Source organism: Pleurodeles waltl, chromosome 4_1 (genome assembly GCF_031143425.1).
Source record: "Pleurodeles waltl isolate 20211129_DDA chromosome 4_1, aPleWal1.hap1.20221129, whole genome shotgun sequence".
Classification (NCBI taxonomy): Eukaryota; Metazoa; Chordata; class Amphibia; order Caudata; family Salamandridae; genus Pleurodeles; species Pleurodeles waltl.
The window spans coordinates 915,976,777-916,120,955 of record NC_090442.1 but is presented as its reverse complement, the minus strand read 5'-3'; the positions used below and the strand labels follow the sequence as shown (position 1 = coordinate 916,120,955).

At 44.4% G+C, this 144,179-nt stretch overlaps 1 protein-coding gene across 1 annotated transcript; it reads right to left on the bottom strand.

The window, feature by feature from the left end:
* Positions 1-41,819: 41,819 nt before the first annotated feature.
* On the bottom strand, positions 41,820-139,242 carry FAM185A (family with sequence similarity 185 member A). Its single transcript, XM_069229682.1, has 8 exons — positions 138,693-139,242; positions 115,256-115,365; positions 111,394-111,486; positions 109,839-109,977; positions 104,548-104,589; positions 100,265-100,360; positions 51,627-51,761; positions 41,820-41,971 (listed from the first exon to the last, which is right to left on the bottom strand). The coding sequence occupies exons 1-8, from the start codon at positions 139,129-139,131 to the stop codon at positions 41,841-41,843; spliced, it is 1,185 nt and encodes a 394-aa protein (XP_069085783.1). The 5' UTR covers positions 139,132-139,242; the 3' UTR covers positions 41,820-41,840.
* Positions 139,243-144,179: the final 4,937 nt, after the last annotated feature.

Below are 144,179 nucleotides of genomic sequence, written 5' to 3'. Positions count from 1 at the left end.
TCACCTTGAGCCTTGCACTGTGCCCTTGTCTTGACACACACCAGTTCAGGGATACCCAGCATGGCTGCATGGGTTTTGAGTTCTACCTCAGCCCATGCTGAGGACTCCAGGTCATTTCCAAGCAAACAGTCTACAGGGATATTTGAGGAGACCACCACCTGTTTCAGGCCATTGACCCCTCCCCACTCTAACGTTACCATAGCCATGGGATGTACTTTAGTCTGATTGTCAGCGTTGGTGACTGGATAAGTTTGTCCAGCCAGGTATTGACCAGGGGAAAACAGTTTCTCTGTCACCATGGTGACACTGGCACCTGTATCCCTCAGGCCTTCGACACTCATCCCATTAATCAAGAGTTGCTGCCTGTATTTTTGCATATTAGGGGGCCAGGCAGCCAGTGTGGCTAAATCCACCCCACCCTCAGAGACTAATGTAGCTTCAGTGTGAACCCCGATTTGCTCTGGGCACACTGTTGATCCCACCTGGAGACTGGCTATTCCAGTGTTAGCTGGAGTAGAGTTTGAAGTGGACCCTTTCTTGGGACAGGCCTTGTCTCCAGTTTGGTGTCCCTGCTGATTACAGCTACGACACCAGGCCTTTTTGGGATCAAAGTTTTTACCCTTGTACCCAATATTGGATTGTGAAGAGGCTTTGGACCCTCCCTCCTGAGCAGGTTTTTGGGGCCCTGTAGAAGGCTCTTTACTTTTTCCCTTGGATGTCTCAACACTCTTCCCCTGGGGAGTCTTTGTGACCCCTTTCTTTTGGTCACCCCCTGTGGAATTCTTGGTCACCCTAGTCTTGACCCAATGGTCCACCTTCTTTCCCAATTCTTGGGGGGAAATTGGTCCTAGGTCTACCAGATGCTGATGATGCAGTTTATCATTGAAACAATTACTTAACAGGTGTTCTTTCACAAATAAATTGTACAGCCCATCATAATCATTTACACCACTGCCTTGAATCCAACCATCCAGTGTTTTCACTGAGTAGTCAACAAAATCAACCCAGGTCTGGCTCGAAGATTTTTGAGCCCCCTGAACCTAATTCTTTACTCCTCAGTGGAGAATCCAAAGCCCTCAATCAGGGTAACCTTCATGATGTCATAGGATTCTGCATCTTTTCCAGAGAGTGTGAGGAGTCTATCCCTACACTTTCCAGTGAACATTTCCCAAAGGAGAGCACCCCAGTGAGATCTGTTTACTTTTCTGGTTGCACAAGCCCTCTCAAAAGCTGTGAACCATTTGGTGATGTCATCACCATCTTCATATTTAGTTACAATCCCTTTGGGGATTTTCAACATGTCAGGAGAATCTCTGACCCTATTTATGTTGCTGCCACCATTGATGGGACCTAATCCCATCTCTTGTCTTTCCCTTTCTATGGCTAGGATCTGTCTTTCCAAAGCCAATCTTTTGGCCAACCTGGCTAGCAGGAGGTCATCTTCATTGAGGCTGCCCTCAATGCTTGCAGAGCTGTTGGACTCTCCTGTGAGAGAAGCAACATCTCTGACTATCACTTCTGTAGTCAGGGTTGGAGAAACCCTGGGCTCCCTAACTAGGAGAGGGGGTGGGAAATTTCCCTCCTCATCACTAGCTTCCCCCTCTGTGAAGATATCATCAGAGGGGTTGTTTTTAGCAAACTCTGCCAAAAGCTCCTGGAGCTGTACTTTGGTAGGGTTTGAACCAGTCTTTATCTTTTTGATTTTGCAGAGAGACCTTAACTCTGACATCCTAAGATGCAGGTAAGGGGTGAGGTTGAGTTCCATCACTATCTCTTCTGCAGCAGACATTATGGGGGTTATTCTAACTTTGGAGGAGGTGTTAATCCGTCCCAAAAGTGACGGAAAAGTGACGGATTTACCACCAGCCGTATTACGAGTCCATTATATCCTATGGAACTCGTAATACGGCTGGTGGTATATCCGTCACTTTACCGTCACTTTTGGGACGGATTAACACTCCTCCAAAGTTAGAATAACCCCCTATGTTTCTAAAAGTTGGAATACTTTTTAAGAATCTAAAACTATCTCTAGAACTTAATTCAAACTTTTACAAAACTTTTAAACTCTCAAAGAAATGCTAACAGGGACTAACACAAGGCCCTAGTAGGACTTTTAAAAATTTTGCAAAATAGCTCAAATTTCAAAAATCAGTTTCTAATGACAATTTTTGGAATTTAGTTGTGTGATCAGGTATTGGCTGAGTAGTCCAGAAAATGCAAAGTCTTGTACCCCACCGCTGATCCACCAATGTAGAAAGTTGGCTCTGTATGTACTATTTCAAAGTAAGAAATAGCATGCACAGAGTTCAAGGGTTTCCCTTAGAGGTAAGATAGTGGCAAAAAGAGATAATTCTAATGCTCTCTTTTGTGGTAGTGTGGTCGAGCAGTAGGCTTATCAGAGGGTAGTGTTAAGCATTTGTTGTACACACATAGGCAATAAATGAGGAACACACACTCAAAGACAATTCCAGGCCAATAGGTTTTTATATAGAAAAATATATTTTCTTGGTTTATTTTAAGAACCACAGGTTCAAGATTTACAATCAATACTTCAAATGAAAGGTACTTCACTTAGGTATCACAGGAACTTTGAATCAGCAAAATAGCATGTACAGTTTTGGCAAAAATGGCAATAAGCTATTTTAAAACTAGACACAGTGCAAATTTCAACAGTTCCTGGGGGAGGTAAGTATTTGTTAGTTTTGCAGGTAAGTAAACCACCTGCAGGGTTCAAAGTTGGGTCCAAGGTAGCCCACCATTGGGGGTTCAGGGCAACCCCAAAGTTACCACACCAGCAGCTCAGGGCCGGTCAGGATGCAGAGGTCAAAGAGGTGCCCAAAACACATAGGCTTCAATAGAGAAGGGGGTGCCCCGGATCCAGTCTGCCAGCAGGTAGGTACCCGCGTCTTCGGAGGGAAGACCAGGGGAGTTTTGTAGGGCACCGGGGGGGACACAAGTCAGCACAAAAAGTACACCCTCAGCGGCACTGGGGTGGCCGGGTGCAGAGTGCAAACAGGCGTCGGGTTTGCAATGGAGTTCAATGGGAGACCCAGGGGTCTCTTCAACGAAGCAGGAAGGCAAGGGGGGGCTCCTCGGGGTAGCCACCACCTGGGCAAGGGAGAGGGCCACCTGAGGGTCGCTTCTGCACTGGAGGTCAGATCCGTCAGGTCCTGGGGGCTGCGGGTGCAGTGTTTTTACCAGGCATCGGGTTCTTAGAAGCAGGCAGTCGCGGTCAGGGGGAGCCTCTGGACTCCCTCTGCAGGCATCGCTGGGGGGGCTCAGGGGGGTCAACTCTGGCTACTCACAGGGTCACAGTCGCCGGGGAGTCCTCCCTGTAGTGTTGTTTCTCCGCAGGTCGAGCCGGGGGCGTCGGGTGCAGAGTGGAAAGTCTCACGCTTCCGACGGGAACCGTGCAGTCCTTTAAAAGTTGTTTCTTTGTTGCAAAGTTGTTTCTTCTTTGGAGCAGAGCCGCTGTCCTCTGGAGTTCTTGGTCCTTTTAGATCCAGGGTAGTCCTCTGAGGCTTCAGAGGTCGCTGGACCCTGGGGAACGCGTTGCTGTTGCAGTATTTCTTGAAGTGGGGAGACAGGCCGGTAGGGCTGGGGCCAAAGCAGTTGGTGTCTCTGTCTTCTCTGCAGGGCTTCAGGTCAGCAGTCCTTCTTCGTCTTCAGGTTGCAGGAATCTATCTTGCTTGGTTCTGGGGGCCCCTAAATACACAATTTAGGGGGGTGTTTAGGTCTGGGGGGTTAGTAGCCAATGGCTACTAGCCCTGAGGGTGGCTACACCCTCTTTGTGCCTCCTCCCTGAGGGGAGGGGATCACATCCCTAATCCTATTGGGGGAATCCTCCATCTGCAAGATGGAGGATTTCTAAAAGTCAGTCACCTCAGCTCAGGACACCTTACGGGTTGTCCTGACTGGCCAGTGACTCCTCCTTGTTTTTCTAATTATCTCCTCTGGCCTTGCCGCCAAAAGTGAGGCTGTGACCGGAGGGGGCGGGCATCTCCACTAGCTGGAATGCCCTGGGGCGCTGTAACAAAGGGGGTGAGCCTTTGAGGCTCACCGCCAGGTGTTACAGTTCCTGCAGGGGGAGGTGAGAAGCACCTCCACCCAGTACAGGCTTTGTTACTAGCCACAGAGTGAAAAAGGCACTCTCCCCATGTGGCCAGCAACATGTCTGGTGTGTGGCAGGCTGGCAAAACTACTCAGCCGACACTGGAAGTCGGGTATGTTTTCAGGGGGCATCTCTAAGATGCCCTCTGGGGTGTATTTCACAATAAAATGTACACTGGCATCAGTGTGCATTTATTGTGCTGAGAAGTTTGATACCAAACTTCCCAGTTTTCAGTGTAGCCATTATGGTGCTGTGGAGTTTGTGTTTGACAGACTCCCAGACCATATACTCTTATGGCTACCCTGCACTTACAATGTCTAAGGTTTTGCTTAGACACTGTAGGGGCATAGTGCTCATGCACCTATGCCCTCACCTATGGTATAGTACACCCTGCCTTAGGGCTGTAAGGCCTGCCAGAGGGGTGACTTATCTATGCCATAGGCAGTGTGAGGTTGGCATGGCACTCTGAGGGGAGTGCCATGTCGACTTACTCATTTTCTACCCACCAGCACACACAAGCTGGCAAGCAGTGTGTCTGTGCTGAGTGAGGGGTCCCCAGGGTGGCATAAGACATGCTGCAGCCCTTAGAGACCTTCCCTGACATCAGGGCCCTTGGTACCAGGGGTACCAGTTACAAGGGACTTACCTGGATGCCAGGGTGTGCCAATTGTGGAAACAAAGGTACAGTTTTAGGGAAAGAACACTGGTGCTGGGGCCTGGTTAGCAGGCCTCAGCACACTTTCAAATCATAACTTGGCATCAGCAAAGGCAAAATGTCAGGGGGTAACCATGCCAAGGAGGCATTTCCTTACAACTAGTTTGGTGTACACTAGGATCTCTCTGTGGGAGGCTTTCAAAGGTGCGCTTGCGGGGGAGGTGTATCAGCTATCTGTCCAGCCAACGCAGACAATAAGCACAAGAGATTGCTGATTTAGATGGTATCATTTTGGGTTTGGAGGCTTGGTACTAATTGGCACCTGATCCTATGTTACAGTGTAACAATGACTTTCTCAAAAATCAGAATCTGCCAATTATTGTTGGTGGAGGCAAGGGTAGCCTGGCTCGCCTCTCAGAGAAGAGATTAGCACTAGGGAAACTAAGCCTCCATGCTGTTACACTGGCTGTGAATTCGTAGGGATGCCACCATGATGTTACTACTGCTTGCTCTGCTGATGGGTAGCTGGTGGTGGGCTAGTAGGCTATTGCTGAACTTCTTCACTTTACGCTAGTTACAACCCCTCAGAGCCCACAGCATTGGCTGACCTTGTCCAGGACTTGCCAGTTCCTACCCTCTCCAATACGCACAAAGCTCAGCTAGAGAAACGCATCATGGAGGAGGAACTAGTGGAGGCACCTGTAGTGCTCCAAAATGAAAGGTCCATGGATAACAATGGATTTCCTGTGGAGTTCTTCTAGGTTGTGACTCCCAACAATCCCTGTGATCAAAGCAATGAGCCCTTGGAGATTGGGTTGTTACCGCGTGAGCCTGGAAACCCTAAGGACAGTTGCAATCATACCGCCCTAATTCTCTAATCAATGTTGAGGCGAAATTGATCGCAAATGTCTTACCAACCAGTTTAACAGTTATTGTCTCGTTGTTTCACAAACATTATAACGTATCATAAAGGCCACACGCCATAAAATTCTTTACCTTCATAATGCACTAAGCTCTATCTGACAGGCTTCCAGGCCCCCTAGAACTTCTCCTGGTCGAATTTGAGAAGGCCTTTGATTCAGCTGATTGTGTTGCTTTATTCATGGAACTCCATAAGGTCAATGTTGTGCTGGTTTTCATTTACTATAGCAGCCATCTCCATACCGACCTTGGAGTCAGGGTTCGACTCAGTATACAGCTCTGAGTTTCCTGTGAAAACGAGGACAGAACTGGACTGCCTAACTCACCTTTGTTGCTTGCGCTAGCTATAGAGCTGCTTGTGGATTGGCTCCACATAGACATGCTTGGGAAGGGGGTTGAGTGGCCAAAGGCAATTGTGGACAGGGTAGCGCTCTATGCAAATTACCTAGTAATCTTCCTCCAGGACCTGCAAGACTCTGGACTGCGGGCTCTCCAGATTATTATGATATATTTTTGGGTGTATATTCTAGTGTCACCATCAACATGGTCAAATCAGTAGTCTACTAGATCAGTAGGGGTCTGGGTGATCTTGACTAGGTTTTTTTCGCTGATGTCGCTGTCACAAAACGGTTTCAAATATCTCAGAGTTTACGTGATGAACAAGGACAGGGCATGGGTACGGAACATCTTGCATCCTGGCACCCTCCTTCCACTGTCTCGCATGAGCAGAGCTGCTATTGTTGAAATGATGTCGCTGCCACAGCTCTTGTATCAATTACAACATTAGTCACACAGGATTACACAGGCCTTTTTTTTAAAACTCACATTATGGCAATGGTGCAGGCTTCTCTTTTGGAGAGGCAGGACACCTAGAACAGCCATGAGTAGGTGCTATAAATCGCCATACGACTGGGGTGTTGGCAAGACTGACATACAATCACACTATACAGTGGCACACCTCGCAGTGAGCGATCCCCCACAGTATGACCTGGCCAACATAACAGAGCGGTGGGCCCCGGATGATGTCTCCTTCCTGAACTAAGATTACTGGGCTTGACCTCCGCTGTTCCTTCTCCCGGAGATGCAGTTTATTTTGGAGGCTTGGCATGTGACCTGAAGGACCTGGGGTGGCTTGCGCACTTCACCAGGGAAGCTCCACTTTGGATGGGAACTGCCCTTGGAGACATTGTGACTCTGTGGGGTTCTGCGGGTGGGACGCAATTGGCATCTCTGCGTGGGGGGCTGTCATGGAGTGGAACCACATGGTGCCCTTCAGAAAATGTAGGACTCTTTCACCTTGCACAGAGGCCACTTTTTCCGCTATCTCCAACTCTGGTAAGCCCTCCACCCCTACATCATGAACTGTACTGAGGACACTGATCCTAACCCGCTGTAAGACTTCCTTGTGATGAGCTAGGTAGGACACAAACAGACCTCCCGGATATATCAGACCATTGTGAACAATTCACCTGATACTATTGATAACCTGAGAGTGGCTCGGAAGAGGGATCTGGGGGACATTTAGGGAAGATGATTAGCGAAATACCAGGATAGCTCCCTGAGTGACTGCAATTGCGACACAATTCTGAATGATCCAATCGAAGATTCTGCATAGAATATGCGGTACTCCATCGAAGCTTTGGCAGGAGCCCTTCCCTAGAATGCTTTAGATGCAGTTCAGCAGAAGGTGATTTCCTGCAAATCCTTTGCTCCTGCCCGGCTCTTCATCATTTCTGGACTGGAGTGCTGGAGATAGTTGTGGGAGGTGCTGGGCTGTCCTCTGGACCCTGACCGTACATTGCTGCATGTTACCGAGGACCTCGACATTGTTTTAAGCTAGCATTCCTCCACATGGGTCTACTGGTAGCTAAGAGAGCTATTGCCAGAGATTGGGGAAACGCGTCTAACACATCCTTGGCGAGATGGGACAGGTGTCTAGATCAGTGTATGGCTGCAGAGTTACCGATATATGAATCGAGGGGCTGCCCACGCAGACACACTAAGATATAGTTTAAATGGCAAAAGTTCAGAAGAATTGCATATGGGAAGGAGGTGGCACTGGCTATCATCTTGCCTGTGTCCTAGTCCTACATGCTGACACTACAACAGACGCAACAGCACGAGCACATTCAAGGCCCATATTTATACTTTTTTAGCGCCGCATTTGCGTCATTTTTTTACGCAAAAGCAGCGCAAACTTACAAAATACCATTGCATTTTGTAAGTGTGCCGATTTTGCTTCAAAAAACGACGCAAATGCGGCGCTATAAAAGTATAAATATGGGCCTCAGTGTGCCTGCTGTAGGGAAATCAGCTTAACGAGGTTATTTGGGGATCTTTTTCCCCTCTCCAGAGTCCAGCTTTACTTACAAATTCTTCATTTGATTGAACATTAGTAATTGCTTTCACCCAAGTTGACCATAGTTAGACAACATGTGTAAGAGATAAAAAAGTAACAGCTGGGCCAGCACACTTCATCTGCAAATCAAGCATTCTTCAGGAGAACAAAGACAACGTTTATCAAGTCTTAAAGTGCATTTTGATGTTCCCAGGTTCTTATTTATGTAAGACGTACAGGTCTTTGCATGCTCTCTGGCAATGTCAGGTATTTTGGTGTATGTACTGTAATAGAATACCAAACGGATTTGTTAGCATTCATTAAGTGTTGTTTCGATCTAACAGCTTTTACCAAATAAGAATAATTAATGACTGAATTGCCATGCAAGTCGTTAGCAGAGGGTGCATAGCCTTTTAAGCTGTTTTACCAAGACTGCAACTTATGACCTGTATGTTACATAAGGAGCTTTGCAACAAAGACATTATCCCCGAGAGTTATATTAGCTGCCCCCTTGATCAGCATTCCACTGCTCCTGGGCTTGGTTTACGCTCTACCAATACTAACACAAACATACATACATGCATGCATGCATACATACATACATAAAAAGCATATCATCCTGTGAACTACAAGTAACACCAATGCACTGCAACGGGCACATTAACCCTTTAGGCTATTTTATGATGACTCCATATTACACATTCAGCAGGTACAGTAATGCTTATGTACTTGGAGGCTATAAGTTGTCATTGACCACGCTCCACATGATGCTGCCCCCACGAGTCTCCCCCATCTGCCACCACCCCCTCTTTCATCGAATGTAGATTTCCGAGTTCCCGGGGTAACATTGTTCTATTCCCCAGTACTGAAGCCATGACACGTGTATCTCACCATATGCGCTGGCTAAAACATCCACAGAGCTAAGAAACAAGCTAGGATCTCTTTCTCGTTTTCTTTCAGCTACACGACATGTTTAGGTCAGGTCAAGTGGTCTTGGGGCAGCACAGAGAATTGTGAACTCTCAACTTCTGCCAAGCCAATTCTGATGCCTATTTAACTTAAACAAACAAAGGTTAAGGTTACTTCTGGCAACTGAATCTAGGCAACTACAGAAGTACAAGTACCTGCATGTATTTGTGTGTGTACGCCAATGGTATTTCTAAAGCGTGAGCACAGCCGAAGGCAGCCGAGACCTGTAAAGTGCATTCGCTGCGGATCAAACCCCAAAACACTCTTGACGTCAGTGTTCGCCCTGCAGTAATTGCCGTTTTTGTAACCCTCCTCCCCCTGTTCTGCTTCCCACACGGCCCATGGGCATTTCGCCACCTCCAACTGCAGTGCACTTTATTTAGGCGCTGCAGTGCAGGCAACAAAATATCTGTTGAAAAATAAACGAGGGTCAAAGAAAAAAACAGCCAAATCAATACGTGAAGGCAGGGGTAGCCGAGATATGGGCTGACAATGCATGTGATGTAATGGGTTTTCAGAGGGGGAGTCTTGCACTCTTTACTAAGTTGAGGGTAGCGCAGGAGCTTCCTGTTGTTCCAGATTCTGGATGCACAGTTTGAAAAGGCCTGTCTTTTTTTCACACACTCCTTCCCGGTCTGATGGTGACCTGTTGCGGGTGTGCCGAGAACCACCAGAAATGGTGAAGTTTGTTAGGGACAGACCGCACTCAAAGGAACCGAGAACCTAAACAGGCATAACCACACATCGAAGAAATTCCAGGATGCGGTCAATACCGAACCTTCTTTTAATGTAGGAAATTTGCAATTCATTAGATCAGAGATATTAAACACAGTACACACACTTGGCATCTACAAATATTAAGAACGGTATACAGAATAGCGTGTACATTAAAACAAACAGTTCAATGGGTGAAATATGCACCGATAATACTGTGTCAGCACAAGATCACTTGTCAGTAAAGTTTAGGGGGCATGAGGTTCAATCCGGATTTAGTTGTTAAAACAGGCAAAGGACTCCGAGGTTTGTTTTCTTCTACCGCATTTCGAATGAAACGTCTAACATGTCTTCCAAGAATAGTTATGGGTGTCTTTTTCACTATCGCCCACTAGAGGGGGTTAAAACCACACAGTGGCATTATTGATGTTCTATAACGCCCTACAACCGAAAGCTCCCAACTACAACTCCTTAAAATAGCGTCTCAACACTTCACTAAAACAGGGATCTCTGTGCATCATGCTTTTAAAGCAGCATTTGGTTAAAAATATTATTTTTTTTAAAAAAAACGGTTCGTGAAAACTTTACACAAGTATTTCTTCTGTCCTGCTACTGCTAAAACCACTTTGGGGCCAGACAGCAAATTTATACGCCGCCTCCAAAGTACTAGAATTCGGAGTACTGAAGCCGGATTTGGGCCTTCAACAGTACTGCATCGTTTCATAGTAAAGTTTTGTCGACCTGGGAAAGAAAGTAGGCAGTGGCAGCATAAAGGCACTGATCTTGAGAGATTTATCAACTGCGTTCGAATTGGTAAATCATTGTATCTTAAATGAAAGATTTAAAGGTATTGATGGCACCACCCTGGCCCAGTCTAAGTCGTCCACAAAGCGCCCCCAGGGATCTGCGATTTCTCCTCATATATTTAATACATCTGCGAGCCCTTATATCAGGGTACCTATGATACAGGGATCAATGTGCACTGTCAATATTCAAATAATGGTACGGCTAGGTAGAGGAATAGCATCCAGCCAATCCTAACACTGCATGGAGTTTATTAGGAACTGGATGTGCACTAGGGGCAAAAATTAAATTAAGGCAAAACGAAAAGACAAGTGGTAAAAATGGGATACAATCTCTGGCATTAAACCTTACTGATTCCTTCAGCTGAGTGACGACGGGTCCACTGCAAACATGATTTAGACCTTAGATGTAAAACTGACTCTTCGCTGTCTACAACTCAACAAGTATCTGCAGTCCTCTCCAACTCGGCCCATCACTTAAAGCTCTTAAGTGCTGCCTCTCCCGATAACAATGACAAAAGATCAGCTGTGAGTGCCCACTCTTACGGGGTCTAGTCTTGACTATGCCAATCATATTTTATTCATTTGGGCCCTCCTCCGTTCCTGCCCCCAAGCTACAGGTTAATCAAACCGCTGCTCGTCTTATCCCCGATTTTTTCACCTTCATTGAGACCCTATACACATGCAGGTGCAATTTAAGGCCCTCTTTCCAGGCTACAGATTTCTTTAAGGACCAGCCAATCCCTCCCTTCATGCGCAATTGATTAAAAACGGTACGGACCTCCAAGAACTACATGCTCAGAGCTCTATGACAGTGAACGTACTATCTATTCATAAGCTAAACAAAGGTAAACCATTCATAGAAACAAAAGGGTGGCCACACCTTCTCTGTATGTTTTGCCAAAGTCTGCAAGTCCCTACCAGGTGAATTACGAGCCTTGGCAAAGTTCTGTCTCTTCAGGTAGTCCCCTAAGACTTGACTATCCATCAAGCCTTAGAGATCTTTGTCTGAACAGTTCTCTCTTGTACATGGTCTAGCTCCAAAACACCTATGGTGTACATGTGCTTTAGAAATATTGTTAATGAACAAGTTACTTACCTGTGGTAAAAAATTATTTGGTAGAGGCATATTCTAGTTGCAGATTCCTTACCTTACTATTTACTCCAGGAGTCAGTCTGGATCTGGAGATTTTTCTTCGTGCAGTACCCTTCGAGTCGTCAGGTGGCATTGGCCGACTCCGCATCTGACGTTGGTATTGTGGTTGCCGTGATGACATCAGGGTTGTATATAGGTGCCAACCCTTTCTTTTCACGACTTTCCACGCCAGAAGTGCAGAGCCATGAAGAACACAGAGTATTTCGCCAGAACTAGGGCCCTGAAAGGGAGTGCCTGTCCCTAGAAATCAGTTCACACAACAGGGAGAATGGGTGGGTCGGTTAGGAATCTGCAACTGGAATATGTCTCTACCAGATAATTTGTTACCAAAGGCAAATAACTTGTTCATCTGAAAGATGAAAAGTCCTTACCTCAGAATAGATACTCAAGCAATACCTTCCCTGGAGGTGGGTCTGTGAACCAAAATCATACTAAGAAATCCTGCAGGACTGACCGGCCAAAGTAGCCATCCCTGCAGATCCAACTATCCAGGCAGTAGTGTTTTGTGAACGTGTGCAGGGACGCCCATGTAGCTGCATGGCAGATGTCCAAGACTGGAAATCCACGTGCTAATGCAGTGGTTGCAGGAGTTGCTCTGGTAGAGTGAGCACACAAACCCTCAGGGGGTTGCTTCTTAGCCCAAGCATAGCACTTTTTGATGCAGACAACAACCTATCTAGAAATGGTCCTTTTCTGCACCGCCCGACATTTCCTTGCACCCACATAACCAACAAATAATTGATCGTCCACCGGGAAGTCTTTGGTCCGATTAAGTAGAACGCCAATGCTCTTTTTGCATCCAGACGGTGGAGTCTCTCCTCTTCGTGAGAAGGATATGAGGGTGCATAAAAAGCAGGCAAGGTGATGGACTGGCCTACATGAAAGGGCCTGACCACTTTAGGGAGGAAAGAGGTCCTGGTACGAAGCAACACTTTGTCAGGATGTACAGAAATTATGGGTGGCTTCGAAGATCGAGCTTTCAGCTCACTCACTCTACAAGCAAAGGTGATGGCTACAAGAAAGCTGGTCTTTAAAGTGAGAAGCTGAAGAGGACAATTATGAAGGGGCTCAAAGGGCTGTACACATGAGGTGAGTACCATGTTCAAATCCCACTAGGGCATTATGAATGGGGTGAGCGGAAACCTGTGTAAGACCTTTGAGGAATCGCCCAACAATGGAGATTTAAACAAGGAGGTTTGATCAGGTAGTCTGAGGAAAGCAGAGATGATAGTGAGATAACCCTTAAGGGTGCCCAAAGCAGAGCCCTGCTGGGCAAGAGAGAGGAATAACAAAAGAACCTCAGACAGAGGTACAAACAGGGGGATCAACAGACTTGTTGGTACACCATGCCACAAATTTACTCCAACAACAGGCGTATACCGTTTTGGTGGAGGGACACCTGGCTGCCAATTTAACATTACACTTTGGGAAGAAAGTCAAAAGCCGACAACTGCCGCCACTCAATCTCCACGCAAGAAGGCGGAGGCTGGACAGGTTTGGGTGGGGAACCGTTCCCTGGTGCTGCGACAAAGGATCCTCTCGAAGAAGCAGTCTGAGTGGAGGATTGATGATCATGCTTAAAAGCTCTGGATATCATACTCTTCGTGCCAAGTTCCGACCCACAAGGATTACTTGGGCCCAGTCGTTCTTGATCTTCTTGAGAACTCTGGGCAGAAGTGGTATTGGAGGAAAGGTGTGTAGGAGGCCTGTGTTCCACTGGAGATGAAGTGTCACTGAGTAAGTGCCGCCTTGCAAACTCCAGTGTGCAAAACAGCTGACATTCTGCACTCTCTGCAGAAGCGAACAAATATAATCAAGGCTCTCCCCATTGCTGAAAGAGACCTTGCGCCACCTCCGAATGGAGAATCCATTCGTGATCGGCCATGCATTGACGGCTGAGTTTTTCCGCTCTGACATTCAGAGAGCCCACCAGATGTTGAACCACCAGGAATATGCCCTAACATTCCAGACATGTCCAGAGGCTCAGAGCCTCCTAACAAAGGGTCTACAACACCAATCTGTCCTGCTTTTTGCATTACCACATGGCTGTGGTGTTGTCTGTGAACACCTGAACCAATGTCCCTTTGATATAAGGAAGGAATACTTTCAATGCAAGCCTGACAGCCCTGAGCTCCAGAAGACTGATGTGGAGCCCAGACATTGCCGAAGACCAGACACCTCTGATCCCCGCCTCCACCATGTAGCTGCCCCATCCCAGGAGTGACGCATTTGTTACTACTGTCAGATCTGGTTGGGGCAGGGAGAGGGATCTGCCGTTGACCCTTTCGCGGTTTGAATGCCACCATTGCAGATCTTGTGCAGTTCCCTCTGAGATCTTGACCATGTCGAAGAGATTCCCCTCATTCTTGCTCTTTTTGAGAAATCTGGGCAGAACTGGTATCGGCGGGAAGGCGTACAGGAGACCTGAAGTAGAGACTCCCCGGTCACGGAAAAGACCTTGCACCACCTCTGGATGAAGATGTCAGTCGTGATCCACAAGTCATCGATGACTGAGCTTGTCTACTCTGGCAGCAAGTGAGCCTGCTTGATGTCGTACAACCAGGAAAATGTCCTGCCATGTCACCAAGTCAGAGGTGCAACTCCAAGAGGTTTATGTGGAGCTGAGACACAGCTGGAAACCTGAGTCCTCTGATCTCTAACTCTCCCAGATGGCTGCCCCATACCAGATGGAACAAATCTATCGCCACTGTTAGCTCTGGGTGGGGAAAGGAGATGGGTCTGCAGGTGAGCCAATCACTGTTCATCAGCCATCACTGAAGGTCTTGTGCAGTTCCCTACAATATCTGCACAAGGTCGGAGAGATTCTCCTGATGCTGCACCCACTGGAACTTCAGGTCCCACTGCAGAGGCTTCATATGCCTGCAGGCATGTGTTACCGGCAGGATGCAGGAGGCCAGGGGCACCTCAGCCTCAGAGGCAGTGTCACTAAAATCCAGGATACAGGCAGAAATATCAGTATTATAGCCTGAATATCTTGGATTCACCGCTCCAGAGGATAGACCTGAAACTGCCCTGGTCCAGAATGGCATTGATAAAAGAGTGTCTGAGAAGGAGTCAGGTGTGACTTTGGCATGTTGACAGTGAACCTCAGTGAAGGCCGGTGGTCCGCCATAGTATGGAGGTGGGAGACAACTGCCTGGGGTGAACCTGCTCTCAACAGCCAATCATCGTGGTAGAGGAAGACTGGGACCCCTGACCTTTGCAGATGGGCTGCAACTGCTGCCATCACCTTTGTGAACACCAGAGAAGCGCTGGTAAGTCAAAAGGGGAGCGCAGAAAACTGCAAGTGCTTCTGGCCCTCCATGAATTGTAGTTAGCATCTGTGAGCTAGCAGGACGGGTGTGTGAAACTAGGAGTCCTGCAAGTCTAACGCTACCATCCCGTCTCCTGGTTCCAGGACAGACAGCAGAACCTCACCTAATGTAAGCATTTTTAATTTCTCCTTCTTCAGGAAGACGTTGAGAGTGCACAGATCTAGTATACAGTGGAGGCCTGTATACTATTTCATTACCACAATGTAACAGGAACTGCAAACACAACCTACTTCTGATGCTGCCACACTCTTTATGGCTCCCTTGGCCTAAAGAGAATGCTCTTCCAGACGCAGCAGGGAGAGGTGGTTCTAAGTGGACAATATGAAATACCCATTTGTCCCAGGTTATGGACTTCCACCGCAGCAGGTGGTGCCTGACCCTGACCCTGCCACTGACCAATTGCCCTCGATAGTGAGAGGTCAAACTAAAAGGGCTTTGAGGCTGCGGCTGGCGTTGTTTTGGTAGAGAGGGTAGATTGCTGGCCTTGAGTCCCATTGGGCTTGTGGGAACTGCATCTGCATCCATGAAAGGACTGGGGAGCCCTTTGGCCAAGGATGTGAAAAAAGATGCAGTTGGCAGCCCCCACCATAGCCACAGAAAGGCAGAGAGGGGCTGGACAGAGAGTACCAAAGACCAGCACTGGCCTTGCTGTCCATTAGGCGCTCGAGTGCCAAGTCTGCCTTCTCACCAAAAAGACGAGTGCTGTCAAAGGGCATATCCATAAGGGATGCCTGGAGATGCCCCGAAAAGCCAGTAGACCTCAACCGGTGGAGGTGATGGAGTGCCAATGACTATGCAATCCCACTGGCCAGTTAGTCAGTCATATCCAGACCCCCGCATATGGAGAGCGTAGCTGCGTCCCTGCCATCTGCAATAGCCTGGATAATGATGATTTAGGCCTCCTCCGAGACCATGAGCAGCACCTGCACAACCAAATCTCAAACTGTGTGGATATGTTGGCCTAAGAGGCAGGTAGTGGTTACTGACCGCAATGCAAGGCTGGCTGAAGAGGATATTATGTTGTCGAAGGAGTATAGCCTCTTTTGTTCCCTATCTGGTGGAGTGGTAGGGAACATGCAAGGGTTGGTTTTAGACCTGGAGGCCTGGAAAACCAGGCTCTCCGGGGTGGGGGGTCCTGAGTGAGGAAAGGTGGGTCCATAGGAGGGGGGGCAATGTGGGCAGCATCGGCCTATTTGCAGGAGCTCCTGTGCAGGGAGTGGCCAATGCTCCAAGCAGGACATCTGTGAGGGCTTTGTTAAAAGGAAGGAGAGGTTCTGTGGGGACAACGTCCAGGTGACGCAACTCTGTCAAGACGTTTGTTTTGACTCCTACTGAGGGCAGCATTAGGTCCAGAATCTCAGCCTCCCCTTCCAAACCACGACAAATGAATCGCCGTACTCCATACCCACACTAGGAGGACAGACTAAGCCAGTGTCTTGGTAAGTGTCCAAATCACTGGCATCAGTCAGTTCTTCATACTCACTATCCTTGAGCCCTTCCATGAGATTGGGATAACTATAAGGATCTGAAGATCCTCCCCAGTCATACTCCCCATAGGGCCTACTGAAATAAGTAGGCCCTGGCACTGACCCAGAAGCTCGAGTTCTAGTCAGCACCAGAACTGAACTCGGCTGATGCTGATCTAGGTCTGTATGGGAGACAGGTATTACGATGGTGTTGGCACCACTATGGGGTGTCAGCGGTACCAGGTACTGCACCACTTGGACTGGTGCCGGGGAAGGCCGCAACCTTGCGTCAGGAGCCCATCTGGATATAAATCCACAGGGTCCAACTGGCACTGAAGGCGATCACACCAGCAGTATTACCATGGTGTTGGCACCACTGTAGGGCATCAGTCGTGCAGGGTACTGCACCACTCTGATTGGAGCAGGGGAAGGCCGCAACCTCGCAATAGGAGTCCTTCTGTATATAAATCCAAAGGGTCCAACTGGAGCCGAGCGAGATCCCACCAGCAGAAATCCAGTGAGGACACCTGCCAAACCTGTGGCGCCTGAAGGTGGTCCAGGGGGTTTGGCCTGCACAAATACGAGGTGCATGACCTCATAGAAATCTTGGGCAAGGGGTGCTCCAGGAAATTCTTGGAGGCACGAAGAGAACCCAGACTCAGGCTCCATGGCAGGGAGCAGGGCCTAAACCCGTGGTGGTGTTACCACACCTCGTCTGAAGACTTGGATCAGTGTAGCAAAGTCAAAGAGCGCTTCAACTTCTTAGATTTCTTTTGGGACTTAAAGACTTTGAGCACAATGAAAAGCACTGGAACAGCTGCACGAACAGACCCATATGACTGTAACCTCGAGTGTCCGAGTCGACTGGCGTCAAGAGACCAAGAGCTTCAGGGAAGGCTCCTGAACCACCTTGGGATTCATGGTGCAAAACTGGAGCTGGTCTTAGAGTACTGGCCTGGCTCTAGGCACCAGAGTCAAACCAGGTGCAGGATCTGTCACAAACATCTGCCTGTGCCAGGAACAACAGGTTTTTTTTAGGGGACATCCCTATTTGGACACTGGGTACAAAAGCTCAAAAAAACCTTGACAAAATGCCAGAAAAATACTCCAAAACGTGGATGAAGTTAAATGTCTTCGGACCTGTGCGTATGGCGCAAAAAGAACTGATGTCAGAGCACTAGGGTGGCACCTATATAGGCACTGCAGGAGTTATTTCTGTTGCAGCAGTCATATAGCCTATCCTACCGGTGCACAGACAAACTGCTCAAGATTTTTCAGATAAAGTCTGACGACTGGGGATTACTCTAAGGTAGTGAATCTGCGGCTAGATGTCTCCATCAGATATTACAAGATCTCAAACAACTTACTCTAACAGAAGACCGTGTAGTCCTTTTAAACACCAAGTTACAGCTACCCATGGTTTTTAGGGATCTACGGATGTTTAACTTTGCCTTTCCCTTTCCTAATCACCTTTTAATTAAAGACAGTCACCTCTTCTAAGCATTCTTCTCATCAGAGTTGAGTCCATGTTTGTAAAAGAAGTGGGTTTGGTGCCTCATTTGTGAAATCCCCAGTAGCTGACATACAGTGGAGAAAGGAGACAAAAACAACAGAGTGGGCAGAGGGCCAAGAAACATGGATACTGGGAAAGAGACAGAGAAAGAAAAAAAGATACCAATACTAGAGAACTGCAGCTACAGGTAAGGGACTTATTTTCGTCTCCAGTATTGAATCTTTCATAGATTCACATGCTTGAATCAGAATAGCAAGCAGTTACTGTATTCGTATATCTTACAGTATTAGCTCAAATAGCGGATGGTGGGTAGAAAATATATAAAGAACATTGATATGCAATTTAATAAATGAATATATAAACATCCATATATATACACACTTTTATATTTATTTATATATATATATATATGCGCACACACACATCATACATTAAAATTTGCATAAATTCATAAACATATGGAAACAAAAGAGGCTCGCTCCCCTTATTGAAATAAGTGGTGTAGTAAAACCTGTCCAACTGCTGCATCACTGCACTGTCCCAATTCCAGGTAATAATGTTGCATGAATTATATGTACACCTTTCCAAGTTGCAACGCAACATGTCTTCTCCAGAGGCACTTCCGCAAACAAAGTAATTGAGGTGGAAACTGCCCTAGTTGAGTGTGCCCTAGTTTTCTGTGTGAGGGGCTTGCTTGTTTTTGAGTTGCAGAACTGGAATGGAGCGGAAATTCATCGAGAAATCTTTGCCACTGTGACTGGAGCACCCTTACGAGTGTGTCCATCTGTGTCTAACAGTTGGTCTGTTCTCATGAGCTGTTTAGTGCAAGGTAAGTAGAATTTCAGATATCACTTGATACCTAGTATATGAATAGACCTCTCAGCTGGTAATGTTGAATTCGGGAAGAAAGTCCAAACTATTACAGGCTCATGGAGGCAAAATCCAAAGGAACCTTGGGAATTAATCTTTAGATTGGTTCAGAGAAGTACTAAATTGCCTGTGAGGTGCAAGAAGGTTCTTAAGTTGAGAAATCCTGTATCTCCTCTACCCTACTTGTAGTTAGTGCTAGTAACAAGGACACCTCCAGGTGAGAAATAGGAAGTGTGCTCTGTGAAAGGGTTTGAATGAACTCTTTATGAGTTGAAATAGAGCTATGTTCAAGTGCCAGTACAGGAAAAGAGCCCTTACTGGAAGAAAAAACTCAGAATAAAACTTTTATGAACTATTTGATGATTCCACAAGAGTAGAAAGGGAGAAAATGTGATGAGCATCTATATCTTGAAATTGCTGCAAGCAGTATCTTAACGGACGCGTGTACCAAACATGACTGAGCTAGTGAGAGGAGATAGGGTAGTTATCTGCCAGATTATGCTAGTAGGGGATGTTGATTTGATTTTTGGCACCATAGGCAGAAACATTTCCATTACCATTTACATGTCTTCATCGTGACTTCTGCCTCGACTCAGCAGTGTCCAGGAAGCCAGGTCTCTATAGTGGTAGCTGTGGTGAGCAGCCAAGACTTATCTGGGAGGAGTGTAAAGCACTTGCAATATTACAGTAGTCACATAGTAACTTGTCCCACAGGAAAGGAACCACACAGTGTTGCAGATATAAAGGTACTTTATTACAGTAACACTGAACTAGAATACTATAGGCAATCCCCCCTCTCTGGAGGTAGGTACACACAAAATATACACAGGTAAGTACTAGGAATTAGCATGAAAACAGAAATAGCAAGAGCCCTATGGTGGGGGGGGAGGGGAAACCATATACTAAAATAGTGGAATGCGAGAATGGGTCCCCACCAGATGATATGGGGTAGTTAGCCGAGGGCTGGAAGAGTATGGAAACCCAATAGGTGAGAATCTAGAAGACCTCCAGCGACCAGGAGAGCAGAGGTAAATTACCTGGTCATCCCATAGGCTAACATGGGGACTTAGAATCGGAATAATCCAAGAACAGGACCAGGCCGGTGGAACTCAGTGCTGGATTCCAGATGAAGAGGACCTGTGGAAGAAGGGGACTGAGTCCAGTCCACGCAGGAGTGTCCAGGTGGCGCAGAAGGCAATGTCTACCCTTCTGTGGGTGAAGATTCGGGATGACGGAGAGAGATGAAGGCCAGCTGTGGAGTCCAGGAGCTGCAGAGAAGTCCCTGAAGTCACCTAGGATCTGTCTCTCGATAGTTGCTAGATTGCAGACAGAGCAGTGGTCAAGAGGACCATCAAAAAGCACAAGCAAATGCAAGTCAGACATGAAGACGATTTGCAGGACTGGAGAGGACCAGCAAGGTCCCATGGACTTGACCCTTGGAGGGGAGTCCGGGTTGACCCTCAGAAGAGAGGAGAGCCAGCAGAAGCAGTCAGAGCCCCCAGGAGCAACCCACTGGCAGCAGGCACAATAAGTCACAGTAAGGTCAAAGCAGCACACCTGAAGAGAATCATGCCACCCATACTGGTATCAGTATTGGGGATGATTCCGACATGTTTGTTACCAAACATGCCTAGGTTTGGGGTTACCAATATGTAGCTGGACCATAGGTAATGACCTATGGCCAGTACATAGCTAAAATGGCTTCCCAGGGAATTGGAACTGGAGTTTGCAGGGGCACCTCTGCTCATGCAAGGGTTCCCACATACACAGGGACCTGCATCCTGCCTTCTGGGTTAGGAGGGCTTACCATAGGGGTGACTTACAGTGGCCTGGTGCTGTGACTGGCAGAGAAAGGGTGCATGCCCCTTTTCACGCAGGCAGCAAATGGCAGGCCTGCAGAAACCATTCCTATGGGCTCCCATGGTTGGCATAATACATGCTGCAGCCCATGGGGGACCCCTGGTGTACCAATGCCATGGGTACCTAAGTATCATATACTAGGGGCTTACAGGAGTACACCTGTATGCCAACTGTGGGGTGTAAAAGGGTATCAAGGCAACCAAAATTAGAGGAAAGAGCACAATCACTGGGGTCCTGGTTAGCAGGATCCCAGTGAAAACTGTCTAAGCACCCTGACAACAGGCAAAACGTGGGGATAGCTAGGCCAAAATGAGTGACTTTCCAACAATGTTGGTATGTGAATGTGGTTGCATTTTGATAGCAAGAGAAGCTCTGTGTACCAATGCTGTGTGGGCCACCTGCGGGCTGTGAGGATGAAACGACACCGCTAAAACTTCCACTCGGTCAGAATCTTTCATATTAAAGGTATCAGGGAAAAGAGTAGGCATACATAGTTCCCGCACCATCTGTCAAAAGGCATTCCCCCCAAGATCATGGATGCCAACTTGCAGAGAAATGGCATTCACAGTTTTTGTTTGTTCCAAATGGATGCAGAGCCGGTTTGACCCAGAACGAGAAGATCCTACTTAGTGCCGACTGATCAAACTCTCATTTGTAAAGGCTGCTTCAGATTTTGCTTAGCATGTCTGCTATGAGATTTCTAGTCCAGGGAACATGTTCAGTCTGAAGAGTTATTCTGTGTGTTGTTAGCTGGCTGCAGATTTCCTGATCTTCCTTGGACAGCGCTAGTGATCTTGTGCTGCTTTGTTTATTCACATATTCCATGATGGTGGTATTGTCCATGCAAACTAACACCGAAGACTCTGCTATCATTGTCAGGAAAGTTTGGAGACTGAATGAATGGCTTTGAGCTCTCGGCCATTGATATGTATGCTCTTCTGGAGCAGAGACCACTTTCCTTGAATTTGCATGTTCTGGAAATGACAATCCCAGCTTTCAAGGGAAGCATCTGTAATCTGGGACCACTAGGCTAGAGTGTTATCATACCTGTGTGAAATTCACCAGGCCCTCAAATGATTTGTTTGATTTAATCTATTGCTTTTGCAGCTTCTCCTGTAAGGCTTTTCATTTTTAGGCGTGCAAAAGGGTTCATACTGATCACTGAGGACATGGTGCTTAAAAGATAACAGTTTTTTTATTTTTTATGAACCAGTTACTGGAGCCATGGTTGCTTGTCTTAGACTAGAAAGTCTTTGTTTTGGACAGCATCTAGTGTTGAGGCCCAGGAACAGTATGTTCTTGAACGGAGGAGTTGATGATCTTTGATAACTGACACTTAGTTTGTGAAACAACTTTAGGCAAGCCTCTGTGGCCTTGGAAATGCCACTGATGCTTTTATCAACCGGATGTCGAAGTAGGGGAATACCTGATGACCGTCCTTCCTGAAAAAAAGCTGATTTGCAGCCAAATGGAAGAATTCTGATGAGTGGGTGGGAATGTGGAAGTAGGAATTATGTAAATTCAGAGCTGTCATGTACTGTGGGGGCGAGGGTGGCCACGTAAAAGGATTGTTTCCGGAAATACTTGTTTACTTTCTGGAGGTCCATGATGGATCACCACTATTCTGTTTTCGTGTTTCACCACTACTCTGTTTTCGTGATTATGAGAAAAAACAGAGGATAGAAGCCTGTTCCTTGCTGAGAATGTGGGCTCTTCTCTATGGAACCTTTGGTTAGCATAGCTAGCACTCCCTTCCAAAGGAGATGGAGATGAGGTGGGAGCCCTTGTTTTGGTGGAGTAGTTGACAGAATCTGGGTGAACTGTAATATCTGCCTACATGTGATGAGATCCAGGACTTATTGTCCGATGCTATTTTCCGCCATAGATGACAAGGTTTTTTGGAATTGTTTCTCCCACAGGATGGTGTAAACAGCACCAGAACGTTGTCAATGTAGGTAAGCTAGCCTAAGGGTTACTGAGAGGGCCGATAAGTCAGATATCTCTGGTATCCTCCTCGATACTGATAAGTGTCTTCCGCGGGTCCCTCTAAAGAGTGTTTATTAGAAAATTGTAATGTGCCAAAAGATCTTGCGGTATCAGAGTCAGGCTTGACTGTTTGCAAGGCTTCGTCGACATGCTTGCCAAACAGAGCGTCAGCATTGTAAGGTAAAAATAATAGATATATTTGCACATCAGATTATAAATGTTGTGGCCTTGAATCAACCTTGGGTTCCCAGGACCACTGACCCTGCCAGTTGAGGGAATCCTAGTGAAGCTATATATATAGCGCAATCTATGTTGTCAGATGAGGACATTTCACCCCTCTACAACATCTTTTTTTTGTATCCGTCATTTCTGTCTTCCCGCAGACATTTTATGTATTTGGCCGTGTCTGACCATGACTGGTAATTATACCTGCAATGTATTGCCAGTGAATTATAAAGAAAAAACAAACTGATTGCTTGTTTGCTATTGGAAGCTAGAAGTGTCTGGTCACTCCCTCTTAAAGGGTATGGAAACCACCAAAATTCATCTGTTGGGGGGGATCCACAATTGTGGTTGTAACATGCCCTGGTGGTCTAGTACTACAGCTACATGGACCTGACCTATGCTCTTAAGTTGGAGACGGAGTGATGTAATTGCTCGACATACTGCCTGTTTATATACATCTGACTGTTTTAGGCATGCTCATATTAGTCACCTTAATTCTTGACATTAAGTTATCCTGGAATATGCATGCTTTGCTCTTGATTGCACAACTTTTGTCTATGTTTGTACTGTCATCGAGATCGGCGAGGCAGACGTAAACGATTAGGCTGATGTTAACAATGTTTGTCATCATCGTAGACGAGGCCATCGTTAACAATGCAGACGTGGACGAGGCCGATGTAGACACAGTTAGGCAGATTAGGTCATTGTAGAGAAGGCAGTCATTGTAGACATCCATCATAGATGAGGCTGCAGCAGACAAACATCGTAGAGGAGGCTGTTGTAGACGACCATCATAGGTGACCATCGTAGACCAGGCAGTTATTGCTGACTGACATAGATGACTTTCATAGATGAGGTTGACATAGATGACCATCGTAGATGAGGCTATCGCAGATGACCTTCGTAGATGAAGCTGTCGTAGATGACCATCGTAGATTAGGCTGTCGTAGATGACCATCATAGATGGGGCCGTCATCGCCGACCGTAGATGATGCTGTCGTAGACGACCATCATAGATGAGGCCATCATAGACGAACATCTTAGATGAGGCCGTAATAGACAAACATCGTAGATGAGGCCGTCATAGACAAACATCGTAGATGAGGCCGTCACAGATGAACATCGTAGATGAGGCTGTCGTAGATGACCACCATAGACGACCGTCGTCGACGATCACCGTAGACGACCATTATAGACGCCCATCATAGACCATCATAAACGACCACTGTAGATCAGTCTGTCTTAGACGACCATCGTAGATGAGGCCATCATAGACTAAGCCATCTAAGACAAGGCCCTTCGTTGAGGAGGCCCTTCGTAGGGCTGTCGTGGACAAGGCCATCATAGACAAGGCCAATGTAGTGTTAGTGTTTAAGAGGAAGTTGAGGGTCTGTTTGTTATGTTTATGAAGACTCATAGTAAGTCTTTTTATGACTTTTCTGCATGCCTTCTAGGGACCCTTTGCGCAATGTCTCCCTTTGACCTCTCCTGTGAGGTGAATCAATACACACTCTCCTCATTATGAATGACAGATTTATGATTCTGTAGTCCCAATAATAGCCTCATCTCTCAGAACGTGAGAGGTTAGACATATTTTGTAGTCCTTTAACTTGGTTCCTGCTACTTATTAGTGCCAGGATTAGAGAAATAAAACATTAACTATAATCTTGGATGATCCAAAAAGAAGTAATAGCAGAAGAACTGAGCAGAGCTCAGGGAGACTCCCTTCACAAGACATGCAGTAGAAAATCTGAGATGCTCAGGCTTTGTTGGGAGTATTCTAGAGGGTGCTGTTGCCTGATTGGTTATAGTTCAAGTTTTGTCCTTTTATAAAAAGGACATAGGCTATTAAACTGACTTTTCATTGCCATTATAGCTTATGACAGTGATATATATATATATACTGCTTTATTATGATACCGTGGAACTCCTACTTCGACCAGGGGGAATGATTCAAGCATGTGAATCTATGAAAGATCCAATACTGGAGAACTATAGGTTCTGTCACAAAGCCCCACCTACTAAGCAGCCAGACTTGCCTTTGCGTCAAAAAATAAGCCATAATTGAAGGAGGAGAAATACATCAATCTGTGACATTAGATCATCCTTCATTTAAACATCAAAAATACTCAGAATAGATCCACATGGTCAAGGCTGGCACATGTACTGCCTAATTCAGGCCTATAATAAATCACAGACCGGTGGAATCTCCTTATCTGTTCAGACAGCAAAACTCTCAAACGCTCTCCTAGCAAGCATCAAAGATCACTTGGAACTGAGGAAGGAAGTAAACCACTGCCTTTTCTTCCACAGATGACTCCTAATCATAATCAACAGAGAATTAACATCAGTTGCCCATGTAAAGATAGTATGCACTTACAAATACAAACCCATCTTTCACTCCTCAATCTATTCCACACTAAAATGCAGCAGCACGATTACAGGAACAAATGGTCATCATACAACATTGGAACACTTCCCACACAGGCCATACTAAATACCCACACTCTTCCAACCAAATAGAACCTATAAAGTAGCGTGCTACCTGTCTACCAAATGCTTTCAAGTGCCCCATAAACAGCATGACGCACTATATATATCGATATATATATATATATATATATATATATATATATATCAATCTCTCTTAGAACCCACACAGATTTGAGTCAATATTTCAAGACTTTACTGCGATCTCCAAGTTCACCGAGACATTCGGGTCTCCTATGGTAACCTCACAGAAAGAAAGTCCCATCACCACCTTGCTGTCTTCCACTTCCAGAACCTTGTTACAGACTCCACTGTATCAGCCCTATACAGTCCTCCTTACCAGTGCCATCAACATAAAGATCCTGGAGAAATTGCCGCATTTATTGCATTTCTAACGTTACCCATTTGCTACTGGACTAGAATTTACCACATTATGTGATCTTTGGTACTGTGCCCAAAGCATTTCAGCCTCATGACCTTTCCCTTTTTCTATGCACTGACAACCCCACGATAATTCCATCCCTCCCGGATCACCGGAATTCACCACGATCAGGCTTCATTACCATGGCACACACCAGCACATACCGTCTGTCCTGAAAATTCTATTTTTTCACATCATTAATAAAGACTTTCTACGGGTAATTAGAACCATTACAATACAGAAAGGCAATAAATAGTTCAGCCGAAAAATAAAAATAATAATGCAAATCATTTGGAATAGTACAGAAATAAAACATCAAGCGCAAAATGTAATATCAGGTGGACAGCCAGATGCAATTAAAATTCATGCCTAATCCACATAGTGCATGTGTTACCCATAAACAATAATAGGCTGGCTGAGAAATGAAACCCTGCAAATATTAGATAAGCACAGCAGCTGAGGCTGCCAAGAATTTCTTCCGAGTGGTCAACATGAACTTGGCAAAGCCTGACTATACACACACGTCACAGCAGTTAAAACATATTTTAATGGCTTCTTTGCAGGTTCTCACATCCAATCTAAGCAGGGAAGGTTTAAATAAAGTAATTTGGTCTGTTTTTAGAGCTGGGCACATGCAGAGAAATGAGACAGTTCATTTGAATTAGCGTTCCATAAAATGCCCTGCCTTGCTGAACTCAGAACGACCGAATCTTAGTCTTCAGTTATGTTTTATAACCTTTCTTAATGCAAAGGACATGTGTGATTGGAAACTTGGTTTTGTATATGAGCTCCCAACCAGATTAAACAATGTGTGTCTATTCATCCAAAACAGCTTGCGTTTAAAGGATGGGAGCCTCACCTCTCGTTTTAGAAAGCTTTTTAAGTGACTGTACGTAGGGTGAACGTGACTCCAAGTTGGCCCCATGCCAAAGTTCTCTTGGGAAATTTTGCAATGAGCGGTAGCAACCAGATTTAGCCAGCTATGGTAATTTAACTCTTTGCATAACAAAACTTTTAAGTGTCATCTAAAGCTCATTTGTTCAGATACCAACTCCAAAGTGAGGCAGCCCCAGCTGCCACATGTTGATTTAGGAAGAACAATTCTAGTCTAATCTATTATTGGCATGATGAAAAGGGAAGGAAAAAGAGACACCCAAATATTTTATGTTGGGCTATGTATAACCAGGATGACAACTTAACCTGAAAGGCCTCTTTACCAAAGGCTAGGGCTGGAATACATTTGGCTTTTATACCTTCTAAAATTGGGGAAAGGAAGTGGCCAGAAAGTCTAATCAACAGACAACGTAATGCGAATGAGAACACTGATTTTGCTTTTAGGGCGGATACATGGAGATGGTGGCCCTTTGGATCAAAGATCTCTTAAATGTTCTTGGGCGAGTTATTTTAAAGCTTTTGCCAAATATAACAGTATATTTTTGAGATTCTTAATGACAAAAAAATGCTCAAGCAATAAGTATCCAGGGATGCCAAAGAGAGGTGGAGATATTGTAGTAAGGTGTATTTTGATGGATGAAAAAGCCAAATTTGATTTTTGCAAATGAAGTAAATAGCATACAATATCTTGCATACATGCTGTAAGTGAATTTATGCTCTTAGATTGACAATAGTAGACAAAACGTTTCCACTTGTTTGCATAGCACTGTCTAGTAGTAGGTTTTCGTGCTTGTTTAATTACTTCAATACATTCTGATGGAAGATTTAAATAACCAAATTATATGACTTCAGGAGCCAAATCGCTAGATTGAGAGCATTGTGGTTTGGATGCCTGATTTGACCTTTGTTTTGTGTTAACAAATCTGGTATGTTTGGGAGTTTGGAATGAGGTACTAGTGTTGTGCACCAAGGCTGGCGTGCCCAAGTTGGTGCTATGAGTATCATGTTGAGTGACAATTAATGTAATTTGTTGACTAGATATGGAAGGAGTGGGAGAGGGGGAAAAGCGTAAGCAAATATCACTGACCAATTGATCCATAGAGCATTGCCCTTGGATAGGGGATTTGGGTGTCTGGATGAGAAGTTTTGGCATTTTGCTTTTTCGCTTGTTGCGAATAGATCTGTCTGGTGTTCCCCACTCTTGAAAGTACCTTTGAAGTACTTGGGAGTGAATGTCCCATTCGTGTGTCTGTTGGTGATTTCTGCTGAGGAGATCTGTCTATCCCTGGAATGTATTGTGCTAGTAAATTAATTTGATTGTGACTTGCACATTTCCAAATTGTTTGGGCTAGAAGGGACAGCTAAGATGAGTGTTTCCCTCCCTGTTTGTTGAGATAATACACGGTTGTCATGTTTTCTGTTTTTATGAGAACATTCTTCTGTTTGAGAAGAGGTGGAAATGCTTTTAGGGCAAGGAACACAGCTAATAATTCTAAATGTTTTATGTGAAGCTGTTTCTGTTTGACATCCCATTGCCCGTGAATGGTCTGATTGTTTAGGTGAGTTCCCCAACCGATCATTGAAGCATCTGTTGTAATTATGGTCTGAGGCACAGGGTCTTGAAACGACCACCCTTCATTAAATTGCTGCGATTCCACCACTGAAGGGACATATGTGTTTGGCGGTCCATCAACACTAGATCTTGAAGTTGACCGTGTGCTTGTGACCATTGTTGTGCAAGGCACTGTTGTAAGGGCCTCATATTTAATCTTGCATGTGCGACTATTGCTATGCAAGATGCCATAATTCCTAAAATCTTCATGATAAATCTTACTGTGTGTTGTTGATTTGGCTGTATGAGTGGTATTACATTTTGGAAAGCTTGTATCCTTGGTATATTTGGATACGCTAGAGCTAGTTGAGTATTTAGGATAGCACTTAGGTATGGTTGTACTTGTGCTGGTTGAAGGTGTGACTTTTGGTAGTTTAGAAAGAACCCTAGTGTGTGCAGAGTTTCTATCACATAACAAGTATGTTGTTGGCATTGAGTAAGATTGCTTGATTTTATTAGCCAATCGTCTAGAGATGGAAAGACATGGATGTGTTGTCTTCTTAAGTAAGCCGCTACTACTGCTAGACACTATGGGGGTCATTCTAACTCTGGCGGGCGGCGGAGGCCGCCCGCCAGAGTTCCCCCCTCCGAAATACCGCACCGCGGTCAGTAGACCGCGGAGGGTATTCTAAGTTTTTCCCTGGGCTGGCGGGCGGTCGCCAAAAGACCGCCCGCCAGCCCAGGGAAAAACTCCCTTCCCACGAGGATGCCGGCTCGTAATCGAGCCAGCGGAGTGGGAAGGTGCGACGGGTGCTGTTGCACCCGTCGCGTATTTCACTGTCTGCCAAGCAGACAGTGAAATACTTGTAGGGGCCCTCTTACGGGGGCCCCTTGACCCCCCCTACCGCCATCCGGTTCCCGGCGGGCGGACCGCCGGGAACTGGATGGCGGTAGGGGGGGTCGGAATCCCCTCGGCGGCGCAGCTAGCTGCGCCGCCTTGGAGGATTCCAAAGGGCGGCGGTACACTGGCGGGAGACCGCCAGTGTTGCCGGTCCGACCGCGGCTTTACCGCCGCGGTCAGAATGCCCTGCGGGGCACCGCCGGCCTGTCGGCGGTGCTCCTGCCGACCCTGGCCCCGGCGGTCTTAGACCGCCAGGGTCAGAATGACCCCCTATGTGACCCCTCTTGGAGCTCTTGTTATGCCAAATGGCAACACCTTGAACTGGTAGTGTTTTCCTGCTGTATTTTCTGTGAGCTGGGTGGATGGGTATGTGGAAATACGCATCCTTGAGATCTAGAGCAGTCATAAAATCTTGTTTCTACAGTAGTGGAATAACATCTTGCAGAGTTACCATGTGAAAATGCTCTGACAAGATGTATAGTTTTGAGGGACCGGAGGTCTAATATGGGCCTCAGGGTGCCATCTTTTTTGGGAATTAGGAAGTATAGTGAGTATACTCCTGTTCCTTGTTGAGCCAGTGGAACTAATTCTATTGCTTGCTTTATTAGCAGAGATTGTACTTCTTGTTGTAACAGAACTCTATGTTCGGGGGACAACTTGTGATATCGTGGTGGAATGTTTGGAGGGGTGGATATTAGTTCTAGGCAATAGCCATTTTCGATAATTGATAATACCCAGTTGTCTGTGCTGATATTTTGCCAATGAGAGTGGAATTGCTGTAGTCTTCCCCCCAAAGGAGATGTGTGGAGTTGTAGGGAGGGAAGGAAGTCACTTTTTAGGCTGTGATGTTGTTTGTTAAGAGGCTTGGAATTTACCTCTATTTCTGAAGTATTGACCTCTATAGGATCCTCTAAACCCACCTTGTTGATACTCGGTTTGTTGTGATTACTTTGTTTGGGAGATGGAAGCCTCTGAGGATTGTGGCTTAAAACCTCCTTGAAACTGTGGCCTGCAAAAGGAGCCTCTATATGGGGTGGTGTATAAAGTGCCCATTGCTTTTGCAGTATCCGAGTCCTTCCTCAATTTTTCAATAGTGGTGTCCACTTCTAGGCCAAAGAGGTGCTTTTTATCAAAAGGCATATTAAGTACTGCCTGTTTAATTTCTAGTGTAAAACCAGAGGAGCGCAGCCATGCATGTCTTCTGATTGTGATGGCAGTGTTTATACTACTTGCAGCTGTATCAGCAGCATCAAATCAAGGGTGGATCTTATCTGATTACTGCTAATCGCTTGCCCCTCTTCTACTATTTGTTGTGCCCTTTTCTGGTGCTCTTTTGGGAGATCTTGTATAATGTCCTGCATTTCATCCCAATGAGCCCTATCATACTTGGCTAAGAGTGCCTGAGAATTTGCAATTCTCCACTGATTTGCTTCTTGTGTAGCAACTCTTTCCCCTGCAGCGTCACATTTTCCACTCTCCTTATCAGGAGGTGGTCCATCTCCTGAAGACTGGCTATTTGCCCTCTTTCTTGCTGCACTGACTACCACTGAGTCAGGAGGGACCTGGTGAGTAATGTAATCTGGGTCCGAAGGGGCAGGCTTGTACTTTAAATAAATTCTAGGTGTGAAAATCCTAACTTTAACAGGCTCACTAAAACTTTGGTCTGCGTGGTAACATTGAGAGACACTGGTACCTTGAATGTGTAGAAGACAGTGTATTAAATAAGAAATCTTCTTCTAATGGCTTCAAATGCATGGTTACCCCATGATAAGCCGCTGCCCTGGATATTACTTGGGTGTATGCAGTGGTATCTTCTGGAGGAGAAGGTTTTGATGGGTAAATATCTGCGTCATTATCTGGGATGGGATCAGGGTCATAGAGATCCCATGGGTCTGCCGTACCTCCTTGTGAATATAAAGAATGTGTTAGAGAAGGCAGTGGTGGTGGGTTGTTGTGAGGTGAGAAAGATAATTGTGGAGATTGAGGAGGAGAAGTATGGAGGGGTAGTGGCTTCTTTTGTTTTTGCACCTTTGCTGGTGGCTGTACAGAGTCAAATTCCTCTTGGAAAGCCAGCTTTCTTTTTGTCTTTGAAGGAGGTGCAGTGATATTTCTTCCTGTCTCCTTATGGATATGTATTCTGGATTGTCTCTCATCCATAACTTGTAAAATTGGTTCAATTTCAGGCTCTTCCTCAGAAGCATTTTAAGATTCTCTCAATTTTTTGAAAGTCCTTGTTCCTCTGTATATGAGGATTTTTTCAGCTCCGAAGTGTGTAGTTTTTTTGGTCCCGAAAAGGTAGTCAAAGGTCTCGGCTCCTATGCCAATTGCTGAATTTTTGACTCCAAAGAATGAGCTCTTTTACTGGAGTCCGAAACGGTGCCTTTAACAGATTTACTCGACTCCGAAGTAGACGGAGGAATGGCCTTTTTTGGGGCTGACCCCGAAGGACGGTCACCAACAGTCTTTTTTCGGGCAGAACCATGGCCTTCCGGCAGTGGTGTACCCAAGGCCTTTAAATGTTTTTTGTGCAGGGGTGTAGGGGCAGACGTACTCACACGCTGGCCAGTTTGATGGGTCTGTCGTCTTCCGACTCTTGTTCGGATTCTGTGTCTTGGATGTAGACTGCTGTCTGCACCTGCTCGTCTTCCATGAAGTTGAGATGTTTGCTGCTTTTCAACGCCATTTCGAGTCTTCGGGCTCTGCGATCTCGGAGGGTCTTCTTTGGTTGAAATGATAGACAGGCCTCACAATCTTCCTCCTGATGGTCTGGAGAAAGGCACAAACTACAAAACAAGTGCTGGTCTGTATAGGGGTACTTCGCGTGGCACTGACGGCAGAATCGGAATGGAGTCTGAGCCATCAGGCTTTCCATGCGGTAGGCCTGAACAGGCCCGAGTCGGGGGAACGCGCCCCGAAGGGTGGAAAAATGAAGGTTTAGACGTTTCTACCAGTTCGATGCTAGATGGGAGACACGATCGAATCAATAGCGACGAATAAGAACTTTTTCTGTGGTTTTCGAATTGAAATCTCAGAGCGAAAGGAAACACGTCTGAACCCGACCGCGGAAGAAAACAATCTAACAATGGAGTAGATGCCCATGCGCAATGGAACCAGGAGGAGGGGTCACTTGATCCTGTGACTCCGAAAAGACTTCTTTGAAGAAAAACAACTTGTAACACTCCGAGCCCAACATTAGATGTTGGAAGAGCTATGCATAGCATGTGTATCTGGAGCTACACACGCCATCGAAATATATATATATATATATATATATATATATATATATATATATATATCTCTATCTCTCTCTCTCTCTCTCTCCCCTTTTAGTTTGGGGGGACTGCCTACAAGTAATCAAGTTCAGTGTTGCTATAACAAAGTACCTTTATTTTCTGTAACACTGTGGTTCCTTTCAGGTGGGAAAAGCTACTGTGTGAGTGCTGTGGTATTTCAAGTGCTTTGCACTCCTCCTAGATAAGTCTTGGCTGCTCATCCACAGCTACCTCTAGAAAGCCCTGGCTACCAAGACACTGTCTTCATTCACTAATGGGGTTGCCTGGACCTGGAACAAGGTGCCAACACCATAGGTGTCCACCCCACATTAGGCCAGCTTCCTACATCTACTAAGAGTATCATCACAGTATTCTAACATTGCCACAGGCATTCTTCCTGGCTTTGGGGGACAAGACCTGTTATTACAGAGTCTCAGTGGCAGCTGGTGATTGCAAAAAGTGGTGCAGCATAAACCCAAAGTCATTATTGCAGCCGATCTGCACGACCCTGCACAGCAGACTACAAAAAAATGAGCCCACATCTGAACCACTGAAAACTCTGAGAGGGTGTGTAGCAAAATAACATTTCAACAGGACACCATTTAGACTTTCTTATTTTTTTGTATGTATAGGCCGGCAAGTCCAGGTCTTCTCTACTTTGCATTCTGGGAATTGCAGTTCTAGCTATACCCTTATAAAATTAGGCTTCCACATCCCCGAATGTAACCACAAAGAAGTGAACTAGATGAGCATCCACCTATGTGCCTGGGAAATATGAGAGTGCTGCACAATTTCAGGGTTATCAGCAAACTCATGCAAGCAGGACACAATGTAGGCTTTGAGTTGACAACATAGTGCATGCTGGGATTTGTAGTTTATACAGTCTTCTTCTTACACTGATATGAACAATGATTTTTTGAAGGCAAACTCTGGGCTGTAAGCGGTGTTCCAAGGACATAAAACAATGTGACAAGCCAGTATACAATACATTCATAGCCCAGCAATTTTTATTGTGAACTCAGTGTCCACCTATCAAATCTCCACTGGCCTCTCTTGCAAACACACACTTGAAGTAGGAGAAAAAGCAGATTGTTTTAACAAACAGAAGTCACAGTACAAGAAGCAATGTTCGTTGGAGAAAAACAGGTATACTTAAATTAAAAAATGAAACTGGATACGACCTAGCATCAGAAAACAAAGAGTAGCAGTATTTTGCACTCTTCTTAATGCTAACTATGATTCCTATTCCCACCTTGCCCTATGACAAAACAGAAAGGGAGGGGGAAATTGTTCTTAAATGACGTCACCTTCTTATAGCCGGAGCTGAAAAGTGAAACGCTTGCGGCCAATTCAGCGTTTCTAGAAATAGGAGGAGAATGGGGGGCTACGTCACCTGGGTTGCAAGGCCACACAAGGGCTGCATGTACATAAGCCCTACGTATGCCACCACACAGCTTCAGGTAAGCAGTCAAACGTATAGCGCAGTTTCCAAAAATGTCTGACTGCCTGTCTCAGAGCAAAGCAGTCAGGCATGAGATATATTTGCTATGTCATACTTGATTTATGGCAAAATACATGAATTTAAAGGGGCACAAATTGAGGGGGAGGAATGGGGGCAAAGGAACTAATAAGGTACCAGCCGCTGCTGCTGAAAGCTATCTGAAAGAATACGACTTACAGATTAAAAAGAGTGGGTGCCACTACCCAATCCTGCTTTAGGCCCGATAAGTATTTAGTGGGTCATTAATGCAATTCGCCTTCCCTAATTTGACGCAAACCCAGTTACCATGATGCAGCCACTATTTCATTAAAGGTTGGATTCCCAGTTAATCAGAACAGAAAATGTTACTTACCCAGCAGACATCTGTTTTGCGACATGTAGTGCTGTAGATTCACATGCTTTGCAGAAGTCCGCCAACGGACAAACACTCCCGACATCTTTGGAGAGGAACACGCTCAAGAAGTTGGACACCAAGCAGCCCTTTCGATCTGAGACTCCGAGAGCCAGACGATTCCACCAGCACAGTACGCGGGTACACTAGCCCCATCTCAGCATGCAAAGATGTTTGAAAAGACTTCCAAGTTGGTCATCAGTCCACCACTTCCCTCGGGCCATGGTAGGATCGGACAAATAAAACCGGATGCACCCCTCTCTGGTTTGGCACCAAAATTCATAAAGACCAAGATGCCCTCTGCCCCAACCAAAGATTCCACGCCATCTCAATGTATATCTTTCAAACCGACCACCTCGGCATAGAAAAAGCAACCATCACTATCGGCTTCGGAGCCGACCCTTTTGGTTGAAAAAAGACTTCAGTGCCGACAATTTCGGAACCGAAATTTATGCTTGGAAAAACTATACATTATGAACTGGAGAATTCTTCTGTGAAGCCTATTTTGGAAGTCATGGACGCTCGCCAGCAGAAAAGTCATAGACAAAAGGAAACTGTGAAAATAATTGCTTCTCTGCCATTCCAATTAAAAGGAGACTTACTTTCCAAGAAACATTGTATACTGCTCCTCCCCCTAAGACAGTCTCCAAAGAAAAAGACAAAGCTCCAGACCAACCTCCGCCTTCTCCACCTCACTCTCCTGTGCTTCCTCCTACTCCACCACAATCTCCTACATCTTTTATACAACCACAATTCTCTCCACAAGGGTCATCATCATCTCATAGGGATGACTTAGCTGATGTTCCACAAGATGTATATCCATGGGATCTATACGATCCAGACTGAATTCTCCCTATTGACCTTGACCTTTATCCAGCTAGGCCTTCACCCCGAGTATACAACAGTATATAATCAAGCTATTGCAAGGGCAGCAGCATATCATAATGTGCAGATGCATAATGACCCAATCATGCATTCTTTAACCAACACTCAAAAAGAAGAGTCTGTTTCTACCAAGGTTAGTAGGTGTGCTCAGACATGCCACAGACATATTTAAAGAACTTGTTAGGGCAAGGATCATTACACCAAGGATAGACCAAAAATATAAACCTGCACCCTCAGATCCGAAGTTTATAAGAACACCACCAGATTCTATAGTGGTAAGTACGCCACAAAAACGTGCTAATAGCCAGTCTACAAGGGATGCTCCTGCCTCCGGATGAGATAAAAAAAAACTAGACTCAGCGGACAAAAGGGTAGCTGCTCAAGCTGCAAATCTCTGGAGAACTTCAAATTCTCATGCATGAGGTATGCCAGAGCCCACTGGGACGAGAAGGAAGAACTACTCCAGTATCTTCCACAAGAACCCCAAAAAAGGGGGAAGGAGATAGTCGCAGAAGGGCAGGCCATCTCAAGTAATTTATTCAGATGTGCTGTTGATGCAGCTGACACAGCGGCATGTGGTTTGAACACTAGTGTTCTTATAAGAGGACATGCTTGGTTGAGGTGCTCAGGCTTCAAGACAGAAATACAACAAGCAGGCCTTAACATGTCTTTTGATAAGGAGCATTTATTTGGCCCAGAGGTTGATATTACTATTGATAAGCTGAAGAAAGACTCTGAAACAGCTAAAGGTATGTGGACCTTACTAACTACACCAACTAGGGGGGATTTTAGAATGCCACAATTTAGGGGTGGTTTCAAAACATCATCTACTGAGCCTTCCACCTCACAAAATTAACAAGGAACACACTTTAACAGAAGGGGTTCCTTCAGAGGATCTTACAGAGGCTCAAATAACAGAGGGAGAGGCAAAGCGTCCACCTCTAGAGGCTCTCCCTCCAATACAAAACAGTGACTTTTTACAAATTCCTGCAGCACATAAATCTCCAGTGGGGTTTGGGGGGAGAGGGGGGAAGATTGGCAAATTGTTATCTCCAATGGTTCAATATCACCCCAGATCATGGGTTATATCAATTATCCAACATGGTTATTGTCTAGAACTTATTTACACTTCACCAAATATTCCTCCTCGTGTTCACAAGCTCTCACACAACCATCTAATTATTTTAAAAGAAGAGGTGCAGTCCCTTCTCCTCAAAGGAGCTATAGAAACAGATCCCCTATCTCTACAAGGGTTGGGAGTATATTCACTATATTTCCTTATACCAAAGAAAGATGGTTCCTTAAGATCAATCTTGATCTCAGGCCTCTCAACCTGTACATATTTTCAGAGCATTTTCATATGGTCACTCTGCAAGATGTTATTCCCCTATTACAGGAAGGAGATTACATGACAGCATTAGATCTCAAAGATGCTTATTTCCACATTCCCATATGTTGGAAAATGGGTTATTGGTAAGGGCAGGTAAGTACCTACACTTAGCAATAGGCCACTACCCTCCACTTAGGTCCAGTTAGGTCTCGGTCAATTAAACCCAGCTCAACCCTTGGTAGCTTGGCAACAAGCTACAAGGCTGAACTTAGGAGACAGAGTGTAAAGCATTCAAATATCACAAAACAGTAATTAAATGAAACACAGGAAACAGTTTAAAAATCCAAAATCAATTTATAAAAGTAGGAAATATTTTTAGCTTTAAAATGACACAAAAATGAATAAAATCAGATAAGGGGAACCGGAGATATGAATTTTTAAAGAAGTATTACTTTCTAGCGCATAGAAACAAAAAGCGCAAATCAGGTCATCTGGTCGCACCTCGACCGGGGCAAAGTCAAAGTTTAAGGCCGACCGCGATGGAGCCCGGTTCGGCTACAGGCCACGGGAGGCCTCGGTCAAAAGTTTACCTTAGGACTTGGTCGTTTTTCTGAAGATTTTCTTTAGTAGGACGAACCTGCCAGTCCAATCCGACCTCCTAGAACTCTTCTCCTCAGATACGCATCGCAGGGCCCTCGGTGGAGATTTTTACCTTCGGACTTAGTCGTTTTTTCGAGGTGAAAATCCTTTGACCGGGGCAAACCTGGATCTTGGTCTGACGTCCTTGGAGCCCTCCTCGGATACGCTGGCTGGGCGGTCCCGGTCAACTTCCTACATTCGGACTTAGTCTCTTTTTTGTAGATTTTCTTTACCGGGACGAACCTGCAAGTCAGGCCGGGTCACGGTTGAGGCAAGCCGGCTAGAGTTGCCGCAGCAGGTCGGTCCCTCTATGGAGATATTTTCCAAAAGTTCTCCAAAGTTCTCCAAACTTCTGGATCTAGTTCCAGATGTTCTTTTAAGGTTCTGTTGGGGTCCACAGCTCACCCCCAGGTTCCAGAAGCTCTGAGATGCTCCTTGGGGGTGTTGGCTACAACTCCCGGAATGCACCTAGCGCAAACTCCTTTTTGGCCACTGGACAGTGGTCAGCTGGTTGGTTTCTTCATGAGTTGGCACAGGGGACTCTGGTTAGCACGTTTTCACCTGTAGCAAACAGGGAGTCCCTCCTTGAACCAGTTGAAGCCAGGCAAAGTCCTTCTGTGGTGAAGCCCAAGTGTGCAGCTGGTGCAGTCCTTCAGAGTGCAGGGTCCAGGTGCAGGCCAGGGGTCCAGCAGGGCAGTCCTTCTCCTGTAGTTCTTCCTTGTTGGAATCTGATGGGGATCTGAGGTGTGGGTGCAGGTCTGCCAGTTTTATCCCTGCTCCTGTGTGAAAAACAGGGGGGTCCTGGTTCTCCAATCAGGTGCACGGTCCTTCCCCCTGTGATGACCACTTCCTGGGAAGTGTGGCAAAAATCAATTCCAGGGAGCAACATTCCTCGAAAATCCATCATGGCTGAAAGTGATTTTTGTAGGTTACATCTGGCTGAGCACACCCACAGGTGTGGCTAAAAATCCTAAACACACCCCTCCCCTGCCTTCACCTAATCTAATCAAGGGGGCACCTAATTGTCTGGGTTTGCAGGATGTGTGGGTGTTGATGGATTGCTCCAAATGTCCTTCTCTGCCTTTGAAGACCAGTTTGGCAGCCCTCCCCTTTCCTGCTTCACCATCTGCTGGGAGGAGATCTCCTACCACAGGCACATCTCTTTGTGTGGAGCCAGGCCACTTCACACCTCAAAGCAGCCTGGCCAATCAGAGCACAGCAGCAAAAACACTGCAGGGCTGAAGTTGGCAACTTTTCAGGTAAAGTTTAAAACTCTTTACCTGAACAAGTTATATTAAATCCCACAACTGCAAATTGTGGGATTTATTATAACAATTAATTTGATACCAAACTTCTGGTATCTGTTACTTAAGGGGAATTTTACAATTAAAATAAAGTCTCCCCATTCTAGCCTATGGAGGCCACTCAATACAATGAGTGAAAAACAAATGTGTCTGTTTTACCTCACCAGGGCTTATAAAACTATTTTTATAAGGTCCCTGCTTATGGTTACATGAAACTCAGCCCTAGGGGCACATAGGGCACACCTTAGGGGTGACATATATGTCAAAATAAGGTAGTTTAAGACTTTGGAACTAATATTAATTCCAAAGTTGAATTTGCATGTAACTTTAATTTAAAAGCAGCCAGCAAGGCAGGCCTGCCTTTAAAATGGCACTGGGCACCTCAGCAGTGCACCTACGGGGGCACTACCTATGCTGGAGTCCCTAAACCTCCATGCCCTACCATATACTAGAGACTCATAGGTAGGTTAACTTTGCCAATTATAATTAGCCTAATTTGCATATCCACTTTACACAGAGCACTGGCCCGGGGATTGGTAAGCAGTACCCAGGGCACAGGCAAGAGTCAGTAACCACCAGTACCTGTCCAAAAAGTTTGTGGGTGACCAGGGGAAAAAGGAGGACTTTTCTACACCATACATGCAGCACATCACAAATATCTCTGATTTATCATTGCGGGAAAGCATTATCAATTGAGATAACAACCACTCCCAGAGTATTCACAAAATGCTTAGTTGTAGTAACTGCATTTCTCAGAAGGCATCACATTCACGTTTTCCCAAACTTGGACGGCTGTCTCATGAAAGCCAATACCATCCAAAAAATGTCAGGAGCATACTCAGTGCACAGTAAATCTTCTACACACTTTGGGATTTACAATAAACTACCTCAAATCCGATCTTCAACACTCAAAGTCACCCTTATCTGGGAGCAATTCTCAATACTCACTCAGGATTGGCATATCCAAGCCCAGCAAGGATTTAGGCTTTTCAAAATCTCCTGGCTCAATTATAGGAGAATCATACTTACACAGTGAAAATGGTGATGCAACTTTCAGGGATGATGGCCTCATGCATTGCCATTGTTCCTCATGCAAGACTACACATGTCCACTACAGCAGTGTGGGTCTCGTCAGTGGTCTCAGTCAGGGTCATCTTCAGGATCTAGTGTTGTTGGACCGCCAGACTCACTGCTCTCTGCAATGGTTTAATCCCACCAACCTTTCAAAAGGGCGGCCTGTTAAAGACCCTGTGCCACAGATCACTCTCACGACAGATGCATCACAGATGGGTTGGAGAGCTCACCTCAACAACCTTACAATACAAGGGAAATGGGATCTCATTCAACAAACTTATCACATCAACTACTTGGAGTTGCTAGCAGTCTTCCTAGAGCTCAAAGCATTTCTAACCACAAATGTCTCACAAAGCGGTTCTAGGCCGTACAGACAACATGACAACTATGTATTATCTGCAGAAAAGGGAGGGGGCACACTCATCTCAACTGTCCCTTCTAGCTCAGACAATTTAAAAGTGGGTGATATCTCACAGGAATGGACAATCAGTATGCGGACCTATTAAGCAGGACGCAGCAACAAGTCAAATGGGAAATTCACCCACTAGTAATTCACCCATACTTTCGTCTCCGGGGGCCACCAGAAATATATCTCTTCGCCACTGCCGAAAACTCAAAATGCCAAAACTTTGCGTCCAGATAACCACGCCGTCAGTCCAAGGGCAATGCTCGATGGATGACTTGGGTCAGGGATATTTATTTGCTTACGCTTTTCCACCTCTCCCACTGATTCCATTTCTGGTTCGCAAACTGATACAAACATCACTCTCCATGATCCTTGTAGCTCCCACCTGAGCATGTCAACCTTGGTATACAATACTACTGGATGTGTCTGTGGTTCCCCATCACAAACTTCCCAACAGACCAGAGCATTTTACTCAAAAGAGGTCACATCAGACCCCCAGATCCCAAAACACTCAATCTTGCGATATGGCTCCTGAAGTCACAGAGTCTGGGTATTTACAACTGTATGGATGGATGGATATTGTTAGGGAGGCAAGTAAACCTACAACTAGACAGTGTTATGCTGCAAAATGGAAACGTTTTGTATGCTATTGTCAATCTAAACACATTGATCCACTTAAAGCATCAGTGCAAGACATTGTTTGTTATCTGCTACATTGTTTGTTTTCTGTAGAATGCCTTAAAGCTGTCTGGAGACCTTCATTTTTGGTCAGTAGTGACAAACACCACCTACTCTTTACACCCCTTATAGCATTTCAGCATTATTTCATTTTCTGCTCACACTAACGTTTTGATCTTTAATAGCCTTGAAATACATGAATTATGCCTCCTGCATTTTTTTGTGTTGGTGGCCCCGTTGCATTAGTACAGAAGAGAGAGGTAGGATCTAATCTACAAAGCTTTGCTGTGTACATTTGTGTCTAGGTGAAAGAGGTGAAGCGAAACAGCCATTTTGGATGCTCCTATTCCTTATGGCCCCAAACATGTGACTTTCACGCATGCCTGCTCAATGGCAAGCACACCATCTTTTGTTCATAGATTGGCTTCTCGGTGTTTCCAGGGTTTGCTCACAACATTCGCTTGGCTTATGCTCAAATTTTGCTTTTCACAAGAGCTCCAATGCTACTTTAATTTACATAATTGCCAGGAGCATCACAGAAATCCTTAATTTTGCTGGCACCCTTCAAACAATGTGCTTCTTGAGAAACCAAAGGGCAGACTTCTTACCCGATATTCTAATTTATGCCCCCACTACCAAGGACCTTAATTGGCAAAAGGTGGATACATTTCATTTTTTTTTTACTGCCAGCTGCTTCAGTAAGGACATTAGTTGAGCCTTCTCTGAGAGGCAGGATTGCCAGGACCCCTCACTATGCAGTCTGTGTTCTAAGGTTAGTATACCTTTAAACAACAGACACAAGTGAAAGTACCAAAGTCTAATGGCAATAACAGAAAGAGGGGCTGCAGACGAATCAAAGAATCAAATTTAAAACGTTCTTCAAGGTGGAACTTAAACTAACATTCTTCTTTTTTTTAGATATATTTGGAATCACACACACTTTGTAAGATGCCTACGCTTTGTAAGTCAGATTTCGAGAGTTATACATAGATGAAGTGTGGACATTGCAGAATTACTTGGCAGTACACCTGTTTAGCAATAATACATAGTTACCGGTCTTAGCTACAAATCAATGCATTTAAACAGACATATACTGTGACTTAGTGATTTGCCTCGTGGCGTTCTAATTTTTTAAAGAATTGAACTGAAACCAAAAATGTTCAATAATAGAAGTGAAAAATTATTTTATTTGTTTTGTAGGTGTGTCAAGTTTAAGAGACTGAAACCAGTTTTGCACTTGAAGAGATATTCTGCCGCTCGTAGTGCTGGCTTGAATCCATTGCTCTCTTCCACTTATGTCATTCATGTGGGCTGAAGAAAAGGAAGACAGAAAAGCATTAGGTAGGATATTTCATGTTAATGGCAGTAGACAACAGCGGACAAAGAGATTACAAATTACGGCCATGACAGACAATTCAATCAGGATGGATTGCAACAAAACCTACTTTTACAGCAAGACCTAAGATAAGTTCTTGCTCAGTAACATCTTTCTAACTTGTCCAAAAGCATCCAGAACCTTCACTGCGTCACTAACAAAATCATGCCCCATATTGTGTCTCATCCTCTATTGCCCTGAAAAGAGACATTCGTTGAACCGTTTCTGTAGTTAGATCCAGACTTTGCAACAGCCTTTTGTTGGGAAACAAAATCAGCCCGCAAACTGTGTAAAACTGAATTCACTCTTTGGATGTTCAGACATATTTAAAACATTTTAGGAATAAAATGTGCAGCTCCATAAACGATTTCATTTAAGCAAGGGAGGCTAAAAGTGAATTTACAAAATATGGACTGATGGTAGAGTGATGAAAAGCATCGAATAGAACCATTTGTTTGTGCATAACGTTCCTTCAACAAAAACAGGTCCACCAATTAACCATATGATTATTTTGCTTGAATCTTTTTATTTATTTTATATAGAGAAAAACAATCACAGTTTATGTACGTTTATGGCAGTGTGAAAATCAGGAGCGCAACCCCATGACATATCATTCGATTCGACGGATCTCCCAATGTATGCAGCCCACAGCGTGCCAAGGCCCCTGTTCTGTCGGAGTCATGCGTCACAAACCATGTGCGTAAGACGCAGGCTCCTGCGGCAACAGTGATGCGCCACATTCACCAAGAGCGAGTTTGGTGCCCTAGTCCCCGGGCTTGGGTAAAACAGATGTGACCCCTCAGAGAGTGACCAAGGCTCCGCAGTGTCCAACAGCTGGAGTCCAAAAATTCACCTGGCAGGGCACTGCAGCTGGGAGGCCAGGTAGTATTGCTCCATGTTTGGTACCGCCAGACCACCTCTTTCCAGTGATGAGTACAGTTTTGTCAGTGCCACTCTACAGGGACTTTTGTTCCGAATAAATTCCCTAATTCTGGACTCCAGTTCCCTAAACAAATTACCCAGAATATACAAAGGTAAATTGGAGAAATGGCAAAGCATTCGAGGGAGGACCAACATGTTCAGAAGCACTAGCCGTCACATCAAAGAGAGTGGTAGTGTTTGCCAGAAATTCATTTGGGCATGAATAGATGTCACCACTCACTTGAGGTTTCCGTCATGCAGATCCAACGCAGCATGGTATACATTAATGCCCAAGTATTGGAACGTCCTGAGCTGCCAGGGAATGAGGACACCTGACAGGGTGAGACTGGGATTTGGCCAATCGGGGCTAAAAGGGAATAGACATGACTTTGTCCAGTTGACTCGCAATCCCAATAGCATAGCAAAGCATTGCAGTATACCCACAACTTCCTCTGGAATATTGGAAATGTTTCTAAAATACAGGAGGAGATCATCTGCATAAAGGGACACAGTATGTCGACAATCCCCTAGTGGGATACTCTAGGCCTCCCCCAGTCTGTGGAGTTCTGCTGCCAGGGGCTCTATCGCCAACAAAAACAACAGCGGAGAGAGGGGGCAACCCTGCCGAGTCCCCCTGCTCACCCTAGTCGCGCTAGTTCTGACCCTGAACTGAGGGTGTGTACCCAACGATTTCACTAATCTTAAAAAGCCGGGGCCAAAACCCAACCGGTGCAGCACCTCAAATAAGAAGGGCCATTCCAGTGAGTCGAAGGCCTTTTCGAGGTTCAATACCAGGCAGCCTGCCCCAGGCCAAACTGTGTGGAGTACTTCATGACCTGGAACAAGCGTCTGATATTTAGGGAAGTGCTGCCGGCACACAGCAGTTCTGATCGGAGTGGATCAACTGAGGTACCAGGGGCACCAGCCATGTTGCCAATAGTTTAGCCAGAATTTTATAATCTGTGTTAAGAATCGCCAGTGGTCTATACTAACCCAGCGCCATTCGATTTTTGACAGGTTTAGAAAGGGATCTCAATAGCGTCTCCCGCTGCGAAGCAGTCAGGGGTGCTGCCGACAGTCTCCTCAAACAGCCGCAGCAGGCGAGGCACAATAAGTATGTTTTAGAAAACTCTGATGGGAGGCCATCAGGACCTGTGGTTTTTCCAGCAGCCAATGTGCATATACTGTCCTGTATCTCTGCTAATGTTAACAGCTCATCTAGTTCCTCCCGCTGATTGTCTGTGAGATAGGACAGAGGGGAAGCGAGGAAAAGAGCTCCTCAAAATTTGGGAGCCCGGCGTGGTCTTCGATTGGTACAGGGCTGTGTAATAATGTGTGAGTTCATCGTGTATCTCACCTTGGGTGTAGAGCGCACCGTCCGTCGCCGAGCGCGACTCGAGAACAGGGGTGTGTTCCTGCTCTTGGCGGATCAACCAGGCCAATAGCTTACCTGATCTGTCAGCCGCAGCGTGTGTGCGAGCTGAATGGGCTGCATAGTTAAGAAAGGGCATCCTCTCCACCAGTGAGAGATGTTCTGCTCTCTTTGTTGCAAGTATACACATTCCTAGAGTGTTCTGGATGGCGCACTGTTTGTGCTGCAACAGCGTTCTCTCCACTCGGATTAAGTTGTGTTCAATGAACTTGCACATATTCCATTGTGTACCCAGGCTGTGCCTCTTATGTAAACGTTGAAAGCGTCCCAGAATTCAGCGATGGCTTTACCAAGCGACGCCTGAAAGGGTGCATCTTCCAGCATCTCCGGCAACAGCTGCCAAGTGGGAACAACAGAGGCGGACGTGTCCCACCCTAGTTGTAGGAGCTAAGGATTGTGATCAGAGTGAGTGCGGCCAAGGTAATCCGTCTGGAGCATTGCGGAGCACAAGTTAGCTGTACAAAGTATTCTATCAAGTCGCACATGCAGCTGGTGCAGGTTGAAAAAACCAAATAGACTCTTGCCTCAGCATTGCAGTGTTGCCACGAGTCCAACAGCCGCCAGTGCTGGAGCCACTCCCGCAACGACTGCGCAGCAGCCACCATGGGCGCAGTGGGTAATGGTGGGAAGGAGCGGTCAAGGTCTAGGACTCTATTAAAATCTCCTCCCACAAGCAATGGGAGCCCACTCCAGTGTGAGAGGGTGCCAGATAGTCTATGGAGAAAAGAGGCATTATCTGCATTTGGTGCATAAATAGACCCCAGCAACAATGCGCGCCCATCTAAGCGTCCGCTTACAAACACATACTGACCCTCAGCATCCATCTCACTTCCTCCACCACAAACAGGGTAGCTGGCCTGATCCAAATAAGAGCCCCTATGACATATGCAGAGAAATTGGTTGCGAACAGTTGTACCCACCAGCGCAGCTGCAGTCTGGGGCCTTCTGACAGCATGAGGTCTGCTTCCTGCAGCAGTGCTATGCAGATCATATGTCTTCTAAGGTACAAGTAGATGGAATATCTGTGTGCAGTCATGTGTATACCCCCCACATTCCATGTAAGGATATTAACGGGATTCATAGGCGGGCAACTGGAAGAGAGTCCTTAAGTCACCACACCCTAAAGCACTAAGCATTGCAGAACAGAACAAGCCACTGTGGGAAGGGGTGTTGCAGGAATACGGACTCCAGTCAACCAATAACAATTGTGGCATAAAATGAACAATACCAACAGAATTAAAACAGTACAATACCATCCGAGCAGAGGGACAATAGGTGTCTGCCCAAACCGTCTAACTCGCCTATCCAGCGTAACTAGCATGGGACAAGAAGGTACCCACAAGTAGGAAAGTGAAGGGGGTGGGGGCTTACTTCATCAATATGCCCAGCGGCAAACGCCCCTAGTACGTCTCATAAGCAGAAAGAAGCCAGGCACGCATTACAGTGCACCCCGTGTCTGCCCTATAGGCCACTCCCCAAACCCCGCCTTCAGGGTCATCTAAAAGAGAAGGGTGCACCCCGGAGTGTTGAACTAAGCAGAAAAACAAGTCAAACCAAGAGATGCAGCACAGCCGCGAGCATGCAGCGCAACGCAGCCTGAGCCAGCAACCAGCTATGGCTAAGGCAGCAGACGTCAGAGAAATTAGCATGCAACACCAATGCAGGTTTAAATCATGTTGTCTGCGGCGTCACAATAGAGAGGGCCATGGACCCAGTGTCTGAGAGGTTTCCACCAAAACAGTCATCTTCGGCATCAGTCATTAAGTTCTTTTTCAGTGTCTGAAGTAGTTGTCAGCTCTCTGAAAGCCGCTGCAGTCTGTAGTATGCTGCGCTGCTCCTGTAGGATCTGCTCTAAGTCCAAAGCAAGGCCTAGTCCCACAGGGGATATTTCACTACGTTAGCGGCTCCTACGCCTGCAAGGCTTTGGGTTCCATTACTCCCTCCGCTCTGTCGTTGACTCTTGTTGGTTGACCAATCTCGCTGACTCCAGCCACTCCCATGGGGTGTCAAAAAAGCGTGTCTTTCCCTGATCTACAGCTCTCAGACTGGCCGGGAGGAGTAGGGAATATGTCAGGCGAGTGCCTTCAACTTGCGTTTAACGGATAGGAAGGAGCCTCTCTGTCTTTGTACAGCAACAGTGTAGTCTGGGAACATCGTTACTTTAGCGCTGTCCACCTGGAGGGCTGGGAGCAATCGCACCACTCACAGGATGGGATCTCTGTCCAGAAAGTGTAACAGTCGAAACAGGAAGGGTTACGGGTCCGCAACCGGCAGCCGGGGTCTTGTCGGGACGCGATGGGCACGCTCAACTGAGAAGAATTGTGTAAGTGACCCCGTTGGACCAGCTCACAAACCCAATACTCCACATAAACAGCGTCAGCACCCTCTGCTACTTCTGGAAGGTCCAACACGCAGATGTTGTTCCTCCTGGTGCGTCCCTCTGCGTCCTCCTCCCAATGCTCCAACGCTGCAACCCTGTTGACTAATTTCCGCAGTGAGGTGTCCATCTGGCTAGACTTGGGAGCAAGGGCATTTATGGTATCCTCCAGCAGGTGAACCTTGGCTGCCAGTTTACAATGGTCTGCGTGTAGCAGATTAAGTCACTAGTCACCTTAACGCTTTTGTTCTCCAGCGATTTTCGTGTCTGATCAAGAGATGCGCCAATGCCTTCCACCGCTGCCAGCACCGCATCCAGTTTATGACTATTTCAGGCCTAGGCTTCAGGCTCGATATCTGTAAGCTGCTCCCTGTTCTGGAACGGAGGTGAAACATTTCAGCTGCTGCAGGGTTCTGGCTATCCAAGTTCACAGCACCAGGTACTCAGAAAAGTGGCGTAGCAGCCTTAGTTGACTATGCTCTTAGCCCCGGTGACCCCTGTACCACTGGCCTTTCGATCAGGGGCCTCTGCCCGGTTGTGGGTGATTAGTTGTGTGGCCTCCTGTTTGCAGGTGCACGCTAGTATGAAGTTGGGCCCTGTGGCATGTTGAGACAGGGGCATGGGGGCCCTCTTGTATATGCAGCATGATCACTAGGAGGTGCAGCAGCATGAGCAGCGCCCCTCTCCAGCGGTGACAACTTCAGGCTACTCTTTGCATTTCTTATGCCACCCTCTACAGTTCAGGAAGCCTTAAGGCAGTGGCCTCTCCAAGACCCCTATGCTCCTCCGTTATCACCTGGGGTCCCCTGATGAGGAAGCAGCTCGGCAGGGAGGGGTGGTGGTTGCCGGAGGTGCGGCCAGATATGCCATGTCCGACCGGGCCTGAGGCCTAGTTCAATGCCCTCCCAGTCGTTGGGGTCCTCCCTGCTGTTGATGGGGTGGTGTAGGTTGGGCACAAAGACCGCGCGGTAACCGGGGGCACTCCCCGACCCCAACTAGGCCTCAGGACTCATGGCCGGCCTCTCCCCCGGGGCCACTAGCCGCACACCGCCATCCCCCCACCCCCCAGGGTATCAGCATACTTTGATTGGAGAATAAAGGCACAGATGCCTTTGTATAAAGAATAAAAAAAAAGTGAAAACACTTTTGAGACCATTTAGTGGGTTGCACTGAAAGACCCTTTTATGCGTCACCACCAACGCCATGCACTCAGCAGTAGTGCTACGCCAGTATCACCCCCCCACACCCCCAACAACAAAGCTGTAGATTTAAAAAACTTTTCTAAGTTTAATTTTAGACCTCCAGACTGCAGGACATTTCAATCAATGAGCAGGAGCAAACAAAAGCTACCCACCACAATCCCAGTCCACTTTGTCCCATGGGTGTTCAAAGACAAACTGACAACTTTAAAATACTATGCCATAAGCATCACTGTTTTAACCCATTACAGGAGCTAAGGTATGGATTGCAAACATCAGCAATTTCAATCACCTCTGATAGAACTGACTGGACCACCAGCCACCCTACTGAGATTGGACCTCCGAAACCAAACCAAGCACACCACAACTATCCACCCCAAGGAATGCTTAGCTACTACAAGAAAATGGAGAGAGTTCTTGCCCGCTACTGACCAAGGTAATCTCCAGTTTAACTCGCTAAACAAAGAAGAGCTCAAGTGGGTCGAGACAGTTTCACTCATAATAGTACCAGCCTGGTACCAATCAAACACGCTGACAAACTGTCACAATCACCTGCAACAACAATTTGGCATTTGAAATAAAAACTGAGCTCGGCAGAGTTGAATAGGTGTTGGAAAACAGACATTCAAATGAGAACAAACTTCTCCTGATTGTGCATCACAAAATATACAGTGCAACAATCCTGGAAACAGGAAACAGAAATGTGACGGCAAAAAGCTAACAGTGAACACTTATATGGTGCAACAGTTTAAAATACTGAAAAGAGTTAAGATCATTACATCCCCCTCGAGAATACGTCTTTAGCAAATACAGATTGGTGGTGCACTAATATCAACAGACATCTAACAAACAAAATATCAACTGCATGGACAGCTATGACAATCTTCAAGACAACAGCAAACCCACCGCGCAAGGTGTCACCTCGGAATCTGCTATTTTAGCAAATTCACACACTTTCACTCCATGAAATGGAAAAGAGCACTGCTCACACCAGAACGCAAACCACAATCACTGCACAGGAGACTCATGCCTGTGTTGGGGGATCAGGGAATGTGCAGACTAACTATTACTGAAAATAACTGTAATGCAATGCACACAGTTTCTAGCCCGACGATGTCGTTCCTGAAAAAGTCCTGCTAACAAAAGTAATCTAGTCAATTATGTACTGAGTCTGTCTTGCTTATACTCTGTGACCAAAACTAGGAAAAAGTAGCCACAAAATAAATCTTGTTTCAGAGAACAGAGAGTTATCTAAACAGTCCTGCTTGGCATGAAAGTCTACTATCTACTGTCAAGTAAACACAGCCAGAAGAGCTATCTTCTGCCAGCTGCTTTCAACGCTTTATATACTACCACGTCACACTGGCCAGATTCAGGCAACTGGGGAACATGGAAAATGGCTAAGAATTGGTTGCCAAAAGGCATGACCAGCTCACAGCAGGATAATTCAATATACTAATAAGCTTGAGAGACAGGGAACTCCAAGTATCAGTATTCTGCAAAGAAGTGTTCAACATACACATGAACACCTCACACAATTACAGAAATCATGGGGTCTTATGGCAATCAGAGGTTAATAGGACGCTGAAGATTGGGCTACCGCATTTTAATAGCTGTGTGGGAGGAATACGATTATACAAAGGCACTTCAAAATTCTTTAGAAGAACTCCCTTTGTCCCCCACTGGAATCTCTCAGTGGAGCTGGGCTGGGCAGTCAAGACTCACTCTACGATGCAGAGGCGTTAGAGACTTTAATACTGTGTAATACAATAGGAAACAATAACATCGGTTTCCAGTTGATGCTATACTTTAACAAATAAAAGGACTTTAATAACAGACAATTTAAAAGGCACACACAGTTCCTCAACCCAGTCAGAGATATTCTCCTGGGTAGCAGGGCTTGAGGGACTTCATGGTTCCAGGTACACATGGCCCATCAAGCTGCCCCTACTCAAGAACTTTCCTGTGGACAAGATCTCTCTTCCTGGCAGGTGCAGTTCAGCTTAACTTGCATGCCCTTTCTCCATGTGTCAAGCAGTGAGATGATTATTCTAACAACATCTGCGTACATAGGCTGAGTCCGGAGGGAGAAGTATAACTGGGAAGAGGTTTGACTCATGGCTTTGTCGTCTATCTCGTATTTTGGTTCAGAGGTATAACCCTTCATCAGTGTCAAGTCAAAAATGCAGAACCAAGAAACTGCTGGAAGAGCAAGAATTTATAGTCCTCTGATGTCAAATGTGGCACACCACTGCGAACTAGAGTGTTTGGAGTCCTTAGAAGTTAAAGGGCTCCTCCAATCCTGATGGAGCCTTTTACTGCAGTTGCTAGTCAATTTTGGTTTTCATCTTCTCCCTTCTGGTGGCCATGGTGAAACAAGTTTTAGCCAAAGTCACCAAGTACCCACTTTATTCACCAAACCTTGGCAGACAAAAATGTTAGAAGGAAAAAGGAAACTATTCAATCTGTGCATAAGGCTTTAATCACACTAACCCACCAAGGAGGTCACCTAATTGAACAGATTTTGCTATACTCCCTGGAATAGACTAACTGGTCGTTTTCATCACCTTTCACACTAGCTGCACATGCATACAATAAACTGGCCATGGGAGGCACAGGTGTGGACTAAAAAGAAATGCAGTGCTAGGCGTTTGTTTGGGAACCTAGCAGTGGAGTATCTTGGGGTGAAAGGCTGGCGGTGGAATGTGGGATAATACAAGCAGGAAGATGGGAAACTAGAGCTGACAGTCAAGCAATGAGGAAACCCTAACTGACAGGTGGTCAGTGGGGAAACCTGGTCTTGTAGTTCACTGTGGAGGTGTAGAATTGGGGAGGGGTGAGGTGAACGTGGAGGATCATTTGCTGGCAGGTACATGTCAGACAGAAGCAGACACATGGTAGTGGCAAGACAATGAAAGTTCGCAGCATGAATGATGTAAATATATTACATATAGATTGCTGGCATCACCCTGTGACATGACGTGAGCAGCAAAAGCCCATGAAAACTGGTTAACGTGAAAGGGGCACTGAGACAGACCAGGGAGAAAGCCAATGGTGATTATATGAGGGAGGGGCAATTAAGCCGAGGAAGGAAAGCAGATGCCAGGTGGTGGTTGGGCTAAGAGGCTGGATGTCGGGAAAAAATAGTAATTTTCTGGAGGAACAGTGCAGCTGAGAAACAAGTTGCGACAGTAATCAAAATTCCCTAACAGAAGAATGCCCCTTATTTTAAATTATTGCAATTAAAGGAGGAAGTTTGAGGTACAAGATATAACAATTACATTTTCATGTGTTACAGTCACGCACATAGTTGTAGATGAGCAAAAGCAACAACGCTGCCTATCCTCCAAAAGACAAGTTGTGATGAAAACTGATGTCATCTTTAATTGCTTTAAAAAAAAAAAAAAAAGTATTTATGAGTAGGGGTCCATTAAACTTCTAAACATCTAATCAACTCATGGCAACACGTCTCATGCAAGTTTCTGCCCTATCCATCCTAAAGTAATGCTTCATAGTCTTGAATGCAAGGAGTCAAACACTTGAAACATGGATCACAACTATAGCAACTCGAGACACATACAAAGGGGTAGGAAGAGCTATCTAGGTGCAAGTACAACACAATATAATACAATAAAAAGATTAATGTGAATTGAAATCTTTACCACTGAGAGTCTTCTGTCCACCTTCGGTAGAATTCTGCTTTCCTTGCAATTGGAGCTCCGGGCTTACATCAATCTCTATGCCAGAAAGCTGGAAATTAGTGTTTAAAGAGGCTGGCACCTTAACGGTAATATTACCTGCAATACCATAAAATCATGTTAAAACTAATGCAGAATTAACAACTACACATTAAAAGGTCAACTATCTTTTAACAGGAGCACCTCTCATTTGCATATGCACGTACAAAACATCCATTCATGGGCTTTAACCTTAGAACTCCCAGACTGTCTAATTTTCCTGTTGTGGCTCACAGGACTAATCCCTTACTTATGGGACCTTAAGCTAGAAAGAACAAAATAGCGGGAAAAATGTCCCACTGCAGAACAGATACCACAAAGGGAACTTCTGCTGCCCTACCACAATTCTTTTTCGTTCCTAAAAGCAGCCCAGGGCTTAGCGGGGTGTCCAAGTATTGTGAACGGCTGCTGAACATCGACCAAGGATGGACTGAACACAGGCATAATTTCTAATTGGTTCAAAGGTAGCCAACCAGAAAATGTGAAACAATGTGGAGTTTTAGCCACCCTAACTGGTCGTCCTTCGACCCATGGGTCACTCTGATTAGATACTCAAGGATCAAGCCAAGTAACTTGTGATCGATAACCCTTCAGCTCACGAAAAAATAAGGAATTTTGTAGCACAATGAACTGCATCATAAAAGTGGGATTGATAAAAACTCTGGTGGTGCCAAGTTAAAGTAATTGAAGTCTGTACCACCAGAGGAATTTTAGAGCAGGTACATTCTTTCTATTTCACATTTTGCTAAAAACATTTCACCATGCACTGTACACTGTGAAATCCCTAAGCTACAGCTAAGTGTCAACTTAACATTTCTACCAATAAAGCACGCAACAAAATACTTTAAAACTGTATGGCTCAGCAATAGAAAAGCAGCCTAATAAAATAAATGAAAAAGAGAAAACATTTGAAAAAATGGGACAGTGATTACGGTACTCTATAAAGAAGACACTTTTCCAGGTTCTAAGCACATGGCCATATTTTGCCATCGAACACAATGACTTGTATGAAGCTTCCATTAAAATATCTTATTGTGCACTTTCCTCTCAAGGTCAACAATATTTCTATCCTTCCGATTCACATGTAGGCAAGCACATTAGCCAGTGGCATGGCAAGAGTAAGTAATACATAGAAGCTTAGACCTAATATACCATCTTTTATTTTTCAAGCATAGAAAACACCAGTTAGGACAGGCTCCCACACTAGGTTTCTTAAAATCGAGTGGATGAATGTGTCTACATTACTCCTGGAACCCTTCATGCCTAATGTGTAACTAGATTGGATAGTGTTTACGATATTTACCAAATGAGCTGTGTGGTTCCTCGTGGTATTGACAATTCTGAAGCTATCTCTGAGGACTGAGTACTACCATACAATTTGCAGGTAGCACAAGTTATCCACACATACTCCGAAGTCCCCAACCATACCTTACGTCAATTCCCTTCACTTTAGATTCCAAATTTAATTGAAGCACAATGGGTGAATCTGGGCAGGCTTGTGATATCCTGGAAGTACAGGCAAATTCAGACAAATCAATCAGACTGATTAAGTTCTCCTCTATTGCTTGAACGTTCTTTGGTTGTAAATAAAGAAACTGAGAAGTCTTACACTTAGATCATGACGACCAGTCTGGAGTTAGGCCTAGGGAAAATTAATGGGAATCATTAGCTTATGAAATCTAATGTTGTCACATATCCAATGCACTCTCTCTAGAGGTCCAAAAACCATAGAGCTCTCCATCTAGGTAGACACCGTCCGTGCTCATCATTGGCATGAACAGAACCGGCAGGTAAAGGAGGGCAGAGCTATTGCCTTTGAGGCACAGTTCAAACAATTTTGCAGCAGCGAAATTTCACCCAAGGTAAGACAACTTCCCGTTAAGAGTCTGCTTTGAGACGCGGAGGTGCAGGGCAGCGGACTTGGCAGCATCTTTGGTTAGGGTGTGGACCGAAAGATGTGCTTCTCCTTAAAGCAGTTGGAGTTGTGCGTCATGCTTGGTAGCAGATAGGGATTACAGGCTTTTGCGCAGTGCATGGGAAGAGACAAAGTAAGAGACACTCCGTCAGTGAAGATGGGACAGATGAGAATCGACGAGGGGAAGATGAGAGCTAATGCAGCTGTCACATCTAGTTCAGAGCCACCAGTCATGCAATAAGCACAGCACATCACTAGAGACAGAATTAGTGAGTGCCCTAAACAACAACAAGCCCACTAACTGCTGGAGAGGGAAGGGTCCTACTGCTTGGAATCTGGTTGCTGCAAACCCAATTGGAAAACGGAGTGGGTCACCTGTTAATTTTTGTGCCAAATAGAGGCAGAAACCGCTTGATTGGTGTAAGAATTTGACTATTTGTCGGATATCAAGATTACAAAGAAAAGTGGGACAGAGTGATATGGATTGGCAACCAAAGGGGACAATGACAATTGAGGCAGAAACAGGTGTAATGTGTCCCTGGGGCTCATTAGGGGTACCACCGTTTAACCGTGGCCACCAAATGGAGACATACCGACTGGAGGCTTGGGGAATCTTCTGGTTGAGTCCTCTGAATGAAGTACAGAACTATGTTCATGCATATTAGGACCAACAAGAAAAGGCTTTGGGGGCAGGGTCTGGGAGCCAAGGAAGACCCATACTGTAATAAGGCCCCAACAAGACTATGGGCGTAAGAACAGTGTTGCCCTTCTAACCCCAAGACCAAATAAATGCAAGTTTGGTGCTGACTTGAAAGGTGTCCTCCCTGCTCGAACGACAACTTTGGTTTTCTGGGCATAACAGCCCATTCCCCTTCTACCAATTTTTTGGCCTCTTGTCTCCATCCTCTTTATCGTCTTCCATTCATTGCCTCTCTCTGAAATCTTCTTATTGCGAGGCTGATAATCCTCCCCACCTCCTTAGCACCTAGACTTCTTCGCATTTCTTTTTTCATTATATTAGAGGCGGTAGACTTGAGGTCTCCTTCTACCTTCTTTAGCCTTGACCCCTCTTTACTACCCTTCTTGGTTACCCCCTTCACAACTCCTCTCCTTCCACTAAACTATTCTATCCGTCACCATTTTCGTTGCCATACTACTTTTAGAAAGACTGAGGTTCCTCAGCAGTAGAGAATGGGGCATTCTTATGCCTCCCAGACTTAACATGTGCCACCACAGAAAATCCCTAATTAAATCTTCTGCAAACTGGAAACATGAATCCCAACAGAGTCTTCTCCATGTCATGTAATACCTATCAGGTCTACACCCCAACCTCAGACACAATATCCTGTTAAACATGAAGCAAGAGCTCCGGTGAGGGAGATCCTCACTCAGCTAGACTATCTCGGAGTGGTTGAGCCCTGTGCTTCTGCAATGAACAATCCGTTATTGCCGGTTGCAAAGCCACACCATTCCTATAGAATAGTCTTAGGTTACAGACATTTAAACCGACATACACATACATATGCTATACAAGCATATCCCATAGCACGGCACTAAAAAACAATAAATAATAAAGTGCAAGAAATATGAAACAACGTTGGATATTTCCAACGGGTTTTTCTGCCAGAATTTAGCGGAAGAATGTTGGAATCTAAGTGCATTCTCATTTGGCTCACAAAAATGGTTTTGCCGTTTACCCAGGGCTATAAGAATAGCCCAGGGCTGTTCTCAGCCCGAGTAACATCAATATCACATGATATTGATCCCAAGGCGATATCCTATGTGGATGACATTTATCTCACAGACGACGATCTCAACATTCATCTTGTTAGAGTCGATCGAATAATATTGGGGTTTGCAGAGGTCGGTTATAAATTCAACTTTACGAAAAGTAGGATTGCCTTTCTCAGTATATTATCTCCTGGGATATGAGCTGTCGAACGAAGGGAAGAGGCTGGCCCTGCACTTTCTAGAGAAATGTGCACAAAGGCACCCACCAAACACTCTAAAGAAACTACAGTCTTTACTTGGTTTCTTTAATTTTGGCAGAACATCCATTTCTGACTATGCACAATGTATCAAGCTACTTTAGGACTTAATACGTCTAGATTTTTCTAGCAGACACTGGACAGTTGGACACACACGCATCCTTAGGGAATTGCAATAGGACATGCTGGAAGCTAAACACTTACACAAAACAAATTTGGTCATCAGAATAATTGCTGGTACCACTGACTTTACTTATGTTACCTTCAATGAAGATGCCCATAGCAAATAAATCACACGTATACTCTAATGCAGAACAACGTTTTGCACAAACAACGATTCTAACTGCAGTTCAGATAGCTGTCATAAAGGAGAGGCCACTTGCCCAAGGGAAACGCATGATTGTCGTTATGGCGGTGCCAGCCTTAGAGGCCGTCACCAAAGCGAGCATTCCTAACACTAGCATTACAGCCACATTGGATTCAGTGGGCAACCTCTCTGCCTGCTATTGATGTTGATTACATCTTTGATCCAAAACTCCAGACACAAGAATTTCTCCAGTACGAACAGGAATGCCCCCTCCTCTAAATATTTTGCCTTTAGACAACTACCATACTGTCATTTATACTGATGGTTCAGCACAACCAGCTGTTGGTACCAAACATCAATACTCAGTCGCTTGCGCAGCTGTGACTGGAACAATGAAGGATGGAGTCTTCCACCCTCATAATACCTACACGCAGACCCTAGGGGACTGTACAGCTCAGTTGGCTGAACTCAAAGCCCTAATTTTAGCGCTAGAACACACAGAAACAGGAAAACTGACTTTAATAGTCTGCGACTCATATTACTGCGTCCAGTCCTACAATGATTATCTTAATCATTCGAAGCTGAATGGGTTTAGAGATTCTAAAGGGAACAACATAAAACACAAGACATTGTGGGGGAGAGTGGCCGATTTTAAGGATCAGCTACCGTGTGTCCTTGTAGTACATACATTGGGCCACCAACATGTAGGAGTACACGTTGTCGGTAACACTTTGGCTGACGAAGCAGCCAAATCCACAGTAGCTATGGCTTCTGTGGCTGCAGTGACTCATTCCCATACAAGATTGGAGGATGAAATTCTGGCTGCTGTGAAGGCTTCGGCTGATGGCAAGCCCCTCCCGAAAGGGTACCCTACAAAAAATTCTTACCACATCAGTGCGCAGAATGTTGCCTATGCAACACTTCCTGGGGTTGGAGACCGAGCAATCCCCAACGAAGACCAAAGATTAGATCTATCGCTTCTGCTCATGCTGGTATTTCAGCCACAGTAACACTCTTGCAGTAAAGATTTTGGTGGCCAGGTCTATACAAACAGGCAAAGCAAAACTTCCTTTGTTGTGATATTTGCCAGCAAATAAAGGGCTCCAATGTCAAATGCCCATCATAGACATCACTCGTAGTGTCCAGCAGGCCATTACAATGTATGTACCTGGACCATTGTGGTCCACTCCAGCCTGATGGTGCATACAGATACATCCTAGTAGCTGTAGATTCTTGTTCTAGGTCCCTGTGGGTATGGCCGCAGTGGTCGGCTGACACTCAGACTGTTATAAAAGACTTGCTGATCTTTATCGGTACATATGCAGTTGCAGCGTTCCATTCGGACCAGGGCCCTGCATTTGCCTCTAAGGCATTCAGGGACACCAAGGGGACGACGGGTGTTGAACTCCATTAGTCCTCACCATTACATCCCGTGGGACATTCGGTCGTGGAGAGGCTGAACCGTGATCTAAAGCTGTCCTTAACAACTAGAGTATTAGGTTCTGGTCGCAGCTGGCTTAATCACCTCCAGAAAGCACTGAATAATCTGCCGAGACGGTCCTTGGGGGGACGCAGTCCATATGAGGATCCCTTTGAGATACCTATGTATGTCCCAGATCTTGATGGCTCTGGGTATGGTGGCAGCAGACACACCTTTTGACATAAATAAACGTCTCACTGTCTTACAGGAGCTTCAGCAATATTGTGATGATAAATCATTCACCAGTGCTGCCACCTTAGGAATAGGGAAAATACCAACAACTTCCACTGGCTGGATTCCTAAAGTTGGGGATCTGGTTCGTGAAAAGATCGCTGTGAAGAAATTCGGTCCAACCTACAGAGCACCGGTCTCAGTCCTGGGAGTATAAGGTACCAGAACTGTTATCTTGCCATCGCTGCTCAGGAACACAAGGAAACAGATTTATTTCCATTGACAACGTCAAATTTCACCATGTGGCCGATCCTGCACAGTAGACCCAGAGGTCCCTTAGGTAGTTCCCGGTCCCCTCTCACTACCCAACAGGACATACCTCTTCAGAATAGAATGAACAACACTACTTTGGACTATGCAACAATGTCCAACAATTCTACAAATTCCCCCTCGATCATGGGGAAGGCAGAAAATTAGCTCTTGCTGGTTCCTGTTACCAATGTCTTCAATGACAACTCCTGTTCAAGATTTGGCCGTTTTTATACACCAACACAACACAGACTGATGGCACCATCTACTAGGAGCCTCCACGTGAAGCAGACCCATCTACAAGTACTGCACTTGCTCCCGTGTTTGCAGAGACGGCCTCTGGTTACTTCATCAATATTGATGACTTTTCTTCGGACTCAACCACCCCAGTGACTGCAAATGTTTAAAGATACGTAAGCTTTATCTATGGCTTGAAACTAATGACTTAATATACCCCTGGAACTATCCATGGTTTAGCCTGACATTTTCTGCCTTATTTTTATGGATTGGTTTTGTGACTGTTTTCTTTTTGCTCATAAATGGTCATTACATTCCTGAACGCTCCTCTGTAGAGCCTTTGGATGAAATATTAACTCCATATCATTCCTCACACAAAGTCCGCAGAGACTTGTCCCCAGTGAACATTTCAGCGGTACCCATTTCTGATGGGATTGTGTGGGACACAGTTCCATTTGAAATATACAGGCCAACTGAGGTTATTCAAATTCTATATGTATTTAAAATATCTATGACAGATGTCATTACAACGAGTGTTGTATCTGATGATTAGGATGTCCACACAGTTGATTCTATGTTAACTGAAATGAAGGACTATTCAATATTTGAAAGTGATGATGTATATGTAAATACAATGAATTACAGGGAAATGTTCTGCTATAATAATTGGGGACATTACTACCTGCACCGTGCAACCAGAGATGGACTGGCACTCAACTACACACAGTGGGAACATTGTTCAACACCAACAGTGGGAAGCCCGAGAAGTTATTTAGAGAAATGTACTTCTTTTTCTGGGCATGACACAAAAAATTCGGAGTCATATTTTTTCAAATTACCTCCTTCTAGAATTAGGAAAATCTTGCTAAACTGATTTATTCCGATTCCTTTGTTTCCCGTCTTACTGTTGACGGTTACGATCACTGGAAGAACACTATTGATTTAATGAGTGTATGGGGAACACAAGACTGACAAATACAGGGTAGGGAAGCTTTATTTAGAGCATGCCTGATTCCTGTGCAAATGATCTTTTTAAATGACACGATTCAACAGACGTCCTGCCTAGGGTTAGCAAAAATAAAAGACATGAACATGCCCAGTATTCCCACACTGGCGAAGTTCCTTCCTGAAAAGCACAGAGGAAGAGCTAGATGCAAAGGTTCAGGCTGGTACCTATAATTCTTCACTTTCCAGCCCCGGTGGGTGGTTAATATGGCCAGTAGACACCAATGGCTGTCAGGCGTGTTTCTTGAATTCCTCAGGGGGTTTCAAGATTAGCCAGCCAGATCCTCGCTTTCTCTCAGGTCAACACAGGGTGATAGTTACTACATACAGTGTGGGTAAACTGTGCCAACAATGGGTACAGTCGAACACGTTAGCCGCAGTTAAAGAACACCTTAATACGCTTTCTGAAGATATAGACTTGCAGGACTTTTTCTTAGTTCCTAGGAAGCAGCGCTCTAAAAGATTCATCTATGCTATGTATAATGAGATGTGGAAACTTTCTCAGATAGAAGCTGCTGCGCGGTTAAGGCAAATAGATAAGGAAAACTTAGAAAAGGCTTTAGCAGTTGTTGATAACGGCATGAACACTCTGTCCAACAGAATTCATTCACTAACAGTGTCGGCTACGATAGATATAATTCAGACAGACATGTCCCATTTATACCATGAACAAAGTCAGCTGCGTTCCATTATGCAGCTTTGATGGATGCTACAAACATTGAAAAATGGCCGTATTCCATGGAGTTACATTAACAATATTGAATCATTCACTGCGTTTAATTTATCCAGGAAACAACAGACAATGGCTAAAAGGGAAGCGAGTTTCACCATGCTTCATATCGAGAAGTTAAAAAGTTGCCTTTTACGATCGCAGAGAGTCCTTCAACAGTATTGCTCTTACATGGCATCATTAATCTGCCCATTTCCACTTTTTGTTCTTCGGAATATCTAAAACATCTTGCCGTGGGCAGGTATTAGCGTCTGGGCGATAGTTATATTAAGGAAGAGCAGGAGTTGCCCTTTAATTACAAATGTCTGAACGGCAAAACTGAGGTCTTTCTAGGCAAGAGCGAATGTGAGACTACTGTTAGTCATTCAATGATCTGCAAACAGGTGTCCCTTTACGGCCATTGCAATGCGGGGTTCGTGAACTTAGCCTGTTTTCTGAAGGGTACTCCTGTCTCTTTGATTCGACCAGCATTTCATGTACTTTCTAATGGAAGTTACGTGGTGCTGAGCAATAAAAGCTGTTGCGGTATGCAACCAGGAATTGACTACACAATTTTGGTCTCTAAGGTTGTTACGTGTTGTGGATATGTTTTAATTCCCCCCAACACAAGAGATAAAGGTATCACAAATGTGGCCTCACATTGATACTATTAATATAAATTATGACAAGCTGAGCAGACTAAAGGCGCTACTGTTTCAAAAACAGGTCGCGTTGACATCAGCTAGAGAGACGTATGCTCTCCAGATTGCGAGATCATCAGCCGAGTTACAATCCCTATTAAATACCAACTTCCCCAAGCACTTTGGAGAGCTGGTATCCAGAATTTTCAACGCCTCAAGCACTACTGGGATTGTCCATTTCTTTAAGGCTGTTGAGTCTGGATTTGTGTCAATTTTCCAAACTATCTTCGGAATCATCCCGTCGGCCATTCATTCGCTCTTTTCAAGTGTGTTTGGTGGCTTTCCTATAATTTTGGAATTTATTGGCTGAATACTGCTATTTCTTCCGATTTGCAGAGGTTGTTTCTTTACAGCTACACAGAGCGATGGAGCAGCTACCACCAGCACCACTGTGCCGTGAACACATGGTTCAGGTCTTCGATGCTTCCTTGCTGGAGGAATTGGAGTGGGATTGGTCATTGTCATTTCAACCACTCCTCTGTTGCGTGCAGCCTGTCCTTCGTTGCGTATGGTGCTTCTTCGAACATTTGCCAACAGTGTGTCTTGCCATCGTCACACCATTGCCTCCTGTGGTCCAAGAACTGCTGATGTCCCCGATCAGGGTTTATACACGGTCTCGCCCCCTGAAACTAAGCCTGATCCGCGAGGCCATTCACAAACACTCTGTGTTGAATGAGTTAGCTCCTCACTCTATGGAACTTGGCACGCCTTCAGGTGGACCTGCACGAGAGGCTACTGCTCTCTTTTGCTTCGTGAATCCATCCGCCCATGTGATCGATCTAACATCTGACAATTTGGCCTCGTTTTTTGATGACTTCCTAGTTGATGACTTCGGAGCTACTCTTCAAGAGCATGACTATTGTTCGCACAAATTAGTGATTGCCTTTATTTTCCTCCAAACAAAGTTCAATGTAGGCTTTTATTGTCTTTACTTTGGCCTTTTGTGCTTGTCATGGTCGACATTAGGTCTCTTCGTATGTTTTGTTTTTAAGCTATTACTTTTTAAATAGGTTTTTAACTTATTTTAAGCTGTTAGCTTTTAGTCCAGAGCAGTTTTTTTAGCATTTGGATTCATTCACATTCAGTGGCGTCCAGTTATGGCGTCAGACTAGTTACGGCAATGGGGAGGGTGTAGTAAATCCTAGTTTGTTTTAATGGGATAACAGGAGTTAGCTTAGCTTTTGGCTTGCAGACTCGTGCCCCCGTTACCTAGTGACTTTTAACTTACTTAGCTTGCTCTGTCTTAGCCCATTTATTTAATTAATTAGTTTAAGATGGCTGCCTTGTTTATAGTTAGGCCATTTGTTTAAATTTATGTTATCAGTGCCACTGCGCTAAGGCGTCCAATCAAGAAACAAAGACAAACAAACTGTAGGTGTTCACCTTAGGTACTTTCCCTCTTCACACCTTTGAGGGAATTCTTTATATTAATTGCCGTCCCAAGCATGCTGTGTTGTCTATTGTTTGGGAACAACTTATGTCTCTGGTCGAGGTAGACCTGTATAAATACACCTCACTTTAAACAGATAATCAGAGGGATTCTGACCAGATACCATCGCTGCTATCGATGCTACATGTCGCCTTGAAGCTGACCAGGACTTCGTGTTCCTACGGAGTCTGAGCTAGATACCTCATTCCAAGGTAACAAGGGTTGGGGGCTCTTCTCAGGGACATGGCATTGGCAGATTAGGTTTAACATGCCGAGCTCTCCTTTAGGTAGAAGGTTAGGCCTATCAGAATAGGGTAATAGGACATATTATATATTCTATGCCTTTCTATGTTACTGCAAGATGGTGGGGGTCTTTATAATTATGACTCTTGTCTTTACAATTCTGTCTCTTGCACTGTCCATTATCCTAATCATTGCAGCCCATGCAATTTACCGCAGATTGCAGATTGTGTTGAATAAAAACTATTGAAATCTTACTGCATATTCGTTATTGCCTGTGTTTGGTTGAGACATGATGTATCTGTGAGAAAGGGGTAATTTCCATTTAACTACGATACTCCCTGAGATGTCACATTCTGGAGTCCATGCATAAAGGCTGCCACAAATCACCTTTAACTGTTTGGGTTTTTGGCGAGGTACTGCTAGTGAGCCGGAAGGGTTGGGACTACAGTTGTGACTTGTTGTAGGATAGGCATAGTCACCTACAAACATAAGTACTGTCGTCCTTAAGAGTCCAACTACGAGAATATGTGTTTCGGATGTTGTGCATACTACTGACTGGAATTGAGGGGCATCAGATTACCTGTTTGCATGTTCTGGTTGAGCGCAATTGCATTACTTCACGAATGCCCATATTGTGGTGGTGACAATTGTGCATGCAATGTTTACCTAAGGGCCGTTTTAAAATCTGAAATACCTTTCTAAATTCAAGCCTTGTGTAATCGAGGCAAAACATGAAGAAAGAGTATGGTTTAGCAGCAGACAGTGCTTTTTTGATCATCTACTCTTAGGGCTAAGTTACTAAGAAAGTTGTTTTCCATGACAGGAATGTGAAATCACATGAAAAGTTGTCCCGTAAGGAAATTATGAAAAATTACTAAAGCAATATTTTGAGTTGTTTGTTTAATATTCTAACTTGATCAATGCTTTTAAAAGAACTTAATCAAACCTACTCAACTTTGGTTTGCTGTTCCCTCTCTCAGAGGATCTGAATAACTATCTATAAAGTGATTTGGAACTACACTGTCTCTCAGATAGTTTCTTCCAAAGAAGCTTTAGAACTAAAGACTTTTTCTGCCTGTACAGGTAGATCCGTCTATTGTGAGACTGGGCATTGGTGCTCCCGAGCTCTTTCGATTACCAAGGACATTCAGATAGGTTGAAGTTTATGTTGCCTTAAAAGCACCTTTTATTTTCAAATAGTTTGTATTAACATTTTATCATAACAGTAGAATTGTACGCTCAGGCAATAAAAGATGGAATAACAGAGTAAAGTCAACATTATCATACAGGGTCAGGCAGTACGTAACACTACATCAGAGGAAGGATGCACAAAGTACAAGGTGTTCCCAGTAGGATAGCCTTAAAGAATTAAATAGATGCTTAATTACAGGTTTGCGTCATCTGGAAAGGTTGTGCATTATATAATGATGAGAGAAGTAGAAAAACAAATAACAAGCAAGAAAAGTAATTAACAATCAAGAACTGACAAGCTGGAATGTAATAGTGGCATCCATGATAGGTCAGATAGAAGTCCTCAGAGGTAGGATCACAGGTGTTATTTCGAGGGGCAACTTCCTTACACAGGTGAGTGGGAAAGGAGTACAAAGAGGCACACAACCCATGTAAAAGCAAGGAGAGATCACTAGAAAATTGGAAGCTGCTCCAGGCCCCATGGTGAAAGGGATAGACACTATTTGTTCAAGGCTGCAGGGACTTGTCTTTAGTGGTACTGTGAAGTACAATCACAGTGTATCCCACTACCTACCAATAGGGTACCTACGCAGGCCTTGGGCTTCTCTCCTGTGAATGGTGGTACTTTCGCCCAATATAGAAGATCCCAGCGCCATGTATCAAGTAAAGGGAACTGTGCAGATTTCTACTCAACCCCTTAGCTGCTGGGCCTTTCCCCCCTCCCAATGCTGAGCCCTTTTTTGGCTATTTGCATTAGTTCGCGCTCAGACTTCATAACTTTTTATTCACATAAGCTATCCACGCCAAATTTGCGTCCTTTTGTCCAACAGCCTAGAGATTCTAAATATACCCTGAGTTTGTGTGTTTCCCTGGAGGAAGCCAAGAAATTAGCCAAGATACAGCTAAAAATCCGTTTTTTTTCTCCAGAAAAATGGGGAAAAAGGGCTGCTGACGAAAACGTGTTTTTCCCCCCTGAAAATGGCAACAAGGGTTTGCGGTGCTAAAATCACCATCTTCCCAGCATTCAGGAACAGGCAGACTTGAATCAGAAAAACACATTTTTCAACACAATTTTGGCATTTTACTGGGACATACCCCATTTTTAATATTTTTTGTGCTTTCAACCTCCTTCCATTTAGTGACTGAAATGAGTGTGAAACTAATGCTGCATCTCGGACAGCTAAATATTTCTGAAAATTAGACAAAATTCTGAATTCAGCAAGGGGTCACTTGTGTAGCTCCTTCAAGGTTTTCCTACAGAAAGTAACAGCTAAAATAAAAACTATATTGAAATTGAGGTGGAAAAAAAAAAAAAAAGTGTCATTTCTGGACACGTTTTCTTCTATAACTTTTTCCAGCTATGGCAGATTTTTTAAAGTAATATACCATTCCGACTGGTGGACTCTTCTGGTTGCGGGGATATACAGGGCTTGTAGGTTCATCAAGGACCCTATGTACTCCGAGCCAGTAAATGAGGTGCACCTTACAACGGGGTTTCATTGCATACCGGGTATACAGCAATTCATTTGGTGAAATATAAAGATTGAAAAATAGATATCAAGGAAACCTTTGTATTTCCAAAATGGGCACAAGATATGATGTTGAGAAGCAATGGCTATTTGCACATATCTGAATTCCGGGGTCCTCATACTAGCATGTGAATTACAGGGCATTTCTCAAAAAGACGGCTTTTTTACACACTGTCTTACATTTGGAATAACAAAATGTAGAGAAAGACAAGGGGCAATAACGCTTGTTCTGCTATTCTGTGTTCCCCCAAGCCTCCCGATAAGAATGGTACCTCACTTGTGTGGGTAGGCCTATTGCCCGCAACAGGAAACGCAACATGGACACATCACATTTTTACATTGAAATCTGACGTGCCTAGCTGTGGATTTTGGCCTCTAGCTCAGCCGGCACGTAGGGAAACCTACCAAACCTGTGCATTTTTTTAAAACTAAGCACCTAGTGGAATTCAGGATGGGGTGACTTGTGGGGCTCTCACCAGGTTCTGTTACCCAGAATCCTTTGCAAACCTCAACATTTGGCAAATAAAACACTTTCCCCTCACATTTCGGTGCTGCAAAGTTCTGGAATCTGAGAGGAGCCACAAACTTTCTTCCACCCAGCATTCCACCAAGTCTCCCGATAAAAATGGTACCTCACTTGTGTGTTTAAGCCTAGTGCCCATGACAGGAAATGCCCCAAAACACAACGTGGACACATCACATTTTTCCAATGAAAACGGAAGTGTTTTTAGCAAAGTACCTAGCTGTGGATTTTGGCCTCTAGCTCAGCCAGCACCTAGGGAAACCTAGCAAACCTATATATTTTTAGAAAGTAGACGCCTAGACGAATTCAGAATGGGGTGACTTGTGGGGCTCTCACCAGGTTCGGTTACCCAGAATCCTTTGGAAACCTCACAATTTGGCAAACACTTTTTCCTCACATTTCAGTGCTGCAAAGTTCTGGAATCTGAGAGGAGCCACACACTTCCTTCCACCCAGCATTCCCCTAAGTCTCCCCATAAAAATGGTACCTCACTTGTGTCGGTAGGCCTGGTGCCTGTGTCAGGAATAGATCACACAACGGTCAATGTTGGTCCCTACATGAGGGCCACTGTTGACGCTGGGGTGATTCATTCCTGACACAGGCACTAGGAACAAGCACTCATGTGGGGTAGCATTTTTATCAGGACAGGTGGGGAAACACTGGGTGGTAGGAATTTTGTGGATGCCAGCATATTCCTGTAAGTTGTGTGACAGAAATGCAATGCAAGAAAAAAATAGTTTTTATTCAACATTTCAAATTTGCAGGGTACCCTGGGTAAGAACACTATGGGGAATCTACACAAGTCACACCTCTGTGGACTCCCCCGGATGTCTAGTTTCCAGAAATGTCTGGATTTGGTATGTTTTCCTACATAGCCGCCGACCCCAGGACCAAAAGATAATTTTGATGTCTCCACAATATGGTTTGGGCAATGGAATTTGGGGCTGAACTAAATTGGGGAGCTCCCAAAAGAGCACTCACTCTGTGCTTGCTGCCACATGCACCTGCTCTCAGGGTCAGGCTAATAGTGGCCCCCAGGGAAACCATACAAGCTGTTAAAAAAATTATTGCCCCCACAGAGGGTCGGCCTGCTCACAGGCAACCCCCTGTCAATTTAATTTTTTTTCTTCATTCCCACCCCCCACCAATGTGAAATCCCTTGTGTCTAGTGCCAGTTTCCTGTCCACCCTTGTGTCTAGTGGCAGTTTCCTGGCCATCGAGGCCTAGAAAAACCCGTTTAGGAAGGCCTTGTTTGGGCCTGTTTTCCCCACTGGAGCAGGAAGCGGGTGCATAGCCGCTTCCTGCTCTGGCGGGGAAAACAGATAGTGACAGATAGTGACATCAGCGCGCCTCGCTGGGTGCTGACATCACAAAGGGGTGGGTGGAGGGGTGCGGGGGAGGGGGGAACACAGAAGATCTTCCGTGTCTCCCGGGGTTTTTCTAATTTTAAAAAATTGCCCGTTCTGCGGGTTGACCCCAGCGACCTTCCTTCATATGACATGAGACTGTGGCGCATTATGAGGGTACTGGGAGGAAGTCTTGAGAGCATTCTGGGGAGTTACACGGGTGTTGGTGGAGGCCTCCGTGGAGCACTGCTTGCTATGGGTGCTTCTGACACCTAAACATGGGACACTAATACACCATGGGTTCACAATCTTGGGACTGGTGCTAGCCAAGAGGAGGGTGGCCATACACTGGACGCAACCTGCAGCCCCAAACAGCTGTAAATGGCTGGCAGATGTGCAGGAATAGGGTGTGGCAGAGGAGAGACGTCTGTGAGCTGTATGCACAGATGAGAATGTTGAGCGAGAACTGGAGTTGTGGGAGAATATGTTAAATAGCTTATAGGAGATAGATTTGCTGGCACCTGTCCCCTCCCCCAACCCCTTCTCCCTCTGGTTCAGGGTGATGGTAAAGCAGGGGAACCTCGGGTGGCAGGTTAGAGTGCTGTGACCATGCTCGAGCTTGGATGAGTTCCCACATTTCTCAGGTTTCGGAGTGTAGATGATGGTGTAAGGGGGAGACTGTGTGTCTGCCCCCCCCCCCTACGCCCTGTGATGATTATCTTTGTCTTCCTCCTGGTCCCCCCCTCCTATTTCCCATTGTCTGTTTCGTACTCTATACCTCTCTGCTTCTCTCTGTTGTGTCTCACTGAGATACATGGGATCGTCTCACTCGCTATGGAATGGCACTTTCTCATAATGCTGCTGTTCACTTCAGTATGAAGATTTTATAGGTATATGTTGCATTTTTCTTGCAGTATTGCTCATGCCGTGCTTTTGATTCCTTGATAATTCTGAAAACGTGTTAGATGACACAATACACATGCTATTTCCATGTGCCTTGCTTTTGAACCAATTGCTAATATAAACAGGTTTTAAAAAATTAACACAACGTCTGACAACTGCTGAAATACACCCGACCAAAGAGGCACTAGTTCGGGGCAGCCCCAAAGCATGTGGCAGAAATCCACCGACTGTCTCTCACAGCAGGCACAGACTGCTTTGGCTACAGGGAATAAATTATGGATTTTTGTCGGGCGAAGTAAGCCCTGTGAAGGATGTAGAATCGTATCATATTAAAGTGAGCGCTGTGCGATACCTGATGCAGATATTACAAAGTTTTGGCCTTTCTCTTTCATGTAATGATCTTAGAAACATTCCCAGGCATCACAAAGTGATTTAAGTAAGGTTTGGGTGTGGGTCTTGATGTTTTCACAAAGTCAACTGATAATCCTGCAGCTGTTCCCAAAAGTGTATATGGACTGTACTATTGTGTGAGTCTTCAGCTTGCACTTGGTGATCACCCACTTTGCTCAGACGATATGCTGTAATAAGCCATGTATCAAAATTTGGTCATCAAATAATCCAAAATCCTCGAGAGAAGAGAAGGGTAAAAGTTGCCTAACAAGGAAGAGGTTGCCTAGGTCCTGGGGGGGGGCCTGATTAGTGTGCTAGATCTAAATTCCTCGATAAGAAAAGAGGTACTTTCCCGGCAGAACTTGACCACCCCCCAAAAATAAGTCGACCTGGGGAACTAAGGGGAGACAAACCATTCACCAGCTGACAGAGTCACGATTGTGCCCTGAATTCAGTAAGGAGTCTGCTTGTGCCAAATTGATATTTCTGAAGATCTGCTAATATAATGAGACATTATCAGTGTATAGGGATATGGTGTGGGTTAAATTAGTCTGAGGACGTCCTCCGAGGTGTTTGGATGGTTCCCTCTGTCCCCGGGAGACAGCTAAATGCACACACTGTTGCAGGGCAAGGATCAAACACTACTGTCAACATTAAAAAAAAAAAAAAAAAAAAAAAACACCAAATATAAGCATGCTGAATGTGACATTAGATTTATATTATATTCCAGTAGCACTACCAGCAATGAGGCTGTGGGGCAGGACCTTTTCTATACTGGGTCTCCAAGTGGCATCTTCTCATAAAGGCATCTGGTTTCCAATGGCCCGGTGAGAGCATGGAATCATGCCACCAGTGGTATCCTCTGTTGTATCTCTCCTTCCAAGAGATCTTTCTTCACCTTCCTTGTACAGTTCGAACTGTAGGAGGCAAATACATTAGGACCAACAAGGACTTTCTGCCTCCTCTGATCTTGTGTTTATCCAAAATGTGCCTTTGCAATGGTAAGTAGTTCCTTAACCCCTTCGATCACATTCTATATTAATTAGCTAAAGTGTATGAATAGTTTCTATCCCTGCTGTCAGCCACACTGTGTCCCATGTTCATTTTCACAAGTAGTCAAATTCAGGTCAATGTCAAAACTTTATTTTCAGTATGGATGGTATACCAAGTATATCCTGGTGAGTCACTGCTCCACAGTTATTTGAAATAAGGCCAGCCTGAATATTTACTTCTTTTGTTTGTGCACAGAAAGGTGGCATGTGCATTATAATGTAAGATTAACTGATCTAAAGGCAGGCAAAAGGGAAATGCTTCATATGTCACTATAATAGATGCCCTAACGTCAACTGGCAATTTGGGTACCTATTTAGATGGCACAACACTAACAGGTGTTGCCATTGGTCAAAATTTACTGTGCATGCCACGATCATTTCAGGGTGTCCAACTTTCAATATACAGGGAGTGCAGAATTATTAGGCAAGTTGTATTTTTGAGGATTAATTTTATTATTGAACAACAACCATGTTCTCAATGAACCCAAAAAACTCATTAATATCAAAGCTGAATATTTTTGGAAGTAGTTTTTAGTTTGTTTTTAGTTTTAGCTATGTTAGGGGGATATCTGTGTGTGCAGGTGACTATTACTGTGCATAATTATTAGGCAACTTAACAAAAACAAATATATACCCATTTCAATTATTTATTATTACCAGTGAAACCAATATAACATCTCAACATTCACAAATATACATTTCTGACATTCAAAAACAAAACAAAAACAAATCAGTGACCAATATAGCCACCTTTCTTTGCAAGGACACTCAAAAGCCTGCCATCCATGGATTCTGTCAGTGTTTTGATCTGTTCACCATCAACATTGCGTGCAGCAGCAACCACAGCCTCCCAGACACTGTTCAGAGAGGTGTACTGTTTTCCCTCCTTGTAAATCTAACATTTGATGATGGACCACAGGTTCTCAATGGGGTTCAGATCAGGTGAACAAGGAGGCCATGTCATTAGATTTCCTTCTTTTATACCCTTTCTTGCCAGCCACGCTGTGGAGTACTTGGACGCGTGTGATGGAGCATTGTCCTGCATGAAAATCATGTTTTTCTTGAAGGATGCAGACTTCTTCCTGTACCACTGCTTGAAGAAGGTGTCTTCCAGGAACTGGCAGTAGGACTGGGAGTTGAGCTTGACTCCATCCTCAACCCGAAAAGGCCCCACAAGCTCATCTTTGATGATACCAGCCCAAACCAGTACTCCACCTCCACCTTGAAAGCGTCTGAGTCGGACTGGAGCTCTCTGCCCTTTACCAATCCAGCCACGGGCTCATCCATCTGGCCCATCAAGACTCACTCTCATTTCATCAGTCCATAAAACCTTATAAAAATCAGTCTTGAGATATTTCTTGGCCCAGTCTTGACGTTTCAGCTTGTGTGTCTTGTTCAGTGGTGGTCGTCTTTCAGCCTTTCTTACCTTGGCCATGTCTCTGAGTATTGCACACCTTGTGCTTTTGGGCACTCCAGTGATGTTGCAGCTCTGAAATATGGCCAAACTGGTGGCAAGTGGCATCGTGGCAGCTGCACGCTTGACTTTTCTCAGTTCATGGGCAGTTATTTTGCGCCTTGGTTTTTCCACACGCTTCTTGCGACCCTGTTGACTATTTTGAATGAAACGCTTGATTGTTCGATGATCACGCTTCAGAAGCTTTGCAATTTTAAGAGTGCTGCATCCCTCTGCAAGATATCTCACTATTTTTGACTTTTCTGAGCCTGTCAAGTCCTTCTTTTGACCCATTTTGCCAAAGGAAAGGAAGTTGCCTAATAATTATGCACACCTGATATAGGGTGTTGATGTCATTAGACCACACCCCTTCTCATTACAGAGATGCACATCACCTAATATGCTTAATTGGTAGTAGGCTTTCGAGCCTATTCAGCTTGGAGTAAGACAACATGCATAAAGAGGATGATGTGGTCAAAATACTCATTTGCCTAATAATTCTGCACTCCCTGTAGATATGTTTTTGTATGGACATCCTTGGAGGGACTGAAGGTCCTGCTCTGAGCAGCCACTTCCCCCATCACTCCTATTTCCTTAGTAGAGTAATTCCTTTAGCTACCTCAGTAGTTTCTCTGCCACGTTGTTTGTCATGTATATCTTGTTTGAATCACTTCACATCTCAATGAGGTCACAGACAATGTGTATCCCATTATATTTTCTTTCCATTTTTACTGATCATTCCTGGGTTGTGCTTCATTCTGGTATTTCAACTTCCTTCTGTTATTTCATCTTCCTTCTTTATTACCTTGTAAGATCTATCCCTGTGCCCTCCCTCATCCATTTCCCATTGCTTTATCTCAGGCACTGTTTCAATCCTGCATTGGCTTGCTGCAGCAGCTTTATCAAATATCATCCTCCCTAAGCGAACCCTAAAAAATACAAATTCTCTCTTTACATCTTTAAACAAATGTATCAACACTGCCACACTTTTATTACCTTTACCTGTGATTATTCAATAAGAAAGTTAATGGTAGGCTGATAGTTATATTGATTCTTCCATAGCCTATTCTAACAAACCTGCAGTAAATCAATCAGTCACAAATTCATGTCATGCTAGAGCAAAAGAGTCTCATTCAACCTCTGGGTGGCCCATCACCCGACATTATAGTCAGTTCATCACACTGGATATTAGTATTCTATATTTTATTTCAAATATCACCTGGATCTATGTATGACATCATGAAGACTGCAGACTCAACATTAGATATTTAGTCTGATGACTTACTAAATATTCTGTGTTTTACAGCGCATAATTATTAAAGGCCTATGTTGCATCTACATTACAGCTGCAACTCGGAACTGTACTTCAGCTGCACGTTTATCTGTTTTAACATTTCCTTTCTTACTCATCCATAGTGTTTGATCCACTTCATACTTTCTTATTCTACTTCAATAGCGAGATCCACGGCAATTATCAAGTTGTGCAGCTTAAATTATGCAAAGGAGTTAATTCACCTCCACCCACTCTTGTTTACTTATTTTCAATGGTTTTTGTCACAGGATACACTTCAAAAACCAATGTTAGCTAACAGATGGGCTAAGCCTCATACCCAGGGATACCAGGCCTTTCCAGGATCTGAACTTCTCAATGTCCCTGGGCCACCTTAAGAAGCCACCTCTACAGCCTCCCCTCTAGTTCCTCAGGCTACACCTGCACAAATGGCAGGTGCTTGAGAAGAGAGAACAAATAATATCTGTAATCGTTGATCATACAACGTAAACTCACACGCTCACTACTTGCTAAGCAGAATCTCACCCCTGCGAGCGGTTCAGTTTGTATTGTCATAAGCAGCCCCTTTTTACTCACTCTGTCTGACTTCATCACTGTTTGTTGGTAGTATTTAGGTCCAAGCAACAGACCGCTTTAGGTGTCTTTTTGACAGACCTATTGTTTGTAGTACATACCGTACACTTGGGTTAACCCTCTGCTCATGACTGAATGGATTTGTTGTCCATCTGATGTGCCTCTTGATACAATAAATGTCCTTACTATTCTTGTGTTTGTCCCCCCAAAAGCATTTCAGTCTCATTGTGTTGGAACGTGAAAGGACTTTCTGCCCGCAGCATTTAGCACTCCATGAGAGTGCATGTGTTTTCTTTCTTTATCCTACATGTATTCTTCTGCCCCACATGCTTTGAACTCCCCTTTGCCCTCCCCATTCAACATTTTGTTTTAAATATTATTCATATATTTATTTTAAGAGGGCCCCAGCACCAATAAAGTGCTACTAGTCAGCCTGCTACCATCCATCTGGCATGCATCTTGTTTTCGATTTTATTTGTTTACTTTTAATTTACCACCTAACATTGCTGTCTGCCATACTATAAGCATACACTTAAAGTATTGAAATGGCCACTACGTATCAAGACGCAGCCCTCTTGGAATGGGTATTCTTAAATACAAAACCCACTGCAAGGCTGCTGGCCATGCAAGTGCAAACATCATGGTGTATGCCATCAGACACGAATGGCAATGAAAAAGCAAAAGCTCTGTCTTTTAGAGTAGAGGCATATCTTTACCACTGCTTGTTTTTTTCATTGATAGCATGCTCCTTATCCTCTCCCTTAATTGCTAATACCTTCATCTCTGCAAGTTTAATTTCACCCCACTAAACTTGTCAAAGTCATAAGCTTGGCTCAATCATAAGCTTAGCTGAGCCAAGTTACTGGCTACTTGTTTAACTCATTGCATAGAAGAAAGCCTCTCTTCCACAACCTAGTGGAGGCAGAGAATGTATAAATGGTGTACTAAAAAGTAACAAAAAACACGGCATCAGGCATCAAGATGGAGGTCACACTCTAGGAATGCTTTGAACCCCTCTGTCCGTCACCTCAATCCAAGTTCAGTGCTGCTGCTGCTACTACTACTACTCCCTTCCTGCACAGGTGCATTGTCCCAGGCCTAGTACCCCTCTGCGTGTCTGCCAGGGCCGCAATGTAAAGGATGTCCCAGTAATTGTGCTCTCAGATGCGACCCCGTGGCCCTGCAAAATGGCAGCAGGTAACAAGTGAGGATGTCGCCGCCCACCTGAGGAGACTGACTCCAGCGACCAAGGAGGGACGGGAGTGTTCCCACTGCTTCCACCAGAGGACTGGAGGGCCGTGATCACGGACCTCTCCTCCCCGCTGCAGCAGACAGCTGTGGCTTGGGAGGCGGGTCCCAGGCCCGCACTGCTGGCCTGCCCCTATCCATCTCCCTGGTCCTGGAGGGCCTGGAGCGGCGCTGCCTGTGTGGATGGAGTGTGGCAGGCAGCCTCCCCTAAGGGAGCCAGACAGGTCTGCCAAAGTCCCCCTTGACGGGCAGCCTGGCCCAGAATATTGCCTCCTCAAGCCCGCGGTGGGCCTGTTTGTGAAGGGAAGTTGTAGGTTTTTCAAGTTTATTTTGCTGTTGACCTGGACATATGTCTTTCTTTTTTTCTTTGAGTCTTTCACATATATGGGTACACCCCTTCACAGTGGTTCACACACCACGACCCCACTCCACAGCATTGACAATTATCACAAACCAGATGTTGGACTATCGAGCTGGGCGGTCTCCTCCCACAGACCCTGGTTGAACCTGTTGAACCCCCATGATGGCAGCAATTCACACCTTGTTCTGGAATGGAAATGGTCTCTTGGACAGAGTGAAGTGCACGACTGTGCTCACCTTTGCTCAACAATACCTTCCAGAAGTCCTCCTGATCCAGGAGACCTACCTCCTGGGAGATTGGTGCCCTTTCTTAGCGCGCAGGGGGTACAACAGAGTCTTCCACACAGGTTTTACACAAGGGTCTAGAGGATTAGCCATACTCCTCTGCCATTCCTTTCCTATGACCATCTGACGAGCGCAGAAAGATCCAAATGGCCATTTTCTGGCTCTTAATGGAATGCTCGAGGGGCACACAATTATCTTAGTGAGCATCTACGCTCCTCCAGCAGGCCTTGGCACTTTCCTAGGAGAAATCTCCAAAATCATATTATCACACGGTACAACCCTGATAGGTGGCAACTTCAATGCAGTCCTCGCTCCGGAGATTGACACATCTGGGCCACCTTCCGACGCACTAAGGCTCATTACTTCTCTGACTGCCTTACTTCCTTAGGATTCTCTGATGTATGGAGGACTTTGCACCCATGGTGCCGGCAATTCGCCTACACCTCGGCAGCACACCACACGCATTCCTGCATTGATCTCATCTTCATGCCCGCCCCGACTGTTGCACGATTACCCATGTTGAGATTCTGCCAAGGGGAATATCAGACCACGCCCCCCTCTTCTTTGCCTTGGTCCACGTGGTGCCTAAACGCATGGTATCTACAAGATAAATCTTGTACTCACTTACAAACGGAGCTTTAGTCTTACTTCGTTATTAATGATGGCTTGGATACCTCTTTGGGGAACCTTTGAGCAGCCGTATTTCGCAAAAGGCTACATACGGTCTCCGCAAGAGTGAGCTCGCTCATTGCATATTACTCAGCTTGAGGCTCAGGCCCTCCGGCTTGAAGGTGCCTTGGCTCTGAACCTGTGAGAGAATGTTTCCTGTTGATTATCTTTGATATAAGAGGAAATACGTCTCCAATCCATGGAGGCGGCTAAACACTTATGGAGTGTCTCTACAGCCAACGTCTACAGTTGGGGTGATAGAAATGGGAAATTACTGGTTTCTCATCAACAGATGTCCAGAAATATACCCAAAATTATCAATGATGGCAGTAAGTTTAATATGCTCTCAGAGATGGCAGGGGCATTCACCCACTACTACCATAAACTTTACGTGGCCTCCTCTACGGTCGACTCTGCTTACTCCGCCATTTCCTCAACGATATAGCACCTCCTTAGCTTCCGGGCTGAGGTACAAATGCTGGACAAGCCTTTCATGATCGCAGAAATAGACTCAGCAATATCTGCAATGGCCTCAGGGAAGACTCCTTGCCCTGACGGCTTTCTTATGGAATATTATGTGGCCTTTCGGGACATTTTGACACCTCAACTTCTGGCCCTTTACAACAAGGTCAATCTGTAGTGTAGCCATTTTTTAATGTAGCTTTATGCGCATTTGCTTAACGTATTAGGCCTCTGTGCACTTTGCCCTAGATGCATTTTAATCAACCTCGCACTGTTATTTTACAATAACCAGTTTCACGGTCTTGTTTTTATTTCATTCTATCACACTGTTTAGCTTACTTCAGCACTGTGTTCTCAAACAATACATTATTGCTCGCTCTGTGCTTCAGTCAAGGATACAGTCTGGTACATTGCCGATAGACGTGGTAGAAGTTTAGTCTTTAGGGTTCGTAGCAAGTACACGTCCTTACGTAGGGACGTTGCTTAGAACATTGGCGTGTTAGTTATAAAAACACTTTCTAGTCCTAGTACACGTAGAGGGAGATTCCGACCAGGAACCTACAACTAGATGCTGACTACCCCGTTGCAGATGCTGATGCAGATTACAGGCCTTTGCTCAGGTATGAGGGTTGATGTCCTCCCGGGGGAACCTGAAAGGCAGGCTTAGAGCTTCACAGGCTGTGCTCAACATATTACTTAGAGAGAACATAATCTAGTTGCACTATGATAGCCTTATTCTTGTGCTTCACTCTCCTCGTTACTATTTCAATCCTACTGTGTTGTATAGTTCTGGTTATTGCAGCTCACGCTTTGTTATCTAAAATGCAGTTGTTTTATTAAACCAATCTTTAAAACTCATACTGCCTTTGTCATTTATTTATGAGACCGCACTGTGTATGAGAAAACCGGTTGGGACCTGAGTGACCACGACTTCTCTGGGAAGTACTAAGATGTCATGCGCTCGGCTGCCCAATCGTCTCCTCCCTTCGGGAGAGATGAGGCACTGCTAGTTAGCCGGAGGAAAAAACGGATTTGGGGTGACAAGGGTCCTTCACCGTGGGTCAGACTTAGTCCCCCACACTATGAACGATCTTGCCGCCCAAAAATCCAGTAGTCTCATTTGCATAATGAGAGCCTACACGACAAATCGATTGGGTGTCTTTCCACCTGAGCTAGATACGGCCACTATTGAGGTTATTCTGAAGACTCACCCCTTCTACATCTTGCACCACCTACTGCCCACTTTCTTGCATCAATGGGAAAGTGAAGATCTACACTACGTTGTTGGTGTCTCACCTCAAGAGAATGCTACACACCTTGATACACCCGGACCAATGCAGGTTTATGCCGAATCGTGCCACAAAACATTGTATATGTTGTCTTCATGTGCCCTAAGCCCACCATCATCGACTGCCTTTTGACTTAGTGCTGTTTTTATAGACTCTGAGAAGACGTTTGACACGGTGGACTAGGGGGATCTGCAACTGGTATTGCGGCGGGCAGGAGCGGGTCCAAGTTTCTGCAGATTGGTCCATGCCTTATATACTAACTCCACAGCCTAGGACCAGATTAATGGAGCTCTCTTGCACACATTTCCCATTTAAAAAGGTACCCTTCAGGGCTGCCGCCTATCTCCCATCCTTTTTTGCTACGGCAATTGAGGCATCAGCACAATTGACCAGAAGTGATCCTCTAGTTTGCGGGTGAGGATGGCGTGCGAGATACAAAAACAATACCGGCATTTATGCGGACAACATCCTCCACTAATTAGCAGACCCAACCACAAGTGGTCCTCTGCTGTTTTCAGCTCCTCCGATGTTTCAAGAATGCCTCTGGCCTCCGAATGAACCACTTCAAGTTGGTTGTGGTGGCTCTTGCACCATCCCGGAACTGCTCTGACTGGCAAGAAGTTGTGCCCATTAGTCGGCTGAGCTTTAAATACTTAGGCATCCGGGTGGCGCTTCTCTCACAACTTGCTTGGTCCTTGAATCTCACACCATTGGCACGGAAAGCCACTGCTGACCTGGCTAGGTGGCAGTCGCTCTCCTTGAACATTCTAGGCCGTACTGACTTATACAAAATGATGATCCTGCAGCGGTTTTCATACATTTCCCAAAACATACCACTTCTTCTGCCCTGTTCTTGGTTCCTTGCCAAGATAGGACGGTGTCATCATTCCTCTGGCATGGATCCCAACATCGCATTGCATTCAAACATTGCCAGTGTGGCCCATAGGTTGTAGGGCTAGGAATGACTAATCTCTATCTTTATTACCTGGCCTCCCAATTTCTTCTAAACCATGATTGGTTCAGCGGAGGATGGCCAGACCCTGCCTATCAGATTGACCTCGCCCAATTAATCATCCCCCAGATACTGTGTCTGTTTTATGGCTCCTCAATTCCCAACAGCAACGCCTTGGTGACCAGAAAGTTTTTTTAGGCCTGGATGGCGGCCTCGTGCCATAATCTATGGGCTAACACCCTTACCCACAAAACACTCCTTTGGCATGGCATCTGGCAACGTGAAGTGGCAACATTGAGGGGTTTTGACAGGTGGGACCTGATAGGTATATCCCGATTTGGGAACCTCTGGGCAGGATCACACATGCACTTCTTTCAAGAACTTTAAACCACCTACAAGCTCTCACATACCCAATTTTTCAAATACCGCCAAATAAGACATGCCCTTCATTCACACACCTCCCACACAGATTCACTCCCAGAGTTCAGTCCGCTTGAGGAAAAATTCCTCACGGGGACTCTGGGAAAAGGGCATATCTGTCAAATATAAAGAATGTTGACTATCAATACCCCCGGTGACTTTGAGAATCTTGGAGGCCACTGGGAGCAATAGGTGGGCCCTATCGAGGATAATGACTGGAGAGATGCCTTGACGGCACCCAGAACTATAACCATATCCTCCCGATTGTGTATGGAACAAACATACTATCTATATGGAGCATATCTCTCACCAGCCAGGTTGTAACTTGCGGGCTCCTCCTGGACCCTGCTTGCCCTTGCTGTGCGGGCAACCTAGCTGATTGCAACACAACAAGATTATAGACGGAATGCTGAAACTTTTTAAAAACTCACTCCAAGTCACAGATCTGGGTTAAATCCATTGTTCTTTTGCTCACCATGCCACCCCAGTTTGGACCCAGCCAAATGCAAATCAGTCTTGACACTGTTCCCCCTGGGAACAGTCCAGCCCTAACTGCCAGGCCAGGCCCTCCCTGGATCGAAAACAATCAACCTGGGACTAGTTTTGGGGTATCACCTCTATACAGCCAGGTTAGCTCATTTCTACCATACAATTTTGTTATGCCCTCCAATTCAGAGGATTTGCTCTGCAGTGATGGGAGAACTCTCCCGAAGTATTGGGATGGGAAATCCCATTGACCCCTTTATTGGTTCTTCTGAGGGTCCTGGATAACGTTGGGGGGGGCATGTGAGCGGATCACACTTTTTTAGGAACAACCTTGATGGTGGCCAAGTGAGACATTGCAGCAAGCTGGAAAACACCTACACCTCCCACCATCTCTAGTTGGTGTTGAGGGGTGGATTGGTGTGCATGGCAGGAGCGGCTGGTCTATGAGGCCCAGGGCTGTCCTCGTAAGCATGATCGTGTATGGGGACAATGGCTGGGCCAGGTCCCTTAAGATCTATGTGGAGCCCGGAGTCCAAAGAGCCAGTTGTGCTGCTATATGATCATTACATTCTGGTTGAAATTATAATATGTGATATAAAGTCGGAAACTGCAACGGTTCTTAAGAGTCAGACTTTATTTCCATGTCCACTGCTTCAATTGTCATTTTCCTTCACACAGCTTTTCTGGTCACCTCTCCTCTCACAGATCCCCAGCATTCTAATCTACCCTCCTGCACCCAACATTCCAAATGTCCCAGCCAGAAGCAGGGGAGGAAGATCTACCATTTCTAATTAACTATCTCTAATTAACTACTATTTCTAATAACTGTTATATTTCTTGTATTTTATATCTTCCTATGAATTATCCTGAATTTTATATGAACTATATTACAACAATATGCTTGAATGATTATGCTGTAATGTTGCTCCTCAGTGTTGTCTGTGCCACTTTAAGGACCTTTTTGACTGAAAACTCAATAAAATTTGTTTATTAAAAAAAAGTAGCTAAACACAAAAAAAGAACTTTACAAGCAAAACCTTCAGAATTTTGGTTGTTACTGTACTGTGCACCCATGAAACTACTTAAATGGAAGTGGTTACTAATATTTTTAAAATGACAGATTCCAAAGTCTTTAGAAAACAAAAGAAAAATCTTCATGTAAAGGTTGTCTTAGTGGTGACTGCCACAATGAACAACTTATTTAACACATTGTTCCTCTCGCTGCCAAACACAGATTGAAAGAAAAAAAAAAACTGTCCAAAACTGATATTATTTCATATGTTTTTTCAGCCTCCCCGCACTTCCTGGCAGAGAACCTACTCAAACAGCCCATGTTCTGTATTGTTCTCAGCCCAGATTAAATAGCACATCTGGTTTCTACATACCACGTGGCAGGATTCTGAAAGTCTTTACCTAGGCCACATTTGATTCAAGGTTGCCACACATAATATACAGGTCACCAGATTGTGTGGGCAAAAATAAATAAAAAAACAGGAGAAGAAATAAGTGTATTGCCACGGTTGGATAGCCACTGAAAAAGAGTGAGTGCAGGGGAACAGTCTAAAACAAATAGGGATTACACAGGGATGGTTTACGGACGATTGTGACTGCAGGGAGTGTAAGGAAGAGGCTGGTGAGATCGTAGCACAGAATAAAATACGAAAAATGAGGTTGGGGGAGAAAAGGTGAAGAATATTGGGAGGTGAGGGAGTGACAAGAGCAAGGAGTCAGAGTGAATGGAAAAGAAGCACCAGTAAGAAGGCCTGGAGAAAAACAAAATACTTTTTTAGTTACTTTTGTCCCCAGGTGGGTCTAGAACTTGGGCACAAGATGTCAGAGAGTTTTACAATGTAGCACAGTGATTCTGTGAGCAGGTTAATAAACTAAGACCATAAAATAGGACTAGCTTCTACAGAGAGCTGTGACTTCTTTGTAGTTTAGTACGTATACTGGGGATTTTTAAATGTACAAGGGGTTTGTGATATCCCAGTATGTATTTTGTTTGCAATATGTGTGTTTTCTTCCCTAACAATTGCACAAATTAATTTTTTGCTGTGCTAAGATCACACTCTTCATAGGGCTCACATTTATGCGGTTCTACTTGCAGTGGAGAGGGAAAGAGTGGTGAACACTAGTTGCTGAAAGCAGGAAAGACTATAGATAGTGAACACAAATATAGATGAAAATATTGGCACCTATTCCTAATTTTTCCTGCTTTCACTATATATATATTTTTTTTAATAGTTTCTTTGGAAAAACCATGAGTAATCTATACAAATAATCACTTGCTGATTTAAAATTTTGTCTCTATAAATGTATTGATCTCCGGGTTCACCTGTGGTTTTCACGCCTCTTTCCCTAACAAACTGCAAGCTGGTAAAAACTACAAAAATATGAAATATTGACCAAAACTGTAAAAACTAGTGAAAAGGTGTTAGTTTTTTTTTTTAGTTTAACAACTTTAACTATTTCTGAAACCTAGGATGAGTTTGATTTCACTGATACCATTTTTATGTGATACTCATTCATCAACTGAGTTGCAACGTATAGTGAATTTTCATTGTGTCTTGACCATGCATAAATTCAAAGCTTGGTTAAGTCCCATTAATACAAAATAAATGTGAAGGGAAGCTATGCATTTGGGAAATGTGCCCAAGAATGTGAGTTCAAAAATAGGTATTATTTGTTTCACTTTGAATGTGGGGTTATGCATAACATAAGGTGATTCTCAGGGCATTTCATAAAATGTTTTCGCTTATGCACACTGACTTAAATTGGAAGCCAAATGTGTGAAGAATTTCAAAGATACTAACAAATGTCCTACTATCCTGCTTTTCCACACTTCTCCTAAGAACAGCGGTACCCCATATGAGAGTGGGCCTATTGCACAGGAGAGCAAAAGCCCAAAACCGAACCACCTGAGCTTCAAACATGTTGAATTATGATTTCCACCATGAAGGTAGCTGCAGTATTTGGTCGTGGGGTTTGCAGACATCCATTATAACTTAACAAACCGAGGTAGTTTTAAAAAGTTGACATCAATGGGTGTTAAGGTCAGTGTGGCCTGCATAAATCAAACTTAAACTTAATTTTCGTGCCAAGAAAGCTCTGCAAACTATAAACTGCGGCTAAAATCACAACAGTTTCTTATATTTTTGACAGGGAATGTTCTGGAATTCGTAGGGATTGACAAAAGTCCTTCCCCCTGGCGTTCCTAAAGTTCTCCCAATAAAATCATTCAATCTAATCATTCAAGGGATGTGGGCAGCTGTGGTATTTGATACGGAGTCACCAGCAATAAAGGAAGCCTTCCGCCCTCGGATATTGCGCAAAACTAGACACCAGGGTAGGTGTTGCTTGTGTTGATCCCACCACTTTATTTTCTTTTAAGCCACAAGGCCCTGTGGTGGACCTGGCCATTTTTATAGGGTCATCCCCAAACATTTTGCCTTCCTCCTCCTATTTTTTCTGATCTCTTTGCGTTGGCTTTTGGACTCGGAGCACTTCATATCACTGCTGATCTGTGCTAAAGTGCATGTGCTCTCTCTTCTAAACTTGGTATGATTGCCTTACATCTGATTGGCACATTTAATTTACCTGTAAGTCCCTTGTAAAGTGGTATCCCTTATACCCAGGATGTGTAAATTAAATGCTACTAGTGGGCCTGCAGTGCGGCTTGCACCACCCACAGAAATAGCTTTCCAAACCAGTCTCAGGCCTACCACCGCAGGGTGTGTGTGTGCAGTTTACCGCCACAGGGACCGGGCATCTAAATTCACTTGCGAGGCCTGGAACTCCCCTTTTACTACATCGTCACCCCTAAAGTTGGCCCTAGATAGCCCTATGGGCAGGATGCTGTGTATGTAAAAGGTAGGACATATGTCTTTATGTACTACATGTCCTCAGAGTGACAAACAGCCCATGCAGTTTTTCACTACTGGGAGCGCTGCTCCTCTCTTAGGATTGGATTGCAAATGTCCTAATTTATGTCTAAGTGGTATTGTCTGATCTATGAGGGGTGGCGCGGGCATGTTTGCTATGGTTAGAATGGTAGTGAGAAATGCTGCTTACTTGTGTAGATGGATTTTTTTATTACCATTATAGAAATGCCACTTTTAGAAAGTGAGCATTTCTGTGTGCTGAAGACTCTGGTATTTTGCAGCTCGACTCCAATGCACTTCTGGGGCAGAGTGACAGCTGAGCTTTCTGCATACTTTTCAGAAAGCCTGTACACAGGGAGGGTGAACATATGCATATTGAATAGTCTTCCGGGACTGGGGAAGATAGAGGCAGGGCACACCTGCATCTGTAAAGGCTGTGCCCTGGTCTCACACAAAGGGCTAGTTTACCCCTACTGATGTCTGGAGCCAGTGCTGGAAGAGAAAGGGGACATTCCTGGAACTGGTTAGGGCTGGTTGCCCCCTTTTGTGGAAGCTGCGCAAAATGAGTATAAGTACAGGGGACTGTCCCCCACATTGGGAAAGCACTTCTAGAACTGGAGACCGAGCCTCTGCCAGAGGGACTGCTGCACTGCACAAAAGGACTCAACTGAACTGCTCTTTTGTTTGTTGCTCTGCTGCCAGCCCGTTCCCTGACTGTGGACGTCTCTAGGAGGAACCAACACTGTTTACCCTGGTCTGCTGGCTTGCCTGGCCCTGTGTGCCCCCCCCCCCCACATAAAAGTGATCTCCCAGGGGGACAGAGAGAACACAGTCAAAACTTGAATCGAATGGTGGCAATGTGGTCTTTACATAGTTAAAAATGTCCTTTTATGTGCTTTAGCTATACTCACCAAAGTGGGGTATTGTTTTCTTCAGGAGACTGAGGAAGGCAAAATGACAAGATATTTGCCACTGGATGGAAGTGTCCAACATTTTAGTCACATAAATATGGGCAAATTTGTGCTTTTTTAAAACTATGCTTCGATGTTTGCAGGGCATCTTGGTTAAGAAAATGTGCAGACCCACTCAAACCACACTACCTTGAATTCCCCTAGGTGTCCATTAGAAAAAAAAAAAAAAAGAACAGGCTTGGTAGGGATCCCTAGGTACCAGTCAGCCCCAGGCCTAACTGTTGCACTCATCCCCCATGGAAAGACAGGAAAGTGATTGTTTTTTTTCTGGAGTAGTTTTGACGTTTGCAGGGCATTTTGGGCAAAAACAAAACCTGGTGGGATCCGGGCATGCAAAACCATGCTGGATTCCCCTGGCTTTTGTTTTTAGAGAAGCCCAATATTGCCATATAGGCTGATAACTCCCCACTCTGTTTCCCCCAGAGTATAGAAAAACTGTCTGGTGTCCATGGGTGCAGCCCGATGCCAGGACAGGCCAAAACCCCAGCCCACTTCCTTTTCCCACCTTCTCCCTAGTGGTCCAGTAACCTTCCTGGTCCCCTGGCATGGACAGTTTGGAGATAAATGCCCCAGGGAGTTTGATGATAGGATGGGCCAGCACCACACTCCATTTATTTACCCCTTGGTGATCTTCTGGGCCTTTCTGCTCCCTCGGTGGGCAGAATGGGAAGTTTATCCCCAATCTGTCAACCTTGGGTGTGGTGGGGCGAGCTCTCCAGACAACTAGAGAAAAAAGTGAGAAAAGAAATAGGGTGAAAATCTTGCCCATCCTTGCCTTAGGCTTCACCCAACTTCTGGGCCCTAGACACAAAACAGAAAGCTCTCCAGTCACCAAGTATAGAAGTCAAGAAAAGGAATGGTGTGCTATGCCACCCAAATTTGCCTCTGGGTCCTCCTGTGCACATATTTTGTCTGATTTCCCCAACTCCCCCCCCCCCCCAGAGAAGCAGAAATCGGACAGAGGATAAACTCCCTTAATCTGCTCCCCTTGGGAGCTGAATGTGTCTAGAAACCAGGTATGTGAGGGCAGTCTGATTCCAGTGAGGGTCTGCCCGTGACCCAATATCTTCCTTTACCCATCCATTACCGTGTGATTTAGGGGTCCTTGCCCCCCCCCATCCTCCTCCAAGTGGGTGCAGACTGAGGATAAACCCTGTAATTTGCTCCTAACCCAAAAGGGAGCTAAAGATTGTCTTTGCCCAATGTGCCAGCACCTCCCATGTATTTCTTTTTAATATTTGACTTATGTCTAGTGGGCTTTCCATTCCCTTGGAACAGCAGGAAGATTAGGAGTAATGCCCAAAGTTGTTCCCCTGGGGGAAGAAAAACTGTACAGGACCCAGGGAATTGTGGGGCCACTGCATTCAAAGAGTTTTTCTTTTATTACTTTTTTGCTAACCCCCAAGAGGGTTAGGGGCAGCCCAAATTCGCAGATAGGCCAGCTTCCACCCCATATTTTTTCACACCATTTCCCAATGGTCTTGTGGGCTTTATGACTCCAGGGGAAGGCAGATGGAGGACAAATACTACAATCTGCCCCACACGAGGGGCAGAAAGACTGTCTACGACACAGATGTGGAGGTACGCCCCATGCCAAACAGACCTTCTCTTAATCCATTAGTTTTTACTTTTTATTTTTAAAATACCATTACACTAGTGTCTAGTGGGCTTTCTGCCCACTCAGAAAGCAAACTGGGAATAAATCCCTTGATCTATTTTCCCCCGGGGCAGAAATACTATGCTGGCCCGAGTGGTGGTGAGAGCATTAGCCTACGCCTAGGGGCTGCTCCCCTCATGATTCTCTTTTCTGGATTCTATTGGAGTGGATTGCTGTTCAGGAATTGCCTTCCTGTGATAATCTATGAGCAGGAAATTGCTAGCAAGCAGTACCACTGGAAAGAGGAATAACCCAATTTTCCAGGGGTGCTTCTCCAGGTCACATCAGTGCTTAGGGAACTGAACTGTGCCCCAATAAAACTGAAAGCAGTTAAAGCCTTTAGGCTCCGGCTGCTTTTGGTGTAAGTGATCCCAGCAGATCCATGAAACTGAAAATGCATCTTGGGCTACAAGTAAAGCACTTCTTTTGCAGCCTGAAGTGGGGCATAAAAAAGGGAATGAATATGGTGCAAGGACATGATGTTCATGTTCACTACACTACAAAGGTAGTGGGGAGAACATGAACATCACGTCACAGCATTAAGGATGTTAAGCCCATAAATGGGGGTGGGGAGTTCAAAAACAAATTAATACTTCCTAATACTTTTAGTGTTTGTTTGTGATAGTACAATTAAGTGGTAAGCTCTACAGAACGGTCTATGGAACGTGTTCACTACATTAGTCAGGACTATGACAAGAATTTGAGTAAAGCAGACTGCCAGTAAGTAATAATTCATCTTGCCTAAGTTGCGATGCCAGAGCAGAATACCTTCTTTTTGCCACTGAAGTGTAGAAGTATTACGCCATTGTAGAGTTAACGTTCTGGACATTCTGGTGGACATGGAGATATGATTTGGAGCAATGAATATTATTTGCTATTCGACACTTTAAGATAAAATTGTGGGGGCATGGCTACCCCAAACAGAACGGTGTACACCCTTAGAGTGCAGTGCCGGGCCAGGCCTGCTCTCCTCTAGCATTCAGCCTGCTCCACGTTTCCCTAGTCTTGGAGGGTCCGTGTGGGGAGTTGGAGTCGGCTGGATGGCACATGGGCTGCTGCTGAGTCGATGGCAGGGGATTTGGCCGAGTTCTGATCAGCCTGGCGGCATCACAGACCATGAGTGCGCGGCTCGGCCCTCCAATGATGGCAGAGCCTCACAGGGGTGAGACAGCTGTGGCAGAGCGATGTCTATAGTGGGGACGGTGGCTCTTCCATGTTGGCTTCTGACTGCCCTTGATGAAGTGCGGCCTGAGAGTCGATGATCAGTGTAGCACTCCTGGGGAGCTGAGGCCTACACCGGCATCCGCTGCATGCCCACACATGGCTAGGAGTGGTGATTTGGGCCTGGAACAGTCCACCGCCGCCATGAGGACCGAGGTGAGGAGCGAAACAGATTTGTGATGGGTGACAGCCTAACATGGGGCTCAAACTGAGCAGACAAGAGCAGTTGAGTCACGTTGACTAGGGTGCTGGCCAAAGTGAGGTGACGGACCATTGGGCCTGCAATGCTCCCAGCGATCTGAGATCCCTTAACCTCCACCTACATGAAATGCGACTTGGGTGTGTCACTCGGGACGGATATTTGGATCACCCCCTGATGCAGGGGCTGATGCTGTGAGGCTACTGGGGTGTTTTGGAGAAGGGTGGGTGAAAACAAACCTCAGACGACCTTGACTGCAGTGCCTGCCAGTGTTGGAGAGCCGGGGTTCAGTCCTCACTCAGTGGGGTGAAGCTGCTGCCTGCCTGGAGGTGACTGGACATTACCGTAGAGGCACGGTTGAGCAGGGGGCTACCCTCAACCTGGCCTACCGATGTCCACACCTGGAATGGCGGGAGAGCCCTCTTGATGTGGCTGAGGCCTCGACCGCAGAGGGATACTGACTCAGTGACTCACATCTATTCGACTCCTGGGGGCCTGGTGACCCTCTGCTTGAACAAATGGCCCTACTTCCCCCAGCCCAATTCTAACAAGACAATATTGAATGCTCATGCTGCCCTCCTCCCTCAGCGTTAAGCGGGACTAGCGAAGGTGTCCTACTTGACTTCTCGAGGCCTCAGCCTACCGATAAACTCCCTTCGACTACTTGTAATAAATCATGGGAAAAGAAAGGACCAGCAGCGAACCCCCAACCTAAAATGGACAAAATGGACCTTGGCTCCGAGGGCAGGCAATGGGCATCAGGGATCCACCCTAACGACTCAGTGCTCAACTGAATCCAGGAACCTCAACACCAAATTACAAGCCATTTAAGCATTTCAAAATGTGCTCAAAACCAAGATTGGGGAAGTTAAAGTAGACATGTCACTATTCCACCAGTATCTTTGGAATATTACTCAGTTACTGAAACTGAGAACAGAACCTCAACTGGGGAAGATGATGTCACCTCTCTCAAGACCAACATGGTCAAGGTGTTATCCCTCACTGTCACACTCTAAAAGCGTGCCAGAGATGCAGCAAACAGGTTGAGGCGCAACAATCTACGGCTTGTTGGATTCTCAGAGGGGTCCAAGCCCTCCGATCCGCTAGCTTTTTTATTTATTTATTTTTAAAAACAACTGGCTGCTATTGTGGCTACCGTAAGATTCCCTCTCACAATAGTTCATAATTCTAAGGGCACACAGATCAGTGGCTCAACACCCTCCTCTGTGACCACTAATTACCAGGACCCACAATTATGACAGACACCCCCATCCTTCCAGAGACCTACAGGACCGAGGCGCCAACATTGAAATCATCCCAAATAAGGATATTCACAGACTACACACGGGAAATGCAAAGGCAACGGAGGTCCTCAGATAAGGATTAACAGAAACTTAAGGCCCTCAAACCTTCAATACATGATCATTTGCCTGCAAAACTTAAAGTAATCCTTGAAGGCTGCTCACACTTCTTTGACACTGTGGAGGTGGCACAGGAATTAGCACCTGAAAGACCATCTCGGCAGTATCTTGGTGCAGATCCTGGGGCCTCCCTGAGGTCAAGAGCTTCTGCACGACTCCAAGCCTCGCAACCCAAGCAACAACAGTGTACCAGATTTCGCAGGACACGTAGCTACTCCATGGGCTCTCCAGACTCCTCGAGCACACAACGACCCAGGTGCTTTCAGTCCCAGGGGGCCCAAATAAATGCTGAGGGAGGATTCGCCTATATTGATGAATCCATGATCGAAAACACAGAGGATCAAGAAAGCAGTGCACCGTGACTACATTTAGCTCATAGCAGCCATACAATGCCAGGAATGCCTATAATCAATCTGTTCATTGCAGGAAGGCCACAGTTAGCAACCTGCAAACCTTCTATATTGGTTTTCATGTTTGATTTGGGGAGTTTGTGGACAAAAGGTGCTTCGGGGGAGGACGTAAGGGGGAGCGTTCTGGGGGTGTAAGGAATATTGTTAATTTGGTGTTTTGTTATGATTTGTCTCACCAATATGCTGCTCATTGCACTGTCTAAACCATGACTGGTCCCTGTGGAACCTTTTGGACTCTCTTCACCACCACTGGTCACCCCCTGCTGAGATGGCACCTTACACTAGGACAACTACAAACCCCTGACAGTTCATACTTCCCTGACTTGGAATTTAAGCGGAACCATAGACCGAATTAATACAGCAACAGTCCTTCGTTATGCTAAATGTCTTCACCCGTCCATTCTCATCCTAGAGGAGACACACCTTCTGGGTTTGAACTGCCCCTTCCTGAAACAATTTGGCTATGATAGAGTCTACCACTGTGGTTTCACCAGGCGATGTAGGGCTGTGGCCATACTATCACAAAAATCCTTTCTCCTCTCTCACAGTTATTGGCACAGTTACACATCTTCTGGGTTGATATGTGGAGGTAGAGGGTGTTCTTGAAGGGCATCCATACAACATCATGAGTGAATACATACCTCCTCTTCTGCTGGCCCAAACATTTGCAGCACATACAGAGACACTTACAGCCATTTCTAAAGGCACAACTATTATAGGAGAGGACTTTAATGCAACACTGAACCCTGACATGGATACCAAGGGAACTCACACACCGCACTGCCTAGCGAGGGCTAAACAATTCAAAGGGTGGCTGGACTCCTTGGGCTTATGCAATATATGGAGAATCTGGCTCCTCTGACACACAGACCTCCTCTTAGTCCCTGCAAGTGATGAGCTGCGGGGCACTCAAGTGGAGATTCTCTGCATAGGTATCTCAGACCACTCACCTACTGAAATTCGTTTTGACAGTTAGCCAAACGCAACACACTCAAAGTAGTGCCTCTGTGCCTGGTTGATCCAGGCCAAGCACTGCACAGATGTCCTTTCCACCGAACTTCAGGCATACTTTGATGTTAACATGGGGAGAGTGGTCTGCGTGATTAGGCTTTGGGCAGCAAGCAAAGCCACCATGCGTGGGGTTGCCAAGGCACAGATTATGACAAACTGAAAAGGACCAGAGGTGAACAGTGACAGACCTGGAGGTTTGTATGGCCACTCTATGGCCAGTATGCAACCAACCCCTCTGTGACCATGAGGCGCCAACTTGCACTATATAGGTCTACTTAGACAAACTACCCAGGAGGAGGCCCAACAATGCTGGACACCATCCACTCAGCAAGAGTATGATAGCGTAGACAAATCCAGTAAACTCGTTAACTGTATGGCCACTAGAGACATGGCCACTAAAATAATCCCAGAAATCCTAGACCCAGCAGGTTCCATGCGTTTTAATTTTGTTGAAATAGCAACATTTGCTGCATGTTAGCCGACCCTGTACGCGGACCGGCCTCACACCTGGTAAGAACGGTCCAAGCCTGGCGGACACACCAGTCTTGCATCATGGTGAAGTGAGCGGATCTGGAAGAGCTTATCCCATGGAGGAAATCCACCAGGCCATATCCTGGCTTCTTGCCAGGAAGACATCCCTTGGAAAAACTACTGCAAATTCCAAGATATCCTGTCCCTGCACCTCCTCAGTTTATATACGGAAGTGCCCTGGACCAGCTGCTTTTAACTGGAGAAACTATGGTGCTCACGAAGGCTGATCAACCCTCGCCACCCTGCCGCTCATACAGATCCATATCCCTCATTAATATGGACGTTAAGATTGCAACTAGACTTAAACATGTTGTATCTAGCTTGCTCCACCCTGATCAATGCAGATTCATGCCAAACCATAGTATCTAGCGCTGTATACGCCGACTACAAGTCGCAGTGACACATGCACGCTTATACTTTTTGACTTTGGAAACGCTTTCAACTATATCAACAGGAGCTTCAAGGGGGTCAAGGGGTTTGGAGGGAAGTGCTTATCAAAATGTACCAAGCTCTTATATATGTTGATATACTGACCTACTATATTTGCAGCCAAGGTGTCTGGTGTTGATCAACGACCTTCCTAAATCTGCAGGGGGATCCAACAGAGAGCCCCTATATTCCTTCTCCTGTTCGTCCTGGACACTAAACACCTTGCTCGCTTAGTGCGATGTGACGCCCAACTACTTGGATGGGGATGGAAGGGCACCACTGAGAAAAGGATTAGACTTTATGCAGATGACTTCCTTCTTTACTTGGCCAAACCACACCTGACGGAACGCACTGTCTCCACCTCCTTGAGATGTATGAAGGGGCCTCAGAATTTAAGGTAAACACAAACAAATCCCTGCTAGTACCAATTCATGGCCACAGTGAGACAATACAACGGCAAACCCCTAGACCGTTGAAGTGACAGAGTTTTAAATACTTGGGAAACTACATCTCACTTATACCCCAAGTTGACCTGGAAGCTCCAACATGACACCTCTCATCCCCGGATAGGCCCGTCAACACTGGGTTGCTCTACCACTTAATTGAATAGGCTGTGTGGCCCTTTTTAAAATGACAATCCTCCCACGATACTTCTACACCCTACAGAATTTACAGCTGTAGATCCCAAACTGATGGTTTAGGGACCTCTCCTCCATGGTTCGCACCTCCCTGTAGGATAACCACCTCCCTCATAGTGCCTAGTCCAAATGCTATTGGTTTATGATGGTAGTATAGCAATAGTGGACCTCCAATTGTGCTACCAAGTGACGCAATTACTGGTGGTCAACGAAAGGCTGACCGGAGGTTGGGACGACTCTGCATAACAAGCCCAATTAGGCTTATTAAACCTTGACAAATTCATGGGACTGCTCTACAGGGATCCACTCTCTAAACATCTCTCCAACGTAACAGGTTATCTATTCCAGACATGGCATGTGGCGCTGCATTCAATGGGTTGGCACAACATGCTCATCCAACAGACTTAGCTGTGGAGGGGTCAGCACCTCCAACAAACCACCAGCATCCAGAGCTTCCAGGCATGGGACAAAATTGGCATTATGACCTTGTGTGATATTTGGCAGGGGAACCACATTAGCTCTTTCTAAGACCTCCAGGCACACTATGCCCTAGCTTAGAGACAGTTTCATAAATACTAGCAACTCAGACACACTTTAGCTATACACAAATATTGTCTTGAAACACTCCCTGAATATAACTTGTCGGAGGCCCAGATGCCGATGGACAAGCTACAGAGAGGTGGGAGACACCGCAAATATCGTGCCATGATCAACAATGTCACCAACGTCTTTCCCTCTTTGAGGAAGAAGTGGGAGGCCTGAGTCAGCCCTCTAGAGGACATAGACTGGTGACTCGCCCACATGGCTACCTGTGAAATCGCTATATCCTCCGACTTGATGCAGATCCAGCTGAACTATCTCCACTGCACAATAGTTACAACAAATCATAAGAAACCCATACTTAACATGATGCATTAAATCTGCACTGAAAACATACTGCCAGATCTATACGGGCATGGGAAATTTTATTTCACAGATGCCTGAATTAGTCAGTCACAGCACTTGGGACTATATCACAGAAATGGTGCAATGCTCGGGTCTGTGAAATGGAGCCCCTTTAACTGGGTGTGTCAGGCACAGACAGGTCAGTGCACCCTGTCACAATGAACCTGTTGTCTCAGGACAGCCACAAACTCAGAGCCTGCACTAGTGAAACTCAGGTGGTTATTTAAAGCAGAGTCCATCTTTCTTATTACATGCAGCAACATCTTACAGGCAGATGCAATCAGTAGTGGGGTAGTTGAGGGTGGTGGAAGGGGTCCAAGAGACCGCACATATTGTGAGCCACTACTTTGTGTCATGCAATAAGTGCGTGCCCTGTCAGCTCCTTCGCCTCTGTGACCACTTCTATAATACAGTGCTGGCACAGTGGCAAAGGGTCTCGGCATTTACATGGGTCATACACCCATGCAAATGTGGGTGAGCCTCCTTGAGATTAAGCCAGAGCTACATGTAAGCTGTGCGATCTGCATCACCAAAGGAGTCACAAAAGTGCCTTTCGGGCGCACACATCTGTTTAAGCATTTTTTTTAATTTTCAAACGTGTTATAGATCATGGTTCCTTATTACTTGCATTTCAGAAACATACAGAAATTACAAGCCATCTCAAATAAATAATACCATCATGTTTTAATCTATTATCCCCAATACGTCGGCTATCTTTAAATAGATTGTATCAGGTGACAGTTCCTTCTCAACGGTCTTCTAGTATCAGACACTGAATGTACGTGTTCTCTACCCACTTTCTACAGTGTAGTATGCTTTTGCATGGGTCACGTACGAGCCTTGCTGCAGGCATGTGATCTGGGTATGTGCCTCCCTCTTGTTCCCCCTTCTGTAGGTTTCTGGGGTGTGCCAGGCTTGGGGTGTGCAAGGTTCCAAATGAATGGCTAGACTGGTCTGCCTGTTGCTAAAAAGCAGAAAACCATACAATTCTATTGTTTCTGCTCATAGACTGAACCTTGTAAAGATACAGTGATTTATGGGTATCACATAACCTAATTATATAGTGTAGTTTGTTGATCGTTAGGTGTCCGATTTATAATCTCCCCCATTACTATTAGATTTGCCACCCTACGGCACTTTAAAAAATATGGCCCTTGTTACTCACAGCAGAGAAAAAAGAAAATCGCAACCTATCACAAGATGGCGGAACATACACAAGTATGAAACTAAAAGCACAAGACTATCAAAAAAGATACCTCTCAAGTGTCACTTATAATATGCGTTTGTTACACTAAAGAGGCTGTTTGTTAATACCAACCCATTTATCATTCTATATATTCTCCAGAGTCATGATTTTATTTTACTCTGTATTTTAGAAATAACAATGATGCCATACTAACCCGAGAAATCAGCAACACATGAGGTAGGTACTTCGCAAGGGGCCAAAGGACAGCATTTGAGACAGCTGTGGTGTAAATCAACTCGTACATAATGAGTGTTTTTATCAATAATCTTGTTAGATTATTTCATTTTTCACTAATGTCCACTAACTCACCTTGATCCCCACGGTGTCCACATCGCAGTGGAAGTAAAGACTGCTGGCAGTGCTTCCTGATGATGCATAGACTACCAGTTGCTCTAGTACCCCTGATTGGTCTACACTGCCTCTTATCCCACACTGAGGCCTCTTGGTTGGTGTTCAGTCGCTACACAGAACAGTGACATCCGGGTGTCGCCCCATCACCTCTACTCCTCCCTGTGACACCCCATTGTGGCCCAGCTTGAGTCTGAGTATCTCCGGGTTGTTTGAAAAAGGGCCTCTCCATATTCATTCAATTTCAAGCATACCTGGTTATATGTGGTGAAGACTAACTTTTCTCTCGTTACAGACCTCAATAGATACTGATGTGCCTGTTGCAAAAGCTGCAGTCAGGTTTGCAAGAAATTATGCCTAACTAAAACTCCAGATTTTTGACATTTTATAAAAAGAGGCCAAAAACGTATTCAAAATCAATGATGTTTCAATGAGAAAGTTGATTAAACTCAAAGGAAATTCCATAATCTTCATTTATGGGACATGCAACTGGTCAATATAGGGTGGGTCTTGAAAAGCATTAAGGAAATGCACCTCCGGTGATAGGTATACATTTTTGAGCGGGGTATGTTGTTTATGGCATTGCCTGGAAAACTCTTGTCATGTCGTACTTTGATTGAGTCATGATTTTATTTTACTCTGTATTTTAGAACTAATAATGATGCATACACTTAAAAACAAAAGCTGAATATGTCAGATCATTAGTAAGAATCCAGTGGCAGCTAAATAATATGCAAGTCTCTAGTTTAAATAATTATTACTACCAACCACCACCCTTCACTACAATATCAGGTGTCTGCAAAACTATCTATTTGGTACACTACATACAGTACTTTTCTTTGCTGAATTAACAGTGTGGTAAGGAGGGACTTGCTTAGGCTGTGGAACATGGTGGATATGATTTAGCAGACTCCCTTAGCACTCTCCTGGATGGTCCCTCATCTATGACCTAGATGGACAACTCAGCGGACTGATCAGGACCGAGGTAGGGGAAAGTTGGGGTCTAACCATTCACGGAATAGCAACGAGAGAGTGAGCTCTTCCTAAGTCACATCCCGGGTACTTATCCCATTGGGAGGCACTTCCTGGAGCAGAACAACCTGCACATTGGACAGAAGGATGGAGATGAACACATAAGATCTTTACGTGGAATGTTTGGAGTATGTCCACTGCCACTAAGCGATGCTAGGTACACTCATTTTTACGTTGCAGGGGACACACACACTGCCATGGTTCAGAAGATAGGGAGGGTAAAAAACTTCAAATCAAATGGAGGGGCATGTGATATCCACTGCATATTCACTGTATGATGGGTTATGCTTATTTGGGTCTGCCAGGGGTCCTGTTTGAAATCTACAACCAACTCATGGACAGCAACCAGAGATACGTCTAAATAGAGGGAAAACTAGATGGCAAACCACTGCTGATCAGCAGTATATACACTCCCAATATGGGACAATCACATTTTTACTCCTCCCTAGCCCAACTTCTATTTTTTGCTTGAATCTTTTTATTCAGTTTCAGATTTTATACATTTACAATCAGTACATATTAACTGCAATAGGGAAGAATCAGGGACGCATCCCTGGATACATTCGATGCAGTCCAAGCATGTACTACTGCAAAGTTTCATGCAGCAGTTAACAACAGGATTAAAAACGGAGCAAATAAAAACAACATATTGACACTGAGAGTGTACATATGCCTCCAATCTCCCGGGTCTGCAGTGGTGTAGGACGGTCAATTTCCAAAGCAACCCATTAGTGAGCAGTTGTCTTTACTTCCTTGTTGAACAAGATAAAGATTCAGCATTGTCATGGCATGTAATAATACAATTAACAAAACAACAACCACAACTGGAGTCCGCTTCCATAATTCCCAGGTGTCCACCTCCCTCCCCAGAGCCCTCACCAGCTTCATCCAACCAGACCTCCAATTGTACAGCAACAAACCCAGACCAAGTATGCTTCATCTAGACCATGTCAAAGAGGGAGACCAGATGGCAAGGGCACTGACAGAGTGCGGGCACACAACCAAACCACTGCTACACCCCTGTGTGATTCATGGATCCAAGGTGTCCAGCGCTCGGAGTTCAGACAGCATCTCATACCAGACAGAAGCAAGAGGATATTTGTGCAACCCCAGGTTATCATCCTTCCACAATGCACCCACTTCCGCCTCCACCCACACCACAAATAACCTCATCCATGGTCCGAGCGAGGGGGTGCTCCGGATAATTCCATTGTCGGGTGATAAAGTGCTTGGATGTCAAGAGGCCTAAGTCCAGGAACCTCGTGGTCGCTTTTTGCTTTTTAGCTCTAGGGAATAGGCTTAAAATACATGCTTCCTATGCGTGCAGTGACAGGTGTGCCTTGAAAGCAGATAGCTGCATTGATACATCGGGTCAGTAGGAGCGCAAGCAAGAGCAGGACCACAACATGTGAAGTAGATCCGCCACTACCAGTGCACACCGAGGACAAGCTGCATCAGTGCAATGAAAGTACTGATTGATCTTGGCTGGAGTAAGATAGGCTCTCTGTAATGTATAGAACTGGACGAGGTGAAATCACACATTGCATGGTATGTTAGTAGGGCCCTTCAAGACTGCATCCCATTCTTTGTCTGTGCAGGGTCAGGCCAAGTTGCCCTTCCAACTGGCCCATAGGGCAGCGAATGTGGGAGCAGTGTGAGTTCGAAGCGAGCTGGCAAACCAATGCACCAAATACCTACAGGGCCCCATGACCGGCAGATATTGTACTATCAAATGCGTTGGTTGTGCGATAGAGAGGTCCCTCCCAGCGCGGAGACACTGTTGTCATCAAGAAATTGTACAGAAGAAACTGTCCTGGCGACAAGCCAGAGTCCTCTGCTAGTACAGCAAATGGGGTTAGCGTGCCTTCAATATACAGATCTCCCAGCATGTGTATTCCAACAGCATGCCAGGTTCCCAGCTCTGCCGCTGATGTGAGCTGAGCATTTGTAGGTGTGCCCAATAAGGCCAATGCTGGCGCATACAGAACCGTCATACATGTGATGTGAAGTCTCCTGTGGTAGCAGCGGTGCACAATGGCCAGCAGCAGAGAGACCTGCGTCCCCATGCATATGACTGGGTCAAACAAATGAGACACGTTAAGCAGCGTCCAGGACCGCAGGGCCATGGCAGTGTCTGACAAATACAATACGGAGAGCCACCTAGCAACCCAATGCAGTTGGGAGGCTAAATAATATTGCTCCAGATTCGGCAGTGCTAGGCCACCCTGGTTGAGCAGCGAATACAATTTTGTCAGCGCCACTCTACAGCGAACCTTGTTCCTAATGAATTCCCTAAACCTAGGTTAAATTCCCTAAAGAACTTGGCTGGGATGTCCAGAGGTAAATTGAAGAAGTCATATAACATCTGTGGGAGGACCACCATTTTCTTAAGAGCCACTCTGCCGATAGCGGCAGTGTTTGCCAAAAGCCCATTTGAGCATGGATGGATGTAACAGCACACTTGAGATTCCCGTGGTGCAAAACCTCCATAGAATGGCATATGTTGACACCCAGGTATCAAAACATCCTGGGTTGCCCAGAACGTAAGACCCATGTCCAGTGGGCCTGGTGTAAAGGGAAATAAGCACGACTTCGCCCAGTTCATGCGCAATCCAGACAGAGTGGCAAATCGCTGTAGTGTGTCACTCCCAAGCCCCACTTCTAGCATCATGGCTGGATAGCCCACCATTATCAGAGAAAACTTCAGTGGGATAGTTGATATACTTCTAGCTCACTCTCACACACCACTACCAAGCGCTCTGTCACATACCATGATTAAAGGCCCTTCAGGACTGGCTCCAAAACTGTTCTTTAAAGATAATTGGTATCATAAATACCTACTAACAAAAGAGTATTCCTATTACTCAGCAGTCCACGATGTCCATGTTCAAGATTGGATTGATAAGTGAGCCACTCTACCCTATTGCCAGAAGTAGAAACAGCAAAGATCTAGGTCTAACTGAAGCAGATCACAATCCATTGCTGAAACACATTATTTGGGGACAACACACAACACCACTACCAACGTGAAAACTTCAGTGTGATGCGCTAGAGGACCCTGCTTTCTATGCATCGATTGAGTTTACTGATCTTCAGTATTTGCAGAAAACGAGGCTTCAAACGACTCTCATGCACCTATCTCGGAAGATTCTAATGTGACACTGGGTGGACATTTCATACAGACATCTGTAGGGGTAAGGACATTCAACGCCCAACCAACAGCTCCCAATTTGGTTGAGCTCTATAACAAAGCTTTCAAACAGATGCTACTCCCACCCGAGAGGGACTTGTAACAGCTCTCCTGAAGTCTGGGAAACCACCCGTAGAACTACAATCATATTGGCCCTTTTCAATATTCAATGTAGACTATGAAATACTGGGGAACGTTTCAGCCAACAGACTGTTTCCATATATAACATACTTGGTATATCTCGACCAAAACGTCTTAGTACTAGGGTGACACACAACCCAGAACATAAGACAGTTGTTATGGATAGCTTAATCCACCCCGCCAGAGTGGCCAACCTCAAGTAATCTGTCTGTTGACACGGAAAAGGCTTTTGATTACCCTAACTGGAGGTTCCTACATATGGCCTTCAAATGGTTTGGTTTGGGTGAGGGCTACCACAAAATGGATTAAGATTCTTTTCCAGCTCTCAATGGCGCAAGAATGCACTGGCCAGTTGATAGACCAATATCAAGTATGTTGAGGTACTAGGAAAGGTTGCCCCATCTCTCCCCTCTTATTTGCCTTATTATTAGAATCCTTTGTGACACATTTGAAAACAGTGATTCAAGAATGGGACATTCCCAATTGCATAGCGAATGGCACAATTGCACTTTATGCCAACAACCTCTTTTTCTATCCGAGGGAGACAGAGACCAATATTGTGTCGGCCATTAGTAAAATTGAGACCTTTGGTGAAGTCTCTGGCTTAAAGGCAAATTGAGACAAAACTGACATTTTTATTACAACCCAGAACCCTACAATTATGGGATACTTCTGTAGAACCCTTTCAAGATAGGACTCCTTCACATTTAAATATCCGGGGGTGCAGATTTATCACACAGAAATAGATATGGTGAAAGGGAATTTAGGACAAACAGTGAGGTCCCTTTGCACCCAAATCACATTTTGGCCTTCTCTCCTTATCGGATAGTGCTGACCGAAATGGTAATGTTCCCTCAACTCCTTTGTCTTTACACAAATGTACCTTCTGTTTTACTTAAGACACGCTTTAAAGAGGCATATGGCATATTATCAGATCTGATTTGGAATAGAGAATCTAGGATTTCAAATTTTAATACTTATTGGTACAAACCTAATAGCTCTGGAGATGGCTGGCTCAATTTAATTGAAGTGAACTTGGTAGTGCTACTACATCCACTAAATTAGACCGACTGGCTGAATTGGTCCTGCAGCCCTATAAACTAAATGAGGACCTTTCCAGACTGCTGAGAGTAGCACAGCACTGTCACTGGTGGACCCTTGACTGAAAGCCTGACACTAGCTTTTAAGCCCCTAATGTATTACTCTCTTTAATTAGTGTGCAAACACTCAAACGGAGGAAGACCGGTAGCAACAAGATGGGAGCAGTTTGGCCTTACGATGGCAATAGAATGCTGTCCCCGGTGCCACAATGTTAAAGAAGGCTATCATCATACAATGGGGGGTTGCTCCATAATCATCCAGTTCTGTCACACAATCCAAGATGTCATAAAGACAGTTACCAGCATGGAATACTAACATACCCAAGAGGAATGCTTTCTTGGACTGGAAACCCAACCCAAACGAGTGAAAGCAGGCACTAAATTAGCAGAAATGGTAATGATCTTGGCAAAACGTGCATTCACATGCAGTGGAAATCACCAGCAGGCCCACATATTAACAATGGGAGGCACCCTTAACAGCTAGGTGAAAGCACAGCTTTGCATAGATAACAGGCCTATGACCTTTATAAATATCCACCAGCTAGGGGATGGGCCAAATTATGTTTAGCCCTTACATATATTAGAAATTATGACTTAATGCCCCCTTGAAATTGTGTCCCTTTCTCTCACTCAGCATTAGCCCAGTCACATTTGACCACAAGTAGATTTATGGAAACAATGGAACTTCACTATGTGGTCCACTATAATGTGGCCAGAGCCCATAATAAAGTACCTGCAACATCTGAGATACCTCATTACGCATTCACAAAGGACTTATGTTATCCCAGGAACGGAGATCCCCTGCATTGAACCTGAATAGCAGACTCTCCCCTTAATTGTCACCAGGAAACAGTTCGTGTTTACTGCTGACACTCGTTATTCATATTCATTACAAGGACATAAGGGTTGCCATTTCAATCGCCAAGAGCATCGGGCTTGTCATTCTTGCATAGTTAAGTGTTCAATTAGACATAGGGCTCATCACAATCAGTTAGAAATGTATTTATCATCTTAATACTTGACATTTGATATCTAAGCATCGTTTTAATTAATGAAAATATATGCCTGTTAACAGTAAAGAAATGTTGGGAGAGTAATATTAATAAACAAATAAAATAAATATTTTTTTTTAAGTTAGTGGTAAGTATAGTTTACAGCGGAAGAACAGTGTAATATTATGCATTAAGTAATTTGACAGATTATCCAACTCTTGCTATGGTCGACATGCACTCATTCTCGACATTATATACTATTTCTGAAATTCCATATATCCTACCTTCCTGTGATTTTAGATCAACCTTTCCCAACTGGGATACATAGGCATCAATTGCTCCTTGGTGTGTACAGGCTTTCAAAGAACCATCAGATGAGTCTACAGGATGGAAACCCATGAAGCAGATAAGAGGGTAGATTTCCAAACTGTGCACAGCAATGGAAAGTACAACTGAACATACAACATGCATAATAGTTATATTATAACAAAACACACGTTTAATAACTGTGGACTCTATTGAAATGGATGCTTACCACTACACATTAGATAATTTCATTTTAAATTCCTAAAGTGCTCACAGGTGTGTACTGGAATACAATTCTAAAAATATCCAACAGCTTTTTTCATTTGTTTGCATACATATATCAACTCTCTCCAGACAAACACAGCTTAAAAACAATACCATCACAGTCAGTATTTTTTAATGGGCGCAAAGGTTGTTCTCCCACAAATCAATTCATACTGACAAGCAAAGGAAAGATGTAATCTATAATACTCTATGAGGTAGAGTTTTTGGCCGCCACGGTGCCCCTTGAAACTGAGGAAAGTAAAACTGACGTTCTGAACAAGCTTTTCTATCTTCCTCTGATGTTCCCTTTAGCTCACGAAGAAACTGACTGTGCCATGAGGGTTGTGAATGAGGAAGCATGCCAGGATTCAATACATTGATAAATGTAGTTTGGTGACCTCTGAACGCCTTGTTGGCATCTACTGTGAAAAACTGTCAGGCGCAGTTTGCAGCTCCCTATAGAACTTTTTTCCTAATGGAACCTAAGAAGTTAAAATTCCCAAAACAAGGTGTCCTATCAAGAAATAATAACGTATCAAAGCCCTTTTGAAAGAAGACCCTGAACCAAGCACCAGAAAAGCCTGGCATGAAAGGGACAAAAAGTTCCACAGTCCTGCAGAGATGTGAGTAGTGTATGCTGTGGGCTGGCCACACAATTGTATCAAAAATGAAGGACAAGCGGCACTGTGGCATACTCTGTTTTACTTGGGGAACAGAAGTAATCTGGCACTTCCTTTTGCCCTGCACCACCGGCAGCCATTTAATTATTGAGACATTGTGGAAAATGCTCTCCTCGTTTTAGTCCAACGATAATAATGAAAAACCTGCCTGTCTAGTGGCAAATCAAGAAGTAGGAGTAACAAGACAAATGACTTTGTATCTAGTGAGAGCATTCAAAATGAGGGAGAAAGGATCAGTGCAGATCAAGAACATGGAAGAGACTTGCCAGACTGGTAACAGAGTAAAAACTGAAGCAATCAAGTAGAATGTCCAGACATAATGTCAATTCAATAATGAATCAACTAGACAAACTTTACGAACTTATGATACAAATTACAATACTGCTTTTTTTTTTATTTCCCTTAAACGTGTCTATTTTGTTTGCATGGCTTTGAAAAGGCTTTCAGAGTTAAGAAGCTGCTTCTCCCTTAGAATGCGGATATAAGGATCCGTGTTTTTTGACGGTCCTAAACCTTCAAGGAGACAACAGTGGTTCCTTAACCTAATTCCACAATGTCGCAGCTATGGCATTATAAGGAGAAGGTTATCTACCTTCAACCAGGAAGAGAGGTCAGTCTTGAGAGGCCGAGGCTGTCTCCAGCAACAATTAAGGGTCTGATTAATGCCTCCATTATTCTGCCTGCTGCAACTGGGTCAATGGCTTCTAATGCCGGGCTTGTTATCTGAATATCGGAGGCCATATTGCTGAAAACACTTTAGTGTTCTAACGTGATGCCTGTGGATGGAAGACGTTTTACAAAAGGGCGAAGAAAATCTTGCAAAAGAAAAGTGTTACCGTTTTTATTTCCAGCACATAAATCAATTGCTCTAAATGGGAACCAGGAAAGATTTTTCATGTTCTTTGAGAGTTCGTATTCATACAGCAGGAAGACAGTCACATAAAGAGATTATCAAGCAGTCAGACGGGAATCAGCCAAAACTAGCCAGTCTTAATGTAAAGGTAACCGTTTACACCGAAATGGTCTTTGTTAGTGCAGCTCCAAGGTAGTAAGCAGAAGTACTTCAATTTTCTGATTTGTAAAAAACAGACAAAAAATCATTTTGCACCCTGAAAAAACAGGGTCCCTGTTCTTCTATCTCAACCTTCCTGTTCATCTATCTCTACCTCATATCCAACGATCTGTAGTCAGAGATTTTATTTCATTTATTCCCTTAATTAGGACCCCCACCCTCAAAAGTCATTTAGAGGCTCAAATTAAAATATAACACAGCATGAACTGGACCTTCCCAGGGGAAGTGTTCTTTCCCACGGACTTCCAAATAATAACACTCCAGTTTAATACCCATGTTGAATGCTTGTTTACGCCAGGACATGCCTTATGGAACCAGCAACATATACATGAATTTCTTTTATCTGGGCCTCAACGCCAAATTTGCAGTTTGCTTCTTCTCGGTTATTATTGCTATTCTGACAACCTGCCCCACCATCTGATACTCTGTGAATTGTTTTGTCTAATGGTAGAACCTTGACATGGCTTTTCCTCATCAGTGTTCACTATCTCACCTGGTGCTCCACTGGCACTCCGCAGAACACTTTCAGCACTTGTAATGGCATGTGGGAGCGTCATGGTTTTCGGATGAAGTCAAATCCAGTAAATACCTTTCTTGTTGTTGGTCTAGCGACACAAGGTGCGGGTAACAACTTTGATTGTCTGCATCCCTCTCCAGCAATCAAAATACAAGAGTCCGGTGTTCAAGCAGTCTTTAAGATGTACAAGGGTGACTTGCACCTACTGAAGAGCAATTCCTTCTTGTCGCCAAGACTTGGGAGTTTGTTCTGATTTGTGTGAACACGATTGGTCAGGACCATTTAGGGGACTTTTAGGCACTAACGCCTAAACACCAAATGATTGAGGGGGTGGGGAAACAGGGGAAGGGGTGACGGGCCGACAAATCACAAAATCAATGTACAATTTGTGAATGATTAGCATAAGGATTACTTCCCTGGATGGGAACTAGGATTTGTCCAATTGTGGATAGTAATACTGGCAGGAGATATCGTGGGAAATACTCCAGTCTTGAAGTGTGTAATGATCCTGTCTGTCAAAGGTAAAAATATGCCCGTCCCATTGACGGGAAGACTAGCATTTGACTAGCCCCTTCCTTTTGATCAGAAAAGAACAAAGCCACCCCTGTCAATTTAGCCCTGTGAGTAGTGAGAGAACTGGGACCCTTTTCTTAGTCTGTAAACTGTTTGGAAGAGATGAAGAAGCCTATGAAGAGCCTGACTGAGATAGGCCAGGAGGATTCAAATACTCTGAAGAAGACAGTGTTATGAACCCAGAGCTGAGAGAGACTGCAGAAGCAGACCTGCTGGAGTAAGTGCAACTGAAGTAGCAGGAAAGCTTACAGAGCCAGGAGCAAACATTTACGCATTTACTGATATTTGAGACAGGCCCAGTAATATCACTACCATTAAAAAAATTTACCAAATGGGAAAAGAGAAGTCCTAATGGAGTTTTATTCTTTTGACAGCAAAGGACCTGTAAATCAGAACCTCTTTGTCTTCACGAGTTTTACTGGAGAAGGACTTCAAAATCAGGCATGTCTTGAATTGGATGGGGTGGATTGGGATGAACTGGTGCACTAAGCACAGGCAGGCTGGAGGAGAAATTAGTCCAGATCCCCATTTGCCCTGCAGGATGATTATGGATTCCAGATTTGCTTTTTCTTACTGTCTCAGGTCACGCAGAGCTTCTGGAACCTGCGGGTACAGTAGGCCTGGAGGATGCGATCATCTATGGGGCAAAATCAGAGTCTGTATAATGCGCGGCTGGATTGGCTCAGTAATACACAGTGCTTGTGGGCCCATATGAAAAATATTGGGCACCAGCGCTTATATTTTTACACTGCAGACACAACTAGTTGTGAAAGACTGCACTCGTTTCCAATCGAAAAAAGAGCACTACAAAAGATAAATTAAAAACATCCCTAATGTCGAACAAAGACGGGAAAAGAGGTTGCTCTTTAAGTGACCAAACATTACTTACATGAATCTGAGCATTTATTTTTGGGCTAACTCTTGCATACTCTGTGTACACACTTATAGGAACATTTATATTGTGGCTTTCTGAAAGTGTAAACATATTATACAGAAAAAAATGATACAAATAAACTGTTTTCAGAAAGTGTAAACATATGGTACAGAAAAAGCTACAAATACACTGCTTTACCAGAGCAAAAATACATCCACAAAATCCATTGCCTTTAAAGTTGGTACTTATACTACCCCTGTAGAAAACTTGCAAATGCATACCTATTGTGATGTTTCCATGCTTGCTTTCAACTGTTACGTCACCTACAATATATGTAAACAAATTACAATTATTAAAAGCCTGCACTACTTTGTAGAAATGAATACAATTAATTTTGCTTAAAAGAACATTGTATATTTATACACATAGAAGTTTATTTAACAGGCTGCTGAGTGCAGGAGTAGAAAGGCATAGGCAAATTCAAATGTGGATTTCTCAAGTAGGTCGAAAGATACGTGGAGGCCCTCATTATACTCCTCAAGAGAAGCAGGTACTGGCTGCCCAGGAGACGGTATTGTAAACCACGTGGCCCATTCATTAATAAAAGGACTCGCGGGGGCGTGACCTGCAGTACATGGCTGGGGCTGCGTAGACGATGAACTCTACACCGGCACGATGCGTTGTTACAAGACAATGAATCCTGCCAAAATAACCCTCAGGGGGCGTGATCAGCAGGGCAAGGCGGTGGCTGCATAAACACTGAGCTCTGGCAGGCCGCATTGCCATGAGAGAATTAATCCTGCCAAGACGACTCCCCTGCGGAAATCGGGGGTGTGGCCTTCGGGGCAAGGTGGTAGATGCATAGAAGCTGAGCTCCGGTACCCTGTGTTGCTACAAAAGAATTAATCCTGCCAAAATGGCTCTCCCTCCCGAGCTGGGTCTAGGGGTCTTCACATAAGTTAACGACCCTTCCCTTCACCCACATTGGAGGAACGTGACCCCTGAAACGAAGTGAATGGGAGACTAAGAGAAGTATCTCTGCCGCGGCCAAGGCACTTAAGATGGTGCTGCTGCTGCAGAAGAGCAAAGTGAGTCACGTTTACATCACGGCCCAGAGGAGCCGGGAGTGAAGCACCCGCTCAGAGTAGCCCTGAAGACCCTGTACTGTGCAACTGACCCCTGGTGAGGGGGGACTACCACAGGCACCGAGCGGACATAGTAAATGAGAGCATGCGCGGGCCCGTGAGGAACAGCAGGCTTGTGACCTCACAAAGACCAACGCCTGCACGAGAAGTGGTCATGCCTTCTCCTTCGGCCTGCATCGGGGGAGACAGACCACACAGAGTTTTGCGCTCGAGCCAGGGACCCCGAGGGACTTCTAGTGTTGGCCCCAGCCAGACCCTGGGAGATATCGGCCTGGCCAGGCCTCAGGGGATTTACCAGAATTTATGCTGCAATGTGGAATCTTACCCTGTGAGGGACCATCAGAGACACCAAGCGTACATTCAAGGAAAGGGCATGTGAGCCTGTGAAGAACAGAGGGCTCACAGCCTTACAAAGACCAATGCCTGTGAGAGGCACGGTCCTGCCTACTCCTTTAACCTACAGAGGGAGAGCTGGACTGCTGGGAGAGCTGCGCTTGGGCTAGGGGCCCCAGGGGATTTCTTTAAAGCAGGCCTCACCTGTGAGTTATTGATTTGGCCGGGCCTCGGGGGAAATACCAGAATCTCTTTTAAAACTGGGCATACTTTAATAAAAGTGGCACCAGGAGCCAGCCTAGTTGACAGACGTGGTGAGGCCAGATAAACCCTAGAAATTAGGATCTACTATTAAAATCTCCCCCCACATTAATCGCAGGAATATTAAACATTTTAGGAGACGGGGAAATAGACCTTGATGCATTTTACCTTCCCCACATCCTTTCGGAAATTTCTTACAGACACTTAAGATACTTCATAAGTAGGGCAAAAACGCAGGCCCCCTCCTCCCACTTGTAAATCCGCATCCATTGTATGAAATGGCGAAAAGAGGGACCCAAGGCAGAGGGATCAATTCAACACAGATGAACGGCCAAAAGGCTACGATAGGGTGCTCATGCCCAGGGAGCAGTGGTGTGCAGAGTTGAAATTTACGTTATTGATATCACCATGGCCCCACTGGTGGTGGCCCTAGAACTGTGAATCTTTGCCCCATTTAGTATTTACAGTGAAATAAGATCGGGGAGGAGAAGAAACCGATCACACCAGTAGACTGTACATTGGAAGGAATTCCCACAGGGTGTAAGGGAAAGACTACACAATGGTACTCACAAAGACTTCACATCAAGCTCACGGAGAAGCTGTAAAGGAAGACTGGGAGGACTCACGCATACCATCACAATGCACAGCTGATAAAGGCTTAGAATAGCACACAGTATTAATACTAGCGGCCATCAAAGAATCTAAAGAGACTTTGGAACTGAACATTTAAACTGTAGCAAAAGATGTCATTCTCCTACAGGAAGATCATAAGAAATTGGTCGACAGAGTGGCAGAGACTGAATCAACATTATCACATATAAGGCTTTCCCTGTAACAGCTTGGTAGATATCAGCCTTATCTTGTAATAACTTATTCTGACAAGCCAGCATAGCTACAGTATTTATTGTGTCAAAAGTTTTCTGTAATTGCATGTTTCTCATCTTCTATTTACACTTCTCATGCATTTGTCTGTAAGCAGACAAAAGTATCCAACCTCCCTTGCTAAGAACAAAAGGGTCATCATTCCATCCAAAAAGCACCTTTTAAAAACATGTATGAACAGTTAATAATTCAGTTTTATCCAAGCACCCATCCTAAAATTTAGAAAGTCCTGATAAACAAGGAAACACATTTGCCAATACATCATAAGGCATTTTAATCTCACATGCATGTTCAGAAATGGTTTGCGGTGCTTCCTTTAACTCTGCCACACATATTTTCACTTTTAATTCGTACACTTTCAACCTCCAACCTCCCTTTAGACTGTCTGACCTACGCCAAAATGTTTTGCTTCACTAATGACTGAGCTGAAAAACTCATGCACTGGCAAAAATCTCTGGAATGCGGTTCTTAGTCTAAAGAAGACATTTATTAAATCACTTTGCAAGGTTCATAAAGGAAGGTCAGTAGAATTGAAAGTGCACCTTTAAAATGTGTGCCACAATAAAGTGAGAATATGCACAAAGAATCTTCGATCTATAAACAACAAATATATACATGCACAGATACAAATACCTATATTTGGATATATATATTCATACACAATGCAAAGCTAATAATTAGTAAAAATTCAACACCATGAGGCACAGGCAAATCTGCGTCATCTCCCTCCTAATCAGCATAAGACCGCCAGATCCCAGAATCGATCGTGGAATGAGAGAGAGATCAATTATCCTCACGGGACGGATGACACACCTCAGTGTCCTGAGCATGTCCGAGATCTGAGTCACTCCGTGGTCCATCTGGTCTCGGTCTCTTATATACTTTGAATAAACACGAGAGGAGAATTCTAGAAACTCCCTCCCACTCAATAAGTTTATTATTAAAAAAATGCTGGTTACTTTAGGTCAGCTTTGAAAAGAACATGTCGGGAACTGGCCAAAATCCCAAGGTGACCTATATCAAAACAAAACCATTACCTGCCGTCCTAGTACATTCTTATCAAAGTGAGCCCTTGGTGAGAAAGAACACGCAAACAAGCAGAATAAAAACATGAGCAAGAAGCACATTGTACCATGGAAAAATACTTGCAGCTTTTAACATGGTGGTGGCTAATGCTAAAATAAAGTCAATAGGCAAAATGAAGCTGGTGGTCACTAATGTGAAGGTGTGCTGCTAGGCTAAGTGCAACATGGAGTCAGTGGTCAAAACACAAATATCATTATAATATAATATCAAGTTTAATAAATGTTCTCACCAGGTAGGCAACAGCTACAAATTTCAGTTTTTGAAATATTTATTGCAAGCCCAATTCACTGGTGAAGTCAAATTTGTAATAAATATTTTGGAAAGGAGACTTTTAGAAAGTTACCTTTCCCCTGCCTAAAATCCCTCGAAGTGAAATCTGTATTTTAATCTCTCATTTCTGCAGCCAGTAATTAGCAAAAGAACAGGTGTGAACTTGTTTCAAGCAGCAAACAATAGGATGACCTGAATGGGCAGAGATTACCTATCTGTACTTTACAGAATATGTAAGGTAGTAATGTGAGGATGGTTTTTGACATCAAAATGTCAAATTCTGATTGAATGTCACATCATACTTGACAAGGCAATTGAGGATTTTCATATGACACTTGTGGTGCTCATTGAAGAGGCCTCCCCTATCACAGGCAAATGTTAATCGACATTAAGGCAGGACCTCACAGCCAGACCAGCCCAAATCACAAAGAGTGCCTCTTTTTGACATCACATTGTCAACAATTGCTTGACAATTCTGCTGCATGTACATATAACATTTGGGGTGCACTTCAAAGTAGGGAAACAAGATGCCGAATCAATTTGTGAGTATCCACTGTTGGGTTGCTGAAAACCTAGCTTTTGTTCTACCAGACTTTTGTCTCTGAGGTTGTTCTGGGTAAAGGACCTGCCTCAAACTGTATGTTTTGTGTTATATGTGGGAGGACACTATGATTAACATAATACACTCCCCCACACACACACCCTCAGCCCTCACAGGCCAGGTTTAGTATGACCAAAGGACACTGGCCTTCTTGAAAATGCCTAAATAGGATAGGGGTAGCCCTGGGAAGGCTTTATCCTATTTGTTAGGGCATCCCCAGGGTCATTCCCACCTATTAGCTCATGCCAGGTATAAATGTGGAATCTACATGCACCTACTTCACAACACTCCTGAATCCAAGGATGATCAGAACAGGACTCAACCTGCTGTCAGCAACTTGAGAAGAGACCTGGAAGACTGAATGTGCTCTCTTTATTATACCCAGGACATGATGCAGACTCCAAGCGTCATTAGGCTGACCTCCTTTTCAAGCTACAGGGACTCAACAAGCTATAAGGGGCCTTTTCCTGCAAATTTACAGATCATCTGGACCAGACTCTCATACTGACCGCTGCCTGCGACCCTGTAAGTCTACCCTGAGATCTTGGAAGGCTATAAAAGTGTACTCCTGTGTTGGATTGAGACTAAAGTCAGAAAGTAACATCTTTGACCAGGACAAGCCTAGTTAGTGTGTCAGATCTGACTCCATCGCAGTCAGTGTCAAATTGCGCCTAGGTCCTGTTCTACCACAATCATAGAGTACCACTGGCACTTTGTTCTTCTTGGTGCTACTGCTACTTGAAACTTTACAAATTCATATCTTCAGTTCCCCACAGATTTATTGGAATTTTGGTGTCATTTTGTTTATTAAATTGTACTCTGTATTGGGATTTTTATTGTTTTGCACTTTAACTTTATTACTGTTTTAGTACGGCAAAAATACTTTATTCACTGCCCATAAGTTAAGCCTGTCTGCTCTGTGCCATAACTACCAGGATCTACTTAGATGTGGCATTTCCAGCTCCAGACAATGTTTTATTTTCTTTGGTCTTACCATGAACACTACCCAGAGCAATGTCGCCAGCAGCTGATGACAGAAGAGAGGATTCTGCATAAAGATATTGTGTTTTCAGTAGACCATCTTCTGTACAAATGTTAACGAAGGTCCCTTGCAGCTTATCCAGGTACACAGTCTGCAAAAAAGTATGCAAAGTGGGCATTCAGAACCATAAAATAAGAGCAACAAGGACAAAGCTAAATAATTTACTATTAGTCATAGTAAATGGGAATGCGTGCAATAATTATTGAAACAACAGTTAGGAAATGTTCATATGAAATGTATGACGAAAAATCACTCAATAGATTTGTATAGTGGGATACTTTAGAATGCCAAGATTCCATACCATAAAGGTCGACATAATGTAGTGTTTTTTCTATGCTTTTCACTATGTGGTAAGGGTGACATTTAAACAGTCTAAAACATGATGCCGGTGATTGTGAGAAAGGCTACCCAGTGGCCAATACTGGTCAATTCCGAATGAAGATGATTTCATGTGTAACTTTAGAGTGCGGGTCTTCCTTTTAAATGAGGACACTAGTGGGATACGTCAAGCGAGGCTGCCGGTAACACAGGGGGAAGGACAGAAGGATGGAAGAAAGGAAGAAAGAGGGGCGAGGAAGAAAGAGGAGAGAGGAAGAAAGAGGAGAGAGGAAGAAAGTAAGATAGAGCGAGGAAGAAAGAAATCAAGAAGAGAAGGGAAAGAAAGAAAGCAAAGAAAAAAGGAAAGAAACAAAGAAAGGATGCAAAAAATTAGGTTGGTTGCCTCAGGCTGAGTTATGGGAACAGCAAAACTGCAGCAACTTAAACTAATATGGATGATTGGTGGTTGCACCTGAAGCACTGATATGGGCCATTGAGGATAGCATGCATAGGGGGGGGAAATATAAAGTGACATGGTAGAGTCTAGCCTATCGCTTTACCTTTTACAAATAAAACTACATTTTGAAAAACTCAATCCTTCCCATTAACATTTTGACCTTTAAACGTTTTCATGCTTGTTAATTAAATAAAATATTTCAAAATGAATGTATTTGTTTGATGTACACCTGGCTCCGTATGTTTGTGTATTGTTTTGAAGTTGGAATCGGTAAAATCACAGTGTGAAACTCTGACTTCCCCTAGTGATTGTGATTCTGTCACTGTTTGGGTGGGGGGTAGGCGGGCAGGGGTCTACAGAAGTCAAACAGTTAAGAACCACCGCCCTAAAAAAAGATCCATCTTTATTTCATAAATAACTTCAAAAACCTGAACTGTCCACCTCAGCATCCTTACATATGATAGAACACAGGCTAAGTTAACGGACGTAGATTCTATTCAATGGCAGATCGAAAGTAAAAGACATTTTGACAGGACCTCAGGAAAGGCCACAGTACTTAAAGACTCAAGAACTACTGGAAATAATAGCTCATGTCCACACTTTAGGAATAAGGACAGAAAACCACAGAATAACCAGTGTAACAAATTGCATATTGAGCTGTATTGTATTGTATTGTATGGTGCTTTACAAACAGTGCCAACAACAAAAGGAGTACATTATCTAGTTACGTACACTTTTCCCTGAGGCACGAATATCCAAATTCCCATGAAGTGTTCCACGGCCAACAATCTTGCCTCCGTTAGCTCGTACATAAATGTGATGGCTCTACAAAAGAATTCAGAGAAGATTTAAAATTAGCAAGATGCTTATTCACTTAAAAAACATTCATATTTCTTATAGTTCACCTATTTAGATTGTCGCTGAGTGATGGTATATGCTGGTAGTGTATTAGAAATGCCATTTTAGTATGACTAAAGTACAGGAAACCATGCACAAGTGTGAGGACCAATTGGTCATCTACACAGCATTGTACTAGAGTGCATAATCACAACCAAATGATCAGCGCCTTAAAACATTCACTTCGTGTTGAGGAAATAAAGACCCTGAAAAACAAAAAATAGCTGAAGATAGCATAAAGTAGTGATTAAAGCCAACTATAATGTCTATTTGGCTTCTTAGTGCAGAACAGGTAAGAGTAAAAGGAAATTCTCCTTCAACATTTGTGACTAGAAGTAGGCCTCTTCCAATAGCAAACTTTTTTAAATGATCTAATTTAAATGACTTTGGGCCAGGTAGATAGTTCAATCATTTAAAGCTTGCCGAGTCCAGTAAGCTAAGTACCATTAAATTGGCAAAAGTACCACCTTTTATTTATAATACTTAGAAATGACAGGAGTGCAGTAGGAAGCTTTAATACGAAAAAAAGGTATTCATTAGTAATAGTAGTAGAGAAATGTTATTCTGCTCACAAACTACATCCAACAATATATTTTTCTATAACCAAGGAGATTTGCAAGTCCTTATAACAGTGGATGTTTAGTAACAACTATTCTGCCACAAGTTTACAAATAATGTTGCTGTTTATTTACCATAAAAAAGGAAACATAATCATACCTCTTATTTGTAATTAAAGCATCTGAAATACCTATCTAGAAGTCAATGATTCCCTTTAGAAGTGTTATGCAGGGGTAACTTTTAACTGCCCATGCCCTCAGAATTGACTGATTGATGGTCCTGGCCCTCTGTGCAGGATCACCCCAAATGTTTTCCTTCCTTTGCTGAACTAGTTTATGTTGGCTTTTAGAACTCTGTGCACTAACCAATAGTTAAGTGTGTGTGCTCTCCCTTCTAAACACATTAACATTAGCTTACACCTGATTGGTATACTTAATTGACCTGTACATTCCTAGTATATGGTACTACAGGTCCCCATGGCTTGTAAATTAAATGCTACTAGTGGGCAGAAGCACTCATTGTGCCAGCCACTAAAGTAGCCTTTTAAAATATATCAGGCCTGCCACTGCAGCCTGTAGCCCAGTTTTAAACTGCTATTTCAACCTGGCAAAATAGACGTTTGCCAGGACTAAATATTCCTGTTCGAATACATATAGGTCACACTATGTTGGGCACTAAGGGACCTAGGGCAGGGTCCAGGGTGTTTAAAAAGTAGCACATGTGGGGTTAGGTTTTACATGTCCTGATAGTCTAAAAATCCATTTGAGAGACTAACGGTGCAATATATTACTACACTTAATGTGTGCTAATTTTAGTCCAGATATAGAAAGGCTGTTTACCCTGAAACGAATTGTAATTTAGAATTCCCTTTAGCCGTAAAGGCATTTTTTAATTTACTATTTTGAAAATGCCATTTTTAGAAAGTTGGCATTGTTCTGCCCTAACCCACATGTGCACTACTGCCAGTATCTCTGGTCACATGACTACAAATGAATCCGCTGTTGTGGGTTGTGTGTTGCTTCCAGAAATGGTAACAAAGAAGGCCTAGGTATGAGGGGAGTGGGTCTTCCAAACAGGATGGTGGGAGGTGCTGTACCATAGGTCAGTGAATTCCCCCATAAAAAGGCCAGTATCCGGTATAAAGGTGGGACCTTCAGAAACTCTCCCAAGAACATTCCTGGACCAGTTGAAGATTTAGAAGAGGGAATGCCATGCTGTCTGAAGAAGGAAGTCCTCTTGCTTAAGCTACAGGGACACAGCAAGCTTCCAGAGGCATCCCTGCCGCTTCCTAAGACCAACAGTACCTGCCTCAGCCCTTGTGCCTTGTGCCTCTACCCGAGTAACCCCTGATCCCCAAGAGGTGCCTCCAGGTCTTGGTCCCTTGGCTGGTATCCGCATGAACTCCTCCAGAAGAAAAAGAGAATATACAGACGCTTTCTGCTCAACACATCAACAAAGTGATCTCTGTGCATCAAGAATTGACCACAAGTGACTGCCAATGTGAAGCTCCAGCAGAAACTGCTCTTTGTGCTGACAACAACTGCCCATAACATATGACAGCCCTCGCTGCTGTGCAACATGTCTAAAAAATCAAGTGGGGGACATGCTACCCCAAGGAGGTGTGAGGAAGGAGGGAGGGTGAAACAAGGGACAGTGGGATGATGGCATGGGATGGAAGCAACATGGAACTGCTGGGAGAGAGAAGCAACAACAGACAGCAGGAAAAGGGCAGATAGACTGATCAGTGCCATGCACTCATATAGAGTGCATGGCAAAAAGTAAAGAAGAAAAGAAAAGATCTGGAGGAGCATGTAGCCAGTAGAAGGATGTTGGCCGCGAACAGGAAGATGTGCTAGGTCCATGCTCTACGGCAGGGGTGGAAAATTACTCACTGAAAATTATAGCTTCTTAAGTATGGGACCCACAAGCATGCCAAGGCAAGAAAACCTTAGTAACTGTGAACAAAGTAAATTACTCAAAACAATGTAAATGTAATCACTGAAAAGTCAGTTTTTATGTTTTCGTTGCGGCACACTGATCAATCTTTCAGCATAACTATATTAAGGATGCTCTTCAACAATCTTACTGAAGCACAAGTGTTGCACAGAAGCAAGTCAATACATCAAATTACGTTTTTTTTTTTTTAATCTTCCTAAGTGTTATTCAAACATAACCAACAACTCCAATCTTATTGCAATGGAATGCAACTCAAATTTAACCCCCAGCAACCTAATGAAACCAAGTTCTAAAATGATAAAATCTTCAATATACACAACAAAATGAGAGGTGCACTGAGGCGTATCAACGAGTTGTCAGATAAAATGCAATGTCAATCTGCAATTACCATGACTGTTACTATAAAATGCAGAATCTTCTTCCATCTTTTTTTTTATTTTTATGAAACATGGCTCATAACTATGGGCAGAAGCGGAGGCAGATGTCTTTTGTACACACCAAACCCATACAATCATGCCAAAACACTTAACAGGCTGTAACATAGTCAAAAGGACATCAATTGAGACAGTAGAAAATGATATAAAGATTAAGCAATATGCAAAGAGTGGAACGGCAGTGGAAGGGGGATTTCCTCCCATCTCGGAACTTCGAAAGATCAAGTTTGAACTGAAGATTTTACTATGAAAAAAAAAGTTTGTTAATACCCAAGAGAAAGGCTTGCTTACAAAGCCTATTATTCATACACACTGAGAGTTGTCAATTTAGACCTCTTTGTTCATTCTGTTGATGTTCACACTGTTTCAGTAGTAAATGGGGACAAATGTGCCTCCTCTTTTTCCCCCAGAAATACTAATTTCATATTCATTCATACCACATAAAACGGTCTGCTTTCTGCTTTTGTTCAAAGTTATGGAGTGGTTTTCCACTGGTGTATTCTGACACCCTTTAATCATTTTTCATTAACTGTAATGATATTTGAGTTCACCTTCTAATATTGTTAATTATGTCATTGTAAAGCCTAAAAGATAAACCTTTGTTCATTTGTTACAGTGCGAGAGACTAACTAATACGTCGCCACAGGAAGCCATGCCATGCACCTGTAATATCCATTACCATATTTGAGAGTTGTATCCAAACTACGTTCATAAAGCAATTTATTACTGCATAACTAGTTGTTTCGTACCTTTACTGATTGGAGAAGACTGTCCCCCTTCTCAGTTTCAATCTTACAGTTGTCACATTCAACTTTTTGAATTTTTACACTGCCATTACCAAATGTCTTGATGTCAAGATCTATAATGAGAAGAAAAAAAAATCACATGGATATACAGCATTGGTTTTCAATTATTTTGTTTACGTTCGATTGATTCTGATCAGCAAATGGAGCACCAATATCTAAATATATGGATTCGTGTTCATGAAAGGTTGCAGAATGATTTGATTTGAATCTAGCTACATCTGAGCATAAAGTGTAAATAAACTGACCATTAGTAGCTAATATTGAACTTCTTACTCTCTGTGATCAAAGTGTCTGCAAGTAAATAACACATAGTTCACATTTCAAAGTTTGTTCACCCTTGGTACTGCGACTTCAAATGAACTTACAAACCTGCGTAAAATTGCTGTGTATATACAAAGAGCATTTACACGTTGGGGAAAGAATTTCTGGCACACACATATCCTACAAGACATCCAGGTGGTAATTCCAACAGGCGCCAAGGTTCCTTGTCTGGTAGGTCTAGGTCCCTTTCACAGGAACATAGGCTTCTGCTTCAAGGAATACATATATGATAGCCAACAGACAAGGCTGTTTGAGAGGAAATCCCAAACATGGAGGGGGTGAGCGTAACTGTGGTCCTGCAACCATGGAGAAACTCCTGGAAGGCTGTAATCCATGTCATGTCTGGGAACTACCGCTTTGTACAGGCTGAGCCTACTTGTTGAAATTTGCAAATCCCCTGTAGCTGCAGAACTGTTCACCATGGGCATCGATTCACCAAAATGCCAGGGGTAGCAGAAGTGACATCATACACCAGGTGACCTTAATGATGCCAAAGGAAGTGATGTCACATGACCTTAAGCCTCATGAAATCACAATAACTGCACTCACTCACCCTAATTCACTCATTCTCACTCTACTGATCACTCTTACTCTGACCCACCTATATATTCTCATTCCCAAACCTTCAGACACAAACACTATTCCACATACTAACATACATGCTCACACTCTCACCAGAACTCTCTTTCACCCAAATGCGCACATATAAAATATACTGAAAAGTATTTAATGCATTTACCTAAGATGCCACTGGAGGTTCCGTTCCAGATTGTGCTGTTCCACTTTTGTATTACGTTAATAGTGAACAATAGATTATTAATTACTATTAATGTTATAAAAATTAGCAGAAAAGGAGTCTGGAGCCAGACTCTGGTATTGCGAGCTACCCTTCCGTTCTTGGCATTAACGTTGCCATCTCTGAGGCCAGGGATCACGAAGGAAGTGTCGGGATTGCAAAGGGAAATTCAGGGGTTGCAGCTGCAACCCCTGGCAACCCCCAAATGACATCCATGCTGTTCACAATGAAAGGAGTATATTTCTTGTAAAATACACCACTCATCAGTTTGTAGCACATTAATTAGTTAGCATGAGCTTGTTCGCTTTTATAATATAAAGTGTCTTTGGAACCACTTTTTTGGGTTTCTTGTAAAACGTACATTTACTCCAAGGAGAATATTGGCTCTCCAACACACATCTAATGGTAAAACATCTAATAAACCTAACAGCCTTTCAATTCAACATAAAAGCAAGGACTAGAGCTTTCTAGAAAGGAACAGGGGCAGCTCCTTTGCTATGGCGAATGAGTGTCACCCCACTGGCTGTGCCAGAGCAGACAAATAAAACAACAGCTTGTAGAGAGGGGCTGGGCCACAGGAGGTGGGAGGAGGGGAGAGTGCACCTAAGTGCACATATGTTTTTGGCTAGTCGTCTGAGGCCGGCCAAACATACATGCGCACTTAGGTTTCTCCGGCTTGGCTGTGTACACAGCCGGGCTCGAGAAACTGCACAGACCCCAGGGCTGTGTCTGAGCGGCATTTACTGCCACTCAGACCAATCCTGGTGCTGTTTTCATGCAAGGTTTTGCATGAAAGCAGCGACCTCCCACCCCCCACCACGCGTTATGTGGCAGCTGCCGCTGGAAAGGAATGTTCTGTATTCTACACAGCTAAAGAATCTGGCCATTTCAGTGTCAGGGTCGTAGCCCCCTCAAAAAGTGCCTGACCAGTGCCATATGTAAAAGTTTGAAAGGAGAAGCAGATTTGTTAATATCACGTTCCTACTCTCACTACTTATGTAACTGTCAGTCAACTCTTTTTATGAAGGTACGCAGTAAAAAAATGAAAAAAGTTCAAAAATGCAGGATGGTCAATGCAGCAACCATTACTTGCTAAGAAAAATACAAGTAGTAGAACATATTAAAATGAATTAGATTAATACTATCAGCAGCCCCCATCTAGCAAAAGCTATCTACCACCTCTTTAGATTCTACACACATATTGTTTGGTATCAATGTACAAGACAACTCTGGCGCACGTTTGATATTTTGTAGTCACAAGAAGAAGAAATTCTTCCAGTAAAGCAATGTTGTAGGCCAACTGTTTAGGGTTGCTCTGTCACTACAGGAGAGTCAGAGGTTAAACCATTGCAAATCTTCTAAAACTATTCCACAAACCACTAAGATGCGATGGTGTACATAAATAACGAGTCACAATGTCACCTGTAATTTCTGTCCCGGGACGAGATTGATCAGCAAACTGCAGCTGCATACAAGATTAAGTGTGCAGTAAAATCTTCCAAATACCAATAGGTCTCAAATAATCTTATGTATGCTGTGGTGCTTTACCTATGGCTATATATGTGATTCCCACAAATGAATGATGGATATTAGCATGTGCTTGGCCATTAACCACAGTCATATAGGTGTATATGTATGCACTGATTCATGTGAGTATGCTTATTTTAGAAATTATTGATTTTCCCCCTGAGCCCTTGTAAGCTAGTTACTATATAGGGTGTCACCTCTGCCCAGACCATGACGCCATAGCAACCCTCAGCTAGGTTAAGTGGTAGTGGTAGTGGTATGTGACTTTTCACCTTCCCCACACTGAGCACATGTGCGAGTATTTTTACTGTGCGGTTTCACCCTGTGTCACAAGCAACTGGCGATTAACAACCAGTGCTGATGATAGTCCACAGTTCATGCTTTAATTACTTACACAATCTGGCACAGTATGTATATATAATATTGTGGTATTGTTCTTTTAGGTGTATTAGTACTCGTTTAGGAGGTATGAAATTCGTTTTTCACAAGTAAAGGCTCTAGTTAGTACTAGGAGCCCTTGACCAATATTTCCACATGTTGCCATAACTGAGGATGAATGGGCCATTACACCCAATTTACATCCATCTTCGCATTTTCTTGTGATTATACCCGAGGTACCTCAAGGTATTTTTAATGAACAATCTGAATCCGGCCATTACCCGGTATCTTCATTTTTTAAGTCATGTTATCTTGGTGGGATGAGGTTGTCTAAGATGAAGCATGCTACAAAAGTATGAGTGATCCTTTTGGATCCAATTTATATATATATAGCCCTCCCCACCCAGCTTTTTGTGATTTTGCAAAAGACGATTTTCCTGTGAAATTTGAGGAGGAACGCGATGCCGGCTATTTTTACACATCTGTTGCAATAAAACTTAATGTTGTTTTTTTTGTGCTCCCCACCCATAAGTTTAGCTGCCCTCTTGCCAGAGGATGAACCACTGCCTGAGCCTGGCAGACAGCAGCAGAGAAGCAGACCACCCAGTGCGTTTCATCAAGACGGAGATAGGACTCCAGCTATCTCCTATCTGAGAAGCCTAACCCGATAGGGAGCAATATATTTTACCTATTGGTGCTTGCCAGTAGGTAGTTATAGTTTGGACCTAGTTTCCATTGGGAAAGCCTTTTTTTGTTTTGCTAATAACATTGGCACCATTTGACAAATCTTCACAAAATGTTCCAACCCAGTTTGACAGTCACTTCAGCTGCTGCCTGTAAAGTTTTGGGGTGATGTGTCAAGCGGGAGCTGAGAAAAAGTGTGAGGGGGTTGGGTTCAGGGGTCTCAAAACGCATTTCCCCCATGCAATTACCGATAGGGATTTTAGACACTATTACAGCTGAACAGAATTACACCAAGTTTGGCAGAAAGCTAGATCTTTGTCCAGGATGAGTGCTTTTTGAAATCTGGTGTAAATCTGTTCAGTAGTTTTAGCAAAAAAATGTAGAAATTCACAGGAAAAAAAAAGTCACAGGGACATTATAGTTAGGCTCAGATTTTGCACACAAAACCTTAGAACATCAGCAGTTATAGTCATCTCAATTAACTATCATTCGCACCTTCGCCATTCACTGCTAATTACCCCACATATTACATCACTCATGACATCTTCTATGACATCATTGATGACATCACTGCAACATTTGTAGTAAAATTATTGATGAGAAAACTGTGCATGCCAAGGGCGCGAGTTATAGTTTTGTAACGCCGCTGTAACCTTTGTTTTTTTCAGTGAATTTCTAAGGTTTTTTAAATTTTATTTCCTAACTATAATGTCCCTGTAACCTTTTTTCAGTAAAATATCCATATCTGTTGGCTAGAACACTTACTACATATCAGGGCTAGTGTGGAACTGATGGAAGCCAGTTGCCCGTTTCAATATCCCCATAGCATCCTTTGATCCTTTGGAACAAAGAACAGCACACACTTCCAGGGCGATTAAAAATACAAAATACCTTTTATTGTATCTGAGCACTCATTCAATATATGTAGTAATCCATAATAAAACCGGTTGGAAAAAAAAAAAATATATATATATATATAATATACACATACATATATATTTATATATAGAGAGAGATATATATATAGATATATATGGAAAGAGCATTCCTACAGGGGACAATTCACACAGGCCTAAAGATACATTAGATGGCTAATAGTATAAACCTCCAACTCTAAATCAAAATTGTGCAAAACTAATTAACAACAACAAATTAAAGAGGCACACAAATGCACAATACTGTGTCACAAAATTTCACATTTTGTGCCTCAAAATTTGCTGTTAATACCGCAATATCCTGGATGATCTGTATATGCTGCATAACTTAGGTATCCAGGTGGTAGCCTAAGCATTAAATAACCAACTGTTTAGGGGGGAAACATCCTTTTTTACGACTTTTTTTTTTACGAAGGTCGTGGTTAACGAAAGCGCAACAACGCTTTTTTTAACCACGACTTCGTTTTTTTGTGCCTTAACTACGTATGTTCTGAACAACGAACATGCGTGGTTAAGGTACAAAGAAGGGACTTGGCGAAGGTAAGTGGTGGGTTTAGGTTTTGGGGAGGGGGTGGGGGGTCAGGGGGTTTTAGGTTTTGGGGTGGGGTTGGGGGGGTGGGGCGTTTTTGGTTTTGGGGAGTGGGTGGGTGTTCAGGGGGTTTTGGGGTGGGGTTGGGGGGTGGGGCGTTTTTGGTTTTGGGGAGTGGGTGGGGGGTCAGTGGGTTTTAGGTTTTGGGGTGGGGTTGGGCGTTTTTGGTTTTGGGGAGTGGGTGGGGGGTCAGGGGGTTTTAGGTTTTGGGGTGGGGTTGGGGGGGTGGGGCGTTTTTGGTTTTGGGGAGTGGGTGGGGGGGTCAGGGGGTTTTAGGTTTTGGGGTGGGGCGTTTTTGGTTTTGGGGAGTGGGTGGGGGTCAGGGGGTTTTAGGTTTTAGGGTGGGGTTGGGGGGTGGGGCGTTTTTGGTTTTGGGGAGTGGGTGGGGGGTCACGGGGTTTTCGGTTTTGGGGTGGGTTTGGGGGGGTGGGGCGTTTTTGGTTTTGGGGAGTGGGTGGGGGGTGAGGGGGTTTTAGGTTTTGGGGTGGGGTTGGGGGGTGGGGTGAGGGATGTAGGGTGAATGGTGCCTATTGCTAATGATTTTATCAGGAATGCCTTTACAACGAAATATCGTTGTTAAGGCATTCGTGGTAAAATCATTAGTAGTAGCAACGAGGTCGGTGTTCCGACCTCGTTGTTAAGGCAGTAGTTGTTTTTGCAGTCGTTGTTTCGTCGTATATTCTGTTTAGGGTTGTCAAGTTTCCATTACAAATGCAGAAAGGGATTATGGCCCGATGATAGTTATATGGAAACCTCTCACATAAGCAGATGTAAACGGACGGCTGGTTGATGTACACGGAAAGACATACAGTGGGCTTCCCAAGAACACAGAGGCTTACGACCTGCTGATTGCTAGGCAATGGTTGGTTTTATAGTCACTAATTTGCTTACTTCTTATTCGTCGACTTTCTTCAGCCCAGCTTGTCCATCTTGTGTCTGTCTCTGCCCTGGTCATAGCCTCTTCAAATCATCTCTCTGACTGGCTGGGTTCTGTCCTTCCACTGCTCACTTTTATGAACCTATGTTTTTCCTTTTGCTTAAGCGCTCGATAAGAGTGCATGCTTTCCAGCTCTCTCCCTTGTGCATTTCCAACCCATGGTCCATGATACCATCTCTCTCGCTTTGCAAACCCTCTTGTGTTCCCCAGCCCCAGCCAAACTCCTACCCCACATTCAGTGTTCTTACTTACTGTACTAGCCATCTCAGTCTCCGTCATAAACTCCTTTTCTCCTCCTCCATCCGCTCCTTTGGTGTCCCCCAGGCTCCCAGTCTTTTTAGGGTCGAGCCTGCGATATCACGCGCTTGCGCATGCATATCGCTTGCAAGATGCTTTAGTAGTTAGAAAAGGGCTCAGAGCTCCATCCATGTCATGTCAGTGTCTTTCATTGGTTTGTGGGTTTGCCTTTTAAAATCTGCTTGCTTTCATTAGTGGAAGGCATGCATACGTCATGCCTTTTTCGGTGGTTAACCCTCCTCGAGCGCAGCGACCAAGTACTGAAAACATACGAGGCTCACTGTTTTCCGTCTGGTTTGTGGACTACTTTTTCTCTCTTTTCTCGCAGCGCGATCTCGCTTAGCAGAAGTCGAGTGCTTTGCATGACATCGACACTGTTACATAGTTAATTGCACTTTTGCCGGTTACGTAGATAATTGCACTTTTGCCGATATGTTTCACTACAAGTGAACTGTAGCAGCGCGATTGCGCTCTTTTTTTCCCATTTAATGTGGCAAGAAAAGTCCGGTTGGGAGTTTACAACTGCTAATAGCTCTAACTCTGAGAAATGCGAGACCCGTTGCATTGCAAATGCTTGTTTATAATGTAATCTTGTTCTTGGTGGGAAGGTACCAAATTGGCACCAGCCCAGAACTTATTAAAACAAAACACAAAAAATATGTTCACACTACTTCTTTTTCATTTTTTTAACCGATTCATCTTGCATCAGTAAATAAAAATGTTGCCTGCATCAATTTGTAGCCACATTCCTATAACTGCACAAGTGCATGCCTACAAAATGACGTGGTTGCTGCGTCCACAACACTGCACCTTTTTATGCATTCTGTTTTTTCTCCTATTAACTTTTGGCCATACTACATAGCATCTTCCTGATGCTGCACAGCATTGCCAAAAGGTATAGGCAAAGCCAACAGGTCCCAAAGGTGGAACACATTATCTTTCTGAATTCTTGGTCACTCATTTGAGCTCTCAGCCCTCTTCCCACAGCCCATATGCCCAGAGTGTCGTTTGCAATAAACCCCGGGGAGCTGCAAAGCCTTTCTGAAGATCCTGAAGCAGACCTGCACCATCAAAAACTGGCATCCAAGAGCCCCAGCCCCGGAGAAATGTAGATGAGTTAAGTGGCTGGCCGGCCTGGCCCGGCCCTGGTCATGAAAACAGTGTCTTCTTCACCTCCTGCACTTTTCATCCTCCTGCACTATACAAATATCAAGTAGAAGCCAACAACTGCAAACATTTTATATTGCGAAGCAGATCTGACGTCAAGAATACTGTGCGCAAGGCTGTTCATGGAGCCTGCTGCACTGTGTTTTTTCCAACAGTGTGCTGAACAGGATTGTTCTATGCACAACAACCCCACACTGCAGGGTGTGTATGAGCTGCCACTGAAGTTAATTAAAACGCCTCATGAACCTTGGCATCACTCTGAAAGCGCCGAACCAGAATGTGACAACATGCACAGAATGAGCATGGTGATAGAAGAAAATGTGAAAGTATATCTTTGCGATGATGCTCCGGTTACTAGAGAATTATCCATATGTCCTAGTTATTCCTTAGGAGGAATACCAAAGCTAATCTGACCGAAGAAAGAAAAAGAAAAAAAATGAGTCCATAACTCACTATCGCTACAATGAAGTATTTAATATTGAAATTCAAAAGAAAGTATCCAGTAACAGAGAAATCATCCATCATTAACGGATAACAAAACCTTGTGGCCAAAATTATCAAACGATATTCCCGCACCCTGGATTGTGTAAGGTTTTAAAAATGTGTGGAGAGTCGGCAAATCCCTGCGAAGGAAACACCCTTGAATTCAGCACAAGAGGCAGCAATGTCTCCTGTTTATCTTTCCTGGATCTTAGCAGAGAGTGGAACTTTAGAATGTTCTTGAGCCGACTAGACGTTTTCTCTTCTAGGACCAGATGGGGCAATGACAGAAGCTTGGCTACCATGGTTAACTCCACCAAACGTAAGGAGCAAATGATCTGTCTTCCTGAAATCTTTCTCCTAACATACAAAGAGTGTAGCAAAAGTTCCTCCTGTGATGATGGGTTGGGAAAAAAAAGAGAGCAGAAACGTGTTCCTGTTCTCTATGAGACAAAGAAGAATTCTTCATCCAAAAAACCAGGAGCAGTCCTTAACACAATTCCATCTTTTATAATCCTTAATTCTGGGTGCTTACACATTAATGCATCCAACTCACCTAACCTGGTGGATGTGATGTCCACAAGAAAAATCATTTTAAAGTAATTTAAGCTCAACCATGGACTGTGGCTCAAAGGGAAAACTTTGCAAACAATTAAGGGCCAGAGGTAAATGCTGTGGAGAAACAAAACGGTGCAGCGAATCTGACAATGTGTCTCAAAGGTGCCAACGCTGTGCTTACACTCCTTGTGTAGAACTAGGAAGGAGCCCATTAAAAAGTCTGAATGTGCTTTATAGTATCACAGGATATACTTCAGTCCTATAAAGGCGAGTAGATGATTCCCCATGTCCTTCTAATGACTAAGCTAGAGTGTGACACAGTCCGTCTAGATTTACAGATGATCACGCACCCATTCACTTCCGCACCCTAGCTAGCTCTTGTAGAAAACAGAGCATTTATCGTTCCCCGCGGGGGTCAGGGACACAAAGCAGAGCTGTTCAGGACAAACATTTAAAGCAGCGAAGCAAAGACTGCAAATGAAGCAGTCAGACGAGATGAATGGTCTTATGCAAGTGCTCCATGATTTAAATGCGCCAATGCCATGTTTTCTCGTTTTGCACTGTTGACCTGACGTTCATGTCTGTGAGCCAAGTCACACAGCGCCCTGGCATCCGAGGTGAGATTTTGCAAAAACCGTTGCTACGGAGAAAACGATGTGGTATGTTGATTCGTTGAAGCATAAAAACCTCTTTGACCTAATAGATTCTAGAAACTTATGTTTGATGGTTTGAATATGTGATTTCCCATGCCTCCTAGAACTTCACTCCTTAGCAGATGCTTCACGATCCCCGTTCCTTTTTTCGGAGATGCACATCTCTTTTTTTTTTTTTTTTTTAAGAAAACAGTTCCAGACTCCATCTCTGGATGCTGGAAGAGACAATGTAACCGCATCACTGAACATCAACAAGGGGTGTGCTTGCATTAGTGTAGCGGGTGGCGGTGGCACTTTCAACGAAATGTATTCTGTTACTTTATGAATTCTTCTCGGGCTCTAAATCACTTCTGCCTCCACAACACATGTGCCGTAGTGGACTATCTCTACTTACAGCATTTTCCAAAAACGTCGTAGCCATAGAATGTGTATAAAACATTTTCAGCTGGAAAGCAAAATAATGCCTTTTTGCAGCCTTTTGAGAACACAATATAACGCGTTGCATAAAGGGCGGAGCAGGCTCCTAGCATAAACAACTGACCAGCTCAGGGAAACTTCAACTACATTTCTGCAGAAGATGCCTGCAGAATAAAGCAGTCAAGCATCACACTTCTAAACTACATTTATAAATACATTGCAAAAAATGAAATGTGGCCCAGGGAGGAATCTGCAAAGATGCATTTCTGCTGGACTCATAGGCCGGGCTTCCGTATTGACGTCCACCAGTCTCCGAGAAAATGATTTACATCAACCAAGCAAATATGCATTACTAGGGCGCTTCTTCTTTGGGAAAAGGTCCACAGGGGATGGTGCAAGACTAACCCCACCTGAGTGTATACGTCCATTTCCTGTGTCTTCCAGGTTTCTCGTTAAAATGTCACTAACTAATACTCTTTTCCTACTTCTTTTCAACGCAGGGTCAAGGCGTGTGGTGTACACTCTTCACTCGTATATGTTACCCTGTTTTCGCCCATACTGCCAAAAGGGGCACAGAACTATCAGAAAAACCGTGTACTGACTTCAGAAAGCTGGGAACTCCGACCTCTGAATGCCATATTAACACTGATCCAAAACGTATAAATGTAAACAAATATTCTGACCACAAAACGCTTTTCTATACTAACCTTGATGGGCATCCACTGGAAGACTGCATAAAACAAACATCAGCAAAGCCAATAGGCCTCGCTTATGCGAGAGGTATTTATTGGCTTAGGCAATGAGTTTTAGGCAATGAGTTTTAGCCATGTTGTACACGAGTATGGCTGAAACGTAGTGCAGTGGAGTGTCAGAGTGAAGATGCTGGAGTACAGTTCGTGGGGGAGGGGTGTACAGTGTTGTAAAGTGGTACAGGGGGAGTAAAGTGTTGTAGAGTGGAGTTGGGGTGCAGAGTGGAGTGGATTAGATTTGATTAGAGTGGGGTGGATTGGAGTGAGATGGACTGGACTGCTGTGGGATGAATTAGAGTAGAGTGGAGTGGAGTGGATTAGACTGGAGTGGACAGATTGGGGTGGGGTGGGTAGACTGAATTGGAGTGAGGTGGATTGGATTCAGTGGGGTAGAGTGGATTGAAATAGGGTGGATTAGACTGGGTGGGTGGGGAGAATTAGATTGGAATAAAATGGATTAAACTGGAGTGGAATGGATTAGATTATTATACTGGAGAAAGGTGGACTGGAATGGGCTGGCTAGGGGTGGATTAGATGATTATATGGGAGAAGGGTGGGTGGGGTGGGGTGGACTGGATTGGTATGGGTGCAGTGGGGTGGACTGGATTGAACTGGACAGGGGTGGGCTGGGGTGGATTAGATTAGATTGGTGTAGGGTGGTGTGGTTTGGAGTGTACAGCACGATCTTGTGTTAAGGCATAATTTCGAAAATCACACATAAAGAAACAATGCTGCAGATCATAGAGAGCTGCGCGCACAAGCAAAAACAAAACATGAGCCTGCAAACTGAGAAAAGAAGACTTGTGAAAATGAAAGAAAGTTAACTGTAGGAAATAAAACTTTAGCAAAAATGTGCCAGAGGGGACAAACAAAATTGCAGTCACACTGCTCTCCAATAATAATTTGCGAGCCGACCTTGAATGTGCTGGCATGCAGATGAAAGCGAGTTTGCTTTTCCAGAAGCCTGGGCTAAGTACAGTTATATTCCCATTATCTGCCTTATATATTGAGTCACACTCTCCAGTTGTGTTTGCAGGGCACGAGAAACTTAAAAAAAGATTTTATATATATATATATTTTTTTTTTTTACCACAAACATGTTGGGAGCAGCGGATGGGCGTTGATTAAGTCGAATCAAGCACTGCTTAGTACCTGCTCCACATAAAGGAACGTAAATGATACTTTGCCTGCAGTGACCAATTACGAACCTGCAAAGAAGAGTGCCATACAAGCCTATAAGTGGTAAGCAATAGGTGGGCTCCAAGCACTTTTGTGAACAACAGTGTCTTGCAAGCGAGACGCACGCCCTAGCGCATGCTCTCGCTGACTCAACCCTAAAAAGGCCTGCTATCTAGCATTCAAAGTAGTCCTCCAAAATAACCTACTTATCCGAAAGACGTAATTACCACAGAAGTTGACATGAAAGAGACCTGAAGCCGCCTCAACCCAAAAGTACCAAAGACCAAGAAAATAAAAACATGGATAGGCACTTACTTCTTCTCTGAAACACTCAAAAAGCCTTGCTGAAAAGTTCAGGATGATGCCTTAACAGCTCCCATTTCATAAAGCCGTGAAGACTTACCTTTCATTATCACCATTACTATTTGCATCGGATCTAGGGCCTCTTAAAGTAATTTGCATTTTTTAGTCCTGTGTCAAAAACCGTTTTGTCCCGGTCAGGCTGGACTGTTCCCATGGGGAGTAGGGTCAAGACTGATTTGCATATGACTAGGTGCAAACAGGGGTGGCATGGTGAGCAAAAAAAACAATGGATTAAAACCAGATCTCTGACTGGGGGTGAATGCTTGATATTGTTCAACATTCCGTCCATCATCTGTTCTTTTTGTATTTGTCGCCCTAAGTTGGGAGGGTATGCAGAGACATGGGTCCCTTGCACACTGTGCCACTAGATTCAAGCTAGCCTAGCAGATGAGGGGTGATACCCCAAAACCGGTCCCAGGATGCTTGTTTCTGGTCAAAGGAGAACCTGGCCTGGCAGTTCGGGCTGGACTGTTCCCATGGGGAACAGGGTCAAGACTGATTTACATATGGCTGGGTCCAAACTGTAATGGCATAGTGAGCAAAAGAACAATGGATTTAACCTGATGTGTGACTGGGGAGAGAGTTTGAAAAGTTTCAGCACTTTGTCCCTCATCTTTTTGTGTTGAGGTGTTACCTCTACCTGGCAGGGAGGCCAAACAGGAAGTGAACCCAAAAGTGGAAGCCTAAAAGGTGAGCTTCATTAGGGAAGCCGCCTTCGAAGGGAAAACAGTAGAAACACACAAGAGAGGCTGCTCTTTTGTTCCGCTAGCTAGGTTGGCGTCAAGGACAGAGAGAGGGAAACAGTTGCCAAAACAATTTTCCCATGGGCATGCAGCCCTCAGGTAGTCACACCCCTGCTATGGACTACCAAGCTCCACACACCAAGAGAAGGGTTCCGCCAACATAGGAGTCGGCAGAATATTGTATTCTGGGATACCTAGATGACACACTATGTAGGAATTCATCATCAGATGGGAGGGGACCTAGTAGCGCATTGGCTAGTAGTTACTGCATCCCCAAGGGTAAGTCCTGGGCATAATAGTGACACCCTTGGCACCCAGACATCAGATCACATCCTCAATGGAGAGGAGACTGAAGAAGAACTGCCCTGCTATTTTCTGAACCGGCAATGAGAGGATGCATCAAAGACTAAATAAACTGCACCTGTTGATCCTCGGGCTAACAGAGAGAGGACTGTACTTGTGGTGCCTTGCTCGATGAAAAGTTACCTCCAAACACGAGTTAGAAGAAGTGACTCCAACGGTCAGTTGTCTGAGTTCCTATTACAGCTATACGGTCATAAAAGCTGAAAAACCAGACATCGACCAATGTGTCCAAACTTGCCCCACCATGTTCATAGAATGAGGGGTGGCCCCAGGAAGACCCCTATCAGATCCAGATCACCATCCACAACATTCTTCAGCATCCTGCATCCTATGCATCAGGACCACTCAATTGTTGTCTATGGCAGTTCACCCAAAGAATGTGGAAATGAACTGGAGATTGCTTTGTCTGCAAGGTAACGGTCCTGCCAAGTCTCATTGGACCCTCTAACTCGCTCCCTGCCCGAGTTGGTCACCCTAAGTGGGTCGGAGCAATCAGACATAACTTTACAAAGGTGTTCTTAGTAACTGTGATAGTTGCTAATACTTGACTGAGATTCGAGTAAAATGCAGTAATTTATTATTTGTTTAATAGTTTAAATCTCCAGAACCTTCTGTGAATTTTATTTGTTTTGGATAAATTATGAGTTAGTCGGATAAACCCTCTGGTGAGTTCTAGTGTACAGCAACGTACACCATGACAGCGCTTGTAATATCATCTTAAACCCTCCCTGCTCACTAACATACATCATTGGGTACACTGTGAGTGCACTCTGTATACATGGCTAAAGTAAAAGCTCTGTTGTACTACACTTTGTACACTATGACCACACTTAATATTCCTGGCTAAAATCATCTGCTGCTCTCTAGTAAACAGTGTGTGAATTGTGAGTGCATGTGTATATCTAGCTTGTACCAGCACTGTGTATGCTGTGGCCACACTCAGTATATCTGGACAAACTCCTGCTGAGTTCTAGTGCACTCACAAGATACACTGTGCTGTGCGTCTGGTAATATCTTATTAAACTCTCTAGTATATAGCACTGTGTAAACTGTGAGCACGTTCACTATGTTTAGCTAAACTCATTGGGCCAGACAGAGCTCCCCAGCCGCTCCATGGCCATCTGGCCTGGCGCTGACTGCTCCGCCTGCATTCTCGAGCCTGACTGACAGCTCCGCCTGCATTCCTGAGCCTGATCATGTCTGTTGACGCCCCGGCCGATGCCTCCTTCATGCCATTGCTACTCCCGCCTTCCTGCCTCCCACCCCCAGCCGCTCCCACCATTCAGGACAAATAATGGAGGCCGCAGAGTGGCCACATAGCCGGCGCGCCAAAGGCAAGCCCATCTTAACCCGTTCGCACATGGACCGCACCCAGCGCCAGGACCCCTAGTACTCCCACCCACCACACCACCAAGGAGAGCCAGGCCATGAACGTCAAACACCCCATAAACGGCTGCTTCACGGCCTCCCTAAGCTCAACCAAAGGACCCTTCACCTGCCTACATTGAAGTTTCTCCTGCAAAGCAGACCCACCAGTGCATCCTGCTAAACACTCGCTCCTTATGCAAACACGCCACGCAAATCTAGGATACCACCACCACTCATTGCTCAGACGTCGCCTTCATCACCGAAACATGGTTAACAACCTCCCAAAACCCCAACATTGCTACAGAACCCCTGATGGCTACATGATGATACACGGAGACTGCACCAACAAACATGGCGGGGGGAAATCGCCATCATCTTCAAGGAAACCATCCAAAGCACCATCACCAACGACGACCCAACGCTCCTCATGGAGCACCTCAACTTTCGACTAAAGACCGATGCCAACACAATGATGCAAGGCACCCTCGCATACAGACCCCTGGGACCACACCCAGCCTTCTGTGACACCATCACCAACCTCATCGCCCCCCTCGCCATCGACTCCATCCACTACGTCCTACTCAGCGATCGCAATTTCCACCCTAATGATCCCAATGACACCAACTCCACTTCCCTCATAGAAAACCTCAGCAACATCGGCCTCACCCAACTGGTCACCAAACCCAAGCACAAAGCCAGACACATACTGGATGCCATCTTCACTTCTAGCGATAGAATCAATTTCACCCATGTGACTGAACTCACCTGGACCGACCAACTTACCATCTTCAATTCCCAGCAGTCCACCTCCAAGCACCTCAGCACCCCCCACTGAAGCTGGAGCAAGGTAACGAAGATCCTATGGGCACAGGCCCTAGGCACCACACAACCTGAGCCCACAGCAACCCTCAACCAGGCAGTCAAAAACTTCACCACCTGGATCACCAAATCCGCCAACAGAGATGCCAGCTAAAACCAACACCACCTCCAGGCCAGCGAGAGGGTACACTCTGGAGCTCAGAAACTCCAAAAGCAACTCCTACCGACTCAAGAAACAATGGTGCATGACCAAGTACCCCTGCGACAGAGCCGCCTACACGACAGCCCTCAACAACTACCACCACCACATCAAGGCAACAAAAAGAGCAGCAATCGCTGCCCCATTGACACCGCAGTTAACCAACAAAAGACCTCTTAAGAATCATCAAGGATTTCTCTAACCTGATAGCCACAGAGATCACCATCCACCCATCCCAGGAACTCTAAAACACCCTCTCAGACTACTTCCAAAGCAAGATCACCTCCATATACAACAATTTCAACCCCCAACCCTCCAGCCTAGAAAACATCTCTCAAGCAGTGAACACCAGCCACACAATAACCTCGGGTCCCCGATTCCCACAGAGACCACTGCAGCCATCAGGTCATCCATCCACTCCAGCACACCCACCATTCACTGCCCCCACTGGCTTTTCAACCTCGGACCCAACATTATCAGCACGGAACTAACCTGCATACTTAACACCTCCATCTCCACAGCAACCTTCCTGGATGAATGGAAGCACTCAGAGGTCAGACCCCTCCAAAAGAAACCCTCAGCCGATACCAGCAACCTCTATAGACCGATCTACCTGCGCCTCTTCCTGGCCAAAGTGCACAAGAAAGCCATCAATTACCAGCTCACCGACTACCTTGAATGAAACCACCTTCTCGACATCTCACAAATCAGGATTCTGGACCAACCACAGCATGGAGACTGCACTGATTGCCTCCATGGACGACACCAGGACCCTCCTCAACCGAGGAGAGTCATCAGCTCTGATCCTTCTGAACCTCTCTGCAGTGTTTAAGACATCACCGCCGACGTACCCCAAGCATCCTCCCTCAGCCCAACCATGCTCAACACCTACATAACTCCCCTCAAAGACATTGTCACATCCAATGGACTCAATATAGTCTCCTACACCAACAACACTCCACTAATCCTCTCACTCACCGAAGCACCCCACAACACCAAAGCCAACTTCTGCAACGGCATGACCAACGTAGCAACATAGATGAAAAACAGATGCATCAAACTAAACACCGACAAAAAAAACTGAAGTTCTGATCTTCGGGAAGAACACCTCCATATGGGATCACAGGCGGTGGCCACCAGAACTCGGACCAACGCCCTCTTCATCATGCCACACACAAAACCTTAGCATCACCCTCGACTTCTATGAAGCAAGTAAGCTCAGTTGTTTCCTCCTGCTTTTACATCCTCCGTATGCTCCGCCAAACCTTCAAATGAATAGCTACCGACACCAGTCACACACGCCCTGGTCTCCAGCTGCTTAGACTATGGCAATGCTCTCTACGCCATAGTGTCCTCCCAGCTACTTAAACGACTTCAGACTCTACAGAACACTGAAGCCAGACTCATCCTCAACCTCCCCAAGCATCATCCCTCACCTCAGGAACCTCCACTGGCACCCCATCCAGAAGAGACGCCAATTCAAAATCCTCACACTCACATACAAGACTCTCCATAACCTAGGGCCGTCCTACATCAACCATTGACTGAGATGCTACGTCCCAGCAAGACAACTGCGCTCCACCAATGCGTGCACACACACACACACACACACACACACACACACACACACACACACACACACACACACACACACACACACACACACACACACACACACACACACACACACACCCACCCCCCCCCCCCCCATCGCAGCAACAGCAGAGGGCGCTCCTTCTCCTACACAGCAGCCAAGTCCTGGAACAGCTCCCTCCCTGGCAGACTTGAGAAGGAGACTGAAGACGTGGCTTTTTGACAGAGACACAGCACCCTCAGTGCCCAGATATCCTTCGGGGTGATAGTGCTGTGCTTTACAAATGCTGATTGATTGATTGATTGATGGCTGCTTTGTAGAGTATATCAATGTGTGCTGTGGGCCCACAGTATGTCTCAGAAAACCATTTGCTGCATTACAGGGCCCTAATGCCAGCAAAGAATATGAGCCTCATGTGCCCTGACAGGATAGTAAAAAAAAAAAAAACTGTAACTGTGAGAGTTGAGTGCCTCTCACACCGCTGGGCACTGGCGAAAAAGCACCTGCTGCAACAACTATAGCTATGCCTGTGTTGCAGAACCACACTAAAATAGTGCAGTCCTGCAATGAAGAAGCAGCTGAACAATTAAGTGTATGGAATCATGCTGGGCAGAGCCACCCTGTCCCACCAAAAGTACAACAGCTGGTGAGGGATGTGCAGGAGATGACAAACTTAAAAGGCAATGCAGACAGGATGAGAGGGCTTGGGGTTCACTTCTTATGTGATGAGGTCAACAACACCTCAACATCTAGAGTGCCTAGTGGGACATGTGCTCTAAATAAAGGTGGTAGGCACACAACAAAATACAGCATAGCAGCCACTGGAAACTGCACACTTAATCAGGGCCTTTAAGACAATCATGCAGTGCCAAAGCGACTGATCTAATAGGTCAATGTATGGCCAAGTATTTTGGAGGTTTGTAGGCCTTATTAATGTCTGGTGGGCCAGTGATTTTTACTGTTGATCTCACTGACATTACTAAAATAATTGCAAGCATCAACGCATACAGACTCGAATAGCTTGCAAAACACCCATACAAGGTGTCTTCAGAAGTTCAAAACTGCCCCGATTTGCAAATGCGAGTACTTTTTTTTTTTAACTTTGGGATTTGCTAATGGGGAGGGGGGGATCATATCTTGTTTCCCAGGCCTATTTTCTTCCCCAGTTCAACTCTGTAATTAATCTTGGGATAGGACGACAGCGCCAGTTATTGAGCACCTCTAGCAAGCATGACTGGCATCTGATAAAACCTCTGAAAAAGGATCAGATTAATTCCCTCTTTATCTGGGTTCAAATTAACTCCCTCAGTAATTTAACTCAAAAAACAAAGAGCACAGTTCAGGGGTGTGGCATTCCTAAAGCCCAACACCCAGGACATATTGTTTGGGGACAACAAGTTTTCATGTTTATTTTGTCCTTGGGACAAGTAGGCCCATCCCCGTAAAGCACAAACCCACTGGCTGGCAGTTCACAGTACTACATAATGGATCAGGGAAGGACACTGTCTGCAGTTAAGGTAATATTTGTGCCCATATGTTAATGCTCTTCAAACTTGTATTTACAGTTCATTAACGCAAAGTCTTTATTATTAGGGTGAGCCCGCTAAGAAAATGTTGCAAACCCGGACTTCACTACTGACAGTGGTTCCATTATAAAAATGTGGACATACATTTGCAAAGTTTAATAATATTAGGCTATATATAATGCTCCCAGCATGCTCTCTGGTTTGATGCAAATGTTTGCAGGAGCTTGAAAGCAGAGTTGGTGATCTTTGCAAACCCGGACTTCACTACTGACAGTGGTTCCATTATAAAAATGTGGACATACATTTGCAAAGTTAAACAATATTAGGCTATATATAATCTCCCAGCATGCTCTCTGGTTTGATGCAAATGTTTGCAGGAGCTTGAAAGCAGAGTTGGTGATCTTTGCAAACCCGGACTTCACTACTGACAGTGGTTCCATTAAAAAAATGTGGACATACATTTGCAAAGTTTAACAATATTAGGCTATATATAATGCTCCCAGCATGCTCTCTGGTTTGATGCAAATGTTTGCAGGAGCTTGAAAGCAGAGTTGGTGATCTTTGCTTTCAAAATAAAATTTTCAGAAAAATGCAAGTAGGAAAAATATGTTTTGCTGAACTACTGTGAAATTTAGGTACCATTTATTTGAAGCATTATTCAGTAAAATGTGTTGATGCATGCTAGTATTTCACAAAAAATATTCATAATGGAAAAATCAATGTAACCAGTTCCAACAAATAATGGGAAACATTAAAATAAACAAGTATTAGCTAAGCCAATAGGTCTGACATTGGTGATCAGTGGTTTTGTCAAAAATGTTAATTTGATACGGTTTTTGTACAACTTTATTTTCATGGGAGCTGCCAGCCCTAACAATCGTAACAGACAGTGGCAAAAAGAACAAATACTTTTATGTGTCAAAAAGCACACCTTGCCACAGTAGTTCAGGGCACTGAATGAAACTACTTTATGAGCCAATATGCTCCTCATAGTGAAGCCAGATGATAAATAGAGAGATAGAAATGAAATAAAAACAAAAGCTCCCAATTCTTAAAGAAAATTACAAAAGTGCACCCTTGATATATGTCCTGGCATTAGTGCAGATTAACAGCTTTCATGAATTCACAAGAATTTACCGAAGTAATCCAGGAAATCGTACTCCTAGAAAATATTTGTGAACCTCATTTTAGCACAGCAAATATGCAAAAGTAGATTTGCTCATGCTAAAATCTATTCAATGTTTAAAAGTTCACTTTCTCTCCAACCACTTTTTCCCAACCCTGGAAGAAGTTTTGCTTCTCTGTCCGTGCTGGGAGTAAAATTTCCAACCTTTCTCTGCATGGGAAAAGATTAAAGAGCTGGTAAAATCCCCTAAAACATGCATGTTAGTAAGTTAGCTCAGACTCAAAAGGGCATTCCAAAACTGGAACTACTGCTTACCCCTATCTCCAGCCCCTGTATATAGATTTGCTGAAAAGTAGCAAAATAAGGGAATTGCTAGTATTCAAACCCTACAACAATATGAGCCATGGCGTAATCAGACGGGCTATTATCAGAGCTCCTACATAATGGGGTTGGCCATAACTTGTCACCACACTAAATAGCACCAAAGGGACAAGCGGATTTTTTTTTTACAGGACCGGTAGATTTCTGAAACAACCTGTCCTATGGACAAGTAGATATTTTACAAAATTCCACACCCCTGATAGTTATAGGACAACAATCTTAGGTCATAAATGTATACTGCCTCTTCCCTACAAATTGCCCCATTGTGCACGAGATTCTTATTGAAAATGATTTAGTAATGTACTATCTCCCACGTTGGTGTTGCAGTGGTGCAGTAGTCAGTAATCGAGTAGTCAAGTCATATGGAAATCATTACCTATCTTCACTGCTGGCAACCTTCGTGGCTGTACAGGACGAGACTGCTGATTCACAGCCACGCTCCTTCAGTACAGTTCCGTACTATGTTGGACCCAGGTGGTAGCTGAGGAGTTCCACTATGCATAAAATTCTAGTCCTGGCTTGAAAAGATTGTTTGATCTTAGGCAAAAAAAACTCAACCTCATTGAGCTTCTTGTAACTGCACACGTAAAAGTGGGCATTTACTCCAAAATGGATGTCCCTCTATGCCCCTTTTCTCCTTTCAAAATAATGTTATTGGTTCAAGTATTAATATTCCTTCAATGTTATTCTCTTTACTCTGTCCCGGTCTTAGCAACTCTAAAATTAATGAACAGCTGACTTGAAATATCACCAGTCCTTAAACACAGCCCTCTTAGTAACACCACTGTACACCAGGACTCGGCGTTTAAAAATAATCTGTGAATTCCATGGCCGATATGGAGCCAGCGCATTGGTTGCTACTGCCACAGCTATTCTTCAGAATGCAAAGATTCATTAGGAGGGTGGCCATATTGTGCAGATAAAAAACAGTTTTCAGCACTGTTACCTAAGCCTTGTGTGGTGGGAGCGTTGTACTCAACCCTTGGAATAAAGATCTACTCGGCTATGTCAGTCCTCAACTAGATGGTTCAATCTCCCACTCTTTCCTTAGACCTTTGAGCTGTCTTTAATTTCCCAAACTTCAATGAGACACTGTTCTCTAGGCCTTGGCTACTACACAGCACATGCTATGTTGCAAAACGCATTGTTAGCTAACAGTGGGCTTACTGTGCGCCCGTTGCTTACCATTTGTTGGCTTCATTGTTACTCTCATATGCTTGCTTCTGGTTCATCAGCTTGTGCTGGCTTTCATTCCTCTTCTTGTGTATGTTCCTCCGCTGGAGCGTGGATGCATTACTTGTATCTTTCCAATGCTCGGTTCTCGGTTTTCTTTTTGTTTAAGCCCTCTCCTAGAGTGCATGTAATTTCCAGCCGATTCTCTCATCTACTTCTCCCCCTCTTCTGTGCTTGCTTGTGTTGCTCTTTCTCTGCCCTCATGAGTCTCCCCCATTAAACCCACATTGCTCTCTCATGCTTCCCCCAACGGCGCCCTCTGATTTGCTTACCCCACCCATTCCCCCATGTTGCCTCCTCCATATGCTTCCTCAGTGCTGCTTCCACCACCACGTTGCTTCTGCACACCCATGTTACTTACACTGCCCATCCACTCTCTGGGTTACATCCAACACTCCGTACTGTTTCCAAAAATAATAATTTTTAAAAAAGTTTCCACATTTTTTTCCTTTTGTTTCCAAGCCTACAAAATGATTGAATCAGCTGCATCAAAGACTTAACTTAAAATTCTTTAGCTACGCTCAGTTTCATCAGTGCATGGCAAAATAAAAAGTGGCAAAGTCAATAGGTCTCAAACGTTAAACCTATTGGCTATGCTAATGCTCGATGATAGTCTACTCTTCTCTAGTTTCTCGTGCATAGCCAAAGCCTTATCATTTCACTTTAAAGAGGTTATATGTGAAGGGAAAGACTCAAAGTTCTAGCTACAGACAATAGTGTCATACAAACGCTCGCCAATCATCGATAACAAATAATAAAAGATGTGCAGTTGCACATGTCTTCTAGATTAGGTTAAGTGCCCGTGCTGAAAAGCACAATTATTTCAATGACAGTATTACAAATGTTTAATAGAGCAATGAAAAATGCGTGTATACTGTTTTTGAAAGAGTAACTGTAGTACAATAGTCCCAGAACTATCATGTTGCAGTGTTTCGAGAAATAAACGTGGGCAGAAACAATCTCACATAAAAATAACATGAGTTCGGGAAGTTTCGAAGGTCTTGGAGCACCCGATCGAACTGAGCCCCAAAACAGCACTAATGGGACACACAGAGGAGCTGGGAGGGCCACGGGCGGATGGACCTTTTTAATAGGGACGGCATGTCTAGTGGCACAAAGAGATATTGCCCAATTATGGAAAAGCCCCATCGTTGTCGGTGTCGACTGGTGTGCCCAACAAAAAAGCCAATATACGAATCACGGGGCTGTCCTCAGAAACATGACAAAATAGACTTGGGGGGGGGGGGGGGGGTCTTACCATGATCTGCTGCTGTAAGTGGGTTGATTTTCGCAAAAGTCACAGTATATGTTGATATCACACTGAACACTCATATGTAACTCCTGACATGAAAGTAATGTACTCACTGTAAATGCTTAGGAAGCAGACAAATGTAAAAATAAAATAAAGTTGGTTAGAAAAAAAAAGAAAACAAGTTTGGTTTAAGTAAATCATTACTTTTTAATATAACTTGTACTTACAGTATTTGTTAAAAGGAAATACAAATATGCAAAACATTTTAAAGCATGGAAAGCTCAAAACTGGACGTCTTACTCTTACAAAGGAGCAAGTTGAGATCTCTACATTATACACATAAAATATCAGAATTTTGTTTCTTCAAACAACTTATTTGACTACTTCAAAAATATCTAAGCCACTAATAAAAAATAAAAATAAACTGGCATCGTACATGGGATAATGTTAGAGATCCCAGGAGTGCGTAGTTCACCTGTCTGTATATTTTCACTGCATTATGGTATTTCCAGCCTTTATATTGTCATTATAGGCACAGTACCTACTGTATTCGAAGCTAAATTGAGGTATATACCTCTCTTTTCGTGCTTAACTTTTTATTAAGCGTCACTCGTAATAGTGCAAAGGATGCAAATATAACAGAGATATTGTCACACGTGCACACCACCACATTAGCAACTAATCCGGAGGGGGTATGACAGTCTAAACATACTGTTAAAGCCCCAGCTTTGCTCCTCCTCACGTACCAAACCTGGCAGGCGTACACACCTCCACCTGGCTCTGGCTGTCGATGTGCTCTGAGAGGATACTCATTCGTTTGGCCGACTCGTTGTACTTAACCTCGAAGTCCTTCAGGTCCGGCCCATGCGGCAGAGGCCGGGTTCCCCCGCTAACCGTGACGAACACCCGGTCCCCCTCTGGGTAGCTAACGGGGTCCAGGGGGCGCACCCGCACGTGGCACGGCAGCTCCACCAGCAGGCGGCCAAAGGGACTGACGACCAGAGTCCACTGTTTCAGGGGCAGGTTCTTGGGGGAGCTCCCATGCAGCCTGCTGGGCACAGCCCAGCAAGGGTAGGTGGGCGACGGCCGGTTGCCCTTTGCACATCCTAGCAGTAAGGGCACGGAGCGCTGCAGGGCGCTATTCAGCGCCGGAATCAGGGGCGTCATGGGCAAGGCAATAGCCATACCTGCGACCAGAACCCAGCACAGACTGGTCGGGGTTATATTTCCTCTACACGTGCGACAGTTCTGTCGCTCTTCGGAAGAATAGTATTCCTGGGAGAACACTTCCGCCCTCGAAACTTCGGATGGAAAGTATTAACCAATCCTGTGAGTCTAGGAAGTTTGTCACCCAATCCCCAGCAGCTTCGGTGACTGTCCTATCAAAAACTGGTTAGTAAGCACAGCAACATAAACATGTGTCCGCCTGGGTATGGAAAGAAGCACAACCGCCCTTAAAAAGACGTTGAAAACATGCTCAACAAGGCGAGAACATTGACTCATTAGTAGTTCATTAGTATCCCCTTAACATTTTGATGAGATGCATCCCAGATTCGAAGTGCATAAAGAAAAGCATTGTAACTATGGGGGTTGTCAACGAGTGTGGGGGCTGGGGTCAGAGATACGGATGAAACTACAAAATATTTTGTACCTGCATTGTTTTCCTTTCACCTATAAATGAAAAATGAATGCAACTTACATTTACTTTGTGGGAATGCATTTTTCTGGTAGGACAGCTCAATTGGTCAATGCAGTCACTTCAAATGTCTGTGGGTGTAACCGGATGATTACTGATTTGAATCCTGATCGGTGCACTGGGGACATGCTTGTATTTATAGTGCTAACTGGTCCAAGCCTGTGACTGAAAACCCTGTGAATAAGTCAATAGCTAAAAAAAAAAATATATGCAATATAAGGTTGGTTGCACACAGAACATCCAACGGGGAGGTTGCCACCACACAGGCTACCTCCCCTACAGCCCCATTAAGAGTTTGCCACATGCCTAGCATGAAACAGGCTACAGCATTGTCACTGGCTCGAAATCGAGCCAGCGGCAATGCTGTTGCCCGAAGGGTGCATGAGCACCCTCACAATGTTCACTTTGCAGACAGTGAACATTGCTATGGTGCTGGGCAGGGGGGGCCTGCACTGCCCTTACCAAGTGCATGGGCAGTGCAGCAGTCCCATGTGCCTCTTCAGAACATTGGATTTGATATAGAAAATTTCAGTTAGCCAAAAGTGCTCTCAAATTGCACACAGACATTTTGTGAATGGAAACGAATTTTGGAACAGCCTGTGTATTAACTGGTTGGGTCACAAAATTCTGAATTGTAGGGGGTTGCACTCCACCTACCTCAATATTCACTATGACCTATTGCCGTTAAAGGGATGGTGGCCTGCCCGGTCAGCAGACCACCATGTCTGCGACTGTATTTAAATAAAGTACACTTTTTAAAAAAATTGCAGACAGTTTTCCTTAAAAGAACGAGGGCTTCATTTAAACAGAATTTTTTAAGTTTGAGAGTTTTGCAGTGGTCTGCTGGACCACTTCCTCCTCCTCTACAAACATTTTTTACATTCACAAAGAGCAAGGGTGTCAGGAACTTTACAATGTTTGGCAACTGGAATTCAGTAACAAAACTATGATACATACCATAACCAATTGCTATTTCGAAGGGACATCCTAAACATGACCCTTCCAAATAACAATAAGTTATGCTTTGCTGAGCCCATTTTACAATTTGGATACATGTTATCAACTCACAAAATGCAAAGCTATTCTGCTGTTGCAACCCCTATTATTTTGCAAATTGCTAAATAACAATGATCCCTTATGGCTACTTTTGAGTACATGGAAAACTAACAAATCAACACACACTCCAATAATTTGTAAATGGCCTCAAACCTTCATTTTGCTCTATTTTCACAACTTAATATCCATGTTTCATATTGAAATCACTACATTAAGTCTACAGTTCTGCAAAAGAGTTCCCTATTCAGACATCAGCAACCGCAGCAGGACATGAGGGAGGCTAGCTCCACTTGATTAGGCCAATTAATGTAATTATCAAATAAAGAGATGAGACCACTGATAGAGCGGTCCGTACTAATAATTTTTGCTGTGTTTTGGACGCTCTTTAGGCCGATGAATCTTTTGACTAAGTGGAACTCTCTGTACTCTATATCGATCAATTTCCTTAAATCAATAATTAATAAGGAACATAAGCAATACCTTGATCAACATAACACTTTACAATTAATCCAGAATACATTTCGGCGAACCCTGACCTTTCAGTCAGGAATAACCACATCAGTTTATTCAAAGTTAGTGAATTTTATTTCCCTATATTAACAAAGTTAGCACAATATAAATGTGTCTCAACACCAAATGATAAACGTAAATGAACATTAATAGCTGTCCATAGCGGCGAAACAGGTGCAATCTATGTAGCATTTGAATCACAAGGCATTCGATAATAGCAATGCAAATCACTAATACGATAATCTGTAATGAACTAATCGCATACATTTAGTCAGCATAACAAGATCTCAAATTGCATCATGCGACATATGGAATCCTCGTCTAACCTCAAATTAGTATCGGCATGTGAGACTTCATGCAAAAACAATTTAGCAACATGAATTTAGAAAAACTCCTAACTAGGGATCTTGTCAAAAATCAGCAGTTGGTTACCTAAAGGAAACACAATGCAATTTTACAATTTCCTTTCATATTTACCAATTACGATCAGCAATCAAGGAAGTCTTCATCTCACAGGTACCGTTTCTCGATCAGCATGGGACGGGGCAAAGGGGCAGGGGTGGACGGGGCAATCGCCTCACGGCGGCAAGGTAAAACTACTACTTCATGCAAGGGATCAAAGTTAAAGTCTCTAGGGCAAGAATCATTAAGGTCTCTTTCCCTCGATTAGAGAAGGCATCAAAGTCTCTTTCAAAATGGCGTCGCAGCAAAGTGGGCCATAATAGCTACGAAGTCTGCAAAAATGGCGGGATGTCCAATAATGGCCGATGATAGCGCAATGGCTGGTAATGGCTGATAATAGCTACTTTCCTCTCGTGCACCTGGGTTTTTATAGGCAACAGTTCAAATCCAGTAGGGTCTTCCATTGGAGGGTTCATAGGTTAGCTTCAAATTGTCCAATCAAAAACGACAGTTCTCAAGCTTTTACTTAAGCATACATTATCCTTGGAGATGGGTACGCAAGTTGCAACATTGTATACCAATTAGCTCACTTTCAGAGCCTCCATTGTCCGCACCTGCAAATCGACCTTGGAGTAAAGAGAAAATATGCCAGGCTGGCACGAAACTTTAAGATAAGCATGTGAACGATCTCAGTGGAAAAGTACAGCTTCAAGCAAAAATACACGTTTAATAGCACATTGGAAAAATACGAGCATCTAAACCGTGAGACCAGGCCACTAGGCCAAAGCCTCCGCTAAAGTAATGCTAAGCTAAAACATTTCAAGCAAGCAAATCATAGCACACGTTTACGATTATGTCGGATTAGTGCAATTCTAATACACCACGTTATATAAAGCACGCTTATAAATGTTGGCAAACTACTCTGAGGGCACATTTTGTCCCCGTACATTCTTTATTAGTTCGGTTAAAGTCACACATGATTATTTCACACTACGTTTACGTTAATAAATGTAAAACCTTCATTTTCTGCTTCATCAATCCCTCCTCTGATGACTACTTGTCATCACACCAAATCATGCCCACAAATTTTATTCCATTAAAATTCTGTCAGTTCCCTTTTCCTTTTAATTCCCCTAGTTTGCGCTTTGTATTCTTCTGCCATTCTTTTCATAATTTTCTCTTCTTTTCTTCTTTTAATTCTTTCCATAATCATTATTATCCCCCTTTTTATTCCCCAAATTCCAAATATGCATATTATTACTATTAATATTCCTTCTATTATTTTCAGTAATATCCCATTCCAAATTCCCCCAATCCAATGTCCCACTGATGCAAGTCCTTTTCCAACCTTCTCCCACACTCCTGGTTCTTTCAATTCCTTCAAGTCTGCACTTTCTTTTGTTAGATTAGCAAGCATAGTTTTAATTTTCACACTATTGTCTGGAATATAAGTACAACAGTGTCGTGCACCAAGCATTTTGCAAACGCCACCATCCTTTGCTAAAAGAATGTCTAAAGCAAGCCTATTTTGAAGAGTCATAGCTCTTTCCGCTGCAAGTTCAGCATCTATCAGTATTATAGCACCTGAAAACTTTGTCAACATGTTATCCACTATAGTAGACAACTTTCTTATTTTGATGGAATTCAACACAACTCCCAATGAAGGAATCATGGCTCCAAATATATCTCCTACCACAGCAGCTGCGGTCTCTCTTTTCTGGATACGATGGGATCCAGATGTCTTTTGAATCATCGATAGGTCATCCAGTTGATAAACCTTTGGGAACACTATACCCAAATAACATCTCCCCCACCATCCCTTTGGAAGACGATAATAGGCATTATACCCACAAATGTAATATACACCTGGAATGACAGGGTCAAGTCCGTCCATCATGAATGTCCATTTGGCCTTAAAGATAAACATATGTTTACACTCACTCGCTCCTACAAAAATGTTGTCATAATAAGATTCACCTCGATATATACAAAATTTCCCTACATGCCAAGCATCTAAAGCTATTTTCCCTTGTGTCTTTATTGCAGCAAAATCATAATTATCTACTGAAGCCCTCTTATGTAGCTCCTTTTCTAATTTCGCATTCATTTGTGCCCTTCTATCATCTGTGCGATCTAAAAAGCTTATCTCTACTGCAGAGAGCGAGCAGGTAAGATTTTCCCTATGAGCGTGAGCCGTTTCAAAAGGTTGCATTGGCTCGAAAAATTCCCTCATTATCTTAGCATCCCAATCTTTAGCAATCTGGCTTAGCTGCGCTATTATAGGAACATATGCAAAGGTAACATCATAATTTGAGTAAAAATACTGTATGTTAGTTTGACCATAAAATCTAGACATTACTATACTACATGTAATCCCGTATGTAAGAGGCATGTGGTGATATGTCACCCCTTCCTTCACTGATGTCGGTATCTGTGTACACACATAACAATCTTTCGCATCCATAGTCTCAACATATTCTGTTAGCAAGCGATAGAAAACATTATACGAAAGCTCTTTCTTATCATGCAAGAGTCTCTCATCCAATGCTAGTCTTTTCAATGCGGTTAG

Bases quoted from the DNA above. Each gene is read 5' to 3' on its own strand.
- FAM185A (XM_069229682.1), bottom strand. From the start codon at position 139,131: ATGGCTATTGCCTTGCCCATGACGCCCCTGATTCCGGCGCTGAATAGC. The intron at 109,978-111,393 runs GTACGTAACTAG...ACTTTTTTGCAG, and splicing joins TTCGTGCCTCAGGGAAAAGT to ACTGTGTACCTGGATAAGCT. The intron at 100,361-104,547 runs GTATGCATTTGC...TCCATCCTGTAG, and splicing joins GCATGGAAACATCACAATAG to ACTCATCTGATGGTTCTTTG.